At 34.5% G+C, this 103123-nt stretch overlaps 2 protein-coding genes, 1 non-coding gene and 3 pseudogenes across 3 annotated transcripts; 5 read left to right on the top strand and 1 right to left on the bottom strand.

The window, feature by feature from the left end:
- Positions 1-22910: 22910 nt before the first annotated feature.
- Positions 22911-49231, top strand: LOC148627532 (inter-alpha-trypsin inhibitor heavy chain H3-like). Its single transcript, XM_088574340.1, has 12 exons — positions 22911-23528; positions 37293-37450; positions 39137-39247; positions 40614-40861; positions 42279-42442; positions 42710-43001; positions 43429-44138; positions 44427-44508; positions 45833-45931; positions 46436-46549; positions 46746-47141; positions 48014-49231. Exons 1-12 carry the CDS (start codon positions 23433-23435, stop codon positions 48280-48282), a joined length of 2739 nt encoding a protein of 912 aa, XP_088430466.1. The 5' UTR covers positions 22911-23432; the 3' UTR covers positions 48283-49231.
- A 2122-nt stretch (positions 49232-51353) lies between these two features.
- Positions 51354-52817, top strand: LOC148627531 (uncharacterized; annotated as a pseudogene).
- Positions 52818-56385: 3568 nt separating this feature from the next.
- LOC148627530 (signal recognition particle RNA) lies at positions 56386-56682 on the bottom strand. The gene has a single exon (XR_015919386.1).
- Positions 56683-62225: 5543 nt separating this feature from the next.
- LOC148627529 (uncharacterized) lies at positions 62226-64578 on the top strand (annotated as a pseudogene).
- LOC148627528 (uncharacterized) lies at positions 64419-65053 on the top strand (annotated as a pseudogene).
- A 5731-nt stretch (positions 65054-70784) lies between these two features.
- Positions 70785-73863, top strand: LOC148627527 (uncharacterized). The gene is made up of 3 exons (XM_088574329.1): positions 70785-70942; positions 71943-72139; positions 72683-73863. The coding sequence occupies exons 1-3, from the start codon at positions 70869-70871 to the stop codon at positions 73387-73389; spliced, it is 978 nt and encodes a 325-aa protein (XP_088430455.1). The 5' UTR covers positions 70785-70868; the 3' UTR covers positions 73390-73863.
- Positions 73864-103123: the final 29260 nt, after the last annotated feature.

Raw genomic sequence — 103123 nt, 5'->3', positions numbered from 1 at the left:
TTATAATGTTTTGGCATGTTTGAGTACTTACATTGTACCACAGTCAAAATATCAAATTCTAATTGCCATTGGTATCTGCTTTCACATGGTCTTAGGTGCTTTAGTATTATGCCATATGATACATATTAAAACTAGATTGTTCTAAATAAACCACACTATCAATTTAACCCAAAGTCTATATTACAAAAGCATATGCAAAAATTGAATCAACTAAACCTTAACCAAAATTTCTGGAGCACCAAGTTCCAAGGACAACTAGTTCCCAAACACCATGTTTCTAAAACACCTACTCTCTGAGCAATAAGGTTTGGGAACTTTCATAAATTGCAATCTAGTACTCAGAGTAGTTGAGCTGATAAAGCTTCTTTCAGGCCCAACATCTGAAATACTGACAAGCTGAAAAAAGTTGTGCCAAATCGTGTCATGACAGAACTTCCTTAAAAAACAATACCAAAGTATTTTCTAAAAGATGATTAAATTTTCAAATCAACTCCTGCTGCTGCTGAAGCAAAAGATATATTTGCCTTGTAACAAATGTTTATTCCTAATGGAACAAGAAATCTGAGGCTCCACCTTGAGAAGTAAATAGTTGTTTCTTAATTTTTTAGGTTGGAATTCCATTCCCCCTAAGTTCAAAGTCAGAAAGCAGCTTACTAGACAACATCTAGCATTGCTGGAGTAGGTTCTTACATTGTGTCAGATAATCTTGGAACTTATTCTATCTGAAGTGGGACTTCAAAATTTAATTATTAGCTGTACTCAACAGTTTTGCTTTCAAGATTCAAAGGACATTTGCTTATGATTTGATAATTGATGTTTATATTTTTGTATATACTGTAGTTGTCCTCAATGAGATTATTGATATCCTACATTTGTAGTTCTAGTCCACAGTAACAGCTCTTACATTATGGTTAATAATCTAATTCCCATTTCAGGAATACAGTCGAACCTCGTTAAGTTGAAGTCGAAGAGACCATGCTAAAATGTTAGAGTTATCAGAGGTTCGAGTAATCCGAGGTCGAGGATAAACCAGAATACCAGTAGTTTGGTCCATGATTGTTTCTGTATTTACATCATTTGTTGTGCTTATACACATACATCACGTTGCATGGTACTTCGTAATGTCATGCGTTTCATATCGGAAGATATTTTTTTTTTGTATGTTGTATATCCTGTTTGATATACTGAACTGCACCGAGTAGTTTAGTGAAATTTCCTTTTTTATTTTTTCTATATTAAAAATGTCATAGTTCATAATATGCTGCTTTGTTTGATTCACAATCAGTAGTATCGTCAAACCATGTGCTCTACAGTATTACAATAACATTTCAAATTCACCAACGAAATGAATATAGTCGTTGAAATACCCTTACTATCGTCTGTTTGATGTTTCATGAAATAGTCTGATACCATTACAATTCATCTGTATTTTAAAAACTGTTAGTGTAAATTTTGACGTGTTATTAATAAAATTCGTTTCTTTTAACAACACACGCAATTTTAAATTAATTAAATTAACAAGCCATAAAGAGTGTCAACAAATAAATTTTAAAAGTCACACGAATTGTTGTTAAAACACACTTCGATCATGGTTTATAATAAAGCAATCAGTTTTCCCATTAATTAGTTGACTTCAAGACATCAGGGTTAATTGACCTCAAAGTCCTATCGAGGGGACTGATTACCTTGAGTTATCTGAGGTTTCGATTCATCCGAGGTAAAATTGTATTGGAGTAAAGGGAGTTTTGCTGAGACTTTGTAATTAGTTTGAGTTATCCAAGATTTCGAGTAATCCGAGTTCGACACATCAAGGTTCGACTGTACATGTAGTACAATGTGTTATAGGTGCTATTGTCAAGGCCTGCATCCATCATGTGACACATAAGGCTACTATTTTATTTTGCTAAATTTAGTCTTATTTCTAAGAGAAAAAATCAGGGATATGACATGGTGCGACAAGCTGGGGCAGGATGAAACAGAACAGAAACTATATTTTCCTTGGAATAAAATATTAACTTTTTTTTAAAAAAAAAAAATTTTTTGACCTGTAGGCTACGCTTTGACCTGGTTGAGGCTTGGGAAACAAACATATATCTTATTTCGGCCTCACTAGACAATCATCACATACATGAATAAAACGTCAACAGGCTGTAAATTTACATTAGAAACTCAATTCAGTGTTACTGTCAATAAGAAATTTCCATCATGTACAAGGAAATTATTTTTTTTACTGATAAATTATCATTTAAAAGATGATATTAATAGCTTAAAATATCAGATTTGTCTAATTCTTTGCATGCAACTAACTTGAACCAAGTTACATGTGTACATGGAAATTTGAAATTAAAATAGAATTTTTAAATTATGTCCTCATAAAAATCATTTAATAAGATATACATGTATCGATGTAACACTGTATTTGACAAGAACATTTTTTTTCTGTGAGATTCTGCAGTCCTTTTCACAAAAAAAAATCATAAGTGTAATATTAGTTGTAAGATATGATGCCATTAAAGATCAAATAGCTGTGACATCATAACTTACAAACTAGCAACTTTTTTGTGAAAAGGACTGCCGACACCTATTTCTTAGTCTTACAAAATTTGTGCAAGGCCAAAAAAAAAAAAAATGCCTGTTTAGGGTTACATTCCTCCCAAAAACAGGGTAGGTCGGTCGGCATTTTCCTTTTTTTTTCCATTTTATTTTCCCCCGACTTAAGTTGAGCCTATATTTGTAAAATAGCATCATGTTTAAGTCATGAAAGTGTATGGTTTTAAGTAGAAAGTTTAATTTTTAACATACACACCTAGGAATCATTTCTTTTATTACAATACACTTATTTTTTTTTTTTTTAGGAATTTTGAACAAAATGTAAGTACACTGTATTTACGCTTGGATTTACATGATATAAATAAGTGTCCTATTCAAACGCTGTTGTGACCTGGTTTTTAATGTACTTTCGATTTTACCAGAAATTGGTCAGAAAAAAGCAATATCATCAGGAATTTCATCGAAGTTGGGGTCAGATATATCAAATAGTATAGACTATTTACATGAACATGTATAGAACACTAGCAGGGTTGTCAATAGAAGCTGTCAACAGGCAAAATTAGATTGCTACACTTTTTTTTTTTAAAATGGTCTTGAAAAATTTTTATCAGTTTACCTGCTACAAAAATGTACTTCTTTTTTTCCTGCTACTTTAAAAAAACACTACTGACATCCTTGTCTAGTAATACATTTAGATGTCCTATTCTAAGTTCTTTTCTCTTTTAGGCAAGGCTGCAGGGAAACATACATGTACATGTATCTGTAGTTTTATCACATAAACAACATACAGTGTACAAAAATTTACGATAATGCTTCCACAAAGTTTTCCAAAATCCTGGTACATGTAAGTGGGAAAATTCTAAAAATTTCTATAGAGAAATGTAATGAAACAATTATGGCAGCTCAATGCATGCAATATTAAGGTATATGGAACAGTAATAAAAGAGATACAGGATTCAAAATTACTATTGGTCTGCTAGCATGTGCCTAGTAAAATCAGTCACGGTCTAGCAAAATGCTTTATTGTACCGGTCCTGTGGTCTAGAAGAATTTTCTGGAAAGTACCCGAAATTAGTAATTTCATAATTCCAGTCTTTTAACACTAAAGGAATTTGAGACGCGTATTTCAAACTTTACATCGATATTGATCAATGTCAAGGGAAACCAAATCAAACTTCTCAGCCTTTCTCTTAACACAAAGGTAAGTGTCTGAAGTGCGGGAAATAACCGAGTAGTTCTGAATGAAGGAAAATATGTGGTGAAGGGGTTTCGAAACCCACCGCTAAAAAAAAAAACCTCCAAAGATATAAGTGAATTTTTTTTTTTAATCCGGTTCTATTAGAGGAAGGAGATGTGAACAAGAACCTCACAGAACTAGAGAGCTAGAGGAATGAAAGCTCCGAGTCTGAATATGAATCAGACATTGACTTGCAGCTAGAACCAGATGATAAATAAAATTGTGTTCACTGTTACAATTAAAATTATTGTGTCATAGCAAGTAAATCAATTGAAAGTTTGCAGCCTTTCAAGTTAATATTTTATGTTGTTTTCAAAAAGTTCCGATGCCCATAAGCTGGCATCATTTCTATACAATTATTTTAAAAATTAAAGAACCTTAGTGAGTGGGCTCACATACCCCACACGTCCCCATGTCAGATACTCAAGTAAATTTGTTGGTAAGAGAAATACATGTAGAAGGACCCCGATAAAAAAAGGAATAAGAGTGTTTTTTAGGCTATAGACCTTTACCTTCTAATTAAATTCTGTTACTCAGAATGGCAGTTTCAAACTCCAGTTTGTGATTTCTTTGAGTTTTAGTTAATCCAAAGTACATATCATCGTAGCGGAACAAAACGTACACTTGACCAGTAACTTATCATGGTGAACTTGTATACCAAAAATTATGTCATAATTTGCAAGCGTTTAGAAAAGAAGTCAGAAAAACGGTTATTTCTGTGAACTACAAACTTGTCCTGTAACTTATCATGTTTAATTTCTGTAGTAAAAATCATGTCAATATCTGCAACCGTTAAGAAAAAAAGTCTGGAAAACTGTTATTTCTGTGAATTTAGCTAAGTTCAAGGCCTGTAATTTTGGTAAAAATGATTGGAGCAGAAAAAAACATACACTTGACCTGTAACTTATCATGGTGAACTTATATACCAAAAATCATGCCAATATATGCACGTGTTTAGAAAAAAATCCGGAAAACTTTTTTCTGTAAATTTTGCTAAGATCAAGGCCCATAATTTCTGTAAAAATCATCAGAGCAGAACAAAACGTAAACTTGACCTGTAACATATCATGGTGAACTCATATACCAAAAATCATGTCAATATCTGCAAGTGTTTAGAAAAAAAGTCCAGAAAACTGTTATTTTTGTGAATTTTGCTAAGTTCAAGGCCCATAATTTCTGTAAAAATCATCGGGGCAGAATGAAAGTTAACCTTGACCTGTAAATTATCATGGCGAACTTATATACCAAAAATCATGTCAATATCGTTTAAAAAAAATGTCCGGAAAACTGATGATGGACTGACGGACGGGTAAAAAAAATCATACCCTTCGCAACTTTGTTGTGTGGAGTATATTAATTACCTTCTAAAATGATCCAGACTTCAAAGCAATAAAAAAAACACTACATAAATGAATGAATTGCCACTTTAATTAAAAACAAACCACTTTGTGTTACTCAGTTCTGGTTTCAGTCAATTTTATGAAATCAGTTTTAGCAGCTTATTTGCAGGTCTACACGTACATGTAGGTATTTTTTTCTACTAGACCTTATCTAGATTAATTTAATACCTGAGATAGAGACCTTGAGCTGTCATAACTGTATAATGTGTTCAGACAGTTGAGATACAAGTAGATGTGTAATTTGGCAAGTTCTTATTAGCTTACCACATCAATTTGGTAACCGTCATTTGATTGGTGAGTTCCAAGAAAAGTTAACCACCCAAAAGGTTATTTAGTAAAACATCCCTTAACATCATACATTAAAAATATGTTCTCTACATATTAAGAAGTTAAGCTTGAATATGTCAAGTGAATTTTAGAATGATATGCACAACTTTATTGATTGTAAAGCATTGTTTACGATCTGCCATTTTAATTTCCGATAAGGCCAAAAAAATATGTCTGTTTCGGGTTTCCCAATCGACCTTAATTTTTTCTTCCAACCCTAATACATTTTTGCTCCAAAATTAACAAAATCGGTAATTTCTGCCAATTTCCGGTAAAACCGAAAGTACATTTAAAACCAGGTCACAATAGCGTTTGAATAGGACACCGATTTGTATCACGTAAATCCAAGCGTATTACTGATAAGGAGCACAATGGAAGCCACGAGTGTACTTATATTTTGTTCAAAATTCCTACAAAAAATAAGTGTATTGTAATAAAAGACATGATTAATAGGTGTGTATATTAAAAATTACACTTTCTACTTAAAACCATACACTTTCATGACTTAAACATGATGCTGTTTTACAAATATAGGCTCATATTTAGTTTAGAAAAAATAAAATGAAAATGCCTACCTACCTACCCTATTTTTGGGAGGAATGTATCCCTAAACAGACATTTTTTTTGGCCTAACAGATGTGCCAAAACCTATGTGACAGTCCCGATCTTGTATTAGTATTCAAAGAAATTATCTTGGTAATTTAAGATATGTTACCTCAAGTGCTAATTAATTGTTTATTGTCAAAATAAAAATGGACAAGAAGCAAATGATAAACATTTTCTTATTTCATAATGATGAATCTGTTGAAATATAATTTTATTTTTAAAATATGAGTTCAGGAATGGAGTACTTATTTTGTTACTGTTTTATATTGTAGTGCATGTACATGTAAGTCAATTTTAAAAGCTCCCACGAGCTTATGTCGTATTGTTTTAAAATATCAATGTTAAATAAAGCTTTTGTATTGTATTGTAGTGTAATGTTCATTAAGAACTTCAATGGGAGGGAATATTCGAAAATGGAAAAGTTTTTGATAAATTTAAAAACAAATGAAAAGAAAGGCAGAAGATAGTCAAATCCAAGAGAAAACAGATGACAGTACAGGAATTTTTCGCCGTAAATTAACAAATTGGGAAAATATTTTAGATGAAGATTAAAACCAAACTAGTTTTGTCTTCAGTCTTATACAGCAAGTGACAAGTAATTTACTAACCGATGAATTATTGGAATTCCTTACTTGGGCAACTAACATACTACAGTTTTGCACCACTGATATGAGAAGTTCATGCATTACAACTTTTACATCATTTTCTAATTCTATATCATCGCTTGATGTTTCAATATCAGTAGTTTCCACAGTAGCACTTTCACTAGTCCTTCTTTTCTACTTCCTGAATTGAATAAAAAATGTATCCAATCGGAACACCTCAGCCTTTCTAGTTACACAAAAGAAAAACCTTGGAGGCACTAGGTGGATGGATCTGTCCAGAATTTGACCAATCCAATTCTAGAATTATAGTTAAATTGGTTGAATTTTTTACCATTACTTTTTTCTTAACGCCTCACTTCATGCTAAAATTCTTGAAGATTTGTTGTTCTTTATTTCTAGTGCTATCCAATCAATATTTTTAGTGCCACCTGGTGGATAAAACTACTTTGATTCGTGTAAGACTACAACTCCGGCAAATTTTTCAGGAAGAAATCTTCCTTCCTGCATCGGGACCCATGCAGGACCGGATGTCAAAAGAATAGGCCTGCAGCAGTGCTAAGCTTGTTGTAAAAGGCGACTAAATAGTGCTCAGAACCCTGCCCACAGAGCAACTGGGATGTGTGCCCCCAGGTGGTGGAATAGGGTACCCCTGGCCTGTTACATGCTGGAGTTGGCAGGCTATAATACAGAAAATCTGACCGCTAACCATAGTGGTGCACCGTGTTGGGAAATATGCCAAGTTCCTTGCACATTAAAAAACCCTACTGTGGTATTCTCCCTGAGTAGGAAACAGGGCTCCACCACAGCAGGCTAAATTGCCCGACCCTACCCACCTCTCCCTATTTCCAGTGGCAATCAAAATTTGTCGACCCCATTATCCTTGGGTCCTATCCCATTTTTCTTTTCATCACCTGAATATAGCTGAAATATTCCTGCTTGGGCGTTAAACCCCAACAAACAAACAAACATTTCTGCATTGGAGATTATTTCTTAGTGTAGCGGAAATGGCCGAGTAGTTCCAATTGCAATGTATCAGGACATAGAATTAACATATTATGGAACATTTTACCGGCTTATTTACCTGAGTTTTTCTCTCCTTGGGAAAATCTTTCTCAACATTTTGGGAAAAGATTCTACGGGAAACAGCCGAAATTCGGCTACAATAAAAAGGGTAACAAAATCACTGACATGTTAACATTCTTTTCTGCATTACCCTATATACTTGCCTATAAGTCAGATTTTTGGGACTAAATTTTTAACTGATGGGAAGTGTTCAGACTTATAGACGAGATATCGACTATGAACTAAAATTTTCAGCTTGAAAACGTCCAAAGCTTGATAATTGACATGAGCGCAGCACCAACATTGAACAGCCAGACCCACACCATTTACCACAATGTTAAATTGTAAACATCAGTTTCAGAAAGACTGTCTTCATCTTCTACCTTTTACAGCTAAAATATGATGCATTGAAAGAATATTAACAGTTTAGTAAAGGAATATTTACTGTTGTTTTTATTTTGCCACAGTACTGATTTTATTTGTATTTCCTACTCATCCATTTTGTGTTTTGATTTTTACATGTGTATACTCATATAGCCAAAAAGCCAAAGGTGTAATAGAAACATGACCCAATAACATACCATAATTCGTGGCAAAAGTAATAAATATTTTAGTTTGTAATGACAAATCTTTTTATGAATGTCTTTCTTTATATTAAAACTTCTTGATTTAATAAAATATCTTCAAATGTGTTGTTGGAGTGAAATAAACTTTGTTTTATTCTTTGTCTTTTTACTATATTTATGATTTTAATTTGGGTTATTTGTTGTACCAAAATTAGAACGAATGAGAAAATGGCTGTATCAAAACAATCGACATGGCTTGTCAAGAATTTAATTACTTGCTACTATAAAAACAACTCTGGCTTGGAATTATTTATTTCAATATTTATTGAAGTTATCAAAACAAACAGATTTACTCATTGTAATTAGGTGTAAGGAATGTTAGCTATGCAGCTGCCAGAAATCAGTCCGACTTATAAGCAGGTCAAGGCTAAGTTCCAGAAATTTTGGGCTGAAGTGGAGTCCGACTTATTCGCAGATCGACTATACTCCAGTATACACGGTAATAATCATTAAAATTGTCTGCAGCAGTTAATCATTCCAACATCTATATCATATGATATAAGTAATAGTACATTCAGGTAGATGGGGAAAAATATCCAATTTCTCCAAAATAAAAGGTGCAAATCCTTAACATGTATACAAAAAGTACATGTACATTTATAGAAACATTATGCAAAGTTTGAATGATATTGGATTAATACTTCTAGAGTTACACTACATAGGTATCCCCTAAGCCTGATGGAGGGGCTGATGGACAGCAGTGCTCGCCTTCAGTCACTAGCCTGAAGCCCAGGGCTAGTAAAAATATATTTGGGCTAGTTGAATCCTATACAGTCCTCTATTATTCAGGCTAGATGTTGAGAATTTTAAAGGAAAGGACTGGGACAGTTGAACAGAGTTGAGAGTGTGTATGAATGAAGCAACGATGAGGGGGAATTCTTAATAAGGCATCCACCAAAACAGTTGTTTATAAAAACTGGTAAACAAATATTAAATATCGAAGAGATATTCTGAAGTATTTTGAGTTTTTTACAAGTAGATTTTGCAATTCAAGACCTTTTTTAAATTGTTAGTCATTGTTAACTGTACTATTTATCACAATATAATCTCAAGTTTTCACATGTTGCAAAGGTAAACACGTGGTTGGAGTCAAAACATTGACATTTTCATGGTTCAATGATAACGTTAGCTCCTATTTGAAGAAAGTTTTAATCAATGCAACAAAAAATAATACTGTTCCAATTAAAACTTTATGCCATCAAATGAAACATGTTTTTGAAACACAGAAAGCATCCTCTTCTATTGGTAAGATAAACGGTGTCATTACAAATGCTCATAATAAATGGCATGAATCACCATGAGGCCTTTGGCATGTATCCATGGGATGTTAGAGGCTTAATTACATGAAATAGTTGGACCCTAGACTTTAAAAGATATGGTAGTATGTCTGTCTTCTAAAAAAATGCTGCGTTTAGTGTTGGTGATACCACAAAGAAAGGGTATCTGTCATATAATGTGGATACTCACGGTCGTTTCTTTTCTTCAGGTTTGTGCCGGCCCTTCGCTTTAGACCTTTTCTTTCTCGCCTGGATAGCTAAAGCTGCAAAGAGATGGACATGACTGGGTAAGAAAATGAATAAAGTGTGAGAGAATAAATTTCTTGACCCTTAAATATGGACTAAGCATACCTTTTCGGGGAATTTTTGAGCTCATCGTTGATGTTTTCAGTCATTTGTTAACTCATTCTTTATGACGCATGCGCACGTTTGAATGATGGATTCGCTACTTCCGTTACCGTATTTTCCCGAACAAACGAGCACTGTTTCCGTAGTATCCAAAAACAAACATGATAACAGATCATGAACTTATTTGGTAAACATGACAAAGAATAATTTTCATAAGATTACACAAAAAGATGCTGAAAAAAGAATTGATGTACGATGTAAAAAAAATAATCCTGGAAAAATGTATTTGTTTTTTTTTTTTTTGCACACTTTTGCCCATATTGTTTATAGATCTACCACCCAAATTGTTTATTGTTTCTCTAGGCACGCAGGAAGACACTTGTTTGTGATGATGTATTGGTAAAGATAAACTCGAAACAAATGATTCAGTGCGTTTACATAGGCTAGCTAACTCTCAATATTCGGGTATAAAGCCAACCCTTGTGTAAATGAGTCAACACCCTAATATCTAGCATGAATTATTTCATTTCTACTAACGTTCTTTGTGCCACAAGTCGATTTTCAAATAATTCGTCCAGTGCCACGGGCCGATTTTTTTTCCACAACGTCAGACATTGGGGTTGTATGACGTTTCGTTTCTTGAGTTCTGGCGACTTTCGCTGTTCATCGGGCACCTCCCATGTATAACTTGGCAGCCCGGGTAATATTTTCGTTCCACAAGTTTCTCTCAAATATAACAGATTAAGTACACTAGTTCAGATGGTTTTTTTTATTCTTTGTCGAGCTAAACAGAATTAATATGTGTTAAAGATCAGAACAGAATGTCTTAGTTATCTGGGGATACGAACAACGATAAGAGTCTACGAATTTCTTTATAATTCGGACAGTTTCAATAATGTAGTGATTATTGAAAGGGTGTGAAACTACAGAAAGTTCAGTGGTTTGTTACCGATTGCATCTAAAATTAGTTGAAATTCTACTGAAACACGTGAAAACCATGCGAAATGCGTGGGTAGGAAGTTATAACTATAAATAACAGACATATTTGTTTATTTTTCTTTTTTGCCAGTTTTCTTTATAAAGTAATATCGCAAAGAAAAATTTCTCAAAACTTCAAGTCACACCTACGCCGTACTCGATCGATTTCATATTAATTTCAATACAAGTCATCCGTAAATTATAAATCCAGAACTATCATAAACGATATTAATTTCGCATGACGAAACAGTTTTTTTTCGAAAGTTTATCGCCCCGTGCAGGTCCGAGTGTAAACAGAATAGGCCTGCAGCAGCGCTTAGCTTGTCGTAAAAGGCGACTAAATAGTGCTCAGAACCCTAGCCGGGGGCTGGGCGCTCTGCCCCCAGAGCAACTGGGATGTGTGCCCCAGGTGGTGGAATGGGGTACCCCTGGTGTGTTACATGCTGGGGTTGTCAGGCTATAATACGGAAAACCTGACCGCAAACCATAGTGGTGCACCATGCTGGGAAAGCTGCCACGTTCCTCGCAATTAAAGAACCCTGCTGTGGTATTCGATAGGAGTAGGAACCTTTGCGCTCCGCCACAGGAGGCTAAATTGCCCGACCTTACCCATCCCTCCCTTTTTCTTGTGGCAATCAAAATTTGTTGACCCTATTATCCTTGTGTCCCATCCCTTTTTTCATTTCATCATCATTATTTCATGTTCATTTTATCATCCCGTTCATGTTCATCGCCTGAATATAGCTGAAATATTGCTGCTCGGGCGTTAAAGCCCAACAATCAAACGGAAGTTTATGTTCATATGCATGTATGATTTATTACTTCACCGAGTTCGGTGTGTAAAAAACTTACCCGTTTAATATTGCAATATGATAACCTTTATTTTATAATTTGATACCGTTTCTATCTTCTTAATTGTACTAGTGTTCTATATTTCTCTTTGTGTGTTTGTTTATTTTGTTTTGTTTTTGTCTGCATAGCTCAGTACCGTTTAGATTGTATGAATCAAGGACAGTTTGACTATAGAAACAATTATACATGCGAATCCGATAACAAATATTTTACTGCTCTTAAATCGATACCATAATCAATAATTTTGGACATGTATGCGTATGTCGGATATTTCAGCTAAAGACATTGAACTAGTTATTTCAATATGTATTAATCCACTGGCGGCGCGGCACCTCTTGGTCCCGTCCTGATAAGAGCGCAGCACGTTTGTGCGACTATATTGATTGTGGGCATAAGAGTGCCAAGGCTTTTTTTTTCAAATTCAACTGTCCTGCTTATTACGTGGACAATGACCTTACGTCACAAGAAAGGGCACAACGGCGGGGCGATCGACGCGGAAACAAAAAAAAATGCATTGCATTTGGTATTAAGCTCTTGAATGTTTTACAAATGTAATGCTTACTGTCATGTTACTCAGTACATGTATGCATTGACGTACATACGTACATGTACGTACACAAAAAGGTAAGTTAGAAAAAAAAGTAAAAGAAAACACAGAAAATGATAGTCGTTTCAGAAAAGTGTTTTCAACTTGGGGTTTTCTAAATAAATCTTATTAGCCTCTTCATAAGTCGACCCAAAAGGGGACAGGACCCGGCCCCCGCCCCCTCCCAAAGTTAGACAAAATACAGTTGATATCATGTATATAGGAAATCACGGAGCCATGACGGAGCCGGGCTCCCTCTTACGCCTCTTTCATGTATCCTAACTTATGGGATTCCATATATATATGCAATGAGTCGCTGGATCAGATCTAACTTAAGTGTTTTGACTTAGTATTTCATGTCCTAATAGACTAGAGGGAAACAATTTTCTTTCTAAGTACAATTCTCTCGGAATCTCGTTTTTGATCTTGAACTTTTTGAATTAAACTTATTATTTAAAACATTAAAATGAATCCTCCCAAATTTTATTTATTACAATTATTATTTTAATGCCGCGCTATTTTTTTGTAGTCAGAAAATACATTAAGCTAATACGAAGTGTGCATGTAACAAAATTAATTTTCATAATCATATTTTCAGCTAATAAAATGTTTCGTGCGATAGATGTCAACTTTGAGTAAACACCTTTTGAAATATTTGCGATTTTATCAAAATACATACATCCATTATATATATATAACTCGAATTCGTACCGCTGTGACATCAATGGCAACACCGCCTGCACATATATAATCATTTTTTTATTTGTTGCTTTAATTGTTATGAGTTTTTTTTACAGGTATTTCTTTTTCCTCTATGCGAAATACATGTAAAGCGGGATGATTTAAATAGATTGAATTGAAGATAAAAATTAAAGCCTGAAGTCTTCAAAGTGGCTAATCGTCAAATAATCTCTGTCATTGATTTTGGCTTACTTTCAACATCCGAAATGGCATGAATGTGATATGCTCTAAAATCGGGTGACTTCTGCTAGAATATTGGTTCCCTTGATATGGTTGCGTATTCTTTCGTAACCGTGATGACCCGAAATTTTTCAATTACCCGGAACCAGATTAAACAACTGGCAATGCCTATATATTTATTTAGATATCGGGGTCCGATTATATATATGACCTATATATAGTCAATTGTAACGAGCCCCTGTGTTTGAATCGGAAATAGGGTTTTACGTAAATTAAATGCTAACCGATCATTTCATGTAGACTACCCGTTCTCAAACAAGCAAGAAACACACGAAGAACACACGTGTATGATTTAAGAGGTTAAGAGGTATATTTTTATCTCGCATGACGCTATGGCGGTAAACACGGCACAGGTCTGCAGCCTTACGTGAAGTATAAATATATAATTATGCAAATCATATGCGAATATCAAGTACTGAAATTACGAGTGCAAGAAGTCGCTAACAAAATTGCCGACTTAAAAAGAGAGAAGCAAATGAAATGTGAACATTTGATCAATAGAAAACGACAAATAGACAAAAGATTAAAACTTGCAAGAAACTAATTTGTCTTTTTTTCAATTTACTCTGTACAGCACCCCACGCATCATCATGTTCAGACTTGTGACATCAACTATATTTTTTGTGAACTTATTCCTAGTTACTATCTTAAATATCCAAACATATCGAAAATGATAGGGTTACTCTCTATATGTAATGTTGAGGTTTATAAACGGTTGTCGTTGTTTATTAAGAAGATAGCCTTATTGTTCTAATTATAAAATTGTTTGTTAATTATTGTTTTCATGTTTGGTAATGATGTATGTGCTTCATTTATATTTCATAATGTTATGAAGCTGTTTTTCGTATTGTTTGAATGTATCTTTTTTAATTCATATATATATACATATAATATTTTAGGTATCAAATATGTTTCAATTTGTTTTGCTCATGTTACATGTATTCCATGTCTGAGTTAACTAAATAAATCTTGAAATCTTAATTGACTTATATAATGTGTAGACAACAGTTACTATAGCCTATATTTAAGCTCTTGGCAAAATTCGGGAGTATGGAAAGCTATATATAGACGCTTTGGCATAGTAAGGATTAAGTAAAAACAACTATTTCTGCATTCGAACCCCCAGGGGTAGGAGTATATCGGGTCATAAATCGTTTGAAGTTTATATGATGTCATATTAGAAATGCATTGTTGTAAATATCCTCCTTTATGTGGTAGGCCTATTTTCGATTATCAAAAACTACATTGAGTGTCGTGGGCTTATTTTCCGCCTAACGGTTTTGGCAGATATTTCTAAGCTTTATCTATAACGCGACATCATTGTTGATTGTTGTCAGTGGATTTCTTACCCCGTCGATCGCAACGCTATCATTTCAACCAATAATGAGCAACTAATATATCTTTTACTGCCAGAAAATTTCAAAATTCTAGAATGACGTTAGGTTTGTGACGTTGCCTATGTACAACGCCGTTCGCCATAATATTTTGACGTCGAATAATAACAAAAGATAAATGTCTTGTTTACATGCATGTTGACTACGTGTATGAAATACGTCGACCATTAAAGTTTTACTATTACTTCATAATTAGGAAGGCCAAGTTCATAAACCCAAAGCAACGACAAAGGACTTTTTTTTGTCTGATCCCGTCCTTTGTCTTTGATAACGCTAAATTGCACTTCTAAACATAATTTCCAGTTTAGTGGACAATCCGACAACGGCACATAATAGGTAAACAGGCTATTGTTTCCACAGAACCATTTTTTTGTTTACCTGAATGGTCAGATGAATACTTTGATGCAGATGCAATTAAAGTATTATATTTCTGTTTCGTGATGTGTTTTGAAACACTGACCACAACGTCTTGATTGAAACGGAGAAACACAAATATCAACTAGCACACCAAAGAACTACTTGTATCAACGGCAGCTACGCTGGATTATACATTCCTTATTTGTTTACCAAAGTGCCTAAATGGTTTCGTTGTGTATTGGAACTGAAAGCAAGCTTGGAAACGGAACTTGCTTCACATAGTACATATACATGGCAAATTTTAATGTATTGTGAGATACACGCAAGATGATTTGGGGTATTCATGTTCAAACAATAAAGTTCAGTCATGTGAATTTATGCACATTCCACGTGAATGTCTTTGAATGAAAACAAAAATTAAAAGAAAAAAAAAACAATTACGTCTGCTTATTTTATGACGTCTTTTAGTGAAACCCTAAACAATTAAGTTACATACAGTAGGATGGGTTTCTGTTTATCGAGGTAAATAGATGCAAGATAAATTGTACCAGAACAACATATATTACCAGTTGTCATATAGGATAGCTCTTGATTCGTAAATAAAGAAATCGGTAGATTGAACGAAACTCTAACCCCAAAATTCAAATCAACAGCAACAATCATTTAAAACAACTGCATTCATACTTGCCATGCTTACAACTTAAGTGAGAGAGCAACTCTGTTTCCTCGCCGAAAACGTTAAGCAATAATTTAGCTTACAGGTAATCGAAGCATCCCCTTAAAAAGCAATGTGTATTGCAATTTTTGCAATGTACTTTTCAGTCCACCTGACCATAGTCCAGAGCCAGGTGAGCTATTACCATTACTTTGCGTCCGTCGTCGTCGTCGTTAACCTTTTTTCAAACATCTCTGAAACTACTGAATAGATTTGCATGAAACTTATAATGATTGTTTCTTAGAGTACCCTGCACAAAAAAACCGTTTGGATTTTTGATCGGTTTAAAACATGGCCGCCGTTACTAAAAATACAACATACAGGTTAGACAGCAGACTTTTGCATATATCTCCAAAACCGTTATGTGTCCTTCTGACATAGGGTAAAAGTATTAAGCATGATGAGATCTATCTGTGGTCAAATGTTGGTGTATATCTGTTGACGTTTTTTGCTGTTTTTGATGTTATAACTTTAAAAAATCTTCTTCTCAAAAACTACTTTACAGAATTCAATGAAAGTTCATATTTTTGTTTTTAAGGTATCCATAACAAAATGATTATTGGGATTTTTGATCGGTTAAAAATCATTGCCGCCTTTACTAAAAATAGAACATGGGAGTCGTACAGTAGTTTTTTTGCATGTATCTCCTAAACCGTTAGGTTTGGCCAATATTTTTCAATTGCTGAAATATCCTTATTATAAGGCCCACAAAAGTCTTCAATGGATCAAAGTTGTCATACGACTCCATGTAAGGGTTATTGCCCTTGAGAGGTGAAAAATGACCTTTTTCTAACATTTTTCAGCCTATATCTTGAAAACTATGATAGATGGAATGGAACTTTCAATTGCTGAAATGAATCTTATTATAAGGCCTACAAAAGTCTTCAGGGATCAAAGTTGTCAGACGACTTCATATAAGAGTTGTTGCCCTTGAAATGCAAACAAATTACGTTTCTTGCAGTTTTCTGTCAATATTTTGAAAACTTTAATAGATTGAATGAAACTTCTGATTGATGAAATGACACCCCTGATAAGTCCTACCATAGTCTTCAAGGAGTCAAAATTGTCTGATAACTTCTTGTTAGAGTTATTGCCCTTCAAAGGCAAAAATTTAACCAGGTGAGTGATTCAGGCTTCTTGGAGCCTCTTGTTTATTGAATAAAATTGATCAAGACCTTGTCCTCAATATATCTCAAGTATCAGTATAAAGATGGGGTGTTTTCTGTTATACACGTTTGAGCTATCATATACCGAAGCCCTGACGGTATTAATGGTCAATAAATTCACAAAATAAGGAAAGGACACAATTTGATAATTGTTTCTAGCATTCGGAGTTTGTAAGTTTATTTCACGGCAGAGGCGAAATAAAAATGCGCCTTGAGATTGCTTTATTGGTGCATATACATATCTTAAAAAATCATATGCAACTTAGAAATAATGCGAATGCATGTACTCGTATGATAAATTGTAAGCTTTTTAAAAAATACTATTCACGTGCTTCGTATAATATCATATGACTAATCGTAATGTGCTAATATTCGCTACTTGTTTCCTGTCACATGTATTTAGGTATTGTGTGAGACCCTCCATTTCAATTATAAATATAAAAGCGCCTGTCTGCTGTGTGTTCCCTTGAATGTCCGGCCCATATTAATAGAGAACCGGTTGACTTTAGTAGTATAATCAATTAGATAATATGCTGTTTTGAATACTTGTTATCTACTAATTATGTGATGTGTGAGCTAACTTGGATTTGATTTAAGTCTTTTCACAAATACTAAGCACTATAATTTAAGTTTCTAATTGACTCTGATTTCAACACAATAACTTTTTTAGTTCTCCGGAAGTACCGTTTAATTTGTGGCCTCCCTGGTCGGTCCCTTGTTTATGATATCAGTAAATTCCTGACAACGTACATGTAGGTGGGTCAGGTGCATTTCCATTTACTTACGCTATACATCGGAAAACACACATGTACTTATTTTCAGTACATGAACATGTCATTTATACATGTACATGTAGGTAGTAACATCAGTAATGACACAGAGAGCTTAACATGTAAACCCTACTCAAAGTCAAGAGATGACTAAAACGTATGTAAGAAAAGATTTCATACAAACAATCCTCAAGAAACGGACATCATGCGCATGTGCTGATATTAGTCTTAAAAGTATCATAGTAGAACTGATAGATGCTTTATTTCATGAAGTACAAGTCACATTAGGGGACTTTTAAATTTATTACAAATAAGCAATTTGAACTATCAAAATTTAGTTCAAAAAGGGGTTAAATCAGTAGAGAATTAATAAAAACGCATCGACAATTACATATAAACCAGCATTAATGTCTTCGAAATCAAGATATAAACAAACAAACACATGTCAATTGTATATCGGCCCTCTGGCAGGTAACGACAACGTCACTCGATCTTATCGGTCTTGTGGCAATCAAAGACAACGTCAACCGGCCCGGTCGGCCTTTTGGCAATGAAAGGTAACGTAAATCGGCCGAAATCGGCTCGCTGGTAGTATGAGGGTGAACAAAATTTGAGAATCCACATTTTCACATTGTTTATGTCACATTTGTATATTTGCGGGTTAAATGTCTCATTACTATATTGTCAATTAAGTAAATCAAGAGTAAATGATGATATCGTCACTACGAAAGTTCTATGGTCGTCATCACATCTCACAGAAGTGACAAAGTGTCGTCAGTTAGATTTGTAGATCGTCTCAGTTTCCTGCGTTCACGTTCTGGTCACACATCTAGCTGGATTTTGATGTCTGCATTGTGCTTCTATTTTGGTGCGTCATTGTTTTTTGAGATCGAATAGAAGGTAACAAAATATAGTGTACAATCAAATGTGAGATGTAATGACGACAATAGAACTTTCGTATAGTCAAGATATCATCAAAGGCTGATTTACTTATTTGACAATATAGTTGCTTTTCTTTTCAAAAGGTAAGGCGCCCAGAAGAAGTACATTCCTGTAGGTCTTTTGAAATTTTGAGGCTGCTCATCTGATTAACACAAATTGTAGCGAAGGCTTTATCACAGTAACTCTAGAAGCAATCTTCCACTGTCATAATTATGTTAAATAGTGCGATAAATTCATCGATTCTAAATAAAAACAGTCCGATATTATTGCTCTTAGAGATGCATTGCACATGTATAGGAAACAATGTGAAAGTTGACTGATACCACCATTACTTAATATATCGAAAAATCTTTACATAAGACAAGAAGTTTTATCATAAATAAACAATAGGCAGGTTGTTCTTAAAAAGACAGAAGAAACCATCGAAAAGTTCCATGAAACCATAACTGTTAAGTAAACATGTCCATTTGGTTTTGTTTTTGTTTTTTAAAATACAGTTCTCAGTACTACAAGCCGAGTATCGATTACTTCCCTTTTGATAACTTTTTCTACAAAAACTTGATCGATGTAATTCTGAAGTTACTCCAAATATATCCTTCGCCATTTATGAATGCATCTGTGGTTATGTTCCACCATTCACTGTGTATCTATAGAGTTTTCATCTCTCAACTCATGAAATGGAATTAAAACGAATACTCGTCCCAGGCTGAACTTCTCAATAAGGGGATTTTTGATTACTTCAACTAAGCTTATCCTATCGATGCATTTTCCATACTCCTGTTTTATAGTGTAGTCCTGGTTGCTCATTTCTTCATTTATTGTTTAAAACACACGAAATAGCATAGTGACGATAGCTGTTTATTGTTTAAACTGATCCCTTAATTTAGATGCGTTTTTGTTAGAAATTTTTATTTGGATCATTAATTGTTTTCTAACGGCCACATTGTACATGTATTTTCCCATCACTTACTTTTCTTTGAGAGAATGTTTGAAAGAGAATTAATTTATCTCAAAACTACCCATGCATTTTTTAAACTGAGATAAATACAAGCATGACGGATTGTACTTTTTTTCCAAAGACGACGCCCTTTCGTCATTGATATGGGAAGAGTTTATACTACAACAATTTACCGTTAATCTTATAATGACAACGCCTCTGTTTGAAGAATTAACACTCCAAAAACAAAGCTGCATTAGTCAAATCCAGTTTTTATTTCATATGTATTTATTTTTCTGCTTTTTGATCATCAGAAAATACGGCGTATAAATTACTTAAAATTGTAATAAAGTTAATGATCCTGTTGATAAGGTTACTTTGAAAGGTAAACAAGATGACAGACATAATGAATTATGCAAAAGATATTGAAGTATATTGAATGACGTGTGTTTGCTCGGAATTATAAAAAAAAATGCTTTATGAAGAAGAGAAGATTATATATCATATAAACGCATATACAATAAAACTTCAAACAAACCCTCTAGCTACGAATCTTATTGGCAACTCTTGCTCCTTAAAGACCCGAAGCTTTCATTTCTAGAAGCATTTTATCCGAGTTGACAATTAAAGTAAAAGGTTCTTTTCTAGTGTATACGTGTAAATTTGAGAAATCATGAAAATGCTAACATGTGGAGGGTGCAGAGATACGCATTTTTACGGATTTTCTTTGACCTCTAGCTACAAATTAATGCTCACGTTACACGAACATACCATTTTTTTAAAAAGGATATTACAATACATCGAATGCACTTTTGGCTTGATTAATACTATCTTATTTCTTTAAATAATCTTCAATAAGATATATGGCGTTCAATTGGCATGTAAACCAAGGCGTTACGACAAAATATTTAGAAAAAAAGTTTCACTTAGGCTAGTCAAACATTCCACACATTCTGTGGAGTAGGCTTGTCGATTCTGATACACCTGAATAAGAGCAATCGATGCACGTAATGACACTTTTATTGGATAATTGGTGCACATGATATTAATATGTAATGCTGTATGAAAGTAAATGCTTATAAGTGTCAAACACTGACTATACGATGTATAAACAATATTATGCACGGTCGAGAGATGTTCGTGTCGAGATGCTTCCAACAAGAACAACAAAAGAATAAAATGCATTCTTTGAATGCAATGTTTAACCTACATAAGTGCTCACTTAAATAAATAATCGCTTGTCCGTATAAGTTCAAAATTTTAGACTTCTTTATTAATTATACCATGTGTACAAAGTAACAAAAGTAAATGAGCAACTCGGTCTCCACTAAAAACTGGGAGCATGGACCAGGTGCACCAGTAGCAAACATGTATACTTAAAACACTTCATAACCACCACGTTTAATGGATTTGTCAGTTCCAGTTGCGTTACTTTATCTTTTTTTTTCATGAATGAAAATCAAAAAAAGTAATATTATCATCATCGGCTTTTTTTAATTAACTGAATCATTAAAAACATGAACATCTTTAACAAGAAACATGAAATACAAAGAACTATTCAAAGGGTCAAAGCTCTTTATAGTTTAAAAGCGGATATTACTGATAAAGTAATTTCAAAAGAAGGAATATTTTTATCAGTTGGTTTTATCTGGTCAAATTGGTACTGCGGTGCCTTCATGATGTCGAGTCTGATACTAGGCTACTGTCAGAAACGGTAAGTCCTGTGGAAGAGTAATCAAGGGAAACAAGGTTATAGCGGTAATCAATAGAATGTAATCCAGGTACAAAGACCAGACATGGAAAACAGACATACACAACAAAGAACATAAAGTAACTAAAATCATACATACAAAGTAACAAAAGTAAATGAGCAACTCGGACTCCACTAACAACTGGGAGCATGGACCAGGTGCACCGATAGGGTCAGCGTCCTATGCTTTTCTAGAAACACCCGCCGAGTTGCTCATAAAAAGTCAAGTCCGGGGTAGACAAACGAGGGAAGAAAAACTATGACCCGTTGAATAAATCAGTTTTCATGGTGCTGATGGATACACCATCACGATCCACGAGTTCATGATGACGACGATAAAACTTTTGTAGTGATGACTTCAATCTTGTAGCAACATAACCCTGTTCCAGAAGCCTATTTGTTAGAGTTTTAGCGCGATACAAAAAGTCTGCGTAGTTTCGGCAAGCTCTGGCATAACGTATGAGTTGTGATATGAACACTCCATACGCAGGAGCCGAAGGGATGTTGCCACAGATGAAAATAACAAATCAGTAAATTTATATCTCATTTACTTGTTTTTGTTCCGAATGCTTTTACATTTCATTTCGTATCGGTACTACTGTATTTATGGTTTACGAAAATAAAATATTTATATGCATTTTTGATATTGTATATTGTTTTTCTCTCTTTTTTGCCTTATACATATGAACATCTATCATACAAATTCGAACTTCCTAAAAAAGGTTTGTTTTATAGATCTCATATTTTTGGGGGGTTTTCAATGAAGTTTCTGTTTTCTATGTCTGGTCTTTGACCCTGGATTACATTCTTTTGTTTACCGCTAAAACCTTAGTCCCCTTTATTATTCTTTTATCCGCATTTCAATATATTTTTCGGGTTTTTTTTTCAAGTACGAATTGATTTCTTATAGAAGGATCGAAAATAAGAAATCTTAATCATTAATAAATATGCATGAAATAAAGAAATTCGCATGTCAAAATAAAATGACAAAATTCCACGAAAAATCCGATGATAAAAGATAACTGCAATAATTTAAAAACGTGAAGATCGGAGACAAAGAAAATCATTACTCATTTGAAACCGCTGTGTCACTAAAAATATGCATATACTTGAGCAGAAAAAAGCATAAAACCTCTTTGCAGTAATAATTTTCTTATCTGTAGCGTGTATATTTCTTCTTGCACTCACAACACTGTTTGATAGCAGTTTATTCACATTTGTCATTTTATTATTCATGAGAAATCCCAGAGTGAACAAGAAAAAAAAACAACACTTTCTTCAATCCATAAAATTACATAATTTAATTGCACAAGATGTTGTTTCCTTTCATTAAGTATGTTCCTTACACTATTTATAAAATGTTTCTTTCACTTCTCATCAAGCCGTTTCCTGTAACTCGTGAATGTGGGTAACTAGATATGTTACAAGTATAAGGTTCATAGCCATTCACTTAGATAGCAGTAGGGAAATCTAGATAGGAATCGTACTGATGATATATGCGTTTGTAGTTAGTAATCTACACAAGTGTTGACAGAACTTCATTTGAAGTCTATAATGATGAGATTACAAAGAATGAACCCTTCTTGCTTCTGGAGAACCTTGCTTTTTCCATCATGAAGAAATTTGTAGCACTTTTTTGATTGGTCAATTTATTAATACACATGGAACCGTGGTTTAACAGTTAGGATATTCATTCAATGAACGCTTGTTAATACTTACGTGAAAAACATTCGCAAAAATAATTAAAAAGTAATTGTTTGTTTAAAAGTTTTATAGTAAAAAGTTATGTGATTTAATGAGAGGGTTTCTCGAAAAAATGGTTATTATAAACATGTGTTTTCAGACGCACAGCAGAACAAAGAAACAGGATTACACGTGAAATTGGCGTAATTGAAGAATTTATGAATTGATTATAAAATAATGTAAATTTTTGGAAGTATACGCTTTCCGAGGGAATGATCTTAGGATGGAATGGATACTCATATCCTTTTTATCCACAGTGTGTTTTTTGCAGCATTCCATGACATATCAGTTTTCCAACTCTCTGGAATCAAAGCCAATGGTGAGTTAAGTCTATATAGGAATATGAATTTAACTGATTGTAATTTTATTTTCACTATATGTTTACAAAATATGATAAAGGGACTTTTGCATAGTTTGTTTTCAGGAAACATTTAATGTCCCGTTTTAAAACATTTTCACGTTGCATACTTAAACATTTAAGCATTTCACACAACTAAAAGAGTGAAGATCTGGTACAACCTGTTATACTATAAAGTGCATTTAATATCACATTTCCATAAAATTGGACAAATCAAACATAAAATAAAGCTTGAAAGAATAAAGGGCATTGAAGGTTCAACAGTGTAGTAACTCTAGTCAAACTCCAAGATCTTAAAGGACCTTGAATGTTTCTTTCGCTACCTGTTCCGATATTAAGCACAAAAGCACTTGATGTTCTACATTAAAGATGGAAATAATTAGCCCCTGCAAAGCGATTTCGTAGATGTCAATACATCAAAAGAGAACATGAAATAATTGCAACCGAATAATCAATACCCGGTGCTTATTACTGATTAACATGTAGAGATGACAATATCATTCTTCACGGTTCCTTGATTTTCTGAAGACGATAATGACCATTTCAATAAACTGTAACTGCAAGGTATAAAACATTTAATCAGTGCTGCACTTTGAGAAGAAATATGCTTAATCATTGAATGTAAAAAAAAAACCATTAACAGTACACGTTTTCTAAATATAAGGTTTTATCAAAATTGCATTTTGTAGTTTTCAATTTCAACCCAAAATAGTACAAGGTAAATTATGGATCCATTAATGTACGGTTGAGGTGAAAAAGAATTATGCAATTTTTAAATATTAAACATAAAAGTTTTTCTTGTCTCATAACGTCTTTGGTTTTCAAGAGGGTGTACTGTAAATGACCACTACTGATACTTTTGTGATATTTCTATGCCATTAGATTGATTTACTCACACTATTATACAATAGAAATGTATTTCTTTGCTGTTGTCTATAGTAATACTAGCTTAGTCATACTACATGCAATACAACAGTTTTTACTCTTAAATTTAGGACTTCAAAGATTAAAATGTCATGGGTAAAGAAAGATTCAGTGTTATGAAGTGCTAAGGAAATTCAGTAAAAAATAACATATTATACTAGGGTTATAAATCATGTCCAGAATATTCTATTTTAAGTACGATTTGTCTTCCGTTTTGATCACGCTGACTGACAGTTCTATAAAAACCTATTTATTTCTGGCTGCTTTGCAACAACAATCACTTTCTCCTACATCAGTGAAATAAGATCTTTTCCACTCTTTATCGTTCATTCAGTCGGATTTACTCCACCAAAACTCATAAACTCATCAAGTGATTATATGGAGAGCGCTAGCATCAAAATTATAACCACGCGTATAGCATAACTTAAAACTTATGAGTATATAGTTAAATCTCAGGCGATTTCGGTACCTGTCATCATGGCATTTATCTTCAAGCTAATCATTTTAATGTTTCACATAAGATTTTTTTTCACTGGTTCCGAAAATTATATTTTATGTTTCGGGATAGAATAGTCACATTTACTGTCTAACATAAATGTAGCACTAATTAATCTTTAACGTCATAATTTTGCACACTAGTGAATATATAGAGTTATTTCATTCGATGAACCAACGGAAGTTGATTTCACTGGTAAGCTTTCATCAATACCGTAAATTTATGTTTTTATCACTAAATATTAACACAACGTTAAGAATTAACATCTAGTATACAGTAAGTAACACTTAACAAAATAATGTTAGAGGTTTTCAGTAAGCGTTCAATGACATTTATCTTGTATTGCAATTAAATGCGACCGTGGTATATGAAATAAAAATTTTGATAAATAATAGAAGTGATAAGACTTAAGGTACGATACATTGTCTTGGTGGTTAAAAAAAAATCTGTAAGTACAAGAATAACAAAAGCATTAAATCTAGTATGGTGAAACCTTACAGTACCGAAATATAGAAAGCAGATTCTACCAGATATAAACAATTTATACTTAGTACAAGGTAAAGCATTTCAGAGTCACTGGGAGTTTTAAACAATTACAATTAAGCAACAAAGTGCTTTAGAAAGCACCGAATGTACCTCTTTATATGAAACAGCACACATAAAGTAAGGATTACGAGAACACATAAATTATATGCATTGCCTAATATAAAGTAGGTATGATTTAATTGGTATGATAAATTGTTCCATATTATTGGTAGAAAAATTAATTGTTGAAAGATTGTCATGACTTAATTGTGGCTGTTTTCTAGAGAATCATCCGTATCTGAATGTATTTTGAATGTATTCTGAATGAGCTTCGACTCCTGCGTATGGAGTGTTCATATCACAACTCATACGTTATGCCAGACCTAGCCGAAACTACGCAGACTTTTTGTATCGCGCTAGAACTCTAACAAATAGGCTTCTGGAACAGGGTTATGTTGCTACAAGATTGAAGTCATCACTACAGAAGTTTTATCGTCGTCATCATGAACTCGTGGATCGTTATGGTGTATCCATCAGCACCATGAAAACTGATGTATTCAACGGGTCATAGTTTTTCTTTCCTCGTTTGTCTACCCCGGACTTGACTTTTTATGAGCAACTCGGCGGGTGTTTCTAGAAAAGCAGAGGACGCTTACCCTACCGGTGCACCTGGTCCATGCTCCCACATTTTAGTGGAGTCCGAGTTGCTCATTTACTTTTGTTACTTTGTATGTATGATTTTAGTTACTTTATGTTCTTTGTTGTGTATGTCTGTTTTCCATGTTTGGTCTTTGTCCCTGGATTACATTCTTTTGATTACCGCTATAACCTTGGTTCCCTTGATTACTCTTTTTTTTTCAAGTGAACCACTTTACAAAAGTTTTTTTTTTTATATCAATGAATTTTTCCTTATATTTTAGTACATCAATTGCATATGTGTATACTCATTTTACTTTACACTTTGAAATGTGCCAACGAGGTGTCATCATCCCTTCGTGACAATAACGGAAATTAATCACTTATTTGAAATCTTTTCTTAAGATGAAACTCTCAAGTAATCTTTTTATCATCAAGGCATGCATTTCCTTTCAAACACATACATGGCATTTTGGTAGACTTAGGTAGTATACACTATAGTCAGAAATATTATTCTTAATATGTTACGGTCTTCAATATTCCATTTTCATAAGCAATTCAGTATCGTGGATTCGTAGGATTACAAGTCGCCGAGCAGAGTGAATTGAGAACATTTTGAAGGGCGACATTTTATTTTTTTTTGCCATATCTAATGGACGAATGAATATTTGTTAACATAAGATGTTACGTAAATCTATTTGCTCATTTATCCTAGCTTAAATACTGCTTCAATTCAAATCCGTCTCAGTTTAGTCTTCAAACAAATATGTCATGGGTTGACTTCTCCACATGTTTTATTTTTAGCTTTTCGTGTAACATTCTAAACAGATCAAGGTACTTCCAATATGGTATGTTAACTCGACGTATTTTCATACGACCTCAAAAATTACGATCATATGGCGGTATAACGCTGTCGTCGTTGACACTTAGATTTCGTGCGATACCTTGAATATTAACAGTTTGATTTTGATAAAATTTTGTAACAAAGTTTCAAACCACAAAAGAAATTGAGTGGTATGGTTTAAGAAGTAGGGGCTTAAAAGAAACATTTCATAAAATTTTACCATAAAACTGCAGTAAAAGCTTATATATATGCGTGTGTGTGTGTGATATTGTTTCACAATATTCTACTCCACCATAACAAGACTGGGATTGGGACTGATTTGTTGGTTAAGACTTGAACATTTTAAAGTTAGGAGTGAAAAAGATGAACCAGAAACATACATTTCCCTGAAGTCCACACAAGAACTTGACTATAAGTGAATGGATCAAAATTAGATGACACGGTGTCATGCCAGCAAAAGAAGACTGGAATTGATTATGTTGGTTAAAACTTGAACCTCTTTGCAGTTAGGGAAAAACCAAGAATTTCCTTATGTCTGAACAATATATGTTTTTTTCTGATTTCTGGTCGTTAACTTTAATAAAAAGGATGGATCACGTTGAAATGGTACCACAAGGTGCAATACACCCCTCTCCTACAGAAAGATTTTAATAGATTTTGGAGGTTCCCACTGGAACCATTTAGGATGAGGGGTAAAAAAGAAGTCATTTCGATTCTGGTCAAATTCTAGCCCCAAATCAAATGTCTAATCATTATCCAAATTCAAAGATGTATCAGGTTTGAATTGTGTGTCCATAATTGGCTTAACTGTTCATGGTTGACATCTGTGGTCAAAATTAAGCTGCGCCTTTCGAATCATTTTATTAGTTCGTGTAAAATTAAAGTTTACCACGGATTTTGCAAATTGTTTTTGTTAAGATTTTATTGAATAATTTACATTTATTGTAACAATAAAAATGAAATTCATTGTAAGTAATTACCGTATGGTAAAGCTGGGCATTTATTTGAAAAAGTGTGACAGAAGTACACGAGTTGAAAATCCGCATGTACAAACTGATACAGTGGTTGACGCAATGATGTTCAGTATATTTCAGATGTATTAAATACACATTGATTTCATTTGGGGAACAAAACAAAAACCGTTTTTACTTTATTGCTAAAAAAATTAACTAAGAAATGCTTTAAAAAAATAAAATCCTATATCTTACATAGACAATCTTCCCAAATTGAATGTGAAATTGAAACAGGCATTTTAGTTAACACTGAGACAATCAGCAATGCTTTTATATCAATGCCAATAACATTGAATTCTTAATCTGATTTGGCACGAAAACCATTTCCACAAATCGTATTAAAGTTTTGATTTGCAATCTTTCGAATAAACAGCATTAATCTGGTAGATTATACCTAATTTTTATGAATCATTCAATGAATCACGAGATCCTATCTTAATAATAGGTTTTATCGTACTTTTCACCATTTTTATCAGATCTATATGTCACAATATCAAATTCCTGTTGTTTATTATAAATAGTTCTGACAAATTCTGAAACAAACATAGGTAAAATTGTCTAATTGGTCACAATATCGAGTCTAACATATTGGAGAACACAGATACTGACAAAAAGTTATCGATTATGTAGAACTATAGCTTATTCACATTTCTCATTCGATGAAGCTGAAAATCATAATAAAAAATTAGCTGGACTTGTACATGTCCTTGAGGGAATCGAAATTCAGGGGAACACATCAGGATATCTTTTAGCCCTACAAAATGAAATGTAAAGATGGAAGACCGTTCTATAAGTGCATGGCTCTTCACAGATTGAAGGTGTGTCTGTAAACATAGCCATAAGGAATGTTGATTTAACCCTTCTGATAAGAGGCAGATAATTAGCTTCATTCAACATCTATTTATTCAATTACCAGTGTTTTCTCGCGGCGTCCGTGTATCAGTTAGATTGTTTATTGTTTTCCCGCCAACCCGTTTTTGCCAAACGTTTAGGCGAACAAATATCAACGCCAAGAAATATTTTGTCTAAAGCAACCACTTGTCTCTATACGATGTCATAAAGTTAATTAACTTTTTTTTTATAGAATATTGTAAACAAATCAATTTCTTTCTTTCCACTCAAAATTCAATTAGAGTTGTTCTATTTTGACAAAGATAGTTAAACTACATTTGTATTTTTGTCTTTAGTGGCACTGTCGGTGAAATACTATATACATATTCCAGTTTCTATACTAGATTATAGGAACCAGGTGTCATAACTGTTCTATTGGAAAGTCGATACAAAATAAAAACTGAAACAATTGATTGATTGATTGTTGTGGTTTAACGCCCGAGCAGCAATATTTCATCTATATACAGGCGACGAACATGAAATGGGTGATAAAATGAACATGAAATGATGATGACATGAAAAAGGGATGGGACACAAGAATGATGGTGTCGATAGATTTTGATTACCACTGGAAATAGGGTAGGGTAGGGTCGGGCAATTTAGCCTTCTGTGGCGTATGTATTTTGATGTGGAATATATATATATACTTCGTCACATCGTCAATACAAAGGTATTATGAACTGTTATTGATTTGTGTTTCCCCTTTAGTACGACCGGAAAAAAATCGGGGAATGCCAGAAACATGCATTTTCCTTTCTGACTTCCAGACAATAACTTGACTAAAAGCGAATTGATTTCTTTGATATTTATTACAATGTGCCGTACCACTAACGGAAGACTGAAACTAATTTTGGAGTTAAGACTTTAACCTTTGTGGACTTGGGAGCCAAAAGGGGCCTAAACAAGCATTGTCCTTATTTCTGGACATTAACTTGAGTAAAAGTTAAATAATGTCATATAAACATATTGCCATAGCTCTAAATGAAGTCTGGAATTCATATTTTGGGTTGTGAGTAGAGCCAAGTAAAATAACCCCATTAGAAGGCTGGAGTTGATTTGAGGTTATAACTAGAACCATTTAAAAATAGTGACCGCTTTGATTCTGGTCTAATATTTATCCTGTGTCAAGTATGTAACCGTAATCAAATTTCAAAGTTGTATCAAGTTTGAATGGTTTGTCCATACTTGCATCAACTATTCAGGGTTTAACCTCTGCGGTCGTATAAACTGCGTCCTTGGAAACATTTTTTGTTTTTTTTTAATTTATACATTGTTAACATTTTTTTTAAATTTCAGATTAATGCGACAAGTGGTTGAAATTGTTAGTGTAAAATTGGTAGCAATTACTGATACCATAATGGAAAATAGCATTGTGACACCATTACTAACGGTTTATTTTACATATCCGACTTTTTGGGTTTTTTTTGTCGCATTAATCAGAAATAAAAAATGTGAAGAACTTGCAGATTACATTAAGTAATAATCTTTTCTGCATTTGTTGGAATATAGACTTCCCACTTGTTCACTCTTTTGCTACTGTTCCGTGAAGGACTGAATATCTTAGTTCAAAGAAAGAATACAAACACCGTCATATGTAAGGAGGGATTTCGCTTTTAAAGACTAATTCTAAATCAAGAAAATTAGTATACAGATCACTGAGTCGTGTTACGTTTAACCTCTTGATTTACTTCATATTTTGTTTGATTGCAAAGTGTTCAACTGGCAATGAACATCATCTACAGTGACCTCTGCTTGCTCATCTTTCCTTTCAGTCATATGAGGCATATGTTATCAAAAGTTTACTTGAAAAAAAGAAAGCAAGTTTGAACCTGCTTATAATTATAAGTTCCGCTATATTTTTGATGTTTGATAGATTACCCATCTCTTTAAAAATGCCCAAAATAGCTTTAGAGTTAAGGCTATACGGACAATTTTCATCATGACGGCCACCATCTTTCTCCAATATGACAAAGGTAGAAAGCTTTTATCTTGACTGTATGCCACATATGGAAATTATCTTGACTGTTTGACAAACGCCCTTTGATTTTCCGACTGTCCTACTATTTTCTTTATAGTGACATTTGACCATCTTGAGCGTTTAAAGTTTTTGTCTCTCAAATCATACGCTGTTAAAAAATATGACAATTACAGCGAAGACAAGGATATTTTGTCAATAAATTAAAAGTTAAAAATCGACAGTCAACATTATAAAATGATTTACTCGTATTAAAATTCCGTTACCAATATTACCAATGACCTCAATCTTTCATAGATATCCTTCCTCTTTCTGCCAGCAGACTTGACCTTCAATCTGCCAGATTGGTGTCCTGCAGGATACAGAAACTATCCAACTTCACGAGCAACCGAATTCATCCCCTGATTTAAATGGCATTTCTGCTGTTTGTTTTATTGCATCGTTATTTTCTGGAAAAGCAGAGGACGCTTATCCTATCGGTGCACATGGTCCAAGTTCTCGGTTTCATTTGAGTCCGAGTTGCTAATTTCGTTGTTGTGTGTGTCCATTTTCCATGTCTGGTCTTTGTCCCTAGCCGAAGAATATTTGCAATTTTGACAATTTTGAGTTTAATTGCCTCCAACAGAAATATATATATATATATTAAGACAAAACAAAAACAAACAAACAAAAAATTAAAAAAAAACAAAAAACAAAAACAAAATACTACATAGTCAGCTTCACAGCAGGACAAGAATTTATTGAAGATATATGAATATTGTTTAAATTGCTAATCTAAGCCCTTCGAAATCACGAAAGGGTGTTAATGTTATGTCGAAATCATTTTACATCCTGGCAACGTTAATAACATTTAATGTAACTTCAAGGTAGGACTAAATACATCAGATAAATTTGAAACAAATATATCATTGGTAATTTTCTTACTCGACACCGGTGTTAAAATACAAATTTTCTCACTCAACAGCGGTGTTAAAATACAATTAACTCTGATAATTACTTGTAATTATTTATCATCAATTAATTATTGGTGTGTTATACTTTTTAAAAGTACATGCACGTTTAAGAATGTTATTACTTTCATAGATCACTCTTCAGACAGAAATATAATGTCACCGATGACATAAAGTTTTTTCACTCTCTGCTTTTACTAGTTCTTTAGATTAAATTTTCGTATGATAAGTTTTTCTTATGCAATACGAAAACTTAATCCATTAAAAAATTTGAATAAAGAAATTTTCCCTACACACAGGGGTCTCTTTTAAATACATAAGTACTCAGTGAATAACTTGAATGTCCAATATGATGTTCGTTTTATGCGATATTTGTTTAAATTAATTTCTGCAATTTATTAAAATACAAAACTATCAATTATATTCACATTGCAAAATCCATCACCGCAAGGTTCTACCTTGTTCAATACCAGGAATGCAGTTCGAAGTGCTCTCATGTGTAATACAAGGGATGAAGTCTCAATGTTAAGCGGAATTAAGTTAAATTATGCGGCACATTTTGGTAAATTATCTATGATATCATTTGGGTTAGACAAGTCTGACTACTAGGATTATGAATACCCTTGAAAGCCTTTGGTCAACCAACAGTGGGAACGCAACACTGGTAATTAAATACAATAATAAAAAAAATATCAATATTCGTATCAATTATGTTGCAAATTTTTGTATGCTCTACACATGATTCAAGGGGTAACCTCTCAGGAGGAGCATCAAAATTTTTGGTCTTAAGATTTCTCAAGTTGTGAAAGTTAGTATGTCTTCCTGATCTTTATATTTCCAATATTCGAACATGTTATTAACTTGTACACTAACATAGATGGTACGCAAGTATTCATTCATGGTTAGTTAATGTTGATTATAAGTAATTTCAACAAGGAATATTTACATTGCTTGGACAATTATTTGTTTTGGTGTCCAGTTCCGCGATTGCAATCGTGAGTGATTTATTATGATTGCATTTTGAAAAAAAGTTTGACTTGGATATTTAGGATTTTGGATAATTTTGTCTCAATAAATTTATATTTAGTTCGTTTCATCATTTTCCCCCACAAGAATACGAAAATTTTAATTCTTTCAACACACACACACACACACACACACACCCTTATATATATTTGGATATTTAAGAGCTTGGAAATTCAGACATCTGCTTCCAATTTCAGCGCATCAAAATAAAGATAAGAATTGCTTGGAACTTAAATAAATGGCAAGCACGTAGTTCTTTACTATACCCACCTCTCCCTATGTCCAGTGACAATCAAATTTTGTCGACCCCACTATCCTTGTCTCCCGTCCCATATTTCATTTCATCATCATTTCATGTTCATTTTATCATCTATTTCATGTTCATCGCCTGAATATAGCTGAAATATTGCTGCTCGGCCGTTAAACCCCAATAATCAATCGATACTTTTGGTTATTAGTTTTTCCTGTAAACCTCTTTGTAATTGTTCATCTTTTATTCTTGAACCTCTTCAGATATGGTTCTTATGCTGCTTATGAGAGGTTACTCCCTGAATCACGTGGGCTGTATAGCATCCCTCCCTCATTGAAAACTTGGGTTAGAGGTGTCCGAGGGTATGCACCAATCCAGTAGTTAGATTTATCTGACTCCGAAATATATCAGTTTTTATTGATCAAATTTATCAAAATTCACACATTAAAAACTTCAAAAATACCTTCATTTCTTGTAATGTACATGGTAGAACGTCTTGGCGGTTGGTTTGGCTTCCTATTTCGATAGTTTTGGTTTTGAGCTTATTTTGCATCCAATTAAATCATGGATTTAGATCTTCGTATATCTTAGATTTAAATGCTCTGATGAGAGTTTACCATTTGAAACGCGTGTAAAAATATAGAACTTTGCAATTATATATGATTAGTATCTACAGTCGTTATGATGAAAATTAACACACATTGAAATATAATAAGTATCCTGTATATAGAAATGAACTTGTTTATTGATAATAAAAACATTCGAAATATAAGATTGTTTTAAATCTTGATTAAACACAATACAATTAATTTCACGGAAAAAATTGAGAGCAAAGTATTTGTAGATAAGTTCTTTATGATATGACCCAAAATTATGTGAAGCAAGAAATGAAGGTCAAATCGCTACTACACCGTACTTGTGAACATTAAACAATAGATGCATCTATTTATTGATGTCTGGTAAATTGGTTGCAATCAATTCACAACCAAGTTTACATAAGACAGAATACCTGCCGACAAAATTCAGGGTCGGTGCCAATATCTCTTGAAAGCAATTGCATCCCTGCCCGATGACAATTAGAATTGTAAGTAGTAATGATTAATAAATTTGTGTTGTTTATCAATTTCACTTTGGTCTGCCAAACACTTTTAGCACATTTTGAACGAAAATAATTACTTGATGTAAAAAAAAATTCTTCTGGGCTAACCCAAAACATTTATCCTTTCAGAAAAAATAAAATATTAAGTTAATGCCAAAACGTTGCAGAGTGATGACAATACTAGCTTTTATCACTTTCGGAATATGAAAAGGAGTTTCCACAGAGGCGATGATAAAACTAGTATTAAGCATGAAATTGTTTACCTGTGCTTATAAATATAACAAAAACGTAAAGAAAATGTAAGAATAGCCGATGAACAGTAGTTAACTATGTCGATGCATTTTGGTTTTGTCTGTTTTCGTTAGCGTTCTAAATATTTGAAACTGTCCTATGCATGTACGTCAATTATTAATCTTACATTTATTAGTAATTTTTCCAAATCTGTAGTTCCATTTTTCATTTTAATCTTCCCCTTCTTTTAAAATTCAGTAAGAATAAATGCAAGTGCTTTAATTGCACAGGGAATAAAAATAAAGAAATTAAGCACAAGTTATTATCGCTATAATCAGTGGAGAACGTATGTTGTAAAACGATTATAAAACATCCTGCACAACATTTTTCAAAGAATAATCAGGGGAACCAAGGTTATAGCGAATAAAGAATGTAATCCAGGGACAAAGACCAGACATGGAAAACAGACATACACAACAAAGAACATAAAGTAACTAAAATCATACATACAAATAACAAAAGCAAACCAGCAACTTGGACTCCGCTAAAAACTGGTAGCATGGACCAGGTGCACCGGTAGGGTAAGCGTCCTCTGCTTTTCAAAATAATAGATACTGATAATATCGTTTAAAGGATTAAGAATAATAATCAGCAAACATATCACTATATTCACTGAATTCACATCAACCATTCTTATACTGATAAGCAAACATATTCTCTCCAGGTGTTTAGTCTCTAATTAAAGATCTCTATGTTTGTTTTAATCTATAATTGATCCACATCTGTTCACGATGAAAGATCATACAAGAAAGCTATGAATGTTCCATGTCATATTGAAAAAGGAGAATAGATAATAAAGTTATGCAAATGAATCAATCATTATATTCCTGAAAACAGTGCAACAAACTTTTTATTTATAAATTATTTGATTATATCTTAGTTGAGAGACACGATTTCAATGAGTTCTAAATTCAACAAAACTTGATTTGTTGCTGATATTGTCGTTCTCTGTAGGGAGTGTTCTGAACTATTTTCACTGAGAAAATCGTTTGATTATAGATTATGTACCTTCCGCTCTATCATGTTTACATATGGACTAGTCTATTAAACAAGAAAAGATGGCATTAACTTGGTGGTCTCACAACTTAATACGTTTAAAAGGAAACAAATAAGAGTACTTGATTTTCAACATGATGCTGTAATATTAAACCCTACAGCTTTGTGATTGATTGATGGGGTTTAACGCCCGCGTAGCAATATCTCAGCTATATTCAGGCCATGAACATGTTTGTTTGTTTGTTTGTTTGTTTGGGTTTAACGTCCGAGCAGCAATATTTCAGCTATATTCAGACAATGAACATGAAATGATAAAAAAAAAAATGGGTCACAAGGACAACAGGGTCGACAAACTTTGATTGCCACTAGAAAAAGGGGGGATGGGTAAGGTCGGGCAATTTAGCCTCCTGTGGCAGAGCGCAAATGTTCCTACTCCTATCGAATACCACAGCAGGGTTCTTTAACGTGTGAGGAACGTGGCATCTTTCCCAACACGGTGCACCACTATGGTTTTTCGGTCAGGTTTTCCGTATTATAGAATGACAACCCCAGCATGTAACATGCCAGGGGTACCCCATTCCATCACCTGGGGCACACATCCCAGTTGCTCTATGGGCAGAGCGCCTTACCCCCGGCTAGGTTTCTGAGCACTATTTAGTCGCCTTTTACGACAGGCTTAGCGCTGCTGCATGCCTATTCTTTTAAACACCCGGACCTGCACGGGGAACCATGAACATGAAATTGATGATAAAATGAAAATGAAATGATGATGATGATGAAATGAAAAATGGGGTTGGAGACAAGGATAATACGGTCAAAAAAATTTGATTGCCACTAGAAATTGGGAGGGATGGGTAGGTCGGGCAATTTAGCCTCCTGTGGCAGGGAGCAAAAGTTCCTACTCCTATCGAATACCACAGCAGGGTTCTTTAACGTGCGAGTAACGTAGCATCTTTTCCAACACGGTCCACCACTACGGTTTGTGGTCAAGTTTTCCGTATTATAGCCTGACAACCCCAGCATGTAACAGACCAAGAATACCCTATTCCACTACCCGGGGCACACAATCCAGTTACAGATTTATTAATGCCATTATTATTTTCATTTTTTAAAACAAAATCACATGAATATTGTTTCAAAAGTTCCTCTCGTTCGGAATATTAGCTGTATATAGTTATTGTTGAGTTGGGGCTTCAAATTTTGGAAAAGCACGTGTTTTATGGTTACGTTGACGATGTAAAATAAGGACAAACAATGCTTATTCAAAAGACAAGTTTCATGCATTTGTGTCTTTGTATCGTTATATTACTCTTTAGTTTGTTCTTTTTTTGAAAAATTGCCATCGTTCTGTTACCGTGGCATTACTGATTTTCTTGTAGGGGGCTTTCAGAAATTACTTTAGGGCGTGTTAACTCTTGTTGAAAACCTTCTTGGTGATCTCACGAAGTATTTACTTTTTTATTTAGGCTATACGCTGATGCAATTGTTACATTTCTCTATACCCGTTTTTTTTTCTAATGTTGTTTGGAAAGAAAAATGCTGTTTTTGTTTATATCTCTGAATTTGTTCATTTGTATTGCCATCGCTGAGTCGATTCTGGACTAAGGGCAAAAGGGCTACAAAGACGCCTTATCTTACTTAACATATACATATTATCAATGTGTAATGTTGTAAATACTGATTTTAGAAAAAAAATTATAGTTACCTTATCATCCGATGAAAAAGTAGCACCTTCGAACGACTACTTTCGATAGCATAGGTACTAAAGAATGCTTATTGGTAGCTCAAGTTCTGCATGAATCTTTACAGGGTTTACGGATAGTAGCACTACACATTCGATCTGAAATCCAATACAGATTTGCTACCACCCATGTGACCAGTTCCGTTATAAACGACGACCTCACCGATAGAGAGACCGTTTTTGACGTCACACTTCCAGAGGCAGCATTTATATCAAACTTTTCACTGCAAGTATATAAACATTATCAATTTTCATGTAATTTTTTAGTTGTGTATGTTTTTAGAATGTATGTTATAACATAAAGACTTAAATAATATTTTACCGAAAAAAAATAGATACTTTTATTTTCTCTAATAAAACAAAAACACGAAACTTTGGAAAAAAATATAAAACAAAACTGCATATTTTCCCTCAATAAATATTGCAATTGTAGGTTACTTAATATATTAAGTTTTTTGTTTTGTCTTTCCATCCAAATAAAAGCATGACTAGCTTGTTTGCCTGTTTCTAACTTATATAGTGCTTTTTTATTTAATTGTCATATAATGGCGTCTGTCGTTTGTGTCATTGTCCTTCGTATAGTCATCTTGTATTTCATTGGACATATTGAATGATTGATTGAATATTGGAGTTTAACGCCTGAGCAGCAATATTTCAGCTATATTCAGGCGATGAACATGAAATTGATGATAAAATGAACATGAAATGATGATGAAACGAAAAAAATGGGATGGAATACAAGGATAATAAGGTCGACAGAATTTGATTGCCCCTAGATATTGGAAGGATGGGTAGCACGGGCAACTTAGCCTCCTGGGGCGGAGTGCAAAGGTTCATACTCCTATCGAATACCACATCAGGGTTCTTAAATGTGCGAGGATCGTGGCATCTTTCCTAACACGATGCACCACTATGGTTTGCGGTCAGGTTTTCCGAATTATGTCCTGACCATCCCAGCATGAAACATGTCAGGGGTACCTCATTCCACCACCTGGGGCACACAACCCAGTTGCTCTGTGGGCAGAGCGCCCTATCTCCCGCTAGCGTTCTGAGCACTATTTCACTCGCCTTTCACAAGCTTAGTGCTGCTGCAGGCCTATTCTTTGACACCCAGACCTGCACGGGGCGGATATATTGAAAAGTTGGCAGCAAGGGGACATACCACTAAAGAAAGTTCAGGATTAATTCTTGGGGTTATGGCCTGATCCGTTTAGGAGACAGGGGCATAAACCAATATTTTAAATACCCTTTTTTATCTAAGTGTAAGTGTACGGATCTCTTTGAAATTGTGCCACAAAATTAAAACCCAAAGGTCAGTGTGAGATTCAATTTGTAGGTTATGACCAAGAGAGGTTATAAAAAAAACCATTTTCTAGTTTCCAAGCAAAAACTTTAAGCGTTAAATTGTACCAGCTGGTTCCATACCAGGAACGGAAAGCAATAATTGAAATAGCCATCGAAGCATTTGAGACCATAATATGGTCCAAAGTATGCATTTTCGTTAAGTTTGTATGATTGCTTGCTATTAATGTCTCGCTGCAAATATTAGAAAATCCTTGTTCACATTATTTTTGTTCAGAAACTTACTATAAAGTGACTAATGCTTTGTCTGAAGTCGTACAAAGCTGCGCTGTAAAAATACTTTTTTTTAAACAACTTACAAATACTATCTATTATTTTTATTTTTTTATGTTTTTATGTTAACAAAATCAGCAAATTAAAGGAAGTCCGACTTAGTATTTATGAAACTAACAATTCCGTTTCAAAGCAGCAAAAACATAGTTATCGCTTTCTTCCTAACAGTAAAGAAATCATGCACATTTTAGCAAGTTCAAGTGATTATCCGAAGTGCCAAAACTTGCTGTGTTTAGGTATAGGCTATATATTTATTTATATCTTCAACTTATTTTAGAGAGATAATGGGTAAGAGATACATCGGAGAAATCAAAGATAAAGATACAGCCAAGAAACAATATGAAGCTGCACGTCTACGGGGTCAATCGGCAGGCCACATCGGAGTTAAGTAAGTGATAAAAAGTTATGTTCGATGTTCGATTACTATCAGGTATATGATCAGGTTTCTATTGTTCGAAAATGTGCATTGGTTTGTAACGGTTTCACTAAACAGTATATGATTTTACACGTGTTCGTTTCAAGTTTGTATTACTTTTGTTTAAACTATAGAAACTTAACACAATATAGAGAATTAATATACATAGTTTAAGATCTTAAATACTTCGTATATCTATGTCTAGATATTGGCAATGGACAGATTAAATATTTTTTCAACAGTCGGGATTCTTAGTACAGAAAATGACTTAAGCAATATTAATATCTGAGGGCCAGTAAACCCTTCTGTCTAAACATTAATCGTATTTAGAATCGTATTGAACAATAGTCTGAACTGATGGCTGAGGATGTTTTTAAAATTAGGCCTAAAAGGTATTAATAAAAACAAGAAAATATATCTCTTCCAAAATTCTACATCAGACTCTCATATCACAAAAGGAAGGCTAGCATCTATTTAGTGTCATGTGACTTGAAACGTTAATTTTATAAAGAATAATTGGTAGAAAACTAGTCAGAAATAAGCATTTTCCTGATATCAGTACAACAATAAAAACACCCATTATACCTTTTTAAAATTGTACCACAAGATGCAATATCTTAAAAGTTAGACTCGGTTTGATATCCTGGGCTCTGATTTCTACTGTCTGAATGACTGGATATCACAAAAATGATCAGAAACAATCATCTTCCGATTTTTTTTTACTAAAATGTGCATACATGTATATGACCACAAGGTGCCATACAACAGACAGGCAAGCCAAAATTGACACAATTTTGGCTAAAACATTATTGGATCATACAAGTTGTTAAAAATAAAGCAGAAAGTATAAAAATGCGTGTATATGTGTGGGGGTGGGTGACTATATATATATATATATACATACATACATACAACGTCTAAAAATTTGCTTCGCAAAGTTGACAGTTCTAACAACGTGGGAATTTTTCTGAGACAAACGTCTCAGAATGTGACGACTCTATTCACTACCCTACTCCATCGGATCAAATTGATAGCCTATCTGGCCGAGTGGTCTAGGGCGTTTGACTGTGAGCATAGGGTGTTGCCATAGATGTCACAAAGGTACGAGTTCGAGTCCCGCGGAGGGAACGACCAACAATTTGACAGTTCTAACATCGTTGGGAATTTTTCAGACCCTTCTATAAGTTTACAAATATCTTCCCTGTATCAATTTGATCCGATGGAGCAGTGTAGCGAATAGAGTCGTCATATTCTGAGACGTTTATATATATAATTACCAAATATATGTATCATACTGCAATTAGTCACAGTTTTTTTTAATTTTTTAAACTTTTTTCAGGCCCAGAGATGCAAACAAATTCAAAGTCGCTATCAACGTTGCTGCCCTTAGTGAAGTGACTTTCCATCTGACGTACAATGAGGTCCTACAGCGCCGAAGAGGGAGCTATGATCATACTATTTACATAAATCCACAACAAATAGTGGATGATTTTAGAATAGAAGTCTTTATTCAGGAATCAAGGGAAATAACTCTTTTGCGTGTTCCACCTTTACGAAATGATATTCTTTCTAATTATAATACAATAGGCAAGTAAATATGATTTACAACTAAAATATTTATTTACAGAAACTGAATCATATTCCTAGAATTACTCTTTAGACAAAGACAATTTACAAAATACAAAAGCAGAAATTTATAGGATAAAATTAGCATTTTTTTTCAAAATCAACAACGAATGAAGTGGAAAAAAGAAAACAAAATATAAAACAAAATTAAATAAAAGCTTACAATTCAGATACAATTTAGTACGTAAACCAGGAGTGACTATAAGCTTCTCAGTATTACATCTCAGTAATCGTACATCGACAAATACCAAACAAAATGAACCAAAAACTACTCCCTATTCACTCGTTGGCATTTTCTGTTAGGTACTATCACTTATCTCATTCAGTAGAATATTTATACCTACTAGAACAAAGTTTGGGGTATATAGGAATCATCATGTCCGTCTGTCTGTCTGTCTGTCTGTCTATTTGTCAGTTCGACAACCACATTTCTAGTAAGCGAAACTCCGCCAAAACCGGCTTCAGTTAAAAGTTTCGATATTATTGTCAAAAAATGAAGATCTGATGTATATACTAGTTTTGATTTTTAAAACATGAACTAAGTATACCACACTTAAAGTTAACACACTTGAAAGAGCTTATAGAAGTCTCATTATAAGTACGGTGTATGCATGAACTTAAAATATAGGTCAGAAATAGTACAAGAACAATGTCGATCACTTCCGCAAATGTTTAATACCTACTTGTAATCGGACAAAATAATGAGATTATTTTTCTATTATTAGAGAATTATTGAATTTCTATCAACACTCGAAAATACTTAAAAATGTCATATATTTATTTTTTACTTGGGTACTAAACCTAGCAATCGGGCCTCGCTAAGCCGTATACATACGATGTTAATGACTGCATGTTTCATTATCTCAGAAAATCTTTTCATAAATAGTAAGACATAGGTTTTAGAACCATTATTTTAATTAAAATGTTAAAACTGTTTCACCCTACTCAAGTAATTTAAACAAACCAATCAACAAACCTCATGAAGACAGAGATAAATATACATTTTTAACTTGTGTCAATTAGTGTATCTGAACATGACCTTAACATACATATATGGTGTAATGTAGTGATTGAAGATAAAATGGCTTCGCTGTATACTTGTATATAGTTACGTCAACTACACAATCGCGTTATTTTGATACATACTCCTCAAAAAAGGTAAAGGGTCACTTTAACAACAGTCATAGTTTTTCAAGATAAATACAATCTAGATTTGTTTCAATTTAAAGGTATAAAATTTGATACACATAACTAAAAAAAGATCTCAAATCTGACACTTTCTCCTATGAATTCAAATAAATCTTCATTGAAGTCATTTTTGAAAAGTGGCCCTTAACTTTTATTGGAGTATATTTAACTATATAATGTACATTTACAGTTCGGAACAGATATGCAGTAGTAGAAAGAACGTCCTCAACGTCTGCTTTTATTAAATATAACCCTTCTCGTGAAGACCAATTACGGACATCAATGCATGGTTTGTCTGGTTTATTCATAGTAGAATATGATGTTGACAGAAAACTTGATGCCGGAGATGTCTTAGTAAGTTGATTAAGATGAAGAAATAAAGTCATGTCTATCATTTTATTATAATCAAGTCTCTTTTACTGAAAGGTGTAAATAAATGACAAAGGTATATATACAAATTATGTGCGTCAACATTTTCGTTACAAGACTTCAAAATTAAGTTCTGATTTAACTTATATCGAGATATTTTAACAAATTATAGTACTATTACATAGAAAATATGTTATAATATTAGTCTTGGACGTTGATTGCTTCCGCTATGTCTACGATCTTCCTTTTCAGATTGTAGATGGTTTCTTTGTTCATTTCTTTGCCCCAACTGGTCTCCATAGAATGTCAAGAAAAATCATGTTTGTGCTGGATACTAGTGGATCAATGACAGGAACAAAAATCCAACAACTGAAAGACGCAATGTTTGAAATTCTCGATGATTTGCAAGAGAGTGATATGTTCAATATAGTTGAATTTAACGATAAAATCTCTCGATGGTCGAAAGATCATCCTGTCCAGTATGCCACTCCTGATTCCGTTAATTCAGCAAAGGAATTTATAAATAATTTAACAGCTGATGGATGTAAGTTTAAGTAATTGAATCTTTTTGTTTTATCGATTTTAATAAAGTTATGTAAGGGTTCATTAAAGTTAACTTCAGTGAAGATAATAAATGTTTAATTTCAAAATAATTAAATACACTTTAATCTAAGCGAATCATATCTTTTTGGGGTAATTCATTGAAATCTTTTACTGTTAAACAAATGCAACAATTATATATAGGGTACAATGTCTTCTTTAACAATTATATGTAATATAACGTCAAACACTTATCTGTTCAAATCAAGTTTTATTATTCATTGTCAAATCCTCAACAAAGGGAAACTTTTTAAAACATATTGCTCTTTGAAATACTTGCAGATAAAAAGATCATTTACTTGCACTTGCACTTACATTGCAAAAAGAAGCCAATAAATATAATTTATTGTTTCTTTGTTTTTATGTTTTAGGGACAAACATTCATGATGCTGTTTTGGAAGGATTAAACGCTATATTAAGTGACTATATTCGCTCTCCGGACACCATTCCTGTTGTGATATTTTTAACTGACGGTGAACCTACTGCCGGCGAAACTAATCTTGATTTAATATTAAATTCTATTCAAAGCAAAAACACTTTTGGGGTACCAATATTTAGTTTAGCTTTTGGTGAAAATGCAGACTACAACTTTCTTAAAAAAATGTCTGCACAAAATAATGGATTCTCTCGGAAAATATACGAAGCATCGGATGCTACGCTTCAATTAACTGGCTTCTATGACGAAGTGTCATCAGTTTTAATATCTAATTTAACATTCCACTTTATTGGAAAGCAGACTGTGCGTTCCTCAATCACGAATGCATTAGTTCCGAACTACTTCGAGGGATCCGAAATTGTAATTACTGGGCAGCTGTCTTCCCCTGAAATACAGGAACTACGATTAGCTGTGACAGGGAACGGTTTAAATGGAACCATGGAATTTAGGTCAACTTCCAATATCTATATACATGGTTCAAGCCAAAGTAATATACATAAGCATGAAGGATTTAGTTATTCCCATATTGCGGAAAAAATGTGGGCTTATTTAACGATCAAACAACTTTTAAACGATCGTCTTCGGGAAACAAATGTTACAAGAAGACATGACATGAAATATAGAGCATTAAAACTGGCTCTAAAGGTAACTGAATTATTTAATTGAATACCTGTTTAAAAACCCGCTAACAGTTAACAACATACACACCTCATGTCTACCAAATTTAAGGAAACAGAATGAAGATGTTTTGAACGGTTAGATTTTTTTTATAATAATAAATAATCATTCAATTCCTGAAGCCCTTTTACCTTGAAAGAAAAAACTAAATAAACAAAACAAACGCTGATAATATTCAATTAAATGTGTATCAAACAGAACCATTAGTTGTTTGTTATCTACACATACATGTAATAATTATTTTTTTTATGTCAGTACAACTTTGTTACACCTTTGACGTCGATGGTTGTCACAACTCCGATGAACAAAAGAAAAAACAACGTTATTGATCCTAATGGTGAGCTATTTCTTTTAAGTTTCAAATAATGGTGTATGAAAAGGTTGGCCGAAAAATGTAATAAGTTAACAAACTAGTAATTAATTCATGTTCGATATCATGTACGCAAACTTAACGCACTTTTCTTCAATACTCCCCTCTTCTATCGAAATGAGGACTGCCAGGAAGTAATGCAATAGACGACTTTCACATCCAAAATTTACGTCGAATCTGGCGGAAACCGGTTCACAAAGACAAAGAGTAATCAAGGGAACCAAGGTTATAGCGGTAATCAAAAGAATGTAATCCAGGGACAAAAACCAGACATGGAAAACAGACATACACAACAAAGAACATAATGTAACTAAAATCATACATACAAAGTAACAAAAGCAAATGAGCAACTCCACTAAAAACTGGGAGCATGGACCGGGTGCACCGGTAGGGTAAGCGTCCTCTGCTATTCTAGAAACACGAGAAAATATATAAGATTTGAAGGTAAACATTATTTGTAGTAATCGAATCAAGTTTCTGTTACCTTGTCTCCCACTGCATAGACTCTTGATCTTGCGCCTGTCGATCCAAGTTGACCTCAATATAATTGAAGAACTTTTCTGGAATGGAAGTGAATGTGAAAGTCGTCTACAATTAATATACTCACTTGAACCAATTTAGTCCCATAACGTTGTTGCTGGCGAAGGTGTCTTTTGGATTGCACTTCGTCAGCTCATCCTTCTGTTCTTCATACACGTCTTCCAGACTTTTTTTCTGTATGCTTACAGATATTGAAGTACATTTGTATGGGCTTCATATCAAGTTGAAGTTTGATTAAATTTTTATGAATTTGGTAAAGAAAAACTACAGACAAGTTGGTCTCTCATACACATTTTGTCAGCGCTTCAAAATGATGATTGTTTGAGTGTATTATGTTGGGTTTATGTTTTATTCCATAAAGGTTTTTTCTCGAAATTACGGGTATAGGACTTTGGAAATTTCATGCAAATAACACCTAACTAATCCTTTTCCCTGGGCGATCCTCAGGTCGGAGCCAATATTACTTTAAAAGTATATCATAATAATCCAGTTTCATAACAAATAGAAACATGACACTGTACTTTTTCACAGAATCCACAGTCTTATTTAAAAAAAAATATTTATTTCACATAAACATTCAGTTCAATTTAAAGAAAATAGTATAATGTTAACCACTGACAAAATGTATAGAAAACAAGACAAAAGTTTTTAATCGAAAGTTTTTTGTGTTCTATATTTGAATTTTAGTGAGTTAAAATCATTGCCATTGTTAAAAGTTTACATCATCGATTTTTATATTATAAAAATACAGAAGACGAGTTTGGAGCATCGGATGACCCTTACTCGTATTGGAGTAATAACATTCCTACAACTGCAGAATTCAGGAAAATAGAGGACTCACAACTGTTCGGTAATGTTCACATATGATGCAAGAAGTGTCGTCATTGTCAGATTTCATAATCGATTCGAACTTCTTTACTTACAGACACAGAATTTGCTAGCTGAAAAAAAGAAAAAAAATATATTTATAAAGTCTGAATACACTAACGTGCTAGAAAATAAATGAATAATAATAATGAAATGAATAAATCAAAAATAAACAAAGTAAACTATGATTACTGGATCCCGAATTCGGATGAATCACCACGAAGATTAATATATAACATCAAAGAAATCGTTACCATAATAATATTGCAAAAGAGATTCACTCATATCCAAACTCCAATTAGAGTTTTTGGGGTTTTCAGTATTTATAAAGAAAATCTTAATTTCCAATCATTTCGTCCTTAACTGGAACAAATGTCCCAAATAAGGACTGCAGTAGAACAATACATCTTGTATCTTACTCCTGTAGACTTTATTTGAATTAATTAGACGTTCTGCATTAAACATGACAGCCGAAACTCTGTTTCAGTTGACAACGACCCACATTTCATTGTACACATGAGAGGTTTGGATACTTCGATTTGTTTTGATATCATGGGTATTCCTGGAGATATAATAAACCTCGTAAGAGATGAAGTCTCAGGTGAGAAACTAGTAACAAGTAATTATAACATTCTAACAAAGCTTGAACTGATTTACGGAGTAACAATGTTCCTAAGCTTTTTACATTCAATGTGTATACTTCAGAAAAAATAAATAAATTGCGATCAACTGAATTAAAATGAAAATCCAAGCACCTTATATTACAATTATTAATTATTGATTTAATTTCATTCAAGGTATTGTAGTTAACGGTATTATTGTATCAAACAAAAGAATATTTCCTCGCAAAAAGAGGAATGGTGATTCACTTGACAACCAAGAATTGAAAACCTATCTTGGAAGTATTGTTATATCTGGGAAAGGAACACACATAAGCATTACACCAGAAAGGTGGATACTAAATGGGGAAGTACACAAATGGCTACGATCAGAGGCTATGACGTCACATAAAACCAAAATTGTCACAGACGGGACTGGTGATATGATAGTCGTCATGTTCCCAAACCGAATAACCTTGTTAGTGATGAGACACATGAGAACCAAGTCACAAAGACGAGCTGGAAAAGTGGACTTTCTTGGGTTTTACATTGTTGAGGATCGTGGTTTTTCTGAGGGCACCCATGGTCTTCTAGGTATGGTCTCTCAGAAAATAATAGCTTTAATCAATATGAATTTCGCGTCAAAACATCCCATGTATAGCAATTTATATTCAAGACAGCCATCAATCATTTCATCCTCGATTTCCAAAAGTGATCCTATTCATTTTGTCAGTATTTTTCTATATTTCCCAGTAGCAGGTAAATGTATTTAAAGTAGGTAATAAGAATTGTTTAGCAAAAACTATTCCTTATAAGCGATAATCTATTGCAACGACAATTCATACTTAAACTTACTATAAAAGGGGAGAATGTTTATGTACTAGAGACTGTTTTAATGCAAAAATGTCACACAAAATACATACAACGTCATGATTATATATGACTGTAAATTAGTAGAAGAAAAAAGGAGACTATTTACTCGTGTGCGTTTATTTTTATGTATCATTTTTACTATTTACTCTGCTACGTGTTTATATAGATCTGTACTGATACGTGGACAACCATCACCTTTAAACTTCTTCTTTACTATTTATAACGTTAAAATGTTCCCCTGTCAATACAAGTAATTTACTACCCTTAAAACAAATTTGTAATCAAAATTTCCTTTCTTTAAAAAACCAAATGCTAATTTTAATTTCTATCTTCTCAAAAAATTGCTTTAAAGTGCAAAGTGATGGATATATCGCTTTTAATTTGAATTGTATGTTTTGGTCCGCTCTTTTGCAAAACTGAAAATAAATGGTTACAAGAACCAGGGAATTTCTGCTTTAAGCCTACAGTAATACAATTGGAAAACGCTCGAATGCATACTAAAACTGCTCCAAAAGTATAATTCTGTTTGAAAACAAATTATCAGCAGTGAGTGATACATACATCATGTTCATTTTCTTTCATTCCATGTACAGGACAATTTCTTTACCGAAAAGTTTCTCTAGAAAGGAAAAAGACATTAAAAAATGGACGCACACGAGGAAGGTTGAAAGTTCATGGTAATACGAGAAAACCTCGTAAAGTTATCGCATCACTTGGTAGACGGCTCAACTTGGCAACCAATTCTAAAGTTGAATGTTGGATGGTATCCCATAATGGAAAAAGATTACTGGATGGAAATTACATGGACTATATTAACAGAAGAAATGTGACTGACTATTTAAATCGACTTGGCGGTGGTTGAGCGATCCGGATTTAATACTGACCGAATATATGATTTATAAGTAAAATGCTTGTTACAATTACGCCATTTTATAATATAATTTGTTACTAGGTCTAAACTTAATACAGAGGATGTAATTTTCATAGTTTAAAAAAAATATCCAGGTAAAACTTTTAACGTTTATTTGTTAGATTACATGTTTGAAATTGCATTCAACGAACGTTTCTCCTAATTATTGCCTTAAATTGTTCTAAGAACTCTTTTGCTTTATTTTCATTAGAAATATAGTTGTGATATGTATTTATTTACGAGCTATATGTATTAGCATTAATTCTACAACAATTGGTTTTGTAAATATGCAAATGTACATATACATTGAGGCAAATTGTATGTATGCATATGTAAGCAAGTTTTAATCAATAGAATAATGGCTTTTTATAAGGTTACCCCACCTTTGTTACATCTTTTTCGCTTTTCAGGGAAATTAAAAAAGATGCAAATACAATTATCACCAGTTAAAAACTATATTACTTTAAAATCTTTTTATCGCTTCCTTCCTAATATTAATATGTAAAAGATTAATTGGACCAACCTTACGAACGTTATATGTGGTACCTAGATTATGTAAACAGTTAGTTACCCTGGCGCATTTTCGTTCAGCTAACACATCCGTTTATATAAGCATGTTCTATGAGATTTTTAATACATATTTACTGATTATATTATTGTAAGATAATAGATATAAGATTTGTATTGCCTTTGATGCTAACCTAAGCTTCTCACTGTTTGACACGGATTCTTAATGTGAAAAAATTTAATTTGAGATATTTGTTTGTGAAAAAGTTTCAGGTAAGCACGCGCCTGAACTTTCTGAAATAATGTAAAACATCATTTCACTTATTATTACGTGCAATAGTCAGCGGCAAATATAATGTTTTGTGGCAAAAGAAAAATAAAGACTTAACACTTTTGTATTGTTGCACCTGCACTGTTGATATGTATCTTCACAGTTAAAGCTATCTTAAACTCACAAAAAAAACACACCTTCACTTACAGTTGCTTTTGTATATTGCACTCCAATGTTTACTTCTATTCATTTAAGAGAGAGCCTTGACGCTTGACAGTTTTTCATCAATCCACAACAAAAAGCAAAACTCGGTAACGCTAGTGTATGTGAGAGATAATTATTGGTATATGTCATACTCAAGTTTAAGTTAATATAATAAGACAGTTATTAAACAACATAAAGCTCCATGGTAGATTACCCATGTAGTGTTAGCAACTTCAACCTATAATCAATCTATAATATATCTAAAATACGAGGTGAACATGTTCAACATACATGTATATGTATATAGAAATAAAGTGTAATTTGAATACTTTTCACTCAATATTTTAACAGAATAAAGGCTAGGCTGTAGGTTATTACATTTATGTCCATTATTGGGTTAAGTTAATTTGTGAACACTCATTTCTCTTTATATAATCATGATTTGTCTTTATATATTTATTTTTCGTAGTGAATATTTGACGAAGGGGGCTCTCGTGTCGTTCCAGCTTTACCTCTTAAGATTTATCATTTGTCCCCGATTCTCACCTTCACATCAAATTTATAAAAGGTATGTTTGTTGGGGTTTAACGTCAATACTTCAGCTATATTCATAACATGAACATGAAATTGATGATAAAATGAACATGAAATAATGATGAAATGAAAAAGGGATGGGACACAAGGGCAATGGGGTCGACAAATTTTGATTGCCACTGGAAATAGGAAGAGGTGGGTAGGGTCCGGCAATTAAGCCTCCTGTGGCGGAGCCCTGTGGTTCCTACTCCGGGAGAATACCACAGTAGGGTTCTTTAACGTGCGAGGAACGTGGCATCTTTCCCAACACGGTGCACCACTATGGTTTGCGGTCAGGTTTTCCGTATTATAGTCTGACAACCCCAGCATGTAACACGCCAGGGGTACCCCATTCCACCACGTGGGACACACATCCCAGTTGCTCTGTGGGCAGAGCACCCTAACCTCCGGCTAGGGTTCTAAGCACTATTTAGTCGCCTTTTACGACAAGCTTAGCGCTGCTGCAGGCCTATTCTTTTGACACCCAGACCTGCACGGGGTCAAAAATGGGGGGAAAACAAGTAAATACTTGCAATATCACAACTGACAAAGAGTTAATTACATTATACATATACATACATGTATATACAAGACAGCCTTGAAACATCAAATATTTCCTCATTAACTGTTAGTTAAGTTTTCCTCAATTGAACACATAAGCTCTAAAGCCCCAGTTTAAATTTAAGTATACATTGATATAAATCATAAGAAATATTAAGACCCAGTAATTGAAATTTATTAGAATCCAATTTCTATCTTTATTTTTCTGTAGCAGGTAAACTTAAATTGTTGAAATTGACCTCAATTAAAATGGGATTTGGAACATTGGGGGCATGATTACAAAATATAACAATAAGACAGAAGACCCATCTTTCATAAATAAAGTTAACAATTTTGACATACTGTTCTTGGCAGAAACTCACTTAGGTGCAAATAAACCACTGACAAAAATTGGTAAGATGTACTGCCATACTGTATGTAGAATAGCTTCTAAAGGTAATAACAGGCACTTTGGAGGTCTTGCAATTTTATGTAAACCTGAAATTAAACCATATGTGAAAATTCTTAAAAATTCTGTTGCTGACTATCAGTGGGTGAAACTAGAAAAGAGTTTTTTGAATTTCAAAAGGACCTTTTTGCTTGTGTTTTATACAATCCACCAGAGGTGTCACCTTACCCACAAAACTTAGATTATGATATTATGGAATGTATAGAAAAAGATATTTTGACTTATCAAAATCAGGGGGACATACTAATCTGTGGAGACTTAAATGCTTGCGCTTCCACACTACTTGACTTTATTGAAGGAGACAGCAGTATGTACATGCCCTTATATTCAGATTATACTCATGATACCCCACTTTTGAAACGTCCAAGTAAAGATACTTAAATTGATCAGAGCGGAAAAGAGCTTATTGAATTTTGCATAATTCATAATTTAAAAATATTGAATGGTCGAACACTGGGTGACACTTATGGTAACTTCACATGTTTTACACCAAATGGTGCAAGCACTGTTGATTACACACTTGTGTCAGAGAGTATCCTATAGAACATTTTAACGTTTCGAGTTTTACCTTTTATGCCATTATTGTCAGATTGTCATTGTTTAATAGAATGGTCTTTAATTGCAAAATATAAATTTATTCAACTAAGTGAAAATATTTCAACATCTCAAAAATCAGCAAATTTTACATGGTCAGATGATTCCGCAGAATCATTTCAATCAGCATTGTTGTCTGATGAAATTCAACAAAAACTTGCAGAATTTGAACAAAAGCATATAGAAGACTCCCAGGAATCAATTGATGGTGCAGCACTGGAACTTGCCAAAATTATAATTTTGGCTGCAGAAAAATCATTGAAACGTAAAAAAGAGTAAAAAAACATAAAAGAAAAAGAAAAGGTTTGATACTGATCTTTTCGACCCGTGCAGGTCCGGGTGTCAAAAGAATAGGCCTGCAGCAGCGCTAAGCTTGTCGTAAAAGGCAACTAACTAGTGCTCAGAACCCTAGCCGGGGGCTAGGGCGCTCTGCCCACAGAGCAACTGGGATGTGTGCCCAGGTGGTGGAATGGGGTACCCCTGGCATGTTACATGCTGGGGTTGTCAGGCTGTAATACGGAAAACCTGACCGCAAACCATAGTGGTGCACCGTGTTGGGAAAGATGCCACGTTCCTCGCACGTTAAAGAACCCTACTGTGGTATTCTCCCGGAGTAGGAACCACAGGGCTCCGCCACAGGAGGCTTAATTGCCCGACCCTACCCACCTCTCCCTATTTCTAGTGGCAATCAAATTTGTCGACCCCATTGTCCTTGTGTCCCATCCCTTTTTCATTTCATCATCATTTCATGTTCATTTTATCATTAATTTCATGTTCATCGTCTGAATATAGCTGAAATATTGCTGCTCGGACGTTAAACCCCAACAAACAAACAAACAAACAAACAAACAAACTGATTTTTCCTTAAGAAAAAAAATCTAATAGATTATGAAAAAATTTATTCAAAAGATCCAATTGTTAATGGACACTTTTACAAACTTTACAGAGAATACACTAAATTTAGAAAATTTAAGTGCAGAAAATATAAACAATCCCTTCTATCCGAACTAGAAAAGCTTAATGAAGAAAACCCGTAATTATATTGGCAATTAATAAATGATCTGAAAGACAGAGAAAGAAGGGATGAAAGTTCCACAGTTGCATCATCAAGCTGGTTGTCACATTTTAAAAAGTTAAGTGACCCAAAATCTAGCTGTATTACACGTATTAAAGAGCTAGATAATATCCTATAAAACTTAGAGAAAATTAATACATTTAATGAGCTTGATTTTATAATTAGCACTTCTGAAATAACAAAAGCAATTTCTGAAACAAAATTAAACAAATCACCAGGGCTAGATAATGTGTCCAACAACATGATAAAATATGGCCAGATATCACTTATGAAAAGTCTTCATAAGGTATTTAATCTTTGTTTGTCTAGTGGAAAATATCCAAAATGTTGGGCTCTGGGATATATATCGCCTATCTTTAAAGGGGGTGATAGTTCTTGTCCAAATAACTATAGGGGAATTACTGTCACTAATGCACTTGGAAAATTACTCAACAGATTCTTGATATAAGACTCGATAATTTTTTAAAAGAAAGAAATGTTATTGACAACACACAAATTGGATTTACACGAAAAGCTAGAACATCTGACCATATGTTTATTATGAAAACCTTAATAGATAAGTATTGTAATGTAAAAGATGGTAGGATGTTTGCCTGCTTTGTTGATTTTCAAAAAGCTTTTGATACTGACATTCACACAGGTATTAAAATCAAACTATTAAAAAGTGGAGTTGGGTCAAAAATTTATAATATCATCAAAAGTATGTACAGTCTAAGTAAGTCTTGTGTTAAAATTCAGAACCAGTTAACTGATTTTTTTTAAGTAAAATTGGGGTAAAACAAGGGGACAACTTGAGCCCAAATTTATTCAAAATATTTATAAACGACTTGCCGGCTTACTTGAAAAATACACCTGACCCAGTACATATGAACTCAAGCCCACTCCACTGTTTAATGTATGCAGATGATATAGTATTATTGTCATCTTCAGTAACAGGCTTACAGGCTAAATTAGATATGCTATACTTATACTGTAAAGATTGGTGCTTAAATATCAATACCTCAAAGACAAAGATTTTGACTTTCAACAAAGCAGGCAGACTCATCAAACATAATTTTTTATTTAATAATTCACAAATAAAGTGTGTGTCCAAGTATAAGTACCTAGGCATTACATTTAGTTGCTCAGGCACTTTCTCCTTTGCTCAGAATGAGTTATATCAAAAGGGATTGAAAGCATATCACAAGCTTAAAAATGATTTTTTATCTTTAAATCCTTCAATAAAAGCTTCTATTAAAGTTTTTGATCATACCATCAAACCAATTCTTCTATATGGTGCTTAGATATGGGGATATTTTAACCCATACAAAACTAGACTTAAAAAGGAAGTTTTACCACTCGATGATATATACCAAAGACTTATATGTGAAAAACTTCATGTAAAATTTTCAAAATTCATTTTGGGTGTTCATAAAAGGTCAACAAATTTGGCAGTATTATCAGAACTAGGTCGCTTTCCAATTCACTTTGATATTATCAAATCGATGATAAAATATTGGTATAGACTAGAAAATTTACAGTCGGACTTTTCATTGCTTCAACAGGCCTATGCAGAATCTAAAAATTTGTTTAGACAAAATAAACCCTCATGGTATGGATCAATAAAATACATTATGAACATTGTTTAGGATATAAAAGATAGTCTAGCAAACATGACTCAATTCTCATTTGAACGAATCTCTAAACTGATCCTTTCTCAGCACTATAGAGAGACATGGGTAAGAAATTTGAGAAAGAACAGTGAAGGCAAACTTAATGTAAATGCTAAAATTAAAAACAATTTTGGGCTAGAGAAATACTTATCTCAAGTAAATTTTGAGCAAAGGAGAAAAAATACAAAGTTGCGCATCTCATCTCATAGACTAGAGATAGAAACGGCGTTATCATGGTATTCCTAGACAAAATAGATTATGTCGCAGGTGCGCCTCAGGAGAAGTAGATGATGAAGTACATTTTCTTTTTTCATGCTAATCAAATAAAAAGGAGAGCGATATACTATATGAGTTAATAATATCTACATGTCCACATTTTATTAACCTCAGTAATGAAAACAAATTGATATGGATCTTAAATTGTGAAAACTCTATTATTTTATCTGGTTTAAGTGATCTTGTTATATCAAGTGGTGTTTAAATTATAATTTTTCCTTTTTCTTTTTGTATATGTTATTTATTATTATTAATTTTTTTTATCTATCATTAATATCTTCCCATATCTTTTTCTGCTTATATTGTAATATGTAATGTAAGAATGTTGGGTAATTAAAAGCCCAGTATATGCAAATTTGATCCTTAATTTTCATCCTTGAAGCCTAGAGCACCGTCCCTTGGTGTCCTTTGTCTTGAAGCAACTCAAAAGACTTGCTTCTCTGCACTGGGATCCCCGTGCAGGTCCGGGTGTTTAAAAGAATAGGCCTGCAGCAGCGCTAAGCTTGTCGTAAAAGGCGACTACATCGTGCTCAGAAACCTAGCCGGGGGTTAGGCGCTCTGCCCACAGAGCAACTGGGATGTGTGCCCAGGTGGTGGAATGGGGTACCCCTGGCATGTTACATGCTGGGGTTGTCAGGCTATAATACGAAAAACCTGACCGCAAACCATAGTGGTGCACCGTGTTGGGAAAGATGCCACGTTCCTCGCACGTTAAAGAACCCTGCTGTGGTATTCGATAGGAGTAGGAACCACCTTTGCACTCCGCCACAGGAGGCTAAATTGCCCGACCTTTCCCATCCCCCTTTTTCCAGTGGCAATCAAAATTTGTCGACCCTCTTATCCTTGTGTCCCATCCTTTTTTTTTTATTTCATGTTCATTTTATCATCAATTTCATGCTCATCGTCTAAATATAGCTGAAATATTGCTGCTCGGACGTTAAACCCCAACAAACAAACAATATCTGCACTGGGCACAAGGAGGCTTCTAGTGAGTATTATGTCCACTGCACTTATTTATTTTTTCTTTTCTTTCTTTCTTTTTTAATGCATTATTCTCACTATTGCAAATAGATATGCCCTTAAGTGAATATACATTTACATTCTTTATTCATATAATAATTAGATGATCATAATTATAATCCCCATTATCATAATCCAATTTTGTAAATGAAACTGAGGTGTGCCAGTATAATAACTAAACACTATGTGTTGGTTACTATGATGTATTACTCATAATGCAAGTAAAAGCTACAAAAAACGTGACAATTATTTAGTTTGTAAATTAACTGTTGATATTATATGTTATTATATATGTTCAATCAAAACTGTTGTACCCCATTCTACCACCTGGTGCACACTTCCCAGTTGCTCTCTTTGCAGAGCGCCTAGCCCCCGGCTGTTTCTGAACGCTATTTAGTTGCCTTTTACAACAAGCTTAGCGCTATTCGTTTGACACCTGGACCTGCACGGGGTGAAATGATGATGATGGGGTGAAATGATGATGATGATGATGATGAAATGGGATGGGACACAAGGATAATAGGGTCGACAAATTTTGATTGCCATTAGAAATAGCGTGGAGTGGGTACGGACGGGCAATTTACCCTCCTGTGGCGGATCGCAAAGGTTACTGCTCCTATCGAATACCACAGCAGGGATCTTTAACGTGCGAGGAACGCGGCATTTTTCCCAACATGATGCACAACTATGGTTTGCGGTCAAGTTTTCCGTATTGAAATTCATGTCGTAAAAATTTATTTGCGTTTTAATCGCACTTGTGTAGATCTATCCTTGCACCGCAATTTTCAAGCCTGAACTCGCAGAATCATTACGCTGATAAAGTTTCAATTATCAATTAGTTTGAGCAAAATCAAATTAAAAAAAAAAGAAAAAAAAAGGATCGAGTCCAACTATATTGGACAGGCTACCAACCGCTGCCTATTCACAGGCGCGATCCCACTACTGTTCGACACGGGGACTTTTGTCTGCTGTGTTTCCACCCTGGACCGGTACGTCCCTCCTTAGACAACCTGGGCACATCAAGCTCCCTCAACGTGACCATATTGATGCCGAACTTAGTGCGGACGCCCGATCGACATAGAACAACGGAGAGCAGGACCCCTGCCCTCAAGCTGTCCACGACCCTGGCCTCCAAGTAGCTAGATTACAGGAGCACGCCACAACTCCCAGCCATTAAAAGCAGTTAAATTAAGAAACATAAACTACCTATATATATCATGATCCTGTTTTTGCCAGAAAGATGTACGGAAACTTAATTGGAATATGTTCAACATAAATGTTAATTACATCAATCATTCGATTGATGGCCTAATAAACACTTGTATTCATTGACATTTACTGGCGTGTTGATATTTACAGCGCCATCTAGTTATCGATTTTCTATTTATACACTAGGAGGATTATCAGATTGTGCTATTAATAACTTTCATATAGATCTCATTGCTTAGTTTCATTTTAAATACAGTCGCTATATATACAATATAAAAGCTTGTATAATTACTAGTAAACATTAAACAACTGATTGAGCTTTAAAATCTTCACAATCCCTCATGTTTCGTTTCTTTTTCTTAGCTTGGGGAACGCTGTTGAAAGACTTGTTGATTGATTGATTGATTGTTGGTGTTTACAGCCCAAGCAGCCTCATTTCAGCTATATCCAAGCGATGAACATGAAATGATGAAATGAAAAAGAGGAATGGGACACAAGGATAATAGGGTCGACAAATTTAGATTGCCACTAGATAAAGGGAGGGATGGGTAAGGTCGGGCAATTTAGCCTCCTGTGGCGGAGCCCTATGGTTCCTACTCCGGGAGAATACCACATAAGGGTTCTTTAACGTGCGAGGAACGTGGCATCTTTCCCAACACGGTGCACTACTATGGTTTGCGGTCAGGTTTTTCGTATTATAGCCTGACAACCCCAGCATGTAACACGCCAGGGGTACCCCATTCCATCACCTGGGGCACACATCACAGTTGCTCTGTGGGCAGAGTGCCCTTGCCCCCGGCCAGGATTCCGAGCTCTATTTACTCGGCTTTTATGACAAGCTTAGCCTGCTGTGGGCCTATTATTTTGACACCCGGACCCGCACGGGGCCAGTTGAAAGACAAATAAAAAGTAGAAAACCATTGTGAGGAACATGTAAGAAGTTATACGAGATAATTGACAGAAATGTATCTTCCAAATGATTAAATTCTTAGCAATCAATAAAAATTTAAGCATAAAACATAGCACGATAAAACAAAATTAACGCTTATTTGTCTGTAATGAACTAATAATCCCGTGTATGACCCATTTACATCATGCAATTTTCATATAAAAAATGAATTTAGTAATTTAAATGTTACTAATCCAATATAAAACAATTATAAAAAAAATGTCACAAACTTGACTTAAGATTTGTAAAATCAAAATTACTTAAATCTAACATGCAAACAGTGATAAATAATTCATACTTTTTTTCTAGTACAGCAACAAACCAATTAAAAATAAAAAAAAATATTTTTTTTTTTTTTTTAAATAAAATAGTATATGATGCGATACGGCATTTCAGAAATAAATATAAATGGTTAAATGCCTATTTGATGTTGGTATACGTAGCATCCGACGCAATTTACCCCAATACCATGATGTTAAATTTAATCTCAAATCACGACTCATGTGACCACTATTTTCAAGTACCTAAACCATTTAAGCACTAAGTTACGGAAATGTTTCAAAGTTCGTATTTCAATCAAATGTAATGCACGATTTATGTCTTGCCCTTCCGTTATAATCGAAATTCTATCTTATCATTGAAATACATGACTTCGGCGAAATAGAAAGGCGAGTACAATATGTAGTCCATGATTTATTATAATCACCATGGTAACAGGTCACGTCCTGTGAATAAGGAATTATACATCCATAGTAATTATATGTCTTGTCAGCTAGAGGTCACATATTAGCGGTAAACCAGAATTATGTGACGATAGATGATTTTTTGTGTGTCTCTGTAAGTCATTTTCAAGATATTTGTCAGAGAAAGTATTCATCAATCTCCTGTTGAACTTCTACAAGTTTTCCTTCCGTGCATACACTAAAGCCTTATGTGGCAAACGTTTATCGCGTTATGTTGCTTTGACAACGTTTGAATTACTGCATATGGGTTTGTTTTTTGAACTTCATGAAACATATCCAAATTAAACTGCTTCACTGATTACACCACTAAATTAATAAAATTATAGTTAGCTCCGACCACTTCCATACATGGGATTAAAAAAACATATCCCAATCTATTATAAATTACAACCCCCCCCCCAATTACTTGACACTGTGTAATTAAAAGTTAACTCCGGCTGCTGGAAAAATAAAACGAAAATATCGGCGATTGCTAAATAAAATCCCGGACCCTCCCTGGAGAAGAAAATGGTCTGTGCCTTAGGCAGCATCTAACTAATTTTAATATCGAGCCCCAGCTCGGACTAATATATGTTTGTTTGTTGGGGTTTAACGTCCGAGCAGCAATATTTCAGCTATATACAGGCGATGAACATGAAGTGGATGATAAAATGAACATGAAGTGGATGATAAAATGAACATGAAATGATGATGAAATGTAAAATGGGATGGGACACAAGGATAATGGAGGTTTTCCGTATTAAAGCCTGACAACCCCAGCATGTAACACGCCCCTGGCTAGGTTTCTGAGCACTATTTAGTCGCCTTTTACAAGCTTAGCGCTGCTGCAGGCCTATTCTTTTGACACCCGGACCTGCACGGGGCGTTAAAAATATTAAAACGGGCAATATTTGTATCCGGTTGGTGGTTGCGACACTCATATTTCAGCCAAAAATCTTCAAAAAAGACATATTGAAAAGTGTATGTATGGGAACAATTTAAATATACCTAGTCTACAATTAATGTAAAAAATGTTAAAATTGTCTATATCATTATGTTGATGGCTGTAATACATATTTTTCACACCAAATTCTTGAAAATGAGATATTTTTTGCAAATTGAATGAGTGCGAACACTTAAAATATCCTTACTGGTCTTATATTATTGTTTAAAATGTTAAAATTGTCAAAAAAAAATATCATGTGTGATGCTTTGACACATCAATTTCAGTTAAATTTGCCAAAATTGTCACATTTCTGCAGATTATATGGGTGGGAACAATTTTAATTTCAAAAATGGTCCACAATTATTTTTAAAAATATTAAAAAATGGCAATATTAGTACCCGGTTGGTTGTTGCGACACTCATATTTCAGTAAAAAATCTTCAAAAATGAAATTTTTGCGTAGTGCATGTGTGATAACACTTTTAATATAGCTATTAGTCTATAATTATTGTAAACAATATTAAAATTGTCTATATTATTATTCTGTTGATGGCTGTGATACATAAATTTCAGACCAAATTCTTGAAAATGAGATATTTTTGGCAAATTAAAAGAGTGCGAACACTTAAAATATCCTGAATGGTCTTGTATTATTGTTTAAAAAATTGAAATTATCAAAAAAAGTATCATGTGTGTGGCTTTGACACATAAATTTCAGTCACATTTCTCAAAAATGACATATTTCTGCATATTGTAAGGGTGTGAATAATTTTAATTTCAATAGTGGTCCAAAATTATTGTTAAAAATATTAAAAATGACAATATTAGTATCCAGTTGGTGGTTGCGATACTCATATTTCAGTCAAAAATCTTTAAAATGACATATTTTTGCAAAGTGTATGTGTGTGAAAACCTTTCATATACCTATTTGTCTCAAATTAATGTAAAAAATGTTAAATTTGTCTATATCATTATGTTGATGGCTGTAATACATATTTTTCACACCAAATTCTTGAAAATGAGATATTTTTTGCAAATTGAATGAGTGCGAACACTTAAAATATCCTTACTGGTCTTATATTATTGTTTAAAATGTTAAAATGGTCAAAAAAATATCATGTGTGATGCTTTGACACATCAATTTCAGTTAAATTTGCCAAAAATGTCATATTTCTGCAGATTATATGGGTGCGAACAATTTTAATTTCAAAAATGGTCCACAATTATTTTTAAAAATATTAAAAAATGGCAATATTAGTATCCAGTTGGTTGTTGCGACACTCATATTTCAGTAAAAAATCTTCAAAAATGAAATTTTTGCGTAGTGCATGTGTGATAACAATTTTAATATAGCTATTAGTCTATAATTATTGTAAAAAATATTAAAATTGTCTATATTATTTTTCTGTTGATGGCTGTGATACATAAATTTCAGACCAAATTCTTGAAAATGAGATATTTTTTGCAAATTGAAAGAGTGCGAACATTTAAAATATCTTTACTGGTCTTATATTATTGTTTAAAATGTTAAAATGGTCAAAAAAATATCATGTGTGATGCTTTGACACATCAATTTCAGTCATATTTCCATAAAATTTCATATTTCTGCAGATTGTATGGGTGTGAACTATTTTAAAAGTATTGTTAAAAATATTAAAATGGACAATGTTTGTATCCGGTTGGTGGTTGCAACACTCATATTTCAGTCCAAAATCTTCAAAAAAGTAATATTTAGCAAAGTGTATGTGTGCGAACAATTTGAATATATCTATTAGTCTATTGATTGTAAAAAATATTAAAATTGTCTATATCATTTTTATGTTGATGGCTGTGATACATATATTTCAGACCAAATTCTAGAAAATGAGATTTTTTTTGGCAAATTGTACGAGTGCGAACACTTAAAATTACCTTTATGGTCTTATATTATGGTTTAAAACGTTAAAATTGTCACAATAGGCATCATATGTTTGGCTGTGACATATTGATTTCAGTTCAATTATTTAAAAATGACACATTTCTGCATACTGTTAGGATGCGAGGAGTTTTTATTTCAATAATGGTCTAAAATTCTTGTATAAAATATTAAAAACGGCAATTTTGTTATCCTTTTCGAGGTTGCGACGAACGACATATTTCCGCCAATTGCAAGGGCGGTGACAGGATGAATCGGACCAAAACGAAAGTGGACCATTACAAAATCGGACTAGAAATAAAAAAAAAGAACTTTTTAAAATAAAAAAAATCTTCAATAAGAAAATATAAAATATTTCTTTTATACAACTTAAAGAAGTTATTACGTATTCGAAGAAAAAAAAAACAATACTACTATCACGAAGATAAAGTATGAGGTAAGAAAATCAAACACAGGTGAGCACGCGCCAATCATTATTAATTATCATTATTGAACGGGCTTGCACGCGTTATGATAATCTTGTTAATTAATCCAATTACCTAATTTAGTTGAATTAACGAGCTCCATAAACATAATGATCAGCCGCAAATTGTTTTAAATTACTTAATATTTCGATAGATGTTTATTAGAAAAAACACTTTCCTCGTCTTAGTCCTAGTCTAGGTTAAGTATTTAAGATCTCGTTACATTCCAGATACCTACTCAAAGCAACCGAATATCAGTAAATTTGGTGGGTTATTGACTATCTGTAATGTTCAATTATACAAAAGAGTGTGTTTTTGTACGAAAAATTGCTAATGTCATATGAAAGTGAATGTGTTAAAACATAAATGTGAATCTTGTCTAGTCAATTATCATGCGCAACACATAGAAAAAAAATTGAGTAAAATTAGATGAAAAGAATAAAAAAATCTTTGATCTTGGTCATTTCCTATAAAAAGGCAATGCAAATATTCCTCATATTATTTGTCAAAATGGATACGGACGACTGTGTCATGTGTTCCAGGAAAATGAGTGGCAGGCAACATGCATTAGAGTGCGATGATAGTGGTTTATGGCAACACAAAGTTTGTGGTACTGGTACGTCGCAATCTATTATAATGTAGTCGTATATGAGAAATATTAGACTAGTGTAGATAACTAAATAATTCATTAGTTTAATATACGCTTGTCATTGGAATGATGTAAAACTAACTTCAGGAACAAAGTTTTCAACTCTAGACAATAGATTTGTGATGCATCAAATGCAAAAATTATGTACAGAATCATGCGAAATATGTATTTATTGCTTGTGAATTTACTATTTGCATAATTAAGTTTCAATTACAATGTTTTATTTCTTATTCCATCTTTTTAGGCGTCACATTGACCAAATATCGCTTAATGGTAAAACAGCCTCGTACAGGTCCGGGTGTTAAAAGAATAGGCCTGCTGCAGCGCTAAGCTTGTCGTAAAAGGCGACTAAATAGTGCTCAGAACCTTAGCCGGGGGCTAGGGCGCTTTGCCCACAGAGCAACTGGGATGTGTGCCCCAGGTGGTTGAATGGGGTATCCCTGGCGTGTTACATGCTGGGGTTGTCAGGCTATAATACGAAAAACTTGACCGCAAACCATAGTGGTGCACCGTGTTGGGAAAGATGCCACTTTCCTCGCACGTTAAAGAACCCTACTGTGGTATTCTCCCGGAGTAGGAACCATAGGGCTCCACCACAGGAGGCTAAATTGCCCGACCCTACCCACCTCTCTCTATTTCCAGTGGCAATCACAATTTGTCGACCCCATTGTCCTTGTGTCCCATCCCTTTTTCATTTCATCATTATTTCATGTTCATTTTATCATCAGTTTCATGTTCATCGTCTGAATATAGCTGAAATATTGCTGCTCGGACGTTAAACCCCAACAAAGAAACATTAATGGTAAAACAGAGCACCCAGATAAGCTTTAGCTGTCAGAAGTGCAAAGCAAGACAAGATGAAACAAAGTATGTGTTGAATACATGAAAGGAATAATAAAAGAACTTGTGTCAACAAGATTATATATGATTGCTTTAATTGAGTATTGTAGTGAATTGTATATGTCCATACTATTCTGCATTGAGAGAAAAAAATGTAATAAGCAATTAAATTATTTTTCATTTTTTCTTTGTAGTGGTCCATCTGATTAGACCCATATATCCGAGGGGCCAACTCCAGACTATAGTTTATTTGACCTGTCAGTAATCCAGACAACTAAGGACAGTACAGACCTGAATGCCACATACACAATTAGCAACACCTCAGCATCAACACGTACAGATAGTATCACTGCAGACACAACAACAAATAGTCAACCTGACATGATTGCATTCTTTGACATAACACGACAACCATCGGATCATCCATCAGAAGTGTTAGAAAAGTAAGTATTACTTTAATAGCATGAGTAACCGGTATATACGATACCATAAAAAGCTGGTTAAGATTTAATTTAAATGTATATTGCAAAGTTGTAAAAGCAAGTTACTGAATGCACGAAATGTGATAATGATATTTACTCCATATAAAATGTATTTTATTTGCATCTGCGTTAGTTAGAGATAAATATTGTTAACATTAAAGGTATAGACAAATAAGTTTCAAATTGTCAATGACCTTGAATTCCTCAAGTTTGAGTAAATCGAAGAACCAGATTTATTATTATGTAGTTTGAGAGAAGTTTTTATTTGATGCTTATTATTTAACCATAATTATTTATTAATTTCTTAATTGCTTTTTCACTTTCAGCTGTCTTCAAGAGCCAAACTTCCAGACACCCCAGTAATCTACACCATAGTCCAGCAGGGGTCCAATCGTGGTGCAAGTAAGCCAGTAAGCAGTGACGGGTATTGGTATACCAAGAAGGTTATGGCAAGCCAAAGTGGACAAAAATTAATCATTTGTAATATAAGAAAATGAATTTCTAATATTACAAAATTATTTACTAATATTAGAAAAGATTTTTTAATATCAGAAATTCAATTTGTAATATTAAAAAATCATTTTCTAATATTTTGTATTTTTATTTTGTTGAAAAGAGGACTTCATGTACTGGAGGTGTTCCAAATGCTCAAACTCAGTCAACTGCCCTGCAACAGTATCACAGAAAGGTGACAACTTTTAAGACTAACTCTAGACAACACAACCACCAGGCTGACAAGGGTGCTCTAAAAAAGGTCTTGGTTCGTAAAGAGGTATAGTCAAAGGGTGTGCCTTCCACTTCTGTCAGGGGGTGTGGAGGAAAACGCAAGGGCTGGGTCTTAAGACTTCATACAGTCAACGTGGACCTGAGTATCGTTATATCCGCACATTGATGGCTTTACCATTCCTACCATTTACAGACATCCAACCAGCATTTGACCAACTCTCTCCAAGGGCAACATCTACACAACTCCAGCAGCTTGTTGGATATATCAACAACACCTGGCTGTCCAACTCCACCTGGTTACCAAGGCACCATATCCATCAGAACCAACATTGACGTGGGAGGTATATATGTATATTAGTTTTCATGAATATCAAATATCTTGACGTCTTTTAAATGTACTAATGTACGAAACCAACTTGAATAGGTACCACAAGAATAAGACTTTGCAGCGGGAGACTGAACTGGTACACCTGTCTATAAGACTGGTATCCGAGGATCAGATCATAAGAAACCAACGTGCCAGGTACAGAGATCTGGAGGGCCGTCTTCACAACTTGTGGGGCAAGTACCAGTCCAAGACCATCACTGCTTCAGGTCTACTGAGAGAATGTGGCAAAGTGTATGGACCCAGCAACGACTGAGTAAAAGAACTTTCATAATGACATGTGCACTTGACATTTAAATGAAGTGTTTATTAATTTGTTATTGTTATGTGGTATATTGATATTACCATGTAAAATAAAATTTAGAAAAAAATCAGTTTTGTCGTCTGTGATTATTTAGCACCATAGTAAAAAAAACCCTTGAAAATCACACATTGATACATACAAATACCTATTTCAAACCAATTAAATAAGAATACAATGATTATTGCAATAAAAAAATCCTTATTCAAACTAATAATTTCCGATTTTGTGTAGTCCGATCTTGTCATGGTCCGTTTTTGTTTTGGTCCGATTCATCATGCATTCAATTGAAAGCTAAGGGAATTAAGTAGCTGTCTGTAGGCACGAGACTGCAATTAATTTTAAAGTGCATTTCAATATACACATTTGAGCAGATTAAAAAAATTCCACCGGCGCAAACTGAATAAAACTCTGGCCTAAAGATATGTACAAACAGGATTTTATATATAAATTGTAGAAAATTTTACCATCATTTTCAATTAATACATATAATTCGGAGATGGGGTAAACATGACAAATGAACTGAGTTAAAAGTCCTAAATTTTAACCTTCTTCCACTGAACCAAATCACAACTTTTAGTCAGAATTGATTAATGAAAAAAAATCCCATGTAATTTTAACCTATTTTCTACCAATTAGAGGCAAAACTTCAGCAAATAAGTTTTCAGTAAAAATATGAAAAAATGCGGAAGGTACCTACTACCAAAGTTGGAACTATATTCGAAAACCAAGGGGAATTAATTGTGTTCTCGTACCTGTATGAGGTCTCACTAACCACTTCCGGGTCAAATGGCCACCCCCTATGTAGTACCAAAAACACACTGAACCTAGACATATGCATTGTAAGTGCATTATTTGTGTGTATTATGATTAAAAGTAGTCAAAATGAAGCTGAGAATATGTACTTTAAAATCATATATGTAATTAACTACAAAAGTGTATGAATATTGTGTACATGTGTGAGTAATTTGCCTCCATGCTGCCGGTTAGCAGAACAGGTAAAAATGTGGATTTTCAGTATTATTTATTCAAGTAAATTTTGTGAAGAATTTCTACAATCATCGTACCATTAGCATAATGATTTTGGAAGCCTTATTTTCCAAACTTCGCAACGGTATGCAACTTTAAGGTGTCATTTGTCCTGGGAATCCACAGTGATACTTTGAAAATTACTTTTTTAACATGTAAAGTAATGGAAACGTTAGAAGTGGTTAGTGAGACCTAAATCATGCAAAATATGAAAAATATGATACACCCTAAAAACCTTTATGGGTCTATATTATGAAATGTGTAATTATTCATTCAAATCTGCCTGCTCTTAGGACATAATCAACAATCGAATTCTGCATTCTATACAATTTTTATCTCCTATGAGCACGGGTTATATGAAAAACCAAATGTTAATTTCTGTTTACTAAGCATTTTAAACAACATATCAAAAATAAAAATATGTAGGCTTCCCAACCATGTATCACATTTTGCATGATTCTTAGTTGGAGTGCTACGTAACATTTTAATATTTTTAAATGGTCTTGTTATTATTGCTTAATGTGTTTAATTTGTCAATATTGAAATCACACCAGTGTCTCCGACACAAAGTTATTTCAGTATAAATTTTGAAATAAAAAAAACTTACGTTTAGAAATCGTATGAGTGCGAACATTTTCAATTAATAACAAATGTACTTCCGGTTAATATTTAAAAAAATGTCAATGAATAATGAATTGCGACACCTGTAATAATTGAAAATTACTCTAAAACAATCTTGTTTAAAATTTTGTTTAACTGCTGTCATAGAATTATGATATGTACGTTGCTTGCGAAAAAAGGCAGATCAATTTGTTTGATTGACCAATCAAAATTATTCCCTCGCCCCATTGCCCCTATTCATTTACCCAATTCCCAATGCCACATTACCCATTGCCCTATCCCTCCATACCCCATAAAATGGGAAGTTTATCCCATACAGGTACTGTACCCTTCCGCTGCACTTTCATCATACCAAATCAACTGTATTTCAAAATAAGTACAGATTCAAATGTGCGCTCACTTCTATCAGAGCTTGCCGAAACTACGCAGACTTTTTGTATCGCGCTAGAACTCTAACAAATAGGCTTCTGGAACAGGGTTATGTTGCTACAAGATTGAAGTCATCACTACATAAGTTTTATGGTCGTCATCATGAACTCGTGGATTGTTATGGTGTATCCATTAGCACCATGAAAACTAGTGTATTCAACAGGTCATAGTTTTCCTTTCCTCGTTTGTCTTCCCTGGACTTGACTTTTTATGAGCAACTCGGCGGGTGTTTCTCGAAAAGCAGAGGACGCTTACCCTACCGGTGCACCTGGTCCATGCTCCCAGTTTTTAGTGTTGTCCGAGTTGCTCATTTACTTTTGTTACTTTGTATGTATGATTTTAGTTACTTTATGTTCTTTGTTGTGTATGTCTGTTTTCCATGTCTGGTCTTTGTCCCTGGATTACATTCTTTTGATTACCGCTATAACCTTGGTTCTCTTGATTACGCTTTGTAATTTTATGATCTTGAACTTGCCCAGATATTATTAACAACTTCAAGATTTAGTAGTGCTTTTACTGGGTGTAAAATTGGATGGAGACAATTGCAAACAAAACGATGTAAGTGTGATGTTTATCAAACCAAATAATATTGTAACTGATTATTTTTTACGTTGTTGTAAGGGGGACTTCATGTACTGGAGGTTTTACAAATGCTCCAACTCCAAGCCAAAGTGGACAAAAATGCCTATTCATAAATATTTATAAATAACCATAAATATTTGTAATTCAATTATAAATATTTGTAATTCATTTGTTAATATTTATAATTCATTTATGAATATTTATAATGATAATGTTATTTACATATATTTATAATTCAATTATAAGTATTTATAAATGAATTATAAATATTAATAATTGTCATATATTTTTAAATATTTATAATTCATTTATAAATATTAATAATTAATTTATTAATATTTATAAATCATTCATAAATATATATTTATAAGTCCAAGACAATTATAAATATTTATAATTCATTTATAAATATTTATAAATAGGCATTTTCTCCACTTTGGATTGTAATTATAAATTATAAATACTCATAATTGATTTATAAATATTTATAATTCAGTTATAAATATTAATAAATGATTTATAAATAGTTATAATTGAATTGCAAATATTGATAAACAAGCATTTTTGTCCACTTGGCTTGCCATAGCTCCATTGTATTGTAACTTTATTATACTTCCGTGGCACCATGTTGAATGCGGGACTCCGCATTACTTGTAATGATAAAGTCCTGCGTATGGAGTTCATACATAATGCTAGAGCTTGCTGTTGCCGTATCTACGCAGACTTTTTTTTATACCGCACAAGACTCCTTAAAATTAGGTTTCTGGAACAGGGTTATGTTGCTGCAAATTGAAGTTATCACTTCAGATATTATTGGATCGTTGCGGTGTATCCATCTGCACCATGGTAATTAGTCCGAGATTGCTCTGACGTCCAACGGCTTTTCTGCCAGACAAGCTGGGGTCGTGGGACCTCAGAGCTCGCCCCAAGTCCAAAACACGGAATTTGTCTTGAAAATCGAATTTCTGTAAATTTGTGAATTCTGTTATTTTTTTTAACTTCCATTCTCAAAACACCAATAACTGCAGAAAAACATATATATGTTACACACTATTGTAAATAGTATATGCTTTCATTAAATACCTAGTTTCATTTTTTTAAAGCCAATAGCCCCGTGGAGGTCCGGCTGTTAAAAGAAAAGGCCTGCTGCAGCGCTAAGCTTGTCGTAAAAGGCGACTAAATAGTGCTCAGAACCCTAGCCAGAGGCTAGGGCGCTCTGCCCACAGAGCAACTGGGATGTGTGCCCCAGGTGGTGGAATGGGGTACCCCTGGCGTGTTACATGCTGGGGTTGTCAGGCTATAATACGGAAAACCTGACCGCAAGCCATAGTGGTGCACCATGTTGGGAAAGATGCCACGTTCCTCGCACGTTAAAAAACCCTACTGTGGTATTCTCCAGGAGTAGGAACCATAGGGCTCCGCCACAGGAGGCTAAATTGTCCGACTCTACCCCCCTCTCCCTATTTCCAGCGGCAATCAAAATTTGTTGACCCCATTGTCCTTGTATCCCATCCCTTTATCATTTCATCATCATTTCATGTTCATCGTCTGATTATAGCTGAAATATTGCTGCTCGGACGTTAAACCCCAACAATCAATCAATCAATTAAAGCCAATAAATTACTAGATTGTAGTCTCAAACCGCGCTCCAGTATAGAAGCGCAAAATCCTGTGTTTGTTTTTATCTGGGTCAAGCTCAGACGTCCTACGGCCCCAGCTCTCCCTATTTCCAGTCGCAATAAAAAAAATGACACGCCAGGGGTACTCCATTCTACCACCTGGGGCATACAACCCAGTTGCTCTGTGGGCAAAGCGGTCTAGCCCCCGGCTAGGGTTCTGAGCACTATTTAGTCGCCATTTACGACAAGCTTAGCGCTGCTGCAGGCCTATTCTTTTGACACCCGGACCTGCACGGTGCTTGAATGATAAAAGGGGCTTAGTTCGAAACTTCAATATGGTGTGTTAGTCTCATCATGTGATATTATGGATTTCGGAAATCCTATTCAATCGCATAAGAAGTGTTTGGTTTATAGAGTAAAGACTACGCGTAAATTTGGTGATACAATATTTTTCTTCTTAACTTGTTCCCTTGGCTGCTATTGCAATGTTTCTATTCTTTTGCCTATCAACCCCAGTTAATTTCAATGTAAATGAAGGACATTAACGGAAAGGAAGTGGATGTGAAAGTCGTTTCTAAAAGGCTCAGATTTACGATGTAGGACCGACAAAAGTGATTATGTTTGTTTGTTTGTTGGGGTTTAACGTCCGAGCAGCAATATTTCAGCTATATTCAGACGATGAACATGAAATAATGATGAACATGAAAAAGGGATGGGACACAAGGACAATGGGGTCGACAAATTTTGATTGCCACTGGAAATAGGGAGAGGTGGTTAGGGTTGGGCAATTTAGCCTGCTGTGGCGGAGCCCTATGGTTCCTACTCCTGGAGAATACCACATAAGGGTTCTTTAACGTGCGAGGAACGTGGCATCTTTCCCAACATGGTGCACCACTATGGTTTGCGGTCAGGTTTTCCGTATTATAGCCTGACAACACCAGCATGTAACACGCCAGGGGTACCCCATTCCACCACCTGGGGCACACATCCCAGTTGCTCTGTGGGCAGAGCGCCCTAGCCCCCGCCTAGGGTTCTGAGCACCATTTAGTCGCCTTTTACGACAAGCTTAGCGCTGCTGCAGGTCTGTTCTTTTAACAGCCGGACCTGCACGGGGCCAAAAGTGATTAATGTGAAATTTCTGGAATGTTTTGGTTTCAGATAGGATAGTTTTATGAGGTTTTCAAATGTTGAAAATGAACGGTTTTGGAAACACCCTTGCGTCGGATATGAATATTTTTTGTAATACGCATGTGTCCGATAAAACGGGTTTCACGAATAGATGGGCTTCTGGGTTATCGGGGGTAATCTTCAGAATTAAAATTTACTTACTGTCAGTGCGGGCCTTATCTCTAATACTTATCAAGATTACATAATTTTTCATCAAATGTCTTTGTTTATCAGACACTATTTTCTTATCTTGAATTTACCCACTACTAGGGCTGACTTGAATTGTCGAGAAGTCAACGTCTGTGGTATCCACGGTTGGAATTATGGCTGTGCATAAAATCTGCTACTTTTTGGAACCTGTGTTAAAATTCCAAAAGCGCCAACTACTATTTGCAGCGTAAGTTCAATTATAATAGTTTGGAACTGTTGCGCTGAGTCCAAGACAAAGTTAAAGTATCAATTGTTCTTAACTTTCTAGTTTTTTCGACTTCGAGCTTTTGATTTCCTTGAAAGTGTCATTTTTAACATGTACAACTACAGGGGTACGTATGAAATAACGTACAATATTTATAATATTATTTATATTTCTTTATTTTGAATATTTCATTAAAGCATAGATGATATTCATTTCGTCATTAGTGAAGAAAAAGTAAAGGAAAGCGCAATTAAGTTGCAAACAAACTGTCCATTACTTAGTATTAAATGTGTTCGGGTTCGTTTCTTATTTTGATATTAATTATAATTTACACGTCCGCATATAATACAACATATATTTATAACATCAATCGTTTTGTTTATATCTGGGAAATATATCATATCATAAAAGCTTTACTGTCACCAATGTGATAAACAATTTGATAGGAGTTTTATCCTTCCAGTCATGTTTTGTTGTCGTGTATTTTATCACTTGTTGCTTGTGTGTATGTTATATTTTAAATTAGAATGTTTCAACTCACTTACAATATAAATTGCAAGCGCAAAATTTCAAGCATCAACTTATAACTACAAAAATAATGACTTGAATGCTGACAACATATAAACGACAAATGTATACATAACAGGTTTGGAAAAGATGTAGAATGGAAAGTTAATCAGTAAACGTTGCATGTACTTTAAGAAAGGGAAGGCGCGCTGACTAAAGAGGGTGCGCAAACCGCCAAGCTTCAGTGATTTATTTTCGTTTCAATCAATATTTTTTTCCCGAAAAAGATCAGACTTTGATAGTATTACATGATCGCGGATTGCTACAAACACAACACAAGTTTTATTTACCGAATTACAATCATGCATACATGTATACCACATGATTCTAATTCATAGTATAGTTCGCGCATACCCATTTGACGAACCTTGTCTATATTTATATATACATGTAGTATAAATAATCTATTTGTTAGACAAAGGAAAAGTTTTTGTACGAAGGATCCGGAAGCGAACTATGAAATACGACAGATGAAACGTTCAGACATACAAGGTCTCTACGAGCTACTTGCTCTTAACAAATGGAATATGGAAAAATCATATCTGGAATGTGTATTCAATACCGATCCGACAGGCCTAGTAGTCGTTGTCAAGGATGACGGCGAAATTGTTGGTCAGTATTTAGCAAATAACACGAAGATGCACGTAAACGTATTAGCTATGACGATGTCCAAATCCAATAATTAGAAGAAAAAAAAACGAACAAATAAAAGACAACACGAAAATAATCTGGACATTTGTACATTAATTTGCCATTCTAACGCGTCCTTACTTTGAAAGATCAACAAAGCTTTTGAATACAAAATATCTCAAAATCAATAAATTTCTCGATTGTCTAATCTACATTAAGTTACAGTAAAATGTATCTTCATAAGGTGAACTACTAATTTAGCGTAAAACTTGCATTTTACTTAGCAATTCTAATACTTTAAGGTATACTTGATTTGCAATGAATTGCTTTTCTACTTTTTGTAAGATTCTTCAATTCTTATCCTTTACAAATTTATATTTATAGTAACATATGGTATTTTTGTATAGATACTATGAAAAGTTATGACCGGAAAATGGACTTTGAAATTGACTTTTATTTTGTTCACAATCGGGGATATGTCTAAATTCCTTCTATATAACCTCTTATTTTGTTTACATTTTTAAGGTCATAATGGTATTCTAGCCCACAGCGACAAATTTGCTTCGTCTGGCATGAACATCGTTAAAGATGGTTACAGAGAACTCGGTATTGGACGCAAGCTATTCCGGAGGGTAATGGACGTCATGGCAGAAAGAAATGTTGGAGGTACTGCATTATCCAATCGTATTTCATTCTACGAACAATTCGGATGGACTATTCGTTCCTTCACTGTGCATTACAATCAAGGAAAGGTCAATAGATCATTTGCAAGTGACGTACCTTCTGGTGATTTCGAGATTGTTCCACTCAAAGATGTAAATTTCAAAGACGTTATAGATTATGACACTGAAATTCAAACGTTACCACGCCCAGTTTACTTATCATTGTGGACAAAACATAGCTGTGCTACTGGGTACGTCGCCTTAAAAAGTGGCCGTGTTGTGGGATATGGAATTCTTCGCCCAGCCGATGTCGGTCATAAGATGTACCCTCTATTTGCAGACGATCCCATTTTAGCAAAAGCCCTCTTCTGCAATCTCGTCACCCATATTCCAGAGGGAGAGGATTTGATATATTCACATGTTGTTGAAAACGATGCTTCATCAAAATTTGTGGAAGCTAATGATCTGACGACATATTTATCTATGACGAGACTTTACAATAAATGGGACATTCCAGTTGATACACGGCGTATCTACTCCGTGTCGAGTACCGAATATGCAATTGTGTGAACGCTATGAACATATTTTTACCAAAGTTACCAAAATACATGTATCACGAACAATGCAAAGAACTGAATTACCAACATATCTTTCTTACCCTAGTTTTCATTTAATTACAATGTTTGTTTCATTTGAAGTGCAATGACAGCTTAATCTTGAAGACAATTCAATTTCAATTTAAAGTCTTCGCATATGATTTCTTTTTTCTATTTTGAACTAGTTTCCATAATTTTCTCGCGAACAAAAAAATCGCGAAAATAAATCGCCGCAAATATAAATATCCCTCTTTTTATAAAGGTTATAAAATGATGCATTTGTTGTTAACCATAGATAACGGGGTTTTGAATAATTTCGCGTGCCATATATAGTTTCGCGAAATCTGTTCTTTTTTACTTTGTGGAATATTTAACTGAGGGTTATTCGCGAAAATGAATTGTAATGCCATTGCATTGAGTAAAAAAAAATAAAAGTTATTTTTCAGTATTGTAATAAGATTTATAGTGAAACAGTACGATCATTTCTTAAAGAACAATAACTTACATCAAAAGAATATAACATACGAAAGACATACGCGTTAGGGTAATGTTCGACCCTATGTAAGACCTTCTGAAAAATGTCTTTCGAATTAATAATTAATTTCCTTTACGACTAAAAAGATGTCATAACCGGTAGATTTTTGTCCCCATTTCAGTCATCGTCCATTTTGTGACACATAATGTAGGGGCATTCACGTACTTACTATACAATGTGGTTGGAATTTGTTCGTTGCGGCGCTGAAATGATATTCATTATGATGACGATAAATTGTACGTTGAAACATAATCAGAAGTTATGAAATATTATGCGAAAATTATTGACAGTGTGAAAATTATGATCAAACAAAATCTATGCGTTCTACCCACTATTCACGAAGCACTCTCGATGCACACTTTTTGCTATTCTAATTTCCACGGTTCTCGATGCAATCACTTTCTCACGTCTGCAATAGACAAACACAATACACATTGATATGATCAATTGATGAGGTGATAAAAAGGTCTTAAGGGTTACAATGGGAGGCGTTTTTGAAGACAAATAAAACATTTTTTTTATATTGCTATTGCTGAGGAAGTTCAAGTTCGAAAAGTATTATACAAAAAAGTACTCAAAATAAAAAAAAAGGATTGATCATGAAAGCAAACTCCAGTCGATTTGAGTGGTTCTTTATATATCATATCATATCCTGATAGTCATTGCCTATGGAGGGGATTCGTAGTAAAAACTAAAAGTTTGTACATAATGGCGCAATTTTGATCATACAACATTCAAAGTCAATTTAAAACAAAAAATAGTACAGCATAATTTAGGATGAAATTACGAAAAAAAAATCCGGATATTATGTTAATATACTTGTTAATTCAACAGTGTTGATTTTACATTTAAATTGCCTTTTTGCCATGAAACTGTTCGGAATTTAACATATAACCCGGATATTATGTTAATATATTTGTTGATTCAGGGAAAAGAGTAGTATTTATTTCCCTGCATTAGGTTGACCAATAGTGTACCCTATTGTGATGAAAGGAAGTAGAACTTTGAAAGAACAGATTGGTGTACTGACAAAGTTTGTAATGATGATTTTTCTCTCTCAGATACTTAAAGGATTAAAGTTAAAAAAAATAAGTTTATTTTTTAACCTTCAAAATGCATAGTTTATGAAATTTTAAAAAGACTGTATATTACAAATGAGTGCGGAACCAAAAAAAAAAAAAAAAAATGCAAAACTTCCGGTACCTTCAAACTTTTGATGGAGGTTGAAAAAAAAGATGGTTAACCTCTATTCTCATGGTGATTTTTTAATCTATAGATGAAAGTTTTACAACAAAAATGGTTCTAGTCCTAGTTTTAATTAGAAATTACTGAAAAAACTTGAAAAGGTTAGTATTGTCGGCTATATGAAAATAAATACTACCGTTTTCCCTTCAACAGTGTTGATTTTACATTTAAAATTGCCCTTTTGCCATGAAACTGTTCGGAATTTAGTTTCATACGGAATAGAATCCGACTCAATGCATTGTTTTCATCCATTTCTCAATCAAAATTTCTTCATTTTAAAATCTACAATGTGTCACCACTTTTGATTGACAGGAAAGAGGCGAGGTTTATTCGCAAAAGTAAGCAGGTACTGGTAAACTGAGAAACGAAAACTACAAAGAAACATAAGTGAAAACGATTTGAATTTTTGTAAAATAAATTTTTGAAAATGTTGAATACAGCAAAGACAATTGGAAATTTTGGTTTCAATCAAATAACCCGGACTTCGCCGAACAAAGCTATAACATAATTGATTAGAATCTTTTAAGTCACGTCAGGTAGGGTCTAAAATGTGTAACCCGTACCCGTACCAACTTTTCCCTGTACCCAAATGTTGTTTTGCTAAAATATTCTTTCTTACGGTATGTTAAGATCTGAAAATTGCATGAGATGTGGAAATGTCCGTTTCAATTTTTTTTAATCAAGAAAATGATGTATATTTTTCTGATATTTCTTGTTTGATCGGTTTTCAAAAGGTCTTAAATGTGTAACCGGAAGTTACCATACCCAATTATTTATTGACTATTTCTCACTTTCCTGTCCAAACTTTACGTTTTTCTAAAATTATTAAGAGGTTACAACTTCACCTTAAGCCTTTGGATAAAGTTTTGAAAGATTTGATGTACCGTACCGTACCTAGCGTCAATCCTCGTACCAGCAAAGATTGGATACGATCTTATCCAGATCTTACGAAAAACAAAATCTCATAAACAGAGTGATGCGATTTTAATTTATCATCAATGAAACATTTTGATAATATTATGATGTTTTAATATCAAATATGCAATAAATTAGTACAGATAACAAAAAATACCGGACTTTAATTTTGGATGAGGGAATTTCGGATTACACGTTTTAGACCTTTTGAAAAGAGAAAATCGAATAAAATCTATTTAATCTACAAACATTTTCAAAATCATTAATTTTAGCCTAATCATTATGTCATTTTGTAAATGTGTACCAACTTCCAGCTGGAAATATGAAGTAATGATGAAGAAATCGGCAAAGTAGTATTTGGGTACGGGTACGCGTTACACATTTTAGACCATACCGTCACGTCATTGTTTTCTAATCGAACTACAATGCAGAAATAAACCAATAATATATTGAGAATCGCCTTGGAAAAGAATATTAGAAATGGTAAAAAATAATAAATCATGCAGTATCATGCTTCAACCGTCTTTTTTATAAATCTATGCTTCGATAGGTTTTATTAACGCAGTGTCCCAACCATCGTAAAATCCTGTGTCCGGGCGAATATATTATATGTTAAAATTTTATTCTCCGAATTTATAAAGTATATTTTTCCATATATTTGTATTATACAAATCAGGCGGTTTATAGGTCGACAGAATATTATATGGACTGTCTCATTTTTTAAATTAAAAAAGATATAATTTCGCTGTATATTCTGATCCAGGGTTCTTGTTGATGAATACTTAAGGAAGTACACAAAACTTAAGGGAAATAACTGTTAGAATCATCAAAACGTTTTATTTTGTGACATTCTGGTATGAAACTAAAATCATTCTTTTAGTAATCAAAAGTTTGTTGATGAAGCTAATATATGTACACTGAATTTATTTGCATGAAACACGTGTTTAAAATTTCTTGAAATTCATATTGTAACAGGGCTTCTAGTAACTAAGTACCGGTGATTTGGATTCTTTTATTTCATTCATAATTTGCAATTCACAATAAAAGCACTGAAACAATAATAAAGAATACTTAGTGCAATTGAACAATAAACATGTAAAATATGTTAAATTATCAAATCGTAGAGAAAGTATAGGATTCTCTATCATAGTATATAGCCCCGTGCAGGTCCGGGTGTTAAAAGAATAGGCATGCAGCAGCGCTAAGCTTGTCGTAAAAGGCGACTAAATAGTGCTCAGAACATTAGCCGGGGGCAAGGGCGCTCTGCCCATAGAGCAACTGGGATGTGTGCCCCAGATGGTGAAATGGGGTACCCCTGACGTGTTACATGCTGGGGTTGTCAGGCTGTAATACGGAAAACCTGACCGCAAACCGTAGTGGTGCACCGTGTTGGGAAAGATGCCACGTTCCTCGCACGTTTAAGAACCCTACTGTGGTATTCTCCCGGAGTAGGAACCATAGGGCTCCGCCAGAGGATGCTAAATTGCCCGACCCTACCCACCTCTCCGTATTTCCAGTGGCAAGCAAAATTTGTTGACCCCATTGTCCTTGTGGCCCATCCCTTTTTCATTTCATCATCATTTCATGTTCATTTAATCATCAATTTCATGTTCATCGTCTGAATATAGCTGAAATATTGCTGCTCGGACGTTAAACCCAAACAAACGAACAAACAAAACTATCATAGTACACCAGTTAAACACATACATGTATAATACGCTATTTTAATACATTTTACATAAGGTTCAAAATAGTTACTTTGTATTCTGAACTTAACATGAAACATACCAAAAATAAAATGTGCGTATTTCGTAAATGCATCTCGTTATCACATACAGCAAAAATACGGATTTACTGTGAAATATAGGCGAAATAAAGAAATAATGCATAATGTAAATAAAACAGAACTTAACGATATTCCAGCGACTTAAACTAGAACTACTTACACAAACTGACAAAACGATAAAAATATTACATGAACTACATACTCTGCAAGAGGTGCAAATGCTTTGTGAATAACAAATATTTCATCTTGCATGTGTAATGTCCACCTAAAGAAAACAAATGATGGATTCATAAATAATACGGTAAAAATGAAATGAATGCACTACATTAAATTCATAAAGTAATTTTATGTTAAAATAAACATTCTCAATCATCTTTATTTGCGGCAATTGATATATTCAACTATTTACACATTGAACATTTATAAAGAGATATACAAACCATTAACTTTAACTCTGTCACAAAAGTTTGTTGATGAAGCTTATATATATTCATTGAATTTATTCCCATGAAACACGTGATTAAAATTTCTTGAAATTCATATATTTTGCCTCTTTTATCAAAGTGAAACACTGAATAAAATTTCAAGAAATTTAAACGAGCCAAATAAGTTTTAGAGAAGATGTAAGTACGCTCTAGGAGTGGGAAATAAAACGCATTTGAAAGATTACATCTAGGGTACCGGTCAAGTGACAGTACTCGGAGGATGGTATGTGCATAACAGTACTGCATGATGCACTTTACAAAGGAGTTAGTTCGGTGAGGGCAAAATTTGGCTTGAAAATCAAAGTCTACCTGGAGAAAATTTAATGTTATTTCTCCAACTCTTGAATGTGATTTTTTCTCATAAATCTCAAAAACTGTTAGGTTTAGTCAAACTCTGACGCGGGTAAAATTGTTCAGCATTTCGAAATCTGTCTGCAGATAAAGAAGCTTAGCCTCAAAATCAAGGTTTACTTGAAAAAAAAAATAATGTCTCTCTAACTCTTTAATGTGTTTTATAGTTCATTCGATTGGTTTATGATAATCATTTGAACATCTACGGTCATATATGTCCTTCAAACTTGGCTGGAATTGGAAAAAAAGTGTTAGAAAAGCTGGAAGACATCATAATTTGAGCAGTTTTTCACTCTTTTAAAAATTACCGCATGCGTGTTCATTCTCATGCTTCATATATTTTTAAGGTCTTTCACATTACAATGGGGAGACCTTCTAATATTTCTTCTGGTTATTATTAAGTCGCCAAAACGATTTTTTGCGACTTATTGTTTTTGCTCAGTTTCTTCTTCTCCTTCTTCTTCTTATTATTATTATTAAGTCACCAAAACGAAGTTTTGCGACTTATTGTTTTTGCTCCATTTCTTCTTTTTCTTTTTCTTCTTCTTTTTATTACTATTATTATTATTATTATTATTATTATTATTATTATGCTTCTTCTTATACACGTAAAGATGTCTTGGCGATTTCTCGGAGACTGTTTATTCGATTCAAACCAAACTTGGCTAAAAAATCAAGCAAGCTCAGGGGGTGTGCAAGCCACTTCCGGAATTTCAAAATGGCCGCCAAAACAAAAACCCGGAAATATGAATCAAATTCTATAAAATTAGTAGAACTCATTTAGATGTATAAAAATAACTCAGACCGTTATTCTAGACTTGCTGATATAGGCGTAAAAAAATTTCTAGAATGCCGCCATTTTTTTTTCAAAATGGCCGCCAAAATCGGCAAAATGTCAACATTGTTCGATTTCAATGAAAATTGATATCGAGTGTAAACATGACATTCTAAATTCAATGGCGGCTTCAGATTCTGTCTAAAAGCCGCCCTTTTCAAAATGGCCACCAAAATCGGCAAAATGTCAACATTGTTGGATTTCAATGAAAATTGATTTCTAGGGTAATCATTGCATTCTCAATTCAATGGCGGCTTCATAATGACTAAATTCGACTACTTGCCGGTTTCGGCGACTTTCGTGTTTTGCTTGCAAACACAGCATCACTTGTTATTTTTTCCGCCAAAATTGCCCGCTTCTGATTAAATCGTATCATGACAAGATTTTGACCTTCTTTAGCAATCTGAGAGAAGTTTGGAATTCACCCTGTGAGATGCGATCATTTGTCGGTCCAGAGTTATCTGCCCCGTATCGGAAAAACTAATTTTGTTAAATTTCTTAAACCGTTTTAGATACACACAAACGACAGCTCCATATTGTTCAGAAACAGTTGGCATTACTATTTGACAAGGTTTTGGAAATTAAGGTTTGAGGTTTCCCTGGTTACGCGATTTCACGACCTAAAATGAAATGATTCGGTTGGTCACTTAACTTTAAAACCTTAAGGCGTACAGGCTTGGGATCCTCATTGTTGATGTTAGATGATATTTTGTGTGTTCAAAAATGTCATGGTCAAAGGTCATTCAAATTTGACCTTGGGTTTGTTATGGGTCTGACTTGAAAAAGGTAACAGATAGAAGAAAATGATGAACATAAATCAAAGTGCTGAGGCACTGAGTCGAGGAAGAACTCATAAATATTCATGTAACCAAATTGCAAGTTAAATAAACCGAGAAAAACATTTTTCATTTTGAAGAGTAACCATCTGTTTTAATGAAATGCATATCAATACTGCTTGCTTATTAATGTATTTATGGATCTTTTTTATAATTGCTTTTGATATTTATGGCTGTGTACGTTTATGTCCTCAAATTTCTTGACACTTTACACCTAAACCAGCATTTCTTCAAGAATATGATCTCCACTGGAAATCACTGACTATCAATATAACATGAATTTTCAAAGTAAGAACGAATCTACACTTCGAAATTTCGTGTTGGAGATGCTTGAAGTAGAAATGAATCATGTGGACTAGGGAGGTTGGCCAAGGACCTAATCTAAAAGTAGAAAGGAGTAAAAAAATCTTCTCCGTATTTGTGCTCACTTTGACAGTGATTTGTAATAGATTAAATGAACAAATATGTCAATATTGTTTGTTTTCAAACAAAATTTACTAAAACTTGTCCTTGCCGTTTTTGTCTAGATTAGGCTCTGAGTTGAAAATGTCCAAACAATACACTTTTTTTTAACATAAATGATTGCCTTTCTCTAGGAATGTTTCAGTTCAAATAAGGATACAAACTCTTGTTATCAAAACTACTATGCAGTTTAAAGATCTGTACCTCATATGTTTTAGCAATTTAGGATTTCAGTCAAGTTGGAAAGTCAAGGACAAAGAGATGTAGTGAATACAGGAATATAAATCCATCTTTTCTACTCTCCAAAAGAAAAAAGGTTACTAGTGAACCCATACCACTTCTTTTGATGAATCATTATTGCGCTTAAGCAGAGTGTTTTATACCTGTCTGCCTTCAATAATGTATGTGCATTTTTTTCATTTTTTTTTCTGCATGATTATTTCACAAATATGTATTAGATTACAATACAAGTAACTTTTATGTTTTGCAAACAAATAAGTGCTAAGAAATCAGACTTCATATTTGTAGTTTTTATTAAGAGATGTTGACATGTACCAGCACTTGAGAATCATAAACTTTGTTTCATGCTTAAATAGTGTCTCAGCACGAAAATAGTCCATTTTGCTTTTGCTTTCTTCTCGCTAAATCTAGTGAAACTTTAAAAGGTATTACCACTGAAAAGAAATCAAGGAAAAAATAATAACAGTGTCTTTGATAAAAGCAATATGTTACAATGTAAATGCATGAAAATTTACACGTGTTTTAACCACATGATATGAAAGTACAGAAACTTCCTCTTGATGAAAAATATTCTTACATGTACATATAATTGTGTCCAATTATTTCATTATTTCAGATATATTCAGGCGATGAACATGAAGTGGATGATTAAATGAACATGAAATGATGATGAAATGAAAAGTGGGATGGGACAGAAGGATAAAGGGGTCGACAAATTTTGATTGCCACTGGAAATAGGGAGAGGTGGGTAGAGTCGGGCAATTTAGCCTAATGTGGCGGAGCCCTATGGTTCCTACTCCTATCAAATACCAAAGTAGGGTTCTTTAACGTGCGAGGAACGTGTGATCTTTCCCAACACGGTGCACCACTATGGTTTGCTTTTGTTTGCTGGGGTTTAACGTCCGAGCAGCAATATTTCAGCTATATTCAGACGATGAACATGAAATGGATGATAAAATGAACATGAAATGAAAAAAAAAAGGATGGGTCACAAGGATAATAGGGTCAACAAATTTTGATTGCCACTGGAAAAAGGGTGGGTGGGTAAGGTTGGGCAATTTAGCCTCCTGTGGCGGAGCGCAAAGGTTCCTACTCTTATCGAATACAACAGCAGGGTTCTTTAACGTGCGAGGAACGTGGCATCTTTCCCAACACGGTGCACCACTATGGTTTGTGGTCAGGTTTTCCGTATTATAGCCTGACAACCCCAGCATGCACCACGCCAGGGGTACCCCATCCACCACCTGGGGCACACATCCCAGTTGCTCTGGCTAGGTTTCTGAGCACTATTTAGTCGCCTTATACGACAAGACTAGCGCTGCTGCAGGCCTATTCTTTTAACATCCGGACCTGCACGGGGCCTATGTTTTGCGGTCAGGTTTTCCGTATTATAGCCTGACAACCTCAGCATGTAACACGCCAAGGGTACCCCATCCCAGTTGGTCTGTGGGCAGAGCGCCATAGCCCCTGGCTAGGGTTCTGAGCACTATTTAGTCGCCTTTTACGACAAGCTTAGCGCTGCTGCAGGCCTATTCTTTTAATACCCGGACCTGCACGGGGCTCTACCCAAAAGAACTTGAGATAAAGGATACTACAGACACTGTGAAGTCAGCCCCAATCTTGACATACACTTAGAAATCGATGGTAAAGGAAAACTATTGACCAAACTTTATGACAAACGTGATGACGTTTCATTCAGAATTGTCACCTTTTCTGTCATCTGTGGCAACATCCCTTCAGTACCTACGTATGGAGTGTTCATATCACAACTCATACGTTATGCCAAAGCTTGCAGAAACTACGCAGACGTTTTGTATCGCACTATAACTCTTAACAAATAGGCTTCTGGAACAGGGTTATGTTGCTACAAGATTGAAGTCATCACTACAGAAGTTTTATGGTCGTGGATCGTTATGGTGTATCCATCTGCACCATGAAAAGGATTTATTCAACGGGTCATAGTTTTCCTTTCCTCGTTTGTCTACCCCACATTTGACTTTTTATGAGCAACTCGGCGGGTGTTTCTAGAAAAGCAGAGGACGCTTACCCTACCGGTGCACCTGGTCCATGCTCCCAGTTTTTAGTGGAGTCCAAGTTGCACATTTGCTTTTATTACTTTGTATGTATGATTTTAGTTACTTTATGTTCTTTGTTGTGTATGTCTGTTTTCCATGTCGATCTTTGTCCATGGATTACATTCTTTTGATTACCGCTATAACCTTGGTTACCTTGATTACTCTTTCTTATTCCAAGGCAAGTCAAAATGTTTTCGCAATGTACCATGTATAATAAAAATTGATATTTTTCATATCAACAATGCAATATTTTCTTTTTTAGAAAAATAAGATGGTATCGCATTAGCTAAAATAGCTAAATTATTTCCAAAAAGAGTGCTTTTTACCAATATTTTATGAAATTTTGGTATTTTTATTTCACCTGTAACAAGGAAAAAGTGTTCCCAATGATTCATATACTACAAATATGGACATTTTTTATATGAAAATTACTTTCTTTTAAAATCCAGAGCAATTAGATGGTACGCTCTATTATCTAAAAATTGTGTATATCTTCCCCTTATTATGATGAAATTAAATATTTTCATACTTGGATATCAGTGAAAATGTCTTCACAATGTACCATGTATAATAAAAATTGACATTTTTCATTACAACAATGCAATATGTTCATTTTTAGACAAGTAAGATTGTATTGCATTAGTTAAAAAGTGCAAATTATCTAAAAAAAAAAAAAGAGTACTTTTTACCAATATATTTTGAAATTTTTATATTTTAATTCTCCTGGAACAAGGAAAATGTGTTCCCAATAATCCATATACAACAAATATGGACATTTTTTACATACAAATTACCTTCTTTTCATATTTAAATCAATAAAATGGTATCGCATAAGCAAAAAATACTCTTTTATCTTAAAATTGAGTATATTTTACCTCAATTTGATGAAATTTCAATGTTTTCATACTCCCAGTCCAGTCAAAATGTTTTTGCAATATACCATGTATGATAAAAATGGACATTTTTCATATCAACAATGCAATATTTTCTTTTTTAGAAAAATAAGATGGTATCGCATTAGCTAAAATAGCTAAATTATTTCCAAAAAGAGTGCTTTTTACTAATACTTTATGAAATTTTGGTATTTTTATTTTAGCTGTAACAAGGAAAAAGTGTTCCCAATGATTCATATACTACAAATACGGACATTTTTTATATGAAAATTATTTTCTTTTCACATCCAGAGGAATTAGATGGTATTGCATCAGTCAAAAATACTCTATTATCTAAAAATTGAGTATACTTTGCCCTAATTTTATGAAATTTCAATATTTTTATACTCAGAGACTAATGAATTGTCACAATGTACCATGTACAATAAAAATGCACATTTGTCATATCAACAATGCAATATTTTCTTTTTTAGATAAATGAAATGGTATTGCATTAGTTAAAATAGCTAAATTATTTAAAAAAGAGTACTTTTTACCATTACTTTTTGAAATTTTGGTATTTTTGTTCTCCCGGAACAAGGAAAATGTGTTCCCAATGATCCATATACAAATATGGACAGTTTTACACATAAAATAGTTCTATTTATTTCATATTAAAAGCAACATGATTGTATGGTAAAAACACTTAATCAACTATTTTTTTAGAATTTTTCTTCAATTAAAAAAAAACTTTCAACATATTTGTACTTCCAGACCAATGAAAATGTTTTTGCAATGTACGATGCATAACGAAAATTAACGTGAATTTATATCAAAACATTTATAGACATTTAAAAATTGTGTATATCGAATGTGTTTATTAACGGATAATACACATTAATGTAAAATTTCATGTAAGATGTTAGCAATCAACACAATACGACGAACACGTACACTGTATATTATGAAATATTATTAGCTTCGTTTTGCAAGTTAGATTTCGAAATGTACAAATTAGTGAGAAGAATAATAAAGTGCATAAAATTTATTTTTTTACCTGCAAAAGTAATAAAAATGTATGTATGTTTACTAGGTAAGAAAATCCATTTTGTTTGCATTTTGTATGTGCATTTTAAATGTTGACATTATATTCTTATGTGTACCTTTCTCTTCAATTCTTCTGTTATATCCATATAAAACATGATAAAAAAAATAAAATTAATCTGTGATAAATCTATTCAGGAAATTACAAAATAACCAGTTATGACTTACATGTATATGGATATAATACACATGTACTGAATATTACATGCCAAAATCTGTATCACATGCGGTATCAACACAAGAATCCTATGTCAACCCACTTATGGCTATTGGTCCGCGGAATGATATAGGTCGAGGGTTAATACCGCATCAGATACAGATTTTGGCATGTCATGTTCATTAAATCATATATTTTATTTATACTTCAAGTGTGTTCCGTGTAGGGTATGATATAAGGTATGCAATATAGGTATACAATGTAGGTCTAGAGGTGTGACATAAGGTATGCAATATAGGTCTAGGGGTGTGATATAGGGTATGCAATATAGGTCTAAGGGTGTGCCGTATACATGTAGGTCTAGGGGAGTGATATACAGTATATGATGTACATATGTATGTCTAAGCTTGCGATATAGTACAACGGTATGATATAGGGTATGCGATATACATGTATGTCTAAGGGTGTGATATACAGTATGCCATATAGGTCTAGGGATGTGATATACATTTGCTAGGGGCACGCGAAATAGGATTAGGCTTGTGATTTAGGGTATGCGATAAAAGTCTAGAGGTGTGATATAAGATATGTGATATGGGTCTAGGGTGTGATATAGAGTATGCGATATAGATCTAGGGTGTGATATAGGGTATTCAAATCACAGGTCAGCCACAATGATGATTGAAAATTTGAGAATGGGGCAATTTCTTATACAAGCAAAATGTAATCAAATAGTTTTTAACATACTTAGGAAATTTTCAGCAGGAATGTCATAAGCGGGGACTCCTAATGCTCTAAAAGTTTGTTTGACTAGATATAAATACTTAATTTTTGCTAAATATTCCCCCTTTTTGATAGATCAAGATCAACTACTGAATGTGATAAATATGCCACATGGCCTCATTTCATCCCAATCTAATTCAGATCAGATTTTAATTGCTCCCCTTTTTTCTTTGCCGCATGATTTCATGTGACATAAACAAAGGGGAGAAATTCAGATCTAATTTTAATTATATTGCCGTTCATTCTTACATTTGAAACAAACATTGTTTATGTCTCTGCTTTGAACTATGATTCGAATGTTTATTTTACAGTTTAAATACTTCATACTGTTTACTACATGTATGTTTATTCATGTACATGTACACATTGCTTGCATTTTAAATTCCTGGGATCAAATCAAACACAATGATATTTATAGGATATACATGTATTTAAAAGTACAATGTGTATAAAACAACTTGAAAACTCTTAGCATGTGTAAAAATACCTGTAATTTACAATCACTAGAACACTTTCAAACGGTGAAACCTTCAGGACCCATCTGGTAGAGGCGGATCCACACACTTTGAAAATTAGGGGTGGCAGCTTGGATTCCCCAGAAAAAGGGGGTGCTAGGACATTATTTGCCATTTTTGTCAATTTTACACATGAACATTACAAATTTTCCCGTAAAAAGGAGGAATGTCAACCCCCTGCACACTCACTGTAACCATGAACATTAAAACTACACTTACATTTTTTGTACATCACAAAAAGCGTTCATTCCAGCTCCTGAAATCCGTTATTAGAAGCTACCGACATTCTCAATAACAGGGCCAGATCAAGGATTTTTATAGTGATAATAGTAGTTTATATCTAACTCCTTGGTAAAAAATTAACACTTTCAAATCTACAGGACCCATCTTGTAATCGTAGAAATTAACAATATACTAACAACTGAAAGAGTGTACATTGCAGGCCGAAAAATCCGTCATTAAAAACTTGAAAATCCGAAAACCTCAATATAACACGTTTTTGGGTGGTATAATTGCTCACTGTGTTCTTTAAACACACTTGCAAATAGTTTTTTTATTAGTATATTAACACTTTCTAGCTACCTAGTGAAAGTCTGTACTTTGAAATCGGTCATTTGTCCTTACGATGCCAAATTGATCATTAGAGACTCTGGTTGGGTAGTTGTATAGTGTTGAAATATACAGAAAAACATTTTTTTTTCACAAAAAAACTTCATAATTGAATATTTAAATAATGTAAGAAGCAATCATACAACAAAAAAAAATTTATTCAGGTTTTCAGATATATATATATATATATATATATATATATATATATATATATATATATATATATATATATATACACCTGGTTTTCGGTTTTTCCGTGTAGTTTCCTGAAAAAAAAGACATGTTTTCGGTTATTGGAGGTACCGTGTTTGACCTGCGTCAGGTAAATTAGAAAAAAATAGTCCTGCTCGCTAAGACAAAATTCAAATAGTTAAAAATAATAAGCACATAATCATAGAAATATTGCAATTTAACAAATATTACAAAAGCTTTAATGTCATAATACTTCCTTCTCTTACGAACAATAAAAAATCACATATTTAAACTTGACACGGGAGTATGGATAACTGAATGATCGGCGGCGGAGCGATATATTAACGTAAACTTTGCAAGGTGAAAAAGGGATGGGTAAAGAGAACAGACCGCGGAATGTTTAGTCTGTTCAATGTGGCAATATCCCATTTCCGGCTGAATCCCATTTGCCGACGATCTCTAAGTCACGTTCAGGCTGTAAATAGCCTTCTTTGACAAAAAAATGTGTATCTTGATGAGATCTTCATTTGTTATGAAGAACACCAAACATTTGGATGTAGCGTTATGACGTTATAGCCCCAAAACGGGCATTTTGGTGATTTTTGCAGTTTTTTGCCAATATGTCACAACCCGTTACAGAAAGAGGTCTACTGTAAATGACAAATATGTTCAGAATAACAAGTTCTACCAGAAAAGTATAGGTTTTTATTGACCACTTTCAAAATTGTAAGATATGACCAAAAAAACTTGATTTTTTTATGCTCTTTAGATAAGATCGGTTATTTTTTGATTCGCTTCAAAGAAAAGTACCAAGGAACCATAAATTTTCTTGATCAGGAGCATTAATGCTACCAAGAAATATTAAGGTCAAAGATCAAGGTCATTTGTTTTAATAGTCCAAAAATGGGTCAAAAATGGTTTTTGCTATTTTTGCAAATATGGTTCAAGATAGACAACTCAACCTACTTCCAATCAATTAAGAAGCATTGTTCCACATCCAGTGATATTTGACGATTTTCTTAAATTGGTGAAAATACATCGATTCGCGACATTTTTAACAAGTGTAGTTTCTTTGTCGTATGGACTCTAGAATACCATGATATCAATCGAATAGCCATTATAAGCCCTTTTTGATAAATTTTATTAAGGCCTCTCCCATTACAACGGGAAGACCTTCTTGTGTTTCTTCTGATTATTATCATTCTTTGTTTTATTCTATCCAATTTGTTCGCTTCTGATGAAATCGTATCATGACAAGATTTTGACCATCTTTTTCAATCCGAGAGAAGACTTTGGAATTCACCCTGTGAGACATGATCATTTGTCGGTCCAGAGTAATCTGCCCCGTATCGGAAAAACTAAGTTTGTAAAAATTGTTAAACCGTTTTAGATACACACAAACCGAAAGCTCCATATTGTTCAGAAATAGAGGGCAATACTATTTGATAAGGTTTTGGAAATATTTTAGTTTCCCTGGTCACGCAATTTCACGACCTAAAATGAAATGATTTGGTTGTTCAGTTAACTTTAAAACCATAAGTCATACAATAATAATGAAAAGTCACATTTTTCCAACATTGTTTGTTTGTTGGGGTTTAACGTCCGAGCAGCAATATTTCAGCTATATTCAGACGATGAACGAACATGAAATTGATAATAAAATGAACATGAAATGATGATGAAATGAAAAATGGAAAGGAACACAAGGACAATGGGGTCGACAAATTTTGATTGCCACTGGAAATAGGGAGAGGTGTGTAGGGTCGGGCAATTTAGCCTCCTGTAGCGGAGCCCTATGGTTCTCACTCCGGGAGAATACCACAGTAGGGTTCTTTAACGTGCGAGGAACGTGACATCTTTCCCAATACGGTGCACCACTATGGTTTGCGATCAGGTTTTCCGTATTATAGCCTGACAACACTAGCATTTAACACACCAGGGGTACCCCATTCCACCATCTGGGGCACACATCCCAGTTTCTCTGTGGGCAGAGCGCCTAGTCCCCGGCTAGGTTTCTGAGCACTATTTAGTCGCTTTTTACGGCAAGCTTAGCGCTGCTGCATGCCTATTCTTTGAGCCCCGTGCAGGTCCGGGTGTTAAAAGAATAGGCCTGCAGCAGCGCTAAGCTTGTCGTAAAAGGCGACTACATAGTGCTCAGAAACCTAGCCCGGGGCTAGGCGCTCTGCCCACAGAGCAACTGGGATGTGTGCCCCAGGTGGTGGAATGGGGTACCCCTGGCGTGTTACATGCTGGGGTTGTCAGGCTATAATACGGAAAACCTGACCGCAAACCATAGTGGTGCGCTGTGTTGGGAAAGATGCCACGTTCCTCGCACGTTAAAGAACCCTGCTGTGGTATTCGATAGGAGTAGGAACCTTTGCGCTCTGCCACAGGAGGCTAAATTGCCCGAAATTACTCATCCACCTTTTTCCAGTGGCAATAAAAATTTATCGACCCTATTATCCTTGTGACCCATCCTTTTTTTTCATTTCATGTTCATTTTATCATCCATTTCATGTTCATTGTCTGAATATAGCTGAAATATTGCTGCTCGGACGTTAAACCCCAACAAACAAACATTGACACCCGGACCTGCACGGGGCACTATGGTTTGCGGTTAGGTTTTCCGTATTACAGCCTGATAACCCCAGCATGTAACAAGCCAGGGGTACTCAACCCAGTTGCTCTGTGGGCAGAGCGCCTAGCCCACGGCTAGGTTTCTGAACACTATTAAGTCGCCTTTTACGACATGCTTAGCGCTGCTGCAAGCTATTCTTTTGACACCCCGACCTGCACGAGGCTATAGGCATTGAAATTTTATCGGGCAAAGCATTTCTGTAGATTTTACATAGGTTTGTCTTCGTATGTTTTATCTATTAAAACCACTTAAGAAATAACAAGGATTTCATCAAATACATTTTAAGGTGACTGTGTTTAATGTAATTATGAAAAGGAGCCACTGGGCACAAGATATTAATGCTATGAAATAGATATCACCAGAGTAGTCAGAAAGTCTGAAAAAATGTCTGAACATGACCATCGAACATCCTTTGTTACAGAACTTTATTTGGTACGTGTGTAATGCACGTTAGCCCCGTGCAGGTCCGGGTGTTAAAAGAATAGGCCTGCAGCAGCGCTAAGCTTGTCGTATAAGGCGACTACATAGTGCTCAGAAACCTAGCCGGGGGCTAGGCGCTCTGCCCACAGAGCAACTGGGATGTGTGCCCCAGGTGGTGGAATGGGGTACCCCTGGCGTGTTACATGCTGGGGTTGTCAGGCTATAATACGGAAAACCTGACCGCAAACCATAGTGGTGCACCGTGTTGGGTAAGATGCCACGTTCCTCGCACGTTAAAGAACCCTGCTGTGGTATTCGATAGGAGTAGGAACCTTTGCGCTCCGCCAGAGGAGGCTAAATTGCCCGACCTTACCCACCCCCCTTTTTCCAGTGGCAATCAAAATTTGTTGACCCTATTGTCCTTGTGTCCCGTCCCTTTTTCATCATCATTTCATCATCCATTTCATGTTCATTGTCTGAATATAGCTGAAATATTGCTGCTCGGACGTTAAACCCCAACAAACAAACAAACAAACATCACGTTTTAATTGTAGTTGAACATGAACAATGGCACGTATTTCATTAAAATAAATGTGATTACCTCAAGAAACATACTGAAATGCCTTTCATTGCATGATTTTCGGATATATGCCCTGGTGTTCTTTGGGTTAGTTCCATCCCTGGTTTTTGTGAGTCTTTTATTATAAAGTAATTTCTTTGATCCATCTGGCTCATCTTGTACTGAGATATCACCCATTTTAATTGACGGTGTTCATGTGACCGTCTCAATCCTAAGTGAATAGTATAGTATCGATGCATCAAAGGCCTGATAGAATGCTGTCGGGGTCAAGCGTTCCAAGGGCCACAGATGTGAACAATTCCTCATCCTTATCCGACTCAATAGTTCAACAGCATTTGGCTGGATTCCATTACTAAGTTTCTTTAGATGCTTCGTCTTTTTTTCCTCAGACATTCCCGAGATTTTTCGATCATATATTGATGATTGTTCATTACCAAATACCTACTGATATATTTCATACCGTGAAATCAAATTAATGTACCTGGTTGATAATTAGTCTCTCTTTACTTAATCATTTATTTGTTTATAAATTAATTTGAGATAAATACTGTAATCTGATTGGTTAAAATAATAATTTTGTTATATCTCAATGGATAAAAAAATATTGACACTCCCCTATTTAGTTAAATTCAGAGCTACTTTTCTCATGTTTCAAGATAAAAATAAGTTTATAAGAATTGGTTATAATAAAAACTTTGTCTATTGACAAATAACATAAATTTTCCATATGCATATTTTTTTTATTGCGCAATAAACAATATGCACATGGAAAATTTAAAGGAAAATTTATGTTATTTTTCAATAGACAAAATTTTAATTATTGTTAAAAGAATAGGCCTGCATCAGCGCTAAGCTTGTCGTAAAAGGTGACTAAATAGTGCTCAGAAACCTAGCCGGGGGCTAAGGCGCTCTGCCCACAGAGCAACTGGGATGTGTGCCCCAGGTGGTGGAATGGGGTACCCCTGGCGTGTTTCATGCTGGGGTTGTCAGGCTATAATACGGAAAACCTGACTGCAAACCATAGTGGTGCACCGTGTTGGGAAAGAAGCCACGTTCCTCGCACGTTAAATTCTGTGGTATTCTCCCGGAGTAGGAACCATAGTGCTCCGCCACAGGAGGCTAAATTGCCCGACCCTACCCACCTCTCCCTATTTCCAGTGGCAATCAAGATTTTTCGACCCCATTGGCCTTGTGTCCCATTCCCTTTTTCATTTCATGTTCATTTTATCGTCAATTTCATGTTCATCGTCTGAATATAGCTGAAATATTGCTGCTCGGATGTTAAACCCCAACAAACAAACAAACATTTTTTAATTTGTAAAGGGCTTAGGAAAAATATGGAATCATGCCAATCTATCAAGACAAACGCTTCTGGCAACAGTGATACTGAATTGAGATCTATAATAGTTACAAGAATCAAAACAATCTTCAAACTGAATTGAGTAGACTAGTCACGTACAATGGATATCTTTTCTTGTCTTAGAAATCTAATGAAAAATTTGCAATCAGTAGTTTCCATTAATCTATGTGCCTTCAAACACAACGGGCAGCATATCAATCTTCTGCGTTCTGAAAAAAACTGGATCAATTAATTTTCATAAAATTGTCTGGCTTAAAGGAGGCGAAGACTCTACTTTTCATTGTGCTGATGACAGAATATTATTTGTTCCATCTACATGTCAATCGCGAAATACATGTATTTTTGTACTTATATCAAACTAGAACATATTTGGGTAAGAAATTTGTTGCGCTGTTCTTTATCTCAGCACGCACAACATATTATGCTAGTTATTTTTACTGTATTTTCAATGTGTAATGCGTGTAAAGATCTAATAAGGTCAACTTTATTGCATTTCCATTGTTCTTCCTTCTCAATATTTTCTATCTCAAATGTCAAATCGATTGTTACGTCAATGACAACTTTATTTCAAACGATAGAGACATCACCGACAGACGGAAGAACCCAAGTTTTGATCGTCTTGACAACATATCACATTGATTGAAGAGCTTCTTGTGATACCGCATCTCGCCTTAACAAACTTTCATTATTCTGTACGTTTAGTTTCTTTTATGAAATTTTCAATGTAATTGATAAGTTTAGGTTTTTATGCCCGTACCTTTGTCCTATTTCCTGACTCTTATACGTGTATAGCATATAGATATTTGTAATATTTATGTTATTAGTATTTTTGTATCACAGCCATAATATATTCCAGGTTATGGTATTGAACCCCGATTCTTGGTTTACCTATAAAATGGAGCAACCAAGCTGAATACAACGATTTTGGTTCACCGTAAGTCCATTATTACTTAGAAGAATGACACACAATGAGAAATTAAGATTCGAACAAATAAATACCAACACGACACATTTTTCCGCAAAACAATATGTTAAAATAGTGAAAAAAGATTAATATGTTGTAAAATCTGAAAGAAATAATATAACGACATCGATTTCCACGTTTGTTTGATTACCTGTACCACACAAGGACGGTTTTATATGGTCTTGACAGTATAAATATCTGGAATTTATACCCATTACCAAAAAAAAAAAAAAAATACATCCACAGCCAAATTCAGCACCTGCTTCTACTTATGCAATAAGGAAATACAGTGTTTAAGCGCGTTTGAATTTCATAAAATTTAAACTTTCGGTAAATAATTTACGAAACGCATTGGATCAGACAACTCTACCTCTGGGTCATTGAACACTCGGTGGTCTTTTGTTCACCAGCATTTGCATAGACCTAGTGGTTGTTAAATACGATATTTCAAGTTTTGGTATGCAGTACACGTGTTTTACGGAGTGGGTTGATTGATTGATTGTTTGGGTGTAACGCCTGAGCAGCAATATTTTAGCTATAGTCAGGCGATGATAACATGAATATAAAATATGAAAAAAAAAAAAGAATGGGACACAAGGATAATAGGGTCGACAAATCTCGATTGCCAAAAAAAGGGAGGGATGGGTAGGGTTGGGCAATTTAGCCTCCTGTGGCGGAGCACAAGGGTTCGTACCCCTATCGAATACCACAACATGGTTCTTTAACGTGCGCGAGGAACGTGGCATCTTTCCCAAAACGGTGCACCACTATGGTTTGCGGTCAGGTTTTCTGTATTATAGCCTGACAACCCCAGCATGTAACACGCCAGGGTTACCGCATTCCACCACCTGGGGCACACAACTCAGTTACTCTGTGGGCAAATTTTGAGCAGATTATACGGAATAACGTTGATTTGGACCAGTTGTCACATGTTATAAACTGATTCAAAGTTTACAAAGACAGTTTTTAACAAATAAGTAATAGAAAAATATAACTTAAGTAACATGCTTTAATTAGTTACCAGTTGCAAAAATTGCCAAAAAAAAAACATACAATGAAAAATACACTTTCTCCAAACCATCGAAATTCGATGGTTATAGTTAACAAACTTGCGATAATGTCATTAAAAAGCTTAACTGTTATCGTTACAGAATACTTACAAAAGCAAATACAAAAACTGTCCCTGTCTTAAATGTACGAATACCATCTTACCATAATTAATTACAAACGATATGTAGTCTGTAATACTGTTTTAAAAAGCTAATGCAATGTAGATGTCCCTAAATTATATGATTACAAAGCAAGTCCCACAACGTACAGGGCAAACAAAAATAATTACACAACGTACAGGGCGCCCCGTGCTGGTCCGGGTGTTAAAAGAATAGGCCTGCAGCAACGCTAAGCTTGTCGTAAAAGGCGACTAAATAGTGCTCAGAACCCTAGCCGGGGGCTAGGGCGCTCTGCCCACAGAGCAACTGGGATGTGTGCCCCAGGTGGTGGAATGGGGTACCCCTGGCGTGTTACATGCTGGGGTTGTCAGGCTATAATACGGAAAACCTGACCGCAAATCATAGTGGTGCACCGTGTTGGGAAAGATGCGACATTCCTCGCACGTTAAAGAACCCTACTGTGGTATTCTCCCGGAGTAGGAACCATAGGGCTTCGCCACAGGAGGCTAAATTCCCGACCCTACCCACCTCTGCCCATTGTCCTTGTGTCCCATCCCTTTTTCATTTTATCATCATTTCATGTTCATCGTCTGAATATACCTGAAATACTGCTGCTCGGACGTTAAACCCCAACAAACAAACAACGTACAGGGCTAACAGAAATATTTTGTTTGTTTGTTTGTTGGGGTTTAACGTCCGAGCAGCAATATTTCAGCTATATTCAGACAATGAACATGAAATGGATGATAAAATGAACATGAAATGAAAAAAAGAAAGGATGGGTCACAAGGATAATAGGGTCGACAAATTTTGATTACCACTGGAAAAAAGGGGGAGATGGGTAAGGTCGGGCAATTTAGCCTCCTGTGGCGGAGCGCAAAGGTTCCTACTCCTATCGAATACCACAGCAGGGTTCTTTAACGTGCGAGGAACGTGGCATCTTCCCCAACACGGTGCACCACTATGGTTTGCGGTCAGGATTTCCGTATTATAGCCTAACAACCCCAGCATGTAACACGCCAGGGGTCCCCTATTCCACCACCTGGGGCACACATCCCAGTTGCTCTGTGGGCAGAGCGTCTAGCCCCCGGCTAGGTTTCTGAGCACTATTAAGTCGCCTTTTACGACAAGCTTAGCGCTGCTGCAGGCCTATTCCTTTAACACCCGGACCTGCATAGGTGGAATGGGGTACCCCTGGCGTGTTACATGCTGGGGCTGTCAGGCTATAATACGGAAAACCTGACCGCAAACCATAGTGGTGCACCGTGTTGGGAAAGATGCCACGTTCCTCGCACCCCTGCTGTGGTATTCTCCCGGAGTAGGAATCTTTGCGCTCCGCCACAGGAGGCTACCTTATTGTCCTTGTGTCCCATCCTTTTTTTTTTTCATTTCATGTTCATTTTATCATCCATTTCATTTTCATCGTCTGAATATAGCTGAAATATTGCTGCTCGGACGTTAAACCCCAACAAACAAACAAACAAACATCAATAAATCAATTATACAGTTTTCAGAGACCCCGATGTAGCAAAAACATTGTCTACTATACATGATAAATATGTTATCGTACTAGCAAACAAATCCCTAAAGCAGCATGGTTTTGTCTGCAAAGCATATTACATCAAATAATTATTATCAGAGATAGACGTAGAAAATAGAAGCAGTAACAAGACGACACTCTCCAAAGAAAAGATCGTAGAATACCATAGATCTGTGTTATGCTCGTTTGGTATCTTTACCAAAGACGATGATTGTGATTTACCGTCTATGTAGTGAATTCCTAAACTCAAGCTGACTTTATAGCTGATCTGATCAGAAAGCAAGAATATCGTTTGGCTAGATCCTTTGACCTCAGTTTCCGCTATATAGATGACGTATTATCTTTAAACAATCCTAATTTGGGGGATTTGATACATCGCATCTATCCCAAAGAACATGAAATAAACGATCCTATAGACATTGTGAAGTCAGCCTCATGTCTTGACCTACACTTAGAGATAGATGATCGAAGGAAAACTATTTACCAAACTTTACGACAAACATGATGGCTTTTCATTCAGAATTGCCAACTTTCCTTTCATCTGTGGCAACATCCCTTCAGCACCTGCGTATGGAGTATTGATATCACAAATCATACGTAATGCCAGAGCTTGCCGTAACTATGCAGACTTTTTTGTCTAGCGCTAGACTTCTTACAATAAATCTACCGAAACCAGGTTATGGTATACAAGATTGAAGTTGTCACTACAAAAATTTTACGGTCGTTAACAGCCCCATGCAGGTCCGGTTGTTAAAAGAATAGGCCTGCAGCAGCGCTAAGCTTGTCGTATAAGGCGACTAAATAGTGCTCAGAAACCTAGCCGGGGGCTAGGGCGCTCTGCCCACAGAGCAACTGAGATGTGTGCCCCAGGTGGTGGAATGGGGTACTCCTGGCGTGTTACATGCTGGGGTTGTCAGGCTATAATACGGAAAACCTGACCGCAAACCATAGTAGTGCACCGTGTTGGGAAAGATGCCACGTTCCTCGCACGTTAAAGAACCCTACTGTGGTATTCTCCCGGAGTAGGAACCATAGGGCTCTGCCACAGGAGGCTAAATTGCCCGAGCCTACCCACCTCTCCCTATTTCCAGTGGCAATCAAAATTCCTTGCACGTTAAAGAACCATGCTGTGGTATAGGAGTAGGAACCTTTGCGCTCTGCCACAGGAGGCTAAATTGCCCGACCTTACCCATCCCCTTTTTCCAGTGGCAATCAAAATTTGTCGACCCTATTATCCTTGTGACCCATCCTTTTTTTTTCATTTCATGTTCATTTTAACATCCATTTCATGTTCATTGTCTGAATATAGCTGAAGTATTGCTGCTTGGACGTTAAACCCCAACAAACAAACGGTCGTTATCATGAACTCTTAATCGTTACAATGTGTCCATCTGCACCATGCAAACTGATTTGTTGATTTGTTAAACGTGGCAGTTTTTATTCCTCTTTCGTCTACCCTGGACTTGATTTGTATGATCAACGGCGGGTTTTTCTCGAAAAACAGGATGCTTACCCTACCGGTGCACCTGGTCCATACTCCCAGTTTTCAGTGGAGTCCGAGTTCCTCATTTTCTTTTATCATTTTAGTTATTTTATTTTCTATGTTGTGTTTGTCTGTTTTCCATATCTGATATTTGGTCTCCGATTACATTTGTGTTATTTCCACTAGAAGTTCCTTAATTACTCTTTCAGCTTTTTTTGTGTAACGAAGTAAACATACATGCTAACTTTCATGTGTATTTGGTCATTGTTTGTTTGTTTGTTGGGGTTTAACGTCCGAGCAGCAATATTTCAGCTATATTCAGACAATGAACATGAAATGAAAAAAAAAGGATGGGTCACAAGGATAATAGGGTCGACAAATTTTGATTGCCACTGGAAAAAGGGGCATGGGTAAGGTCGGGCAATTTAGCCTCCTGTGGCGGAGCGCAAAGGTTCCTACTCCTATCGAATACCACAGCAGGGTTCTTTAACGTGCGAGGAACGTGGCATCGTTCCCAACACGGTGCACCGCTATGGTTTGCGGTCAGGTTTTCCGTATTATAGCCTGACAACCCCAGCATGTAACACGCCAGGGGTACCCCATTCCACCACCTGGGGCACACATCCCAGTTGCTCTATGGGCAGAGCGCCTAGCCCCCGGCTAGGTTTCTGAGCACTATTTAGTCGCCTTTTACGACAAGCTTAGCGCTGCTGCAGGCCTATTCTTTTAACACCCGGACCTGCACGGGGCTATTTGGTCATTAATGTTTTTCATTGTACCCGAAAGCGAATTCAAACATGATGACATGAATGACATGAAGCAATACTATACTTATACAAGATAATAAATCTTATAATAGTTGAATTGTTAAACAGACACAGCGCATGCATGGAAAAAAGTCCGCCATTCAAGACCATTTTTATCCTGTTTATATTGTTATCATTTTATTTTACATTTCAATCTATGTTATATCACGAATTCAAATACATCTACAGTAGGTTAAACATAATTATCACCATTGGCAACATAGATTACTTTATGAGAATATAAGACCTTTACAAAAGTACCCTTATGCAATTTAAAACCTTTTTTCTCTTCGTTTTTAAATCTGAATGAAAAAAACCTTTCCTTGCAATTCGCAATACTATTTTAGTTCATATTTTAGCTTTAAGGAGCAATTATAACCGGTTTTTTCTAAATCAGGATTGTTTTTGGCTTCACGGAAGTTAGCTAGAACGGCAAAGTACATTTATTAGTGCAACTGAATTCTACAACTAAATACCAACATGACTGGGTACCCAGAGAAAAACGATTTCTTTTTCAAATCGATGAATAAAATATAGAATTTGTGGGATAAAAGTTTTTTTTCAGTTTGTGACTTTTACTTCCCAAAAGACAGCTTAAAGAGTCGGAACAAATAATAAACTGTGAAAGATTAGACTGAGTAATCAATTTAAGTGCTAACAAGATGGCTCGAGCTTCAAATGTGAATACTGAAGCGTTTGATGACAACCGTTCTGGCACAAGCAGCGTTATTGCCATCTTTTGAGCCGTCTCTATACATCCTCGAAAATTCTGGGTAATTAAGTTTAATTTCGGAAAAGTTTTGTTGTAAAAATAATGGATTGGTATCGGACTTTTTATATTCATGCAGAGGACATGATTGCCAATATGTTAAACAAAAACATTTCTTGGCAATGAATCGTACACAACAAACTACAAATTCATTACCACTCATAAACGGTATTTCCCAAAAACCGTTACAATCTAGGAACTATTTATTTAGGATTCAATATTTCCAAAAAAAAAAAGAAAAAAAGTTGCTTAGTAAGCAACTTTCAAGACCTCATCTTTCGAATTGTGTTATTTATACATTTCCACATTTCTTTACTTAAGGTTACTTAAGCATGTGCATGTATTTCTTGATTAAGTCCATCTTAGGCGTAATATGTGTACATGAACAAATTAATTGATACACATTCGGTGTGCAGGTTTCACTGGTGAATGTTACTTAGTACTTAAAATAAAAAAGTGACAGATGCACATAAGTATACGATACGCCCATCCCATTTTGTTACAAGAAACCAAAACATTATAAATCAGAGAGAATGCCATTTCATGTAAACACTATATGTGGATAGACACTTTCTTTCTTTGTTTATTTGTTGGGGTTTAACGCCCGAGCAGCAATATTTCAGCTATATTCAGGCGAACACAAGGACAATGGGGTGGAGAAATTTTGATTGCCACTGGAAATAGGGAGAGGTGGGTAGGGTCGGGCAATTTAGCCTCCTGTGGCGAAGCCCTATGGTTCCTACTCCGGGAGAATACCACAGTAGGGTTTTTTTTTAACGTGCGAGGAACGTGGCATTTTTCCCAACACGGTGCAACACCATGGTTTGCGGTCAGATTTTCCGTATTACAGCCTGACAACCCCAGCATGTGACACGCCTGGGGTGCCCCATTCCACCACCAGGGGCACATAACCCAGTTGCTCTGTGACGGCACCCTAGCCCCCGGCTACGGTTCTGAGCACTATTTAGTCGCCTTTAACGATAAGCTTAGCGCTGCTGCAGGCCTATTCTTTTGACACCCGGACCTGCACGGGGCGTGGATCGACAGACACAAAAGAAAACAAAGAATAAATAGTACTTTTAAATGAGATTGTCTTATATTGAGACGACTTCTTTCTAAATGTTCCTATAATCGTATCATATTACAAAATGTATCCAAGTGTTTCAATCATAAACTACTATTCTCAACATAAAAAAAAACACATTTTGGAAAGGGATCGGCTTTATACAAAAAAACTTAATCCTACATGTTTGACATAGTTAAATGTATAACTTTGAAAATCAATTATTAGCTTAGTCTGTTGGTGAAACCTTTTTTTATTTTAGCCATCGGGACATTGTGGCAACTAATTGATCTACTATCAATCAAAATATACAACTCCTCTTTTCGCTTTCTACTTTTGTTGGCTTCGTATTAGTTTCAGATGCACTTTGACGCTCGATTTGTTTGTTTGTTGGGGTTTAACGTCCGAGCAGCAATATTTCAGCTATATTCAGACAATGAACATGAAATGGATGATAAAATGAACATGAAATGAAAAAAAAAAGGATGGGTCACAAGGATAATAGGGTCGACAAATTTTGATGGCCACTGGAAAAAGGGGGATGGGTAAGGTCGGCTAGGTTTCTGAGCACTATTTAGTCGCTTTATACGACAAGCTTAGCGCTGCTGCAGGCCTATTCTTTTAACACCCGGACCTGCACGGGGCGAACGCATCATATTTTGAAAGAATCTTACATAGAACCAACTGATAATGATCACAGTGAAACGAATTATTTTATCTACTACTTTCAATAAAAAAAATTAATTACAAAATAATTCATTATGTATCGTCAAACATTTGTGAACTTATATGGATATTCTTGCCTGTTTGTTTGATGAATGTAGCTAAGAAAGAGTAATCAAGGGAACCAAGGTTATAGCGGTAATCGAAAGAATGTAATCCAGGGACAAAGACAAGACATGGAAAACAGACATGCACAACAAGGAACATAAAGTAACTAAAATCATAAATACAAAGTAACAAGAGTAAATGAGCAACTCGGACTCCACTAAAAACTGGGAGCATGGACCAGGTGCAGAAAGTGACGGCAAAGTTCACTCTATAAAACAACGGTTCACGTACTGAAATCTAGTTTGTCATATAAATAATTTTATACAGTCAAGTCGATCGAGAAATGTTGGAGGATAATTCTTTTAAAAGCTTTTTTCTAAATTTGAAAGAGAAATTTCATTGGGAATTATAAAGTTGCCATCTCACCTTCTGAAAAAGAAAAAAAATGATGTCGGTAGAGAATTATGTATCATTTTGAGATTGTTATATGGTCTCTTAAAATATGACAATATGAAATATGACGGAACGCTTATAAAGATTTATCGTGGAAACCAAACCACTTTGAATTTAAGGTATTATTTCAAGGGTATCTTTTTACAGTAGAAATTTTGATATATAACAATCTGAATGTATGCATTTTTTATTGAATATAATGGAAACAATCCCGGATAGAGGTTACGAAACACATATATACAATTTTTATTGTGTCATCAGTTATATGTTCTAAACCTTCTGACGACAATTCCTAATAAGTCGTTCATTTACAATATTGATTTGATCAGAACAAAAACATTAAATAAAATGATAGAATACGAAGACTTTATAATGAAGAAAGGCATAGAAAATTAGCAATACATTTCAACAGGTATTGAATATACATTATACGTTTATTTGTAAGAATATGAGGAAGTATTGCAGGTTTGCAAACTACGTTCATCTGTTAAACTTCTGGACAATTACGTTCATGGGACGATCACCTTATCTTGTGAATGAATGAATTTCAATATCCATACGCTTTTAAGTGCTGTCAATTACCTCCTATAGTTCTACAATATTATAATATTGCATGCGACTGATAAGCTCGGTAATCTGTTTTTAATTTGTTTATACCATAATTTTTGTTAATATAGTGATGTTTGTCTAAATACCCGTGTTATCGTCAAAGATTTTTGCGTTTTGTAATCCGTTTTCAAACGCGTTTGGTAGAAGTACTGTATAAAGAAGAGCAAGATAATGGTTTTTACTGGATATCAGTGTATCTGCCGATGATCTCTTTTAACAAAACGCGAAGTTTATATTAAGTAACTTAAATAACAATGTAAGGTCACAACAGTAGTATCATAAAATATTTAAACCATATCACGATCTTATGCTCTCCTTACATTTTACCTCCTTTAAACATTTACCGTCCTGCAACCTTTAGTTCATTGGCTTAACTATAACTATACTTCACATCAATAAACGAAACATCATATTTTAATACAAATTTAAAACTTTAAAGAAATAGTATGATATTTAAACTTATTACAATGTTTCTCGAATGTTTAGTCAAGTCATAAATCCAATACCTAGACACAATCACGGATCTGATCGTCATAGGTGAACTCTTATCCTTGGTTTCTTGCGTAGCAGTACTTGGTCGTAAAGCGAACATCCGGAACGGAACCTACCAGTACGGGTCACTGTTGTCGTGGCAACTCGAAGTAAGTTCTAATCTGCCTTCTGAAGCAACCCAATACAGTCTTAAAATCGGAAACTGTTTTGTCAAAATGTTTCATTTGGTCTAAACATGTCTGTTTCGTGGATGTAAGTTTGATGATAGCCTGAAGGATGCGGTATTACAAGTACGTTTGCACGTAGGTGACGACGCTGCAGAGGTGGATATGACAGAGACAGTGGGTTGGGTTGAAAAACTGTAAAGTTTGAGAAATATCAAGGAGGAAATCTGAATCACAAGTATCCCCCGGTAATTGAGGCATACCATTGTGATCAATTTCTGATGAAAACGTTACCGATGGGAGTGATATAAGTTAAGCTGGTAGTTCCAGAGTGTCCAGTGGCAACTGTGGAGTATTCCTTGGAATCAGGAGGAGAGATGTAGTAACAACTGGTTACTGTGTATTAGGTGCCTAGGGTAGCCTCTGTGTC

Source organism: Perna viridis, chromosome 1 (assembly GCF_037379345.1).
Source record: "Perna viridis isolate PV_CMFRI_1.1 ecotype Kerala chromosome 1, ASM3737934v1, whole genome shotgun sequence".
Classification (NCBI taxonomy): Eukaryota; Metazoa; Mollusca; class Bivalvia; order Mytilida; family Mytilidae; genus Perna; species Perna viridis.
Note: the sequence above shows the minus strand (reverse complement) of the source record. Positions and strands in the feature narration are given on the sequence as shown.

Bases quoted from the DNA above. Each gene is read 5' to 3' on its own strand.
- LOC148627532 (XM_088574340.1), top strand. From the start codon at position 23,433: ATGGAATGGATACTCATATCCTTTTTATCCACAGTGTGTTTTTTGCAG. The intron at 43,002-43,428 runs GTAAGTTTAAGT...TTTATGTTTTAG, and splicing joins TAATTTAACAGCTGATGGAT to GGACAAACATTCATGATGCT. The intron at 46,550-46,745 runs GTGAGAAACTAG...ATTTCATTCAAG, and splicing joins CGTAAGAGATGAAGTCTCAG to GTATTGTAGTTAACGGTATT.
- LOC148627527 (XM_088574329.1), top strand. From the start codon at position 70,869: ATGGCTGTGCATAAAATCTGCTACTTTTTGGAACCTGTGTTAAAATTC. The intron at 70,943-71,942 runs GTAAGTTCAATT...TCTATTTGTTAG, and splicing joins CGCCAACTACTATTTGCAGC to ACAAAGGAAAAGTTTTTGTA. The intron at 72,140-72,682 runs GTCAGTATTTAG...TACATTTTTAAG, and splicing joins GGATGACGGCGAAATTGTTG to GTCATAATGGTATTCTAGCC.